We start from the raw sequence: 143,427 nt of genomic DNA, 5'->3' as shown, positions 1-143,427 counted from the left end.
CCAACCTTCTAATAAACATTTAGGTTATTGCCATGTTTATGCTATATCCACACAATTGAAATAAACTATGGTGCACTTTTTAAAAATATCAAATATTCATTTAACACAATACATATAGACTTAATTATTATTAATTAATTAATTAATTAATTTAATTGTAAATGTAGTGAATTATTTTAAATTCAAAAACCTGAACATTTGGACTCACACAGTGTATACCTGTAATTAATGTCTTCAAGTTCTGGTTTTCTCGAATTACTTCCAGTAAGTTCGAAAGATTTTTTCAAAACCAACAATAGGTGTGGCTCTTCTCTCATCTGCTCGTGGAAGTCTGCACCAGCTACTGGGAGGTGGTGGCAGAGAGCAGGTCCTTGGGGCCTAGAAAAGTCCTGCAAAAATGTCTCTGTAGCCATCTCTTGAAGACCTGAAAGTAAGCAAAGTAATTCGGGCTCAAGCTGCCTTTTCTGCAAATGCTGCCAAGCCAGCAATTTCATCTGAAGCTTCTGCTCCCATCTCCAAGAGGGAAATCTCTTTACCGAACGCATCTGGAGCTCTCTTGGTACGTGGGCCTGAGTTTTAATGAAGAAGAAATCCCTGCAAATAGAGCCTTGGTCCCTGGAGCATCAGATCAGGGGCAGCTGGTAGCAAGACCTTCCAGCAGGAATGTGGTGGCTCCCATAACTGGCAACGATGTTGGACTTTGTGGAGCATAAGTTAAGCATGGGTTTGGGGAAGTCATTTTGTGTAAGGACCAAGATGGAGAAATTAGGCTCAGGCTTAAATCAGTAATAATATCAGTAGTAATGGTGTATTTGTTCAGCTGGTCCAGGCAAAATCTCCTGCCTGATTGGTTGGTCTGAAATTTGGAGACCACGTACTCCAGATCAGCTTGGAAAACTGTGCAGAGGCTGGAGCGCGATGAAGCACAAGGCCTTTGAGAGAAGATTACTGACTGTCCAGGATGTTCCAGGACAGGCCCTCCGAACAGATTCCAGGACAGGCCCTCTGAACGGACAATCACCTTGTGTGAAGGTAGTACTGGACATGTTGGCTTTATCTTTAAAAATGGAAAGATGGAGCATCTGGGTGGCTCAGTCTGTTAAGCATCTGACTTTGGTTCGGGTCACTATCTCAGGGTTCGTGAGTTCGAGCTCCATGTCGAGCTCTGTGCTGACAGCTCAGAGCTTGGAACCTGCTTCGGATTCTGTATCTCCTTCTCTCTCTGCCCCTCCCCTGCTTGTGCTCTGTCTCTCAAAAATAAATAAACATTAAAAAAATAATAATAATAAAAATAAAAATGGAAAGATAACACCCATAGTGAAAGATAGTTCGGCAGCCAGAATCGGTCTTCTCACAGAACACAGCATCTGTGAAGTTAGTGGGCACAATGTCATTGAGTTGAAGGACTCTCAAACTGCAAACATATGGTCAACATCTGAGACTATAGTTACTATTACAACCATGCCTACTTTTATCTTTGAATATATTATTCAAATACAATATCCATTTTATATTATTAAATGGATGGCACCAAGCATTATGAAAAGCCTGATGGATCACACCATTCCTGAGGTTTAAAAATCATGGCACAGTTGAGGAGGGGTGCCTGGGTAGCTCAGTTGGTTAGTGTCCAACTTTGGCTCAGGTCTCATGGATCATGGGTTTGAGCTCTGAGTCAGTCTCTGTGTGGACAGCTCAGAGCCTGGAGCCTACTTCAGATTCTCTGCCTGCCTCTCTGCCCCTCCCCCGCTCATGTGCATGCTCTCTCTCTCTCAAAATTAAATAAACTTAAAAAAAATCATGGCACAATGGAAGCAAACAAAATGGTAGTGACTCTTTATCCTAATTTTTTTTCTTTTTGGTTTATGCCTATTCCATTTTAATTAAATATGTATAAATAAAGTTTAAAAAAATAACTTAGCTTTTCCTGATCCACTATTCTACTTTGAGCTACTTTGAGCTACTTTCCCAGCATGTGCTTCCGTATTTCATACACACACACACACACACACACACACACACGTTCCTGGTATAAACTAGTCTAGGGTTCTATTGTTCTGTCATTCACATACTTTTGAAATTGCTAAAACTAACACAACCAAGAAAACTTCTTAGTATTAACTAATGGTTTTCTTGCAAAGAAGCTACTTTATGTGCATGTTTCTCCTACCATAAGAGTAGTCAACAGCAAAGTCCTCAAAGTATTGGAACACATTATTAGCCAGTCTAACGACCTAATTGCTGTTAGGCTGAAGATAAGAACATGGTGTCTAAGGAATTGTTGGAGTGTCAGACAAGGATTTCCAAAAATCTGAAATCCCAATCTTCTGTTCACTATACCTTCCCTAAACTGTTTTGTTTATATGATAGTTTAGATGTGAATTGTCATGGTGCACATAACCTTGGTAGAGCCTTACTGGGCAGCAAAAGTCTCCTCTTCTCGCCCATACTTTCCACTGGATGCCACCATCTTTAAAATTTGCTGCCATGGAATTACTTCAAACCTGAGAGGTAATTTTAAGTCCTGAAGTATCTGGTACAAGTCAGGCTTCTGGGAACAATTTCTACTTATTTATAACACTGTAAAGGGGAAGAATATCTATTTCTACCTCAGATATCCTGATATTTTCTCTATTACTTACTTGTCCTGTTAGGAATTCCAACACTTTAGGACTGAATCAGAACTCTGATATTGTCTAGTTGATGATTCCAAAATAAGCTAATCATTAATTACCAGTGAGTTTATTTTTTAAAAAACAAATTCCAGATCTGGGTTTCTGATTCAGCATGTTCTTTGAAACCCCCCCCCCAATAGATTCAAATAAGCACCCAGGTTTGAGAGTCACCAACACAGGACAATCCTGCCACTTAGAGTCAGGAAACTGAAACACCATGGTCATTCAGCTCTCAACCCTGCTGGGACAGACTGGGAGACACACGGCAAGGTCTGCTGCAATTTAGGACCAGCATCTCCCCCCATTGGCCAACAGACAGCCTGTGTTTACCCTGAAGGCTAGTGCCCAAGGCTGCAAAAAATTTCAAATACAGGAGAGCCTAGGTGGCTCCATTGGTTAAGCATCTGACTGTTGATTTTGGCTCAGGTCATGATCTCATGGTTTGGGAGATCAAGCCCTGCATCAGACTCTGAGCTGACAGCACAGAGACTGCTTGGGACTCTCTCTCCTTCTCTCTCTGCCCCTCCCCCACTGGCGTGCACATGCACGGTCTCTCTCTCTCTCTCTCTCTCTCCCTCAAAATAAAGAAATAAACCTAAACATTTTTCAAATATATTAACATTTTGCAGTGACAAAGTGGTAGAGTTGAATTAGCGCTCAGGTATCCCTGCCATGAATGCAGTGGTGAGTATTCACTATATGGAAGTGGACACTACTTTCCATGCAAAGTTCTGTTTGCTTGCTACCTGGTGACTAGAACAAATTTTGCTTGTGCTTATTGAATAGCTAATTAATGTGTTGGCAAAGCATTATCTCGCCTTTTTCATTCCCAATAATTAAATTTGGTAATCCTGATTGGTGTGTCTTGTAAACTGGAAAATTAGTGAGAAGAGAAAAAAATCTAACAGCTGAGTGTAGTTCGCTTGAGGAGAAATCACTTGGGCATTAGGAGGTATGACGTCTTATCACCAAAACAGAAAGCTGGCAGCTGAAGGTAAGATCATACAAGCTGGTTTGCCCAGAGAGTCCCCATTTATATCTGTTGTCTTAAGTGTAATTATTCATGTGGCCTCTTTCACTTTCTAAAGTCTCCTGGTTTAGACAACAAATTATTTGGTCACGCTATTCCTAAAGTATTTTGTAGATTTCAAAATATTCAGCACCATTGAGAGGTCTGTGGGTAAAAGACGTTCCAGCAGAAGCAAGGTGATCCAGGCCATGGCAGCTTCACCCCACTGGTGCAAGGATTCATTTGGTAACAGGACTGAACAAGGAGGGGCTTCTCTGGGTCTCTTGCTCCATGCAAATTCCTCTGGAGTCATGGGCTTGGGTTTTCTGAAGACCATTTTCTGAAGTTTGGAGGACTGCTTTTCAGTAGAAAGTAAATGTAGTTCACTAGAGCTACATTCCTCACCTGGAATCCCCAAATAGTTCTTAATTTGAATTCTTCCAAGATAGTAGCTTTATAATTGGAGCTAACATGTACTAGTGCCTGCCTTAGGCTACTTGGTGAGTGTTCCATGTGCCTGGCCTCATTCACCCTGACAGTGATGCTTATGAGTTAGGTGTTCCTATGATTCCCATCTCATAAGTGAGAATAGGAGGCTCAGAGAAGCAACTTGCCTTACATCACAGATCTGGTAAGTGATAAAGTCAGGATTTGGATGGGAAGGATTGGAGAAAGAGAAAGAAAGAGAGGTAGAGTGCGGGAAAAGAGATTGGAGGGAAATTTAATAGGTCACAGAAATTAGAGTTGAACAAGCAAGCTTCAGGAAGGCCAGCAATCAGGGCAGAGATGAGAACCTAAACATTCATTCAATAACCAGGTATTTGGTTTTCACTATATTCCATGAGCTCCGCTAAGTTCTCAGGCTCTGTCTGCTCAAGAAGGCACAGTGTCTGCAGTGGGGACAGTCAACCAGGGAGGCAATCACAGCCTCATTTGGGGTGTGTTGTGGTGAAGGTTGGTTCCAAGAAAGGTACACATGTAAACTGAGGTAAGAGTGAGGAGGCAGTCATGGACAGTTTCCTAAGGGAACCCCCAGCTGAGAAGAAGGAGATAAAATAAGTAAAAGTTATCCAGTAGAAGACAGAAGAAAGCGCAGTCAAGGAAGTAGACCACCAGAGTCTAGAGCTGTCAACAGGATGACCCCAGTAGGGAGCTGCAGGAGGGAAGATGTGCAGAATCAGGAGGTGGCCCAGGCAACGGTGGCTCAGACGGGGGACGTCCACTGCTCGCTCACGTCTGCGATGCCCACACCCAGGACGCCATTTGGCGTGGGACACAAGAAAAGTTTGAGAAATGAATGGCGGAATGAATAACTAAATGGATGGTTGAATACATGATCAGAACTGGTGTTCGCATGTTGAGACATACACCTCCAAAGGTGAAAAGCATATAAACAGGTTTTTAAAAAGTCATGGAAAGCCAATCTGAAGAATCTACATGGTCAGCAGCCTGGGTAGGGGTGGGGGGGAGGGATAAGGCTGCTTTTTTTTTTTTTATTGTCCCTCCATACCTCTGCCAGTTTTATTAAAACTTCTCTAAAATACCTGGTGATAGAGAACTCCAGAAGGAGAAGAGAGGATCATTTTCTTTTTTCCCCATTCTCTGGTCCTAGCACTGCCCAGGTCCTGTTGGTTCTCTATGTTTGCCTTTTCCAGGGCAGAGGTGGTTAACACAGGCTTTGCTGGCATGGCTGTTCCTCTCTTGTGTGGACCTAGGTAAGCGCCAGAGACCCTCTCGGCTCTCACTGGTGAAGGTTGTTTTTCAGACCGAATGAGGTGTGGGCTGAAAGCTGCTTAGCATAGGGCTTGCCACATAGTAGTACCTTTTAGTTGTAGCTAATGATGCACATCAGCTCTGCTTTCACACAGTTACCATTATTTCAGTGAATAAATTCAGAGAAAGACATTGGCCACATTCATTAATGCTTTCCAGGGCAAGTTGTTCTCTAACGGCACAGGTCTGGTGGCATTTGTTTGACAAATTGCTAGGCACTAGCCCTGAGCAATATTTTGTAACTATTGCCACTTCTGAAAAACAAACTTAAAAACAATTGCTGTGGGGAAAACACCTTGTTTTGCCTTTAGTTTCACAAGGTTGACTGTGGCCAGAAATCAGCAAGACTTACAGCCACCAGGGACACAGCCTGCCTGGGCCACCAAGACCAGGACACCTGGAGCATAGGTGGGTGAAGTGAGGTGCCTCAGAGAAGGCCATCCCAGCAGATCAAAGCCTGAGCACTCATAGTACAAAACAGTTTTACCACAGGCCAAGGAAGTGTGAAAACAGGTGCCTACCGCAGTAAGAAAGAAAAAGTCTGTGTGATGCTTCTTTGGAGAATAGGCAATTTTAGTATGAAATGAAATATCCTGTTTCAATGAGCCACAAAAATGTGCCTTTGTGAGCACACAGGCCCCTCCTGCCTCTGCCAGCAACATTTGTGATTGCAATGCATTGTGAGTAAGAAGCCCAGCCCTTATTTTGTTCTGAGCAGAAATATATCATTTAGCAAGTGTCAACTCTGACAGTTCCCTTTGGACAATGTCCGGGAACTTTCCATGCCATTTAGCACTATGACAGAAATAGGACACCACGAGATTAGGCAATGAGCAGAGAGGAAGCATTCTGAAGAAAGATGGTCCAAACCAAGGTGAACTGTTACGATCTAAGCCCCTGCAGGATGGATGAAGGATTTCGTAGGAAATTTCCAGTGACTGAGAAGCATCGACATCTGACAATTACTCTCAGCACAAGTATCACTGAACGTTTACTGTGAGTCATTTCACTTCATGCCCACAGTCACCTGTTGCTGCTTTCTGCTCTCTACTTCAAGGCTGTGTAACAGTGGTTAGAAGCATAGAGCATTCAGATTCTGCCCCTTTTATCTGCTCAAAACCTTGGAGTCTCAGTTTCTTCATCTGTAAGGTGGGGATAACAATACTCCCTACCTCAAAGAGCTGATACAAAGATGAAGTGAGTAAACAGAAGTACAGCACTTGGAAAATGCCCACAAGCTGTTGAAAGTTACTAGACACCTGAAGCTGAGACCATACAGGACATGTCCAAAGTAACACTGACAGGAAGGGGAAGAACTAAAATTTAAGCCCCAGGAGGTCCAACTCCAGAGAAGTCTCTCTCAACCACTCTACTGTCTTGTGAGAAAATGTCCAAAGATGAAATTAAATTACTTCAAGCCAATAACTGTTCACTGAGTGCGTGGAATTCTAACCCCTGTGAGGTCAGGGACCACGTCTTACTTACATTCATATCCTGAGCCTATTGTAGAGTCAGGTGTGGGAGAGATGAGAGACTGTGGATCTTACAGGACGTAGACAGGAAAACAAGACACAATTCTGGAAGGAGTTTCGACTCTGGGCCGACTCACACAGACTGTGCCCAAGTGTAACCAAGAGCCAGAAAATATCAAATGAGCACAGGTTGCTGTGACTTGCTGTGTGTAAAAGAGATTTCTTAACTGAAGGGAGACTGTGCCAGAGTCCCCAGAGATCGTCTCTTTCAGCAGAAAGTTAGAGCATTTACTTATCCTTCTCTTCTTTGCTCTTATATAAATAAGAGTCCTTCTAACTGAGTTTTGGTGAACATCATTAATGGCCTAGAACTTAGAGAATGAGAAGAGAGACCTCTGCTAAAGAGTTGCGTGAAGGATTGTACTTCTCAGGGAACAATAGACTGAGGGCAAACTCACCTGGATGGCAGACCAAGCTTTGTCTCTAAATAATTATAGGACTTTGGCAAATCCCTTGGCCTTCTGTTAAAGGAAAGAGTTGAAAGACTTTCCTCACAAGTCTTCCTACCTAAAATTTCTAGAATTATTTGACTGACGAGTATAAAGGATATCTATTAAAATGGCTAAGAGGACTTTGAGGGGCGCCTGGGTGGCTCAGTTGGTTAAGTGTCCAACTGTCCGTTTCAGTTCAGGTCATGATCTCACGGTTTCAGGAATTCAAGACCCCGTCGGGCTCTGCACTGACAGCATGGAGCCTGCTTAGGATTCTCTCTCTCTCTCCCTCTCTCTCTCTGCCCCTTCCCCACTTACACTGTCTCTGTCTCTCTCAAAATAAATAAGTAAACTTAAATTAAAAAAAAATGCTAAGAGGACTTCGAAAAGCATGCTTGACTCTGGACGTTGAAAGGTCAGAAATAGTGAGCTGGCAATTCTGAACTCCACAGCACTCTTCTGTGCTTTCCCGCAAACGTGTCTCTTCTAGGTGGTGTTGGGTGGAAACAGTTTTGTTCTTTTCATGGCTCTGATTCTACAAAACTCTTCTTCTAGATATGAGCTGGATACAATCAGAATTTGAGTATTATCTACATTACTCGTTAGAGTTCTATTTCTAGTTCATCAAGTTCCTGTGTCTTCTGTTTTGCTAAAAATAAGTCCAACAGCAGGGGTTGTCTTTCTTAAAGACAAATATCATTTTATATTCACTGCATAGCAAGGTTACTCAGTAACTACATCTAGTGGATTTCTTAAAACATTGCTATTCCATTTTTGTCCATAGTAGACAGACTGAAGTACAAAAGGAAAACATATAAAATAGTGCAGTTTATGAATTCAGTGCTTCAAACTCTTACTGCACGAGAAATCCTTGACAGCTTAATTTATTTTGTGTTTGGGTGAGAGGGTTGTTTCTCACATTTAAAACATTCTTTTGCAACAGAAATTATTGAAAACTCTTGATATGATGTTGCCAGTGATATTTAAATTTCAAATGTGCCTGCAGAAGACGGTCACAGTCTTGACTCAGTGGAATTGTTAAATCTAGCTTCTGTTCACTTACTCCGCTCTAACGACAGCCCCTACTTGTTGAAAAACTAATACACATTTCGGGATGTGCTCTGTGCTGATACCTTTGTTGCCTCACAGCAACCCCACACAGCAGGGGTACAAGTCATCCCCGTCCTGCACCAAGAACACTGGGGCCCTAATGATTTGGGCAAGCTTTCCTCCAGGCCAGGTAGCAGCTGCCAGGAGATGGTGTTAGGATGCTTTACCAGATTGTCTGAGCATTTTCACTTCCCCATGCTACATTCTAGGTCTAGGATTGCCTCTTGGGTCAGGAACACAAACAATATTTGACAAGTTGTTCTATGTAACACCTTACGTAGTTTTGGAGCTGATAGATAAACATACCTGGAATGTGAAGTAAACAGTGGGTGGAAATGTGTAATTGCTCCCCCTGTGCTGGGAGTGCCTGACTCTGGTAAACCTCTCTCCCGCCACAAGGACAAGAGAGCCACTAACCCTCTGAGGCTGCAGGTGTGCGCACAACCACAGCTCACTTCTCTGTGTGACTAGATTCTGTTGGGTGCTCAGGGGCCGAAGGCCCCTCTGCAGCTGTCCCTCTGCCCACAAAGCCTCCGGCTTCAGCCCTGGGATGCTTAACTTACACATGCCACAGGGGGCTACTTCTAATTGACATGTTCATAAGATAACACTCGTCATGCATCTCCGGACCAGCTATGAACCGGTCTGCGGTCAGCTTGGTGCTTCCTTTTGAACCCAGCGTGATATTGCCAGATCCTGACCCCCTCGTAGCCCTGAAGGGAGATCCGAGCCCTTGGTCTGGCTCCTCTGACGTTCCTGGTCCCAGCGCTGACTTGACAGTGTTCAGTGGTGGGTCTTTTGTGAGAAACACAGGGAAAGAGAAGGACATAGTGCAGTAGTCAGTCTCCATGAGGCTTTAGGGGGCTATGCACTCCTCGACATAAAATCAGCACAAGGGCCAGAATTCCCAGCTGTTATGCAAGCCGCTACATTAGCCACTGGTCTTACAGTGAAAACCTACAAGGATGGTTAATATGTTTGGGAACTGTCACGCCATGAGCCAAATTTGGAAGAATAGACTTTCTGATGTTGGTGGAAACTAAAATACTACTTGGGAAATTACTGATTTATTAGAGTCATTGCAATTTCCCAAAGAGATTTGCATAATGCATGCTGGAGAGAAGACAAGAAGCTAAAGGAAGTGGATTTGCAGAACAAGCCATAAAGGGCCCAAAAAGGTTTGAACTGGGGAAAATGAGGCCCCGTTACCTCTGCTCAGGCACTCTACATCAGCTTCAGCAACGTGCAACCATCCCGGAGTTAGAAAGGTGGAAACTGAGGGGAGCGGTGGACACCAGAGGAAAACAGGAATTACCCGAAGGGATTAGTCCTGCCTCCCAGCTGTTGAATGCTTCGTGGTTTTTTTCACACCAACAACCAACAAGCTCATTCATACAAAAGAATATACTGGAAATCTTGGAATCTTACCACACTTGTAATAGGGTCAAAGTAATTCAGGAGGTAATCTCTTACTGTGCCTGATTTATAAATAATAACTTTACCATAAATGTGTATGTGTAGGGAAAACAGAATATGCATAAGGTTTGCTACTAGCCATGGTTTCAGGAATCCACTGAGTGTATTAGAACCATTCTCCCTCAGATAAGGGGGATGACTGTATCATTCTAATTACCTAGAATCCAATAGCAGGAGTAATTTTGTTTCTATGGTTATTTAGGGGCTCTCTAAAGCCCTAAAGATACCTGTAACTTACCATACCCCGTATCATCTCCAGGATCTGGACAGTTGGAAAGATTAAATCATATACCCTAAAGAATTCTTTCATTAATGAATGTCAAGCCAATGACTTAATGGTGGCCCAGGGTGTTGCTATTGGGTCTATAAAAATACACTCGCTCCTTCTAGCAAGCTACTTTCCCTCTGAGTCAATGTTTGGAGATCTATGAATTCAGAATTTAAGTATACTCCTTACCTGATACAAGGGAAGACACTTGTGATCATATACTACAAGTCTGCTTGTTTCCATAACTCTCGAGGCCATCACTTGGCCAAATGCTGGGAAGTCTCCCCCCGGAGATGGCTGGGAGAGCCAGGTTACACACAGTGCCTCCAGTGACAGGCTGGATAAGATAAACCCTACTAGATGGTGCTGATAACTCACATGAACACCATAGTGAAGGAGACACACAACTTGGCACAAGTGGCTATAATTCCCTTTAAGTATCTCCAGGTTAAGTGTTCCAGACAGCAACCTCCAAGTCAGGTACTTATAATTAAGAATAATCCTTAAATGTTATAAATCTAAGCAGATATATAGAACCTATCTACTTATAAAAAATTAATTAAAATGAGAATAATATTTATGAGTTTTTAAAAATTAGAAAGCAATACTGTCAACAGTTTAATGATGAACTGTCCACTTGTGTGATGCATCTGAAAACAAAGCAGCAACATAAATATGAACTATTAAAATGTTTATGTTCTTTGGGTTACTAAATCCACCCCACAATATCAATCCAAATTAAATGATCAGATTTGCTTACACATATTTATATGAAGATATATAGCAAAAAGAAAGTGAAGAAGCAAAGTTATTAAAGGCTCCCCCCAAATAAAGAAGTGGCTTAAATAAATTATGTTCTTATTAAATGACATTTGATTTAGCCAATAAATATTGTTAATATTTTTGATGTATAGGAAGTGTTCATAACATAATGTGAAGCAAGAAAGCAAGAGACAAAATAGAATACAAAGTGTAGTCTGGAAGAAATCCTGCCAAATGCTGACGGTAATTACTTTTCAGATGGGGGTCCCTGTTCAAGGGGAATCCCTGCCCTGCCACATCTGGGAGGTCAGGAAGCAAAATGGAAAATTCCTCCTTCCTCTGCTTTCCCTTCTATCCAGGCCCCTAACACATTGGATTATACCCACTGGAGAGAGCTTTCTGCTTTACTTAGTTCACAGATTTGAGTGCCAATCTCATCCGGAAACACCCTCACAGACACACCCAGGAATAATGTTTAACTGGGTGCCTCTTGGCCTCATCAAGTTGGCACGTAAAGTTAACCATCAGGGGTTATTAATTAGAGAAGCAGACATTACATAAAAGCAGGTGCGGAAGGTAAATAATGAAAGTTCAACCTGTATCAGAAAAGTCATAAAACTAACCCAATACCTGCTAAAATGTTCAGTGTTTTATTCCATGGACTGGGATTATTTCGGTGTTTATTCCATGGACCAGGATTATTTTGGTTGGCCAAACTGAAGAATAAAGAGGCTATAACAATTAAATAGCCACACAAAATACAACTTACAATCTAGCTAATTACTTTCTATTGGTTCTTACACAGGAGTGAACTTTTCATGGAGGCCAATATCCAGAATGATCCCCAGAAGCAAGGCTATTGCTGCAATGGAGTCAAGGCCATGAGTCCCAGAGTAAGAACCAGACACAGAAAGACCACCTGCATGCAAACACAGAACTCCAAATCTAATGCTGGTCATGGTTGAAGAAGAAAAGTGCCACCCATCTTTTCCTTCTAGATCAATTTTTGGTTGACTTTTTTTTTTTTTTTGGAAACCTTTTCCTTTTGTGAATATGGAATGGTGACCTATTTGCTTTAATTCTCTTTAGCTGGTTTTCATGAACTAATACTAATGAGGAGCACACTAAATTCTGGGGACAGACATGTAAATGCCAACGCGTCCTTGCCCCACACAGTGCACATTACCTCGCACACATGGAAAGTCTGTCGATTAATTTGAGATGATCTTGGTCCTACCATTTAAGTGTAAAAAAGTGCAGGATCATGGCTCCGTCTTACCCAGGTGAATTCTCACTCAAGTGTATTTTGGACCAAAGCCCACAAGATATAAGTATGACAGTCTGAATGCCGGTGAGCCTGCGGCCATGTGTGCCAGCTCTAGCACCACGTCTCTGGCCTCCACATGCCAGCTCCAGCTCTTGCTGGTGACAGGGATTTGGCATGCCATTTAAATCAGCGTCTCCAGTTCCCTCCATTCAGCACATGGAAAGTTCTCGCAGCCTCTGCACATGGTTGGCGCTTTGCTAATATCACACCTTAGTCAAGTCAGCACCTCAAAGCCCTGGGTTCGAAAGATGAGAATTGACGTGGAGAATATGGAGTTCAAGGTCAGGTTTTAGTCCAGGTTAAACTATCTAAACTGGGTTTAAACTCCACCTCTTTCGCTCAATGCTAAATTACTTGGAATACTATAAGCCCACCTTCATCTGTAAAAGAAGAATAACAAGTAAACGGGTTACAGTGAGGACAAAATGAGATAATATCTGTAAGACACGAAGAACAGGTTAGCACATAGCGTGTGTTATCTTAGCTGTGAAATCCAAGCTAAGGGTTACTCCTGAGTTGCTATATTGTGTAACTATTAACTATAAAGAGTATAAGAAGAAATAATTGCTTCTTGGCTACTGAACTTCAAATTTTTAAGTAATAACATAGATATTACAGACTTAAATAGAAAACAAGAGTTTTTGTAAGCCCAGCCACAGCCTAAAAAAGCAGACACTTCAACAAATGGAACATCGTCATCAATCTTATTTCTGAATTTAATCTTCACAGGAATTCTAAATCAATAGCAGTGAGAGTAATCCTATACAGTGTACATTAGCTCTAAACCTCTCATGTCTGTTCTTTCCGAGAATAACTATATCCATCTCCAGAACTGTTCTCATCTCACAAAACGGAAACTCTGTCCCTGATAGGCAATAACTCACTATTCTTTCCCTCTGCCATCCCCTGGCAACCACTGTTCTACTTTCTATCTCTATGAATTTAATCGTTCTAGGTACCTCATAGTGCAAAATCATACATATTTGTCTTCTTGTGACTGGCTTATTTCACTGAGGGTAACATCCTCAAAGTACATCCATGTTGTAGCAGGCATCAAATTTTGTCCTTTCGATGACTGAAGAATATTCCATCATATGTATGTAGCATGTTTTGCTTATCCACGCATCTGCCAGTGGACACCTGGGCTGCTTCCCCATGTTAGCGATTTTAACGCTGCTGTGAACGTGGCCGCACAAACATCACTTTGAGACTCTGGTTTCAATTATTTTGGGTTTACACCCAGAAGTGGAATTGCTGGATCGAGTGCTAATTCCATTTTTATTGTTTTTGAGGGGCCACCAAACGCAGCTGAGTGATTTTACATTTCCACCAACAGTGTACGATTTCTCCAGTTCCAATTTCTGCACATCGTCATCACTTGTTTTGTTTTCTGTTGGTGTTGTTGGTTTTAACTATAGCCATCTTATGTGTGACGTGTTAGCTCACTGCAGCTTGGATTTGCATTTCCCTGATGATGAGTGATGTTGGCTACTGTTTAATGTGTCTGTTGACCATCTGCATATCTTCTATAAAGAAATATCTTTTCAAGTCATCTGACCATTTTTTAATCAAGTTTTCTTATGTTGATGAGTTTTAGGAGTTTTTAGAATATGTTCTAAATATCAATCCCTCATCAGATATATGATTCACAAATATATTCTTCCATTCTGAGGGTTGATTTTTTACTGTTGATGGTTTTATTGATGCACAATTTCTTTTTTCTTTTTTTTTCTTTGAGAGAGAGAGAGAGAGAGAGAGAGAGAGAAAGAAAGAGAGAGGCAGAGGGAAAGAGAGACAATCTTAAGCAGGCTCCACACTCAACACAGAGCCCAATGCAGGGCTCAATTCCAGGACCCTGAGATCATGACCTGAGCCGAAATAAAAGAGTTGCACAATCAAGGGACCAAGCCACCCAGGCGCTCTTTAATATACAATTTCTTTTAATTTTCATAAAGTTCAATTTGGCTATTTTTCTTTTGTTGCCTATGCCTTTGGTGTCTAAGAAATCACAGCCAAATCCAATGTCATGAAGCTTTCACTCTATTTTTGTCTCAAGATTTTATATTTTAGGTCTTAAATTTAGGTCTTTGATCCACTTGAGTTAATTTGTATAAATTGTGTTTCTTCACTAAATTTTAGAAATTATTTTTTTGTGAATTGGGATATGACTAGTGTATACTTTATTATATTTTTAACTCCAAATATTCAACAAATAAAGATTATCTTGGGGCTAAATTAAGATTATAGTTCCGAACTCCTTTATCTGACTTTTAAAAGGGTACTTCACCCATCACAAACAATTCTTCCAAAGGAAAAGATCTTTTCCAGTCAAAATATTACATGTCCACAGTAAACCATCAAGGAGAACCACAGGGTTTATTATGATATATAGGAGTCCTTTGAACCACCTTTACATGCACGTTCCAACCCCCATTCGAGAGGCAACCACTTTCCTCATTTTTACTATTATATTCTGGCTTTTTTTCCCCTACTTTTTAAATACTATGCTTGGAGTACTCCTTCTTGATTTATCATTATTAAATATTACCTATCATCTTTTTCTTCTGGCAGAGAGATGTTCATCTCTCCTGTTCTGTTTATGTCTTCTCAAGATTGTTAAGTTACCATTTTGTGGCACCAATAACATGTGTTTATATTACTATGACTATTCATTATACTCTGTTTTATTATACCACTCATTGACTGCTAAGCCAAATGTAATGTGATTACATTTACTTTCTCATAACACTGTTTTTCTTAAATACTTTCTTAATTTTCATTGCCTAACTTTTCTATTAAACTACAGTTTCTTTCACAAATGCTCCAACTGATCTATTTGCCCATCAAAATATTTCTCAATGTTCAAAACCAGTTCTTCAAGGTATATGTCTATTTCCTACCTTAAAAGCCTCCCAAGTATAGCTGGCAAGTTCCAGCAACGACTTTGACTTTTTGCTCCCCAGGTGATGGTACCGAGAGCCTCCTCCCCCGCCTTCTGGCACTGGACACTTGTGTGCTGAATCTCGTCTTGCTTTTTTTGTGGCTCACTCCAACTGTCACTGAAATAAAAAATTCAGTAGCGTTCTAAGAAAGCCCTACATATTTAAAACTGGTTTTATTCTTACTTCTCACTTGACTAGAAATTTAGTATGATGTGGGTAATTAACCTAGGTTGAAAATGACTTTCTCCTAAAACTCTGAACTAACTTCTGGATTCTAATGTTACTATTGAGATTTTTTTTTTTTTCATTTGGACTCTCCGATGTTTGTACATGACGTTTTGTTCCCTTTTTCTTTTCTTTCTCTCTTTGAACTTTTAGGGTGATCTTATTTTGCCAGATATTCTGATAGTTGGTGATAACACCCTGGTGTTGCCCTTTTCATTCATTACACAGGATACTAAGACACGCCAATTTTGAAATTGTTCATTCTGAGAGATTATATTTCTTTATTTCTTTGGTTATTTTATTACCTATTACCTCTATTCTAGTTGCCATTACTGGATATTCTTGGCAAATTATTTAATTCCCTTATCCTTATCCGATGTTCACATTGTCCATTTCTTTGTGTCTGGGTTCTAACTTTTTGAAAATTTTCTTATGTTTATTTTTAAAAGTTTCTATTTAAATTCCAGTTAGCATACAGTGGGAAATACACTTGTTATGATGAGTGCCAGGAGATGTACGGAGGAGTTGGGTCACTCTATTGTACATGAGAATCTAATATTATACTCTCATGGTTTTTTTTAGTCTCTATATTTAAAAAAAACAGATATTGTATCAAAATGTCCTTGTGCCGCTTTTCCCTTTGTTTCTTAAAAAAAAAAAAACAGAAAACATTCTATTATTAAGTGAGGGAATATACATTCCAATCTCTTAGAATGTTACAGAACTTTTTCCTTTCAATTTTTTCCTCCTAACTTTTGTGTTTTCTTTGTTGTTTCTTGTGTGTGTGTGTGTGTGTGCGCGCGCGTGCTTTATTTATTACCACCAAGATCTGGCCTGAGTGAGGCAGTGGACGCTCTGGGCTCAGGGTATGTGTAGGATGTGAAGAAGAGATGATGACTGGGAGACTGTTTTGAAGGAAAGGGGAGGCCTTTCTTTTTTTCTCTCTCTCTCTTTCTGGAGTCCAGGCCCAAGAGCTCCCCTCAGATTTACTTCCGGATAGGGGTAGACGTTGTAAAGGAGTCATGGCAAGCTATGGCCAAGCTGCCAATAAGATCAAGAAATTCTTGGAAATCTAGCCGCCCTCAGAACTGAGGTCCAGTTTCTTCATTACGTGGTCAAGGACACCAGGGTCCTTCTGGTTCTTTGTGAAGGCAACCAGTTCTGTATTCATGAAGATTAGGATTGTAAGAAGTAAGGGAGACGATTCATCTTCAGAAATAAGTAAGATCTGTGCTTTCTAATTAACAATAGGTTTACAACCAATTGGAAATATGTATGAACCCCCCACAACCGCCACAATATCCCAAACCCTTAGACACTTCACTTTCTGGTTCTTCTTCCCCTCTCCTTTTCACGGACATATTTGTACAGGCTTCACAATAAGCACGCGCCAAAGAACAGAGGGAGGAGGGACCGAAGGCTCTGCATCACCTCAGGGAATGTACACTTGTTCCAAGCAGACTACTTGTTGCCTTACATCGGCACAGGCGACGTCCAGGTAAGACTGTACCCTCTGCAGTATCAACAATGAGGGACCTGGGGAGGGACTTGCATCCTGGGAGATAAATCACCTTCTGTAAGTGCCCTGAGTGCGCCTGTCCCTCAGACACCTGCTCTTGCAAGAATGTTGATTCAAGCCTCTCTTCACTGTGCTGAATCTCTGCGTCCCTCCTTGGACTGGTTCCGTGGGCTAATTTCTGACAGGAGCGCTGTTGTTGCGTGTGTAGTTGTTGCCCTCCTTTCCAGCACACTTCCAGAAAACAGTAATCAGAGACTCCTCAGTCTCAGTAGGGCTGGACGTTTTTGCCATGTCTGTGTGGAGTGGGCGCAGAGGCAACGGCAGCACTGTGAGCTCTGGGTGGTGAACCTTTTCTGTTTCTTTTTTATTTGGCCTTTGTCTTTCACGTTGAAGGCTTTCCTTAAATGTGATACTTGGCCTCCATTCTTATTTAATTGCATGGCTCTACCAACCTGATTGGAAATCCTGGCCGGAAACAAGAAGTCTACTGATTAGTTTCATTCTAGCTGTTAAAAGGTAATCCGTAAAGGGTTCAGCAAGAAAGCACTGCTCGAGCTGAAACCTAAGAGATGAATAGATGTTTGTCAGGAGGCCAATGTAATCAGCAAAGAGAAAGACATTTATCTCCAGAATTTAGCACACTGCCTGGCCCATAAGAAGGTTTCCATGACCATTTAATAAATGAATAAATCTTAAGTGGCATGAGAGATCATGGTTTACTTTGGGAATTCTAAGAAATTTCTATTTTATTGTAATTTGGATTGGTTGACAATGAATTCTCTTAGTGTACTTTTATCAACATATATTTTATTCCTAATTCTTCATTCTTAAAGGATATTTTCATTGAATATAGAATTACAGATGGACTTTTCTTTCTTTTAGAACCTTAAACATGCTATTCCATTGTCTTCCAGCCTAGCTAGTTTCTGATGAACAGTCCATAGTTATTCTGAACCACTGTTAGGTGTACATAATGCGCTATTTTTCTCTGGTAGTTTTCTCTTTATCTTTGATTTTCAGCAGTTTCTTATGATACGCCTACTAATGTCTCTCTTTGTATTTATCTCAACTGTGGTTTGCTGAGATTCTTGAATCTGTGAATTTGTCTTTCACCAAATTTGAGAAGTTTCCAATTATTTGTTTCAATATTGTTGTTCATTCTCTTTTCTGTCATTCTGAAACTTCAAACATGAATTTTATGTTTGTTACTGTCCATCATCTAGTCACATTTTTATCATTTTTTCCCTTTATTTCTTCTTCATATTGGATCATTTCTATTTGTGTGTCTTCAAGTTATCTGACTCTAATCTATCATTTTCATTCTGCTACTTTAGTAGATACATCCAGTGAATTTTTTCTTTCATGTATTGTATATTTGATTGTAAAACTTCCACTTGGTTTTTGTTCATATTTTCTGTTTCTCTACTGAGATTTCATATTTTTCATTTGTCATGAGCTTAATTTCCTTTGCCTCACTGAGTATAGAGTAACGACTTCACAGTCCCTATCCTTCCAATTTCTTCATCACCTTGATATTGACCTTTTCTGAGTTATCTTTTTTCTTTGATAATGGGTTCATTTTCCATGCTCCTTCTATTTTGAGTAATTTTGGTGCGTATCCTGGGCATTGGAATATTATGCTGGGGAGATCAGATTCTGTTATAATCCAAACAGTGTTGGGTTTTTTTTTTCTTAATTTAGCAGGTTAACAAGTTGATTAGACTCAAATTACAAACTTGTTCCCAACTGCAGTGGACAGTGACTGAAGCATCAATTTAGTTTCTTAGACCTACCGGCACTGAACTTCCCACACATGCAAACCAGAGACTTGGGCTGAGTTTATCATCAAACCAGGGCCTGCCTCTCTAACTCTCTTTTCTCCTGGATTCACCTTCACTTCCCAGTGGCTGTTTCTAGCCTGAGACCTTCCTCAGGCCAGAAGGACAATGAGATTCCTAATGAAACTTTAGGTACTCTGCACCATACTATGTTCATGGCCTTTCCTTAGATCAAACCAGAAAAATGGGAAACTTACCTGGTGCCAATAACCTCTGATATATTTTGCTGCTCTAAAAATCTGTGGGCATTTTTAATTATTCTGAGCTTTCAAGTAGTTGACTTATGTATTATGTTCAGAATTTGAGGTTTCTACAGGATGTTTAGTCTGTTTGAAGTTTTCTCTGCCATACCAGAGGAAAAACTTGGAAATAACTTTTCTTTTTAAATGACATTTTGCATATTATTGCAAAAGGTCAAACAATTTCAATCAAATACAAAGAAAGAAAAGCTCACCTAAAATCTCACCATTCAAAAATACCCCTATTAGATTGGGGTAACACTCTTACGGATGTGTGTGTATGTGTGTGTAGATAAAGGATAGATGATAGATATAGATAGATAGATAGATAGATAATAGATAAATAGATTATAAATAGATTATAGATGATAGATAGTCAACAGATAAATGATAGATAGATAGATGATAGATGTCGCACTTTACCCTAATTCATTTATACTGCAGATATAGCTGAATATGCTTGAATATACTTTCTTTACTCAATAATATGTTAGAAAAAGTTTGTATATTAAAAAGCATATATAATAATTTTCAAGTACTGTTTTACATAGCTTCATTTTCTCTTATTCATACACAAAGGAAAATGAAAAGGCAAAAGCCGTAACAATGTTCTCTCCCCATACTTTGTCTCTCATCCTTTTTTTATTTCACAAATACTATTTCACACCTACTATTCCCCATTTACTGCTATGGTCACTAAGAATAGAGAAGGATTCCTAATGGGGAACTTCAGGGTGAAAACAACCAAACAAATAAAAATAATTTAGTATGGTCGTAGAGTGGCTACAAAATCGTCATGTGATACTGCATCTCAACGGAAGTGCAGACCTTGTCACGCTAACAGGTGCATCCAGGGCTCTGGGGGAAATTCACCACCTCACAGCGGCAGCCCGTGCACAGGCGTGCAGCACAGGGAGTAGCAGTGAAATCCAGGAAGGGGCCCAGCTCCCGAGGCTGCAGGATTAAGAGAGCAGTGGCCCCTTTCTTGTTGTGGTCAGGGCATGAGGACCCAGCCTTGTAGTGGTGGTTTATTTGATGTGACCTGACTCGCCAAACAATCCCCCTACCTGCTCTTGAGTACTTGGCTATCATAGTGAGGCTTTGCAGGAGGCCAGCTGGCAGGAAATCAGCCTTGGACAGAGTAGTTCTCATGGTTCAGCCTAAAGTAAGTATTAGGGAATGCTTCCCTCAGCATAAAATTTATGTTCAAGAGAATGCAGGAAATTTTTAAATTGAAGCAGATGATAAGTAGAGCATAAGAAATAATGTCCAAGTAGATGAGGATTTTGTGATCATTCTGTATGAAATAAAACAAAGCAATGGGGCAACGAGTGATGTGGGGAAATGGAGTGATGGTATTCTCATGTTATTTAATCTAGAGTCAGTCAGGAATTTTGTTTTAGGAAGCACACCTGAGGCAAAATATGAATGATGCAGGGGGCAGCCATGTAAAGGTCTGGGGAAAGTGCTTAGGCGGAGTGGGCGTTTTGAGGGAGAATAGACCTTACATACAAGGAAAGGCAAGGACCTGTTTGGAAACAGTTGCAATAGTCCAGATGACAAGGGGCGGTGGCTGTTGTGTGGACACAGTGAGATCATATTCAGGTTACGCTTCAGATGAAGAGACAAGGGACTTTCTTGTACACTGGATATGGAAGATGCAGAAAGGAGGGACGGTGACAATTTCCCAGTTTCCCCCCTGAGCAACTGGAAGTGTGTGCTGTGTGTTGAAGTCGGAATGACCAAACAAGTGTATGGGGCAGGCCTGGCTGGAGTGGGTGTTGGAGCATCAGTGATTCTGTTTCAGACTTTCTCAGAGTGGTGTGTGTTCTTCTTGTTTCTTTTAATGCGTATTTTTTTATTTTGAGAGACAGAGAGAGAACACACACACATGTGAACGTGAGCAGGGATAATACTACAAACAAGAACGACTGAGTCTATTATAGATCATCTATTTTCTTTTTTTTTTAATTTTTTTAAACATTTATTTATTTTTGAGACAGAGAGAAACAGAGCATGAATGGGAGAGGGTCAGAGAGAAGGAGACACAGAATCTGAAACAGAATCGGCACAGAGTCTGATGCGGGGCTCGAACTCACGGACTGCGAGATCATGACCTGAGCCGAAGTCAGCCGCTTAACTGACTGAGCCACCCAGGCGCCCCTAGATCATCTATTTTCAAGTCAGCACACACGTCTAATTAATTTAAACAGCCAAAGTGATTCTGAATATCAAATACCCACCAAATTAGTATATGTGTATAAAGTCTATTTTAATTTACAATGGGCATTTCCCCAGAATGAAATGTAATTATGTTGACATAAAGCTATAATTTGCTAATCATAGAGTCACTCTTTCAAAGAAGTGCCTAGCTGCACACCACCTTTTATTTATTTTTTTTTAATTTTTTTTTCAACGTTTATTTATTTTTGGGACAGAGAGAGACAGAGTTTGAACGGGGGAGGGGCAGAGAGAGAGGGAGACACAGCATCGGAAACAGGCTCCAGGCTCCGAGCCATCAGCCAGAGCCTGACGCAGGGCTCGAACTCCCGGACCGCAAGATCGTGACCTGGCTGAAGTCGGACGCTTAACCGACTGCGCCACCCAGGCGCCCCGCACACCACCTTTTAGACAGGACAAGAAGTGTCCATGGGTGGGCAGGAACCCTCCTTGAGATGTGAGTGTGCTCCGTGCTGGCTCCCTTAACCTTGATCCTTCAGTTTCGTGACCATCTCCCCAATTGTCCCGTGAGGGTGTGCCGTGAGCTCCAGTCCATGAGGCCGTGATGAGGTCTGTGAAGATAGAAGTACTGACATGTGTAATACCCTCAAAGCCGAAATATCACAAGCCACTGGTCCTTTTTCCTGCTCTCCCACACCCTGTTTGGGCTGGCTTGCTTCTCACATCTTGCAGGCATGGGTCTCACTTGCTGGTAGTTGTACAGCATATTTGTCATTTTCTTTCCTGTTCCACTGAGCTTGTAACTTGACACTAATGATCAAGGAATCCACGTTATTTTTTTTTAATTTTTTTAACATTTATTCATTTTTGAGAGACAGAAGCAGAGCGCAAGTGGGGGAGGAGCAGAGAGGGAGACACAGAATCTGAAACAGGCTCTGAGCTGTCGGCACAGAGCCCGACGCGGGGCTCAAACTCACAAACTGCGAGATCATGACTTGAGCCGAAGTCGGATGCTCAACCGACTGAGCCAACCAGTCGCCCCCATGAAATCCATGTTCTAAAAATCACAAAACTGCACAGAGAAAAAAACAGCTTATTTTAAACTAAAGCAATAATGGTACATAATTTACTGCCTTGCAACAGTGGGATTTTAATGAAAGGAAACCCCCCTGGCCACTAAATCTGATATGTTTCCTTTATAGTTTGGCTTTTCAAAATCTTTAACAAATAGGATTTCATGGAGGTGGGATAGGTGTTGTTCACAATGCTGTCCTGGGATATATTAGTTATAGCCTTTGACTAGTCAAAGAAGTATATCAAAGCTTACTTTTTGCAAGGACATTAAACTTTTTTTAATGCTGAGAAAGTTTGGAAGAGACTGTTTCCTCACATGCTGTAAGGAATCCTCCTTCCACTGGAATATTTAGACAGGATGGTGACATTTTCCTTTCCATTTTTTTTATCAGTTTCAAAACAATGATTCATTTCTAATATAATATTCCCCCAAAGTATGACTGGTGGTTTTTAACACTGCAGTCAAAATCTGGAAATGGCTACACATCAACAAGTTAAACTTTAAGCTCCGTGGTTTAAATCTGATTTCAACACATTTCCACACTGGAATGGAACTTAATACTGCAGTGGAATATTCGACTTATCAGGAGCATAAAAATGACACTTTTCTTGCAGAAGCATGTAGCCACCCAGAGATTTAAAGTGTGGTCATGTAGAAAGGTCACATGGTCATATTATGGAAGCACAGATGCCCGTCACAGGGCGTCCAGCTTCAATGCCACCACACAAGGAAAACTTCCCAATAGTTAGACTTAACAGAGGCCATGAACCGCCTTAACAGGCAGTGGCTGTCCCCGTGAAATTGCTTTAGGAAACCTTGTGCGGCAAAAGAGAAGCTTGTCATGGTACCCTTAAACAAGTTCTGGATTAAGTTCCAGTTACATTTCACTGATATTTGTTTAGTGGTGAAAAAAAAGTCTGTGTGACATTTGTGATAGTACCTAATATCCTGATGTCAGTGTCGCATCTCCCACTGTATGAAGACCCCCAAATGAAATGTCTTATAGTTCTACATAAATAAACAGAATAAAGGCCCACACACTTTAGAATGAAAATTAAAGTTTTATAGTTCAGAGTTCTACTATTGGAGACTTTTCCAAAATTCAACATTTTATGATTTACTTAAATATAAAAATAAAATTAAAAACTTCTGACTTGAGAATACTATTAAGAGAATGAAAAGACAAGCCATGGAATGGGAGAAAATATTTGCAAAACATATCTAAGAAAGGATCTGTATCTATATACAAAGAACCCTTAAAACAACAATAACTAGACAAACAACCCAATTTTAAGTGGGCAGAAACCTGAACAGAAATCTGCAAGATACGCAAAAGTGTGCAGATGAAAAATGAGTTTGTGAAAAGATAATCAACATCAGCTGTCACCAGGGAAATGCAAATTCAGACAGCAATGAGATAGCACTACACACTGTTAGAACGACCAAAGTCCAGAATGCTGACAACAGCAGGTGCAGGTGAGGGCGTGGCCCAGCAGGAACTCTCCCCACCGCGGGTGGGGACACAATGTGGCGCAGCCACCATGAAGACAGTTGGTGGCTTCTCACAAAGCTAGAATAGTTTTATCGTACAATTCAGTCATTGTGCTCGTATTTAACCAATTGAGTTAAAAAGTCATGTCCACACAAAACCTACAGACAAATGTTTAGAGGAGCTTTATTCATAATCTCTGAACAGAAGCAATGAAATTGTCATCAATAGTTGAATGGATAAACGAAGTGTGGTACACCCATACAACTGGACATCTCTCAGTTATAAAACACGTTACCAATTCACAAAAAGATGTGGAGTAACTGCAAATGTATATTCCTAAGTAAAACAAGACAATCTGAGAAGGCCACATACTATATAACTCCAACTGCATGAGATTCTTGAAAAGCCTAAACTATGGAAACAGTAAAATGATTGGTGGTTGCCAGGGGATTGTAGTCAAAATAAAAATTGTCTACAATTCCTATTCAGCAGCAAATATGTACATAGAGATGGTGAGGAAATATATTCCATGGCCTGCAGAAATAGAAGAGTTTAATTGACAACATTTGATGATTTCATTGATGCTAAATTTCAAAACACACAAAGTTTAAAGCTATTACAATTTTAAATGCCTAGTGTTACAGACTGAATTATTAGAGAAATTACTAATTCACAATCTGTGTGTGTGATTTGCACAGGAAAGAATAAAACATCTCCTTTACCATTCTCCACCCCATTTCCTAAAGGCCAGGATATATTTCTGTAGATTGGAGCGCTCTCTCTCTCTCTCTCTCTCTCTCTCTCTCTGTCACACACACACACACACACACACACACACACACACACACACACAAACGGATTTGGGGAGGGTTATGTGGGAAAAAGCAATTTGCTTGTATGACTCTCACCAAGGTCCTTCCTGGGAAGACCCGGAATAATCTAAAGCATTAAGCTGGACCGTCTACTGGGAAAGCCAAAGGAAGGTCTTGAGGTGGAGTTTGTCAGGAGAGAGGAGTTCGTATCAAGGCTCCCCGCAGTCTAAACCCTTGTCAAATGCCATTTCCCAGATGGGTTTGCGTGGCTGCGGGGCCAGCATCTGACTGCTGTGGAGTCTTGCAAGGAATATCCCTCCCACAAGACCAGGGGCAGCACCCAACCAGAGAGGCACCGCCGGGCAGGCATAGCACAAGAAAGGGGACAATGTCAGGAGGGCTGGCAGAAGTGGATCCTGCCGGCTTGAAGGTCACACACACGTCTAGTGCTCTCACAGAATCGAGGAACCGCTGTGAACCGGGATTTCCCACATCTTGATAGGTGGGACCTTCTGCTAGATACGATTTAATTTACAAAAATATATATAATCCTCTTGCAGTTAAACATTGTGGAATGGCTAATGATTACAACCTGATGTTCTTGATTCTGAGACCCTATTAACTGAAACTTCATCACCGATAAACTTAGGTTTTTCAGAACAATAAGAGACCACATCATAGTAAGTGCAGAGCATCAGTTGTAAGATGTGTCCTGACTTCAGAAATATGGAAACATGAAAAACTATGCCTCAGAATGGAGGACGTAGTGGTTAAACTATTTAGACAGAATTTAAATATAAAATTAATAGTTTATGAAGCTTCTTGAAGTTCCCTCAACACATGTTGAAAACCATTGACTCCAGTGATGAGAGAGGCATCCAGCCTCTCAAATATCCAAATATTACCTTTCTCTGGGAGCCAGTTTGTTGGAAGTGAGTGAGTCTGACGAAGAGGAGGGGTCCTACTGGGAACCTTGAGTACCTGCCTTTGCACTGGGATCCCGGCCACCAGGGGGCTCCTGGAGACTGCAGGGGAAGGACCCAGGCCCAGGCAGGAGTGCAGTGAAATCACAGTGCGCACCCGTCTGCCAGCCCCTGGGGGCGGTGGCCATCCAGAGCCCTCAGAGCCACTGGCACAACATACAGTACGCAGAGTTACCACATGGTATGAGAGAAAGAATATTAAATTATTAAATAGGAGATTAGGTTCTGGTTTCAATTTAGCCACTGAAAGATATTTCCAAAGCTCACTTTCCTCCTCTGTGTAAGGGCAGCAGTGAGAGTTACCCTCTCTCCTGTTTCCCCCTAACAGAACTCCATCACTTTCCTGCCCCAGCGAGACGTTAAATAGGAACAATATGGTAAGTATCTGGTCATTTTCTCTTATCCAAAAACTTCAAGAAAACCAAGAAAGATATAAGAATTCCCAAATAACTTTTTTCAAAGTACAATATCTTCATTTGTATAGAGAAAAAGAGTCCAATTTTTTTTCTCAAATAAAGATTCGGTGGCACTTTATGGCATTGAAAAGTAGTTAAGTGGCTCCTTCAAAGAAAACATCAAAATGTGATCTGCACTTTTTGAGTGTTAAATACCACACAAACCTGCATGATATGTTTAAAACAAAGCAGAGATTAAATAATTAATTATTCCCTTATCACTTTCAGGAAACTCAGTAAATTAGTGCCTTAAGATGTTCATATTGCCCCAGAAAGTTGAGTCACTGAATATTTTTAACCCTTTTCTTCAAGCTTTGCTGTTAGAAGAAAAAGCCTTCTGAGTTATGACAGACCAGTGCTCACATATGTCAGTCACCCTTCCCTCTCAAGAAACCATCAGTGTATAGAACAGAACAACCAAATAAAGGAAGCCACAGCCTGTAGATGTCAGAGGCCAGTGGAGACGAGGCACAGAAGCCCAGGCGGTGAGATTCCAGGACCCTAGCACAGAGGAGAACACAGACGGCGTTTAAAACACCAGCAAGCGAGCACCTGTTATCCAGCGAGGGGAGGAGCTTTTTCTTCCAGAAAAGGACGTAGTCTAGACCAAAGACCCCACTTTCCAGTGTTCAGGAAATCTCCAGCATAAAGATTGACTCCCTGTCAAATTACCCCAAAGAAACCCCGGAACAAGCCTTACTTTGTCACTACAAAGATTCCATTCACCTTTCTGATGGGACACTGTGTTGTTGTTTTTGGGTTTTTTTTTTTTTAGCGCTTATTTATTTTTGAGAGAGAGACAGAGCGTGAGTGGGGTTGGGGCAGAGAGAGAGGGAGACACAGAATCCGAAGCAGGCTCCAGGCTCCAAGCTGTCAGCATAGAGCCCGAAGCGGGGCTCAAACTCACAGACCGCGAGGTCATGACCTGAGCCGAAGTTGGACGCCCAACCGACTGAGCCACCCAGGTGCCCCTCTGATGGGACACTGTTAAGTGTGAACAGAAAATGAAGAATCACCAGACTTTTAAGGGAAACTACCTCCTGGCGAAAAAGACATGAACACAAACCAGCAGGTGTGATTATTCGCAAGTAATTAAGCCCCTAGCAAAATGCGACACAAATAGCATTCATGGGCTATTGTTCATCTACTGGCTCTGTTTAGAGTTTCAGCCAATGTATCACTTTGATATGTTTTTAAATTGTATGAAATTGCCACTCTCATAGGTAAAAATAGTCAAATGTGACCAATGTCACATGTTCAACATAATGACTTTTTTAAAAAATAGAAAAGGATGGAATTAATGCGATATCTCGTGCAGCAACCAAGGAAGAGTCAAGGAATGGAGGGTTTTATAACTAGATAATAGCAGGATTTGAGCTTTAATGTTTACAAAATGGGCTGATACAGGGTGTCTTGTTTGAACTTTAAACCACTCTGTAATTACAGTTATTAATATATGTAAAAATTTAACTGTTGAGAAATCCAAGAGCACATGAAGGAAGCTGCTTGTGGAACACAGCTTTAATTTGGCAAATAATCAATGGAGACGGCACCAGAGCTCCGGCTGACCGACCCCATGCCCTTGATTTCCGTCGCCCAAAAGAAATGAGCCAAATGGAATCTCGGGGCACCGCGATACAGAGGTGGTGGGAAGGCAGTAGGGAGAACGACGTGCAAACAGAGGTAAGAGAAAAAGCCTGAAGCACAGGAGCTTAAGTTCACTGAGCCGGAACTCGCCTGAAACCACGTGACTGGAGAGCATCATGCTGGCCCCAGACACTTGAACGGACCCTGGGGAAGAGCCCTCACGACACTGAATCCAAGAAGGACGAACTTGAGATATTCCAGATGTGAAGCAATTAAACCCTCCCTGGAAGGAGTGACCCAGATAACTGCAAAATGTCCGTGTTAAGAAATTAAAACGTACATACCCACATAAAAATATAGGAAAGAAAAGACAAACTCTTGTCAGATTTCTGGAGACCAAATCACCAAATGCGGCACACTTACACGCACACATCACACGCATACACACGCAGAGACATGTGCATATGCACACACCCACACATGTGGACACGTGTGCAAGCACAGACACATGTGTGCACACTTGTGCAAGGCACACACAAATATGCACGCTCGTGTGTGCACACATACTCACACGAACACACAGGTACACACCTGTGTGTGCACACGTTTGACTACGTGCATGTACACATGTGCACGCACACACAGTGAGCCATGCAAAAAAGGGTCAAACAAGGCGCTTGAGCGGCTGGGGGTGTGCCCTTGGCAAGACGATGATCGCGTCCCGCCCCCCTGTTCTTCGGTCTAGAGCTGAATCCCGTTACTAGGGCCGTGAGCTTGCTGAGTCCCGTCCCTTGCCAGGGAACCAAGGGAAACCTGTGACCCCTCAGACCTGACTTCATTTCCATTTCTGCATGCAGCCTCTAGGATAGAGAGAGAAAGAAAATGTACACAGTAGATGGATGGACACGGTGCCTGGAGAGTAACTTTCAGAAGCCCCAAGTACCAACTGCTGCAAATATTGAGGCAACAGTTAAAGAAATGGCTACAACTGGAAAGCAGGCCCAGCGGAAGGCCTGCCGTTCACCCCTGTTGGTGCAGCCCCACCGAGGTTTACACCACTCTGTGCTCCCTCCCCAGCTGAAGCCTCTGCTCAGAAGACAGACACTCCACTGGAGACCGGGCAGTGCCTTCTGCACGGCCGTGGAACCAGCGCCTGCCTTGTCTCCACCCCAGCAGGTGGCTGGGGCTCCACTCTTCCCGCGCCTGGCCAGGCGCTGCAGAAGGTCAGCGGGGGGCTCAGCGCGCAGGCCCGTCCGGGCCCTCTGGGGTCACGGGGCAGTTTCTCCTCCGTGCGGCCCAGTGAGGCTACCAGGGATGGTCACAAAAGCTGTGCTCTGACACCCAGCTTTGCCTAAGTGCGTCAGGTTTTTCATTCCCAATGAATACAAACTTCCTTGGTCTTTCGAATGGCTGTTTGGAAATGTCTAGAAACAAAACAAGCTGAAATTCTGAGAGTCCCAAGAAAGAACATTCAACGTCAGCAGACAGCCCCGGCGACCTAGGGCCTGTTGGGTTGTTAATGCCAGTGATTTCAGATGCAGCGCTCTGGCGCACTCAGCACTCCCCAACTTGTGTAACGAACAGCATGACAGGCTCTCTGCTCTTCCTCTTCTGACCCTCGTGAGCAGCGGCCCGTTGCCTGCCTCAGGCTGCTTGTTTCTTCTTTTGGAAAAAGGGGGTGCCGTTTGCCAGACTCGAGACCCCGGGAGGGTGGATTCAAGCAAAGGGCAGAGAAAACACTAACTAAAATATGCAGTGTCGGTTATCTGGGGATATCATGACCTTGGCTTTATTGACGCCTTCTGTTAAACAGACCTCACTTGCCCAACGCCACAGGACATGGCGCTTTGAAAGTTCCTGTGAGCGGCGACTGTTGTGTAAGCAAAACAATGAGACGACGAAAGAGAGTATCACGCATCCCAGCACAGGGTAACCGCCCTGGCAGCCTCAGCGTGTAAACTTATGTGGCACCATGCTTTCTTTCAGAAACGTGTTTGGATTTTAAAGATTTTTGGTAGATTTTGTTATGTGAGCTTTACGTACTGCAATGTCTTAATTAAAGATTTTAAAATGTTGAGTAAAATGCTCGCCAGTCTAGTCTGTAATATATATAATAAACCTGTCACATAATTTATTTTTTTTAAACAAGCTTCTTATACAAATTGCCCTTGGAACTTTTATTTAGAATTTAAGGTCATTTGGGGGTTAGTGTCATGTAAACGAAATTCTCCAAAATGCTAGGGTCCTTTTTTGGGGTGTTGCGTTCCTCTAAACCGTGATCAAGCCAGGTTGTGTCAGCTGTGGGAAAACAAATCTTTCTTGGTCTGGGAGCTCAAACGCCTCGGGCTATGCCAGATGAAGTTTTCATTACTGAGTCATAAATTCCTAAATGCAGTGTATTCCAGAAAAACAGACACACCTTTAACATCAACATTTTGATCTGACAAAGGCCTCAGATATTTCTCTTGCAATAAAAATTACAAAAAGATGATCTTGATTCAAAGAAGAAACTTGCCGACGGTCTGCGCTCTCTCAGTGCCCTTGGCTTATTGAGAGCTCAAAACAGAGCAGGTCCATCAGGAAACAACTGGACTTGAATGGGAAGAATCACAGCCCCCTTCCGCCCACACTCAGTTCCAGAGCTTGGACATACTTTCCCAAAGTTCAGTCTCTTCTAGGTAACAGAAAATAACACTATTACCTGTTAGGGCCAATGCGTGGATTAAATGTGTTGCCTGGTGAGATGCCTAGAACAATGATTGACCCAAAAAGAAGAATCAATACATTGATTCATTCAAAACTGGGTGCTGGGCTAGTAAGGGCTAAGGCAGAAAATACTAGAACTTGAGAGCCACACATAGTTCCCTACAGCAGCGTGCCAAGAGTGCGTGAGGAGAGGCATGGTGGCAGGAGCAAGCAGGAGTCAGGTCCAGAGGGGCCCAGCATGCCGGACCCATGCCTGTGACCTCTGTATTCCGTCTCCGTGTGGTTCTCTGTGCACACCTGCAACCCTGCAGGGCGGTCATGGGTAAACATTCCTCCTTTCCTTCACTCGCCTAAGAGCAATTCAGGTACTGGAACAGCCCACCGGGTCTTACTCAAGAATTCCCTAACAGGAATTTCCTTGACAGGAAAACAAACAAGATGTTACATCTTTCAAAGAAAATGTGCAAATTACTTCACTATTTCTTATTTATCACTGCCTCACTGTTCTTGTTTCCGGAAGAGACACTGGTATGCATGTGCTTTGTGCTCTGGAGGCTCCAGGAAGCTGAATGCAAACTATTCTAAAGAAGAACTAATACTCCAGTCAAATAACTAACCAGTAGAAACATGTTTCTATCGTAGATACTTGAAAGTATTACTGGGTTTTGTTTTGTTGCTTTTTGTAACGTAAGCACACGTGGTCAAGCTGACCTGGGTGTGTGGTAGCCTTCAGCTCTCAAGGGCAATCATTAAGCTTTATTAGAAGCTTACTGGAGATCGGTGGTCAGAACTGACTGAATGTTTCCTGTGGCAGGCAGCCGCTGAGATGGCCCCCTGGTGATCCCGGGTCCTGGTATTCGTGCCTTTGTGCAAACTCTCATTAGAGTGGGCTGAACCCAGTGCCGTGCTTCTAATAAGCAGAATGCACACGAGTGAGGGCAGGCTCCTTCCAAGCTGAGGCTGCAGCTGGGTTCTGGGTTCCACGTTTCTTGGCTCTCCCGTTCTCTTGCTTGCTCTGATGAAGGCCAGACATCATGCTGTGAGCCAACCTCTGGAGATGCCAGTAGGTCAAGATGCCAAGAGGGGCCACTGGCAATAACCAAAAGCCAAAGGCACCGAGGCCCTCAATCCAGCAGCCCCAGTGGAAGCAGACCTGGCCAGCAACCTCAGAGTGAGCATGAAAGCAGACCACAGCCAAGCCTTCAGATGAGACCACATCCCTGCCTGATGAGACTACTGCGGATTTGCACAAGCATTGGGGGCAGAAGCAGCCAGCTACATCACCCCTGGATTCCTAAAGCACAGAAATGTTTGTTGTTTTAGTCCACAAAGCTTTGGAGTAATCCATTATATAGCATTAGGTAACAAATATAGTCCTCCACTCTGAGTTCTCACTTTTAAAAAATTTCCACGAAAATATGTAGGTATGAAGTGACCCAACATCTTCAACTTACTCTCAAAAGTTCAGAAACAATAATAAACACATATATGAAAATATATAAAGTTACTGAAATAATAAGCAAAAGGAGAAAATGTAAGCAACTGATGTAAAAGGGTGAGAGGTAGGTGAGAGCTCCTTACACTGTTCTCAGAGTTATTTCAATTCCATCGCAATAAAAAATCACCAATGAGGTCAATAAGAAAAGACCAGTTTAAGTGGTGCCTGGGTGGCTCAGTCAGTTAAGCGTCCGACTTCCGCTCAGGTCATGATCTCATGGTTAGTGGCTTTGAGCCTCATGACGGGCTCCGTGCTGACAGCTCAGAGCCCGGAGCCTGCTTGGGATTCTGTGTCTCCTTCTCTCTCTGCCCCTCCCCTGCTCGTGCTCTGTCTCTCTCTCAAAAATAAATAATAAAAACATTAAAAAGTGTTTTAAAAAAGAGACCAGTTTAAGAGGAGAATGGTTAGAAATTATAAAAATGAAGATTAACAAAGTTATGTGAATAAACTAAATACAAAAACAATACAAGTCACAAGAAAACAAAAATTTTGGGGATTATGTGAGGTAATAAATAACCAGATGTACTGTGAAGATCATTTGCAATGTTTACAAATATCAAATCATTAAATTGTCCACTGGAACTAATATAATGTTATGTCAACTATACCTCAATAATCGTTTTTAATTTAAAAAAAAAATTTCAAGAGGGGTATCTGGGTGGTTCAGTCAGTTAAATGTCCGACTCTTGATCTAGGCTGAGGTTTTGATCTCAGGGCCATGGGTTCAAGCCCCACGCTGGGCTCTACACTGGGCATAAAACCTACTTAAAAAATTTTAAAGAAATTACATTAAAAAAACAAGTAAGCTTTTATTTTTGATTAGATAAGAATATGTTACAGCATATGGAATTCTGTAACCAACATACCAAAGATAACAAGATTTTGAAAACATTGCCCTGTTTTCTAGTCTACAGTAATAATAGCTACTAAGAAAAAATCTCAGTTGCATGAATAAGAAAAATTGTACAAGACAAAAGCATTAGTGTTATTTTATGAATAAATTAGTAGCTTTCTGTTGCAAAATCTAAAAAGTCTCTGAGAAACACATGGATATTGGCTATTCCAACTACTTTGTTTATCGGAGTCATTTTTATGAACAAAAACATACCCACCTTTATATCCACCCCTACCTAATTCTATTAGCAGCATTCCTCTGTCATTTTTTTGAAAACCTATCTTACTGGAAATACATATGTGTCTGCTGGTGTTGAACACATTTGTATGACTTTGTTAAATGGTTGGTTAATACTTATCAGAAGTTTTAAAATATAACCTCTGACTTAGTATTTCGGCATTTTCTCTGGCCGAGTGGGGTGCTACAAGAAAATCATAAACCCACAGTTGTACGTGACCTTGATGCACCGAACAGCAAAGCCTGGACATAATCTATATGTGTAACTATGAGAAATGATTTCAAAGTGGGAAAAAAGGGGGAACTACTAAAAATCTAAAAAAGCAACGTATAAAATACTAATGCACAATGTAATCTCAATCCTATTTTCCTAATTTCCTATAAAGCCTTGGAAGAAACGCTATGTTTTTGTCAATACTATTGCATACTTCCAAGTCGATCTATGCAAGTAATAGAGTCGTGTGCTTATGCTACACACTGCACAACACGTATGTGCTATAGAATGAATACACGATGATAACACCGAGGTATCTTGGAGGCCAAATGAGAATGGCTCGTCTGGTATTTGCTTTAATAATTAAGGCAAGTAAGAAGACATGGCATTTGTGTTAAAAAGTTTTTTGGTAAACAATAGACTTAATTTGTTGAAGTGGGCACCAGGGAAAATTTTAAAAAGCGTTTGTGTTTTCAGTTTTGGAGAATATTTGTGTGTGCCAAAATTCAAGAGCAATTACATACAGAGTTTATTTTTTCTAAGAATATTTATAGGTAGTCTAGAGAGAGATTTTATTTTTATAATCTTAGAATACAGTACACATGTCAAATGTAATGGAAATAATACTAAACCGGCTGTTTCACGAACAAATTGTATCTCCCCGTTGGCTCCAAACCATTTGCTGATAAGATTTTTTGGGTAAAAACAAAGCTTAAATTCCTCCACAGTATCAGAATTTTCCTTCCGAGCCATTTGTACCCAAAGTGTAGCCAACGGACAACCTTCAAAAGCATCCCTGGTGCTGCCTTGCTTCTGACTTTCTCGCACGAGGCCTCCCTTCCGAGTGGGGGTCGCCGGCCTAAGAAAGTCTCTATCGTGCTAGGCAACGTCCAGAGGAGCGATCGCAGTGACACCGCCCCTATCACAGGGCCACTGGCTCCTCGTGTGACTGGGTCAGTGACTCCCAGCCAGGGTGCGCCGCCCTCACTCCTGAGCCAGTGCCAGGGTCCGCAGACACGCTTTTCACGACGCGGCCTCCAGCGGGCAGAGGACAGACGTGCTGCAGTGCACAGCTTGCACGACAGAGAATTAGTTCAAAATGCCAGCAGTGCTGAGGCTGAGAAACACCGAATTAAATGAAACCGCAAGATGAGGTTCCTCTCTCTCTTTTTACACGCGTGTGTACTCGTGAATACCAGATGACAGACCATAGGCATATGCATCTAAGGTAAATGGGTTTTAATGGTCTTCAAAAATACTTTGCTTCAGCAGCAACAGCAACAAGACAAATAACCTGGTTAAATATGAGCACAGGACTCCAATAGACATTTCTCCAAAGAAGATACACAGTGGCCAATAACTACAGGAAAGTGTGCTCAACATCACGAATCATTAGAGAAACGCAACTAAAACCCACATCGAGAGGTCATTTCCTACTCTTTAGGGTAATGACGATCAGAAGACTAGAAAAGAACAAATGGTGACAAAGATGTGGAGAAATCAGAACCATTTACACTGCTGGTGGGATTGTAAATTATCCGGCCACTGTGGAAAACAGTATGCAGGTTCCTCAGGTCATTAAAACTAGAAACACCACACGACCCAGCATCCCACTTCCAGGTTTATACCCAAAAGAACGCAAAGCAGGAGCCCCAAGACACTGCACTCCCATGCGTTCACTGCGGCCGAAGTCACAATAGCCAAGAGGCGGAAGCAAGTTCAAGGTCCACTGACAAAGGAATAGATAAAGAAGACGCAGTCTGAACGTACAACGGACTATTGTTCAGCTTAAAAACTAAGAAGGAAGTTCTGACACATGGTACAACATTGATAAACTTCAAGGATGGTCTGCGAAGTAAAATAAGCCTGTCACAAAAGGACAAATGCTGGTGATCCCATTCAGATGAGGAGTGTCAGGGAGTCAAACGTCACACAAACCCAGAGCAGAAAGGTGATTGCCCAGGGCTGGTGAGGAGAGGGAAGCTTAGTGTTTGGTGGACGCTGGGTTTCAGTTTTGTAAGACGAAACTCTAGGATGTGTTGCAGAACAGCAGAAGTGTACTTAGTACCCTCAACAGCGCACTTATAAAAGTTTGAGGTGGTAAATTTCACATCGTGTGGTTCAATCACAATTAAAAATAAAATGTAAAGCTTTTAAAGAGTGCATGTGCTTACTTCACTATGGGGCATAATCTCCCAGACCAGCAGAACCTTCGCAATGGCAGGTCCAAGGCCAGCGGTGGGACCAAGGGTCCTCTGACATCCTCCCCGCAACCTGGAGATTTGCTGTCACTGCCTGTATGGCCAGGTGGCCACCAGTTTCTCTCCTCTATTCGCACCTGCTTCTATCTCCCTCCCCTCAAAACCCCATCCCTAACCGTCTGTAACTACCAGAACCAAGCTCCTTGAGCCGGTACAGAGAGCACCCAGCCCTGTGAGCCTCTCTGGAAGCAGGGCCACAGGCTGGAAGGACCATCTCCCTTATCCAGAGAATTAAGTTGGAGAGAATGTAACTGTTGCAGTCATTGGTAGGGAATAAACAAAGGAAACGTGGCACTGCTTTCTCAGCAAGAGAACTAAGAAGGAAAGCAGAGGTGTTTATTGAGTATCAATTTTATACCTACGTTTTTTGGGTACTTTATACAAAAGTACACAGGTACTTCACACACCTGTGAAGAAACCTGGTGTTCAAAACCATCAAGAGTCTTTCCCGAGGCCCTCTTGCTGCCTCGCTGCTTCTTGGCCAGCCTCTCTGAATCCTGTATCTGGGCTTTTCCCACACCAAGGGCCTCAGGCTATTTGAACACTGTTAGCAATGTTTCCATTCTAACCAAATTGTTACAGATCTGGTATTCAGACCAGGGAGGGTGTCCTGGTGGTAACATTCTCCCACACACCATCATTACCATCAGATGTATGTATGACAGTGTGTCCATCCAGGACCCCCCCCCCAGGGTTGTTTCCAAATTGAGCCCAATGTGAACAAAGCTGAGATAAGCATTTCTGTGCTCGCAGGCATACCCTACCTAGTATCAGATGACAGTCTTCCATCTTCCAGGGAGATATCTAAGGGTCAACTGTTGGTCATTAGGTTGGTACGTTTCACTTTGAGAAATGGGGGTACAACTTCCTGAACTGGCTGCACTGTGCTCGCCAGCCCAGCCGTGCAGGAGAGTGGACAGCTCTGGTGTTCGCTGTGGACACTTGGTGGTCTTTCTGGAGAGAGACCCCCCCCCGGGGGGGGGGGGGGAGGGGGTTGGCGGGGTGCATGTCCTCAACTTCTAGGACCCCGGGGTCTTCATACTGTAGTCTGGCTCTCATGTAGCGACCTTCACTTCCTTGACCATATCACAAGCAGATCTCTCTGCCCTTCACCCCCCAGACTGTGTTCCACGGCAACATATCGACACACCAGCGTATTCTGCCTCTGCAAAACCTTTAAAGCCTTCACCATACCTCCCAAGGCCTGGAGGCTCACACCTTCCTGGCTGCCTCCAGAAGCCCCTTTCAGGACACCGACCTCCACCCAGAGCTCAGAGTGACTATAAATAGGCCACAGAGGCTCAGCTCTGCTACTCGGAATTATAAACAGTGCTCCCAGGGACATTATTTCCCTTCAGAAAACATCTGACTCCTAAAATTTTCTAGCTTTGGGGGAGGCAAAGAAAGAGAGGACTATTTTAGAAAGTATTTTTAACCTTCCAATTTTACACAGTCTTGGCCCTTCTGTGGCCCATATAGACATTTTCCCATAACTAATAACATACCATGAGCCCGAGGAGAAGGTTGGTTTGAAAAAATCCCCAACACTTAAAATGTATTTTCACTTACTAGCTCATAACCTATGTTTAACGAATAACAGAATCAGTAGAAATTAGTTCTTCGCTGGGACCCTGTGGGTATTTTGATTGGCTCTGGGTGCACAGCAGGAACAAAAGACAGGGCAGCATAGACGGTGACTCTCTCTCTGTCGGTTCAGAGACTGAAGATGGACAGAAGAGCAGCTCCTCGAGGGTCAGGAGCCTGGCCCTCGTGTCTCAATGGATTCACGACGATCGGTTTTCAAAGGGAGAAGCCCGTGCAGTGTAGACACAGACACACACATGCCTGTGTAGATATTCACGGGACAGCACGGCTGTGACACCCTGCTGATTACGTGCACCTTTAACCAACTAGAGACAACATCTAATGCCGAAACGACAATGTAAAAAAGAACCAAACTCAAAATTCCTCTTTTGGCCGACCTTCTCTCTGCCCCAAACATTTGGTTGTATCTCCATGCCCCATCCGGTCCTTGTTCATATGTATAGATCATGTTTGCCTCACCTTAATCGTTAATTAGAGAAAATACTCTGACAGGGCAAGCCTTCACTCGATACTCCGTATAGGTGGTATGATGTGTTCCCACAATGTTAGCGCTTTGTTGGGATGATTGCTCAACGTTGCAAAGAGTGACTGCGCAATTCTCTTACACTCACTGCCATCACTGGACGTAGGTCGTAGTATGAGAATTCATACTGAAATGAGTACCTTTTATTACATTTCGCTCTCCCTCTAGATTATTTCTCGGGGTTCACATCCCTATATTTAGCCAGGGGATATCGAGATGGTTATTAGCTTTTAGAAACTAATGCCCATTTGCGGCTTGAGGACTTGAACCACCCTCGTGCTGGGTGAGAGAAACGTGGGGCTTCTCTGTCTCTCTCAGCAGCTCTTCTCTAACCCCTTCCCTCCTCTGCCCTGCGCTTGGGAGGCTGGCTTGTCTCCAGCCCCACAGCAGGCCTGGCACCTCACCCACACTTGCTCTTTGCACACCTCTAAGGTTCTCTGAGCAGAAGCTGGCCCCTGCAGGGGGGCTGCAGGGGGGGCTTAGCAAATAGCCACTCACCAAACTTCACCTCCTAACTGGCTCAGGTCACGTGACTACGCTGCACACCTCAGAGCTCCACATTTATCACCTAGACGTTTCCTGTTGGCTCAGGACTGGCGCTCCCGGCTGCGGGGACCCCAGCCTCACTGCCCTGCCAGGCCCCTCACCCTGGGGGCCTCCCCCACCGCCCACTGGGGACTCAGTCTCAGACTGCCACTGGCAGCTGCGTCCACTTCCCTAAAACTGCCGTCCAGTCTCCACAGCGACCAACCGCTGCCCTTCTTTCTCAGCCCCCACATCTCACCAGACATGGTGCTGATTCTTTTTTGAGAGAACAGAAGTCAGGTAGCGAGGACAGCCCCCGCCTCGCGCGCTCCACACCTGCGCATCTTGCCTCCCAGGGCAGCAGCCGGACTGTCCAGACGAACCGCCCCCCAGGGCCCCCATCCATCGATTATGCCCCCCGCCTGGCAGTCTCGACCCCTGCAGAAAGGCCTCCCGCTTCCGTGCCCACTGCTTTTGACTTCCCTTCGTCACCTTCAGAGCTGGCTCTTCCCTGCTTCCCCCTGTGGGATCCCTCATCCTGCCCTCAACTCACCCTTGGGACAGCAGTTGGCAAGACTCTCAACGACTTCCACGCCAGTGACCTCCCCTCCGTCTTCGCTTTATTTGACACCCCGGTGGCAGCTGGTCACACCGCTGGTGCTCTCATTTTGACTATTTTTCTCTCCTAGATTTCGTTTCACCAAATCTTCCTGGCTTTTCCCTCCTCAGCTGACCACTCACACAGCGGTCCTGTGCTCAGTCTAGCACAGGGCCCTCCCCAGGACCTGCCTCTCTCTCTTCTTCTGGACTTTACTTCGGGTCAGTGCAAGTGTCTTCCTGGCCTTTGATTTGCAGACCCAGCTCTCCCCTCGAGATCCCCTTGCCAATGGGCACCCGGCACTTCCCAGAGAGGGCTGCTCTCCAAGTCCCATATTTAAGCAAATGCGCCCCTTCTTCCTGCTGCTTGGGTCCTTCCCCCTCCCTCACCCTTGCCTTCAGGGATCCATCCACTGGGAGTTGGGGTTTCCACTGCAGCCTCTGCCCCGTCACCCTTCCACGACCGCCACTCCCCAACCATTCTGCCAAGAATCGTGTAAAGTCCTGAAGCTCTGGACCTTGGCCTAAGTGACACTAAACCCAGGCCATATTTACAGCCCTTTGTCCCAAAGAGGACATGTGTTTGCTGTGCTTGGTCCCAGGCTTGCCCTTTAGAACTAGGGCTTGGGGGCCACAGAGGCGAGTGAACTAAAACCACAGGGTGAAGCATCGTGGGATTTCTTCTCTTTCAGCCTGCCTCCCTCCACCAGAGACAGGTGTGCACTTCAGCAAGGCTGGTCTCCTTTCCAAGTGCTACAGTCGTCACCTTTCGAGGGCCTGAATTTACAAAAACTATTTCCACCTCCTGCCTCTATAATGAAATCCATACTTCTGGGCACCAAGATTTAGCACTCCCATTTAGCCAGTTGAGACTTACCTGTTCTTGCAGATCAGACTTCCAAGGCTCACTGTATTTCCATATGCTAAGCCATAAAAAAAAAAAAAATAATGTTTATTTGTTTTTGAGAGAGAGAGAGGAACAGAGAGAGAGGGAGACACAGAATCGGAAGCAGGCTCTAGGCTCCGAGCTGTCAGCACAGAGCCCGATGCGGGGCTCAAACTCACGAACCACGAGATCATGACCTGAGCCAAAGTCGGACGCTCAGCCGACTGAGCCCCCAGGCGCCCTGATCATCCACACATTTTCAAATGATTTGTTGGCTTTGTTTGTTTCCAGTGTCTTTGTGAGTTCTGTGCGGGAGGGTCCCTGGTCCACATACCTGCCACAGTGAGCCTCCATCATGCATTCCTCATTGTGGTTAAGGAATTTGTGTGATTGTCAACCAATTTAATCAAACAGAATGTCACAAATGTACAAAACAAAAATAAAACAAATCCCAACGCAGGTAAGGACGGGCTTTGAGAAGCTTACTTCACAAAGAGGAGACTTTACAGCAAGAGGGAAGGTTCTCTGGACCGGAGACTTTGAACATCTCAGGTCAGGCACAGGAGGGCTCCTCCGCCCTGAGAAGGAAGGAACAGGCTGGGAAGAGCTGGGCGGGCCACGGACGATCCGGGGCTGGGGGGGGGGGGGGGGGGAAGGGAGGGGCAGGAGGTCAGAGGGTATTGTGTCTCGAGGTCACCATTCCCCAGGGAAGTGGTCACTGCGTTGTTCCTCTTCCCACACTCAAAGGAGGGCGGAAGGTCAGGGCCTGGGGGAAGGGAGAATCTCAGGCAAAGTCTGGCTCAATAAGCACTGGCTCTGCAGGTCAGCAGAGAGAAAGCAGTTCAGCCTAATGTTCACGGGACAAAGAACCAGGACCTGGGGGATGTGCGTTTGTCCTTGTCGTGGGTGAACAAGGGCTGAGTCTCCCGTGAGAATGTGGGGAAGGAGTCCGACCAGGCAGCTCTTCCTTGGGATACGAGGCAGGTGCCTTATCTTTGCTCTTTTCCGGGAGCTTGGGCTGCAGCAAAGGCAACATGGTCAGCAGCAGAGAAATAACTTGTCCAGGGTAGATTTCTTTCTGGGCCCAAAGTCTGACTTTTGTGGACTTCACTGTGCTACGGTTTTGTTGGTTCTTATTTCAAATCCTTTGTCACCAACCACAGTAGAATTGGCCCAAGACCCGTCTGTAACCTACCTGGCAGGTGTGTGACCTCTGCCTAGTCAGCTGTGCTCGCTGAGGAGGTGGGTGGAGAGGGCATCTTCTTCAGTGGCTGCTTCTCAGGGTCTAAACTGAAAATGTATTTCATTTAGCAGAACACAGGCACCTTAGTGAAACCATCATAATCTCCTAGGAAGCAGAAGTTAGGGATTTTAATCACTTTGTTTCTAGAATTATGTGGTTTGTGCCTGCAGGCATATATCATGAACTCAATCTTTTCCAACTAAACTTGTAAAAGTCCTGTATTTAAGAAACCCTTCAAATATTGTTGAAAACGAAGAACCTGGTCCATTGGTCACCACCTAAGTGCTGCAGCCACAGGTCTGGCCTGGGCAGTGGGCATTGCTAGTTTCGGAAGAGGGTCCAGGCAAGAGTTCCTTTTTCAGTCCATCATACAAAACCAGGGAGAGGTAAACAACTCCCGTGACATTTGCTGTTACTTCTACGGGCTGAAAGACAACTGCTTTTAAAGACTTAAAATAAAAGGTTATCTGTTAACACGTGCTCCAGGAAAGTTATTCTCTAGGTGTGTGGACTGATGGGCGGACTTCTAAGTTAACTTTGTTGTAGGACTTACGTAACACTAACCCGTCCACACTGTAATGCACTGACCTTGTTTCTAAGGGGTCACCAGTAAAATTTCATGAGAAGGTCTCTTTTTCAGGATTTACAGTATAATTATAATCTCCTTGGAGGTGCTAGGAGAGAAATTGCAGCTAGTTTGGCAAAGGTAAGCCAGAACAAAGCAAGAAGAAGCGATACCATGGTTAAGTTTATATTTACTCTTTGGGAAAAAATTAATTTGTACTTGAATTCTTATACTAGTTCTTAGCGTTACTAAGAAAATAAGACATGATATAAAATGTTAGACAAAAAAAGTCTCGTTGCACAACCTCAGCACCCTAACATACGAAATATTTCCACCTCCACGTTCCTTCCAGTTTCTTAAGATGCACACAGCTTACTCAGCTTTGGCCGCAGTGCACATGGGGTGTGGGTCCTCGACTTCACCTGAACAGTGTATCACAGGCACCCTTCCGTGCTGTTATTTTGCTGCTATAATCAAAATTCTAATGGCTGAGGAATATCTCAGTTTCTCAATACTGAAAAGTAAAATGTTAGTATGGCTGTGAACAAAATAACACTATCAGAATGGAAGAAATACAACCCTGAACTTTAGGTTTTGCAAAAGTTAAATGTTATTACATGTACAGCCAACATAGCTGTATTTTTCTAAGTTCACATACTTTAAAATTCATTAACGGGGCTCCTGGTGGCTCAGTCGATTGAGTGTCCGACTTCAGCTCAGGTCATGATCTCGCGGTCTGTGAGTTCGAGCCCCGTGTCGGGCTCTGTGCTGACAGCTCAGAGCCTGGAGCCTGTTTCGGATTCTGTGTCTCCCTCTCTCTCTGCCCCTCCCCCACTTGTGCTCTGTCTCTCTGTCTCTCAAAAATAACCAAACATTAGGAAAAAATTTAAAAAATAAATAAAAAATAAAATTCATTAACTATATTAGAATAAAATCAGTTTATCTCATTGCTTTGCTGCATCCTTAATTTCATGTCTGCAGCATAAACTCCCGGTTGCCTGGGTCCTACCAGGTTAGTACGTTAAAACGGAGATGTGAAACTCACTCCCCCCACCATTCTCAGGGTCCCCTGCATTCCTACCGCTTAAAGTTTATTTTAAACTTTATCCTTTCCCACATTCTTTGCTTTTTTTTTAGATTACATGCGTGTAATTAGGAAAATAAGTTCAGATGGAGGCTGTGTTTGCATGGACGGGTACATTGCAGAGCAGCTGAGGTCTGTAGAGGAAGGGATTCTTTCTGTGCATGTGCTTATTCTGGGAATAAAGCAATATCATTTTAGAATAGTTAGGGAAATAAAAATCCAAAACACTAAGTAAAATTGAGCCTTGCCAGCCTGTTGGTTGTCTTTGAGGGGCTCAAAGATGCTCCATATGTTAATGTCTTTTTCAGCCTTAATTAAGTTGGTTGTTGACTTTTTTGCAAGGATGTGAGCAAGCTACCCAGTTGGTTCAGTTCAGTTGAGCAGGTTGCTGACCTGACTTGTGCACTGAGGAGAGAGTGGAGAATGGGCATAGCCTTGACACCAGGAGCCCAGTCCTGGGAGAGAGACAGACATAAGGAAGGCCGCCATCTGGCAGGTTTGCGCTTTGGCTGTGGGAAACGCCTGGCCTCCAGGTGTCCAGGGCAGCAAGGAGAGGGTCTTTCATGGAAGCTAAGACCTAAGTGATTAAAAAAAGATGAGTTTCACTTTTATTTCATGGTATGGCATCACCAAGAGGTAGTTCCACCGAATATTGCCCCTAACGCATTCTTGTCTATTTTTCTAGGCCTTGGTAAATTACAGGAAAGCAAGCAACTTCTGTTTTGCACCAGAGATACAGCTTCCAGTCATTTCCTCAGTAACCCTCACACCAACACACACTGGCAGGAATGCTCGTCTCTTCTATTCTCTGCCTCGAATGCTGTCTGGAATACAGTAGATGTTCAATAAGCACATGTCGACTGAACGATGGATGATCGAATCTGCATTTCACGTAACAGATTCCTGTATTAAATTCTCGGAGGAAGGGATCTTAATACATAATGTAGGTATAAAATCTTCATATGGAACTACAAAACTTACCCAACACCCAGTTACTAACTGGCATTCACTCCTGCTCATCAGCTGGTACGTTGAGCTTAGAGAACAGCGCAACACAGCTTCCGTCCCTGCAGGGAGCAACTGCTGTCTGGTGGGAGACGCGAGGCGGAAGCCGGCACGGAAAATGCAGTGCGCATTAGAGGTTAGCTAAGTTAGAGTGAGGCCCTCCAAGGACTGAGCTCATGGCCTGTCCTCATTAAACGTGTGACGGGAGCTGCAGTTAGAATGCTGGGTGCACGGTTTCCTGAAGTAACAACTCTGTGTGACGTTCCAGGGAGTCCCCCTGCCATGTTCCGGGACGCTGGAAGGCAGAAAAGCTGAATAAAACACTCCGTGTCCACTGGTGACTGGAGTCGAACAACCTGCTGTGTTGAAGCATGTGGGGCAAAGGTGATCACCAGCGCAAGCTGGACATTTTCTGTGACAAGGGCAATAGTAATAATACTTCAGCAATGCTTTGGAGCATTTCCTGTGTGCCCAGCACTCAGTGGGATTTTTTTACGTTCATTATCTCGTCTTGTACCTACTTTGCGGATGAGAAACCGGATTCAAAGATGGCCAGTCGTCTAGATGAATCTTGGAGCTGGTAGGTGGCGGGGCCGGCATGCAACCCAGCACTCACGCTCCAGATGTGGGATTTGTCTGATGACAGTATGTCATGTTGACTTACAATGTACGTGCATAGACTCCAGTCACTTGGAACGCAGGCCCCGGAAGGGATCTGGTAACCCGGCCCCTGGCGGGATATGGCTGATAATCCCTGCTGAGAAGAGCAGGTCCCGGGTGTCCCCGCTGACCCTTCTCTGCGGCCCCGCGTGGCTCTGGACAGCACAGCGACCTGTCCTGCAGCTCTGGCTGTGCCCTGGCTGGTGGCGTGAGGTCAGGCGGTGTGTGAACACGGCTTTCTCACCAGCAGGAGTTGCACAACAGCACTGCACTGGTTCAGCTGTAAGCGCTAAGGAAGGGAACGGTTTTAAAAGTGCCTGGTAAGCCACGAAGCCCAAAACACGCGTCATACTTTTGATTTATGTGAAAGTGTAGACATTTTTACATGTTAAGGTAAAACATTGCATTTTTAGCTAATATAATCACAGGAGTTTTAAACTTTCGTTCGTTGTTTCACTTGGGTTATTTAATCCACTTTCTTCATGACACAAGTCCATTGACTTACTCTGTGACCAACAGGAAGTTTTGAGGCCTCCGACGAAGAGATCAGCCTATCAGCACGTACGCTGGCCCCACAGAACTTACATGAGTGTGGGCCTTGACCAGCGAGGAGTGCCAGCTTCTCATATGTGACTTCTCGTGTGTGACTCCAGATGAAGTCTCGAGATTCGGACCGGCAGGATCCCCTGAGCAAGGAACAGTGTGTTCCCAGCATGGCTTGGACCAGGTCAAGAAAAGAAAGAAATCCCTCAAGACCGACTTCCTTTTCCTTCAAACTTATGTCAAAGTCTAGGTAGATTTCCCAGAAATACTGTCTAATATTTGATGAGCCAACAGCCTAAGGGCTGCATGTAACCTTCAGGTGGCCCTTGCGAAACCCAGAGAGAAGGGCCCCTTGCCTCCAGCAAAGTCTGCTGTCTCCACCTTCCATCCTTGGCTTGACGTGGCCACAGAATGTATATCTGAAGAGAGGCAGCTTTGTTTTCACTGTTATGATAATAAAAACACAATTATGAAATAATGTAAATGTGCATATAAAACATACAGAAAAGCCAAACACAACAGCAACCCAGCCAAGTACAGCATTTAGCCATGACCCCTAAGAATGACAGAGACTCAGGCCTGAAAGGCATATTCAAGCAGCTCTTAAACATGCAAACCTTTAAAAAAAAACTGTAGGAAGAAAATTCTAATGCAATTTTGTGTTTTTTTACTTTGAAATAGTTTTAGGCTTCTAGGAAATTTACGAAAATAATACAGAGATATCCCGTATATCCACATTCCTCTCATGTTAGTATGTTATGTGACCATAGTACACTTATCTAAACTAGTAACTGAATTACAGACTTTATATGGATTTCATATTTTTCTGTGGTTGTCATCACTGTTCCAAGATCCAGGTGCGGGTCCCACATGGCCTCTGGTTGCCGCACCGCCCTGGTCTCTCCCTGTTAACCGTCCCTCAGTGTCTCCACGTCTTTCATGAGAAGAGGGTGCCTATGGACACTGTCCCTCAATATCTTATCGCTGAGGGTGTTAGCCCTGACCGCTTGCTAATGTAGCATGTGCTGGGTTTCTCTACACTAAGGTTATATTTTCCCCCTTGTCATCAGGTATGTGGACTGACTAACCCATGGTACACACATTCCTGCATTTAACTATCCCTATGCATATTTAAAAGCCATGAATTCATATCGATGCCTCTGATTTTAATCCAAGACTTGGGTTTACTCTTGTCGTGCCCTGGCCTGTACTTGTAACTTCTTTTTCTAAGGATGAGAATCATGACTCTCATATTCGCAGTGTATTTTCCTGCTTGTTCAACCTCCGTATGCACGTAAAGTCGTTTCTTAATAGCTATCCAACACCATTAAACAGGAAATTTACCAGCTAGAATGTAGTACTTGTGTTATATTCTATTTTTAAAACTTCTTTGTTACCTTTGCACTCTCCGGCCAACTCCTTCTCCTCCCAACCCTTCCGCTCACATACACCATTGGCTCGTAAGACAGTGAATGCACTGTGTGGCTTTCTGCTCCTTTTACGTCACGTTCACGTTCTTTGGTACTGTTTAAAGTGAGGTTTTATTTGCATGGTGGCTTTCCAAAGACCTCTGGGGAATGTGGTGCAAACCGCTCTGGAGAAGTGAGTGTTGGCACCTCTGCTGTCCCTCTGGGGTCTCGTGTGATGCGGAGGCAGTTCTGAAAATACTCTGAGCAGAGACTAGACTCAGGCACAGAGTCTAACTCCAGACTGTCCCAAGTTGGACACATCCCCCCTTTCCCTGGTTGCACCCCAGAAATACCTAAGTCACCACAGACATTTTAATCCATGTGGTCTGTCTCTTTGGTCATGTAAACACCCTCGTTCCCAGCTCCTGCAGAGACAGAAGGGACGGGCTTGCACAAGAGGAGAGAAGTGCATTTTGTGGGGGTGGATACACACAGACTTTGGGCTCTGCAGGAATGCGTGGGGCTTGTCAAGTCCCGTGTCAGTCCAAAGATCTCCCTTTGGCGGGTGGGACTTGTCTGTTGTTCCCACCATTGTCCTAGCCTCAGGCAGCTGGGGTGCAACCTTCTCAGACTGTTTTCAGTGTGGCTCTGGACTCCAGGTTTTTTCTGTGGGCTCCAGTGGTGCAGGTCGGGGGAGGGGCGGCAGGGGGGGAGGCTCGGGCTGGGGGGGAGGGGTGGCAGGGCATCACTACATGCAAACACAGAAATCCTCTGCTTTTGCCAAGGTTCAGTGGCTTTCCTTGAATAAATCCTCCTCAGCTTGTCTTATGCTTTTGGTTAATTTTCAGAGTTCAGAAATGGTCGCTTGTGATCATCCTGTCAAGCGTCTTCATTGCTTTTTGGAGAGAAAATTATGCTGAGCGTCTTACTCTGCCCTTTTGCTAATCCCCACCCAACACAAAACCGTTTTCTTTCCTTTGCCTAAAATAGATATTTCACTGACGACTGACTGTGACCTGAGGGTTTGGAAATTCCTAAACCACCATGTTTGCTTTGTTAAACTATCCCTTTGCTGCTGCAATTTATTCAATCTGGGGAGTGGGCTGTGGGGAGGGGAGAAAATTCTGGCTTATTTTTCCCCTGGTTGAATTAAATCATAATAGGTTTGGCCTTGTCCTCTAGTTTGGAAAGACATTCGAAGACTGAAATGTCACTTTAAATATTTGTGATCCCTACCAAATTTGCTTAATCTAAGAATATGATAATCAAGACATTTATAGTGAAACCCAACATGCTAATGAAAATCTTGAGTAGACATAGGCCTAGGAAGGCCAATTGTTATTCTAATTTTCCGTAGTATTTATATTACAGGGTAGCATTGCACTTCTCCGATTGTGTTTATTTTATAAGCCTCCCAAATTTAACTTAAGTGAAATTAAATCAACAATGTCTTACTGACTGTATGTAGCATTGTTCTGTGGCCTAGAGAAGATCTGTCAAACACTGAACCTGACTTCCAGATTGATCTATGCAATCTATACAATCCATTTTTTGTGGAATCTCTGTAACACTCTGTGGCACTAACAGCATCTTTCTCCTGTAATGCTAGCTTTAAGAATCACATGAATCACAAATATTTGCCGTATTTTCTTAAAAGTGGGTGTCTAGATCTCCTAAGTACTATTTCTCAAACATCAATCATTTCAGAAGAGAATTTAATTTTTTTGGTTTTGATGTTAAGCCATTCTCCAAATACCAACTCATGTGTTTGAAAAATCACAATTATTTTACCTCTTCTCGTTATTAAATTCTCATTAGTTTATAATCAAAATCAAGAAAGTATTAAAAAAATACTTCTATCTCTAAAAGCCTTCTAGAGCAATGGATTGTTCTCTTGCTGTATTCATCTATTTCACACAGTCCAGAAAGAGAGCAGGAAAGACCTATTTTTCACTCACTACTGCCACCTGGTTTGAGAAAATATTTACGAAGTCCAAATTTGAAATATTTTATGTGACTTTCTATAAAGCTGATAATGTAGTCCTCTGCTCTTACCATAATTGGTAAACTCTTACGTTTACTCTCATTTTAAATATCCAGCCTACTTCCAGTGGCAAGGACATCTCTGTGTATCCAAAAGTTAGTGGATTTTTATAATTGTGAAACAGTATCTGTGATGAAAACTACTCATATCCAGAATTTGTCCTTCACATCATGATACAGATCTCAGGGTGTGCTTGGAAATGAAACTTAAATAATACAGTTTTTTATTTGGTTTTATTCCTACTACCCAAAATTTAGTTACTGAAGTTTTGAAATATTTATATTTGTAAGCGCTCACGTCTATATTTTGTAGAGTCTGCACAACATAGATTTTTACAAAAAGACTACCTTTTGCCTTATCCTAACTAATACAATTTATGAAACAATGCGTTTGACACAACATTTGTATATTTGTTCTATTTCAAATGAAAATACTGCCACCTTAACATTTGAACATGTCAGTCCAGACTTCCATATTGAAGGTAACTGAATAAGTGAGGATTCCCCCTCTCCCCGGGAGATCACTGAAAAGCCACAAGGGCGATGCCTTTTTAAAACCTGATGAAAACTCCATTTTCAACAAACAAGGGGGCAGGTGTAATCTTCAGTCTCCATATGAATTCTAGGGAATGTCAGACAGAACTGAGGTCAGACACAGCACTGTGGGGAGAAGCCACAGTGAAGAGAGAGGACTTGGTGGCAGGTGTGGAGGAACCACCAGACCCACTTTTTGATGGTGAGGAGTGAAAGTTAGACAGGGGCCACTGGGGAGGCTTGCTGAGCACCGAACCCTTTACCAGCTCATTTCACATGGCAGAAATGATGGGTGTGCACAAGGGGTCAGAGACCAACCACATATGCAGAAAGCAGTGTCTTTCTGTGACAGAAGAAAAGAGTGAGTCTCTGCAGAGTACAAACCACGTAAGGAACAGCTCCTTTCACCTCACAGGAAACTCTCGAGAATACTGGCCTATGACATCCCACCCATTCAGTGATTAGGAACATAGAAGAAAATGGAAAACCATAACAAAGAAGGAAGGAAGGGAGGGATGAAGGAAGGAAGGAAGGAAGGAAGGAAGGAAGGAAGGAAGGAGAGAAGGAAGGAAGAAAGGAAGGAAGGAAAGAAGGAAGGAAGGAGAAAGGAAGGAAGGAAGGAAGGAAGGAAGGAAGGAAGGAAGAAGAGAGGAAGGAGGAAGGAAAAGAGGAAGGAAGGAGAAAGGAAGGAAGGAAGGAAGGAAGGAAGGAAGGAAGGAGGAAGGAAGGAAGGAAGGAAGGAAGGAAGGAAGGAAGGAAGGAGAAAGGAAGGAAGGAAGGAAGGAAGGAAGGAAGGAAGGAAGGAAGGAAAAAGGAAGGAAGGAAGAAAGAAGGAAGGAAGGAGAGAAGGAAGGAGAGAAGGAAGGAAGAAAGGAAGGAAGGAAAGAAGGAAGGAAGGAGAAAGGAAGGAAGGAAGGAAGGAAGGAAGGAAGGAAGGAAGAAGAGAGGAAGGAGGAAGGAAAAGAGGAAGGAAGGAAGGAAAGAAGGAAGGAGGGAGGAAGGAAGGAGGAAGGAAAGAAGGAAGGAAGGAGGAAGGAAGAGAGGAAGGAGGAAGGAAGAGAGGAAGGAGGAAGGAAGAGAGGAAGGAAGGAAGGAGGAAGGAAGGAAGGAAGGAAGGGGGGACAGAGGGAGGAAACTGCAAAACTAAGTAATATCCAAAATTGTTTCTGATAGGTTGGTATTGCAACTAAACATTTTATCAATCACAAAAATCAAGGAAATAATTGCTATAGTAAAAGATGGTCATGAAGCAGAAAAGTGAAATCTTAAGTAAGAGATGGTGAGATACCAGAGAAGATGAAGCACGAATGGGTACAGAAATCAGAAGATAAGTAGAGGAAAAATAAGTTCACCTCCAAAATGGTAACAAACCCAGAGGCAGCATCACGGTGAGGCACCTCAGGAAACTTAAAGATGAAAACAAATGAAAAACATTTTAAAAGACTCCATTTCCAACAGGAAGTCAAGCTCCAAACTCTTGGTGACCTCGTCAACCAGAAAACAGAGGAGAAGCAGGAGTGCTGTGGAGGCAATGGTGACGGGGCACGAAGGAGGAGTACAGGGTGAGGGATCCTCCTGGGTGGGCCACGCGGGCCACCCGGGCCCGAGTCAGACTCCAGTGTGAGCGGTGAACAGCGAGCAAAACACGGGAGACACAGCCAGGCCTGTGGAGCAGGAGGCTTGCAGGAGACCCTGAATTACTCGGAACTCCGTGAAGTTCTGCATTCCCTGTAAGGATAAATGGGAAATTAGGTCTGTACACAGAAGGGAAAGGGCACTTTGGTCACACGGACAGGCGTGGGGTGTAGGCTTGTGGTACCTGTGTGGTCCAAAGTCCTCAATGGGGCCGATTAGTGGGAAGTACTTCTGGGCCATGAAAGCCCCCAGGCCATTAGCAGAAACAAATTCTCTCTGGAGGTCTGCCACTTGAAGCCAAGGCATAAATACAATTGCCAGGAATGTGATCCATTTCCTATTGAAAAAAAAAAAAAACACAAAAGCAGCACAGACACAAGGCATTACAAATAAGAAACAGCAAGGAATTGAACAAAGCAAAGACCCAGACTTGCAAGGACTTCGGGCATAGGAGTCATCAGACATTAAGATATACAATAATCATGGTCACACAAATAAAGCAGAAGCAAGGATGAGATAAGAAAGAAAGGAAGCACATTTGGAAATCAAACCAGTAAAACTTCAATAAATAAAAAGTGTGAGAGTTAAAATTTAAAACTTGATGGTGCATTAAGCAGCAGATTGGCCACAACTGAAGATGAATCGGAAACAGAAGGATATGACTGAATAAATTATTCAAACTACAGTCTGATGAGACCAAGGATGGAAAAATGAAGGAGTGTAAGAAGTATGGTCAAGCAAGGAGGTGGCATTTACTGCGAGCTCAAGGGGAAGAGACAGGGAGACAGGGAATGCACACAGGGAGTTTGCGCAGATCTTCAGAGCTGTTGGAAAGGCAGCCCTTGGGTCTAGGGAGCCCAGTGAGTTCCTGCTGTAACACAAGGAAAAGAATCAACACAGAAAACAAACAAGCCAACAAAAAAGCCACAAGAATTTTGCTCCTTCCATTCTCGCTGTGCACAAAAATGTTCGCAAATGGATCATCGACCTAAATGTAAAATCCAAAACTATAAAATGCTGCAAGAAAGCATCAGAGAAACTCTCTGAGGCTGGGGTTAGGCAAAGACTTCTCAGATTCACAAAGGAAAAATTGATGAAGTGGACATATCATAAAAATTAAAACATCTGCTCTCTGAAATACAGTGTGAAGAGAACGAAAGCGTAAGCCACAGACTGAGAGGAAATAATTGAAAATGTTATACCTGATTTTATCCAAAACATAGAAAGATGTCGCAGAACTCAATAACAATAGGCAAGCCAAAATAAAAATGGGGGAAATTGAGTTGGAAAATTCACTGAAGCAGATAAATGACGGCAGACAAGCACAAGCAAGATGGCCGACTTGATGGGTCACTAGGGAAACAACGGGAGCGGAAGCAATGAAGTTAAAAGTACGTGGCACCAAACTGCAAGCCTCTGGGTGGTGGAAACTGTGACCCGCGTGGTGCGGGGGCCTCACCAGCTGCCCTGTGGCCACCTCTGTCCCTGCCCGCCGACTCAAGAGAAATAATGGACGTGCCCATGCAAAGCACCTGTACGCAAATGTCTATGGCACCGTTTGTTTGGTTCTGTTACAGCCAAAAACTGGGAGAGCATGTTTATGGCAAAAGGGTAAGAGTTTCGGGGCAACCACACAGCAGGGTACACGCAGCGCTCGCCGTGAAACAGCAGGAGCTACTGGTGGGTGAATCTGGAAAGAAATCATGCTGACTCTAGAGGCCAGACCCAACAGAGCTCATACTAATGAGTCTGTTTATTAAAATTATAGAAAATGTGAAGGTTTTCCGTGGTGACAGAGAGCAGATGAGCGGTTGCCGGGGAAGAGGGTCAGAAAGGGCAGAGGAGAGACGACAAAACCCAGGAGAAAACTTGGGAGAAACTTGCGTGTGGGGCGTGGCCTCTGAGGCTTGACTGAGCTGCGCGTCCTGTGGCGTAGACCCACAGGCCGCCAGGGCAGAAGGACGGTGCTTGAACCTCCTTTCTCACGGACGCGAGATCGGAACCTCCTTCCTCACCGACGCGAGTTCGGAACCTTCTTTCTCACGGACCCGTGTTCGGAACCCGCCCCTGCCCACCCTGCAGCAGCTCTTCCCAACCGCAAATTTGGAGCCTTTTCCAAGACGCTGGGCCCTTGGTCCTGAGACAGGACCGAGGAGAGCCCCCCACCCTCCACCCCCCACCCTGCACCGCCTGCACAGCTGGCCTCCTGCTCCTGCCAGGGACGGGCGATGGGTGCTCCCAGAGCCTGGGAAGCAGCTCTGCTGGGACGGGGCTCAGCGGTAGGTGCAGGACAGGTGCCGCCCCGCACAGGTAGGGGTGCGGGGAGAGGGGCTGCTGGCTCTGGAGGGGACAAGTGCCGCCCTCAGGGACAGCCAGGCCCGGCCCTCCCTCCGTCCTCCACGCCAGTCAGGGCCTGGCCGAAGGGGAGGGAGCATGAGCACAGGAGAGAAGGGCAGAGGGAGAGAGACAGAAAAAGAGAGAAAATCTTAAGCAGGCTCTGCACTGAGTGGGGAGCCCAACACGGGCTTGATCCCACAACCGACTGAGCCACCCAGGTGCCCCTAAAGCTTACAGTCGTAACTACCAGTCCCTCTCTTGTTCTAGAAGAATCTCCACAGGACAGGCACCCACTGTATCATTTAGGAAGAAGACTGGACCACCCATCTTCACAGAAATGACCAAAATCGCCACTCTGTTTGCTGAGTGCATTTCTCCCCAACCCCAGTGTAGTGATCAGTTGGCTAATAGATGGTTTCACCGGTAACCTCCAGTTGAAAATTCTTTATGTGTGTGACTAAAAACCAGACACTCATCACCATTTTCATCTTCTCTGTGCTTGTGGGAAATAGTCTTTCAAAGTGTTTCAAACACTTTTTCCCTACCTCGGACCCAACATTACATTGGTTGTAAAGCTGTACAGGTTGGACCTTCGAAGTGGTGACCCAGGGAGGCGCCACGTGCACGGGTTTGGATGGACAGAGGCCCAGGAGGAAGGAGCAGCTCTTCCAATTCTTTCCTGCTCCCGCTCTTGTGGGAGGTGTCCAGACTGTTCATGCTTGTCAGCTCTTTTAGCCCTCCCCAAGCCTGGCCAGGTGGCTATGATAACAATTTGCTGAGACTCAGAAGTTCCGTGATCCAACCCCACATGGAACTGGACATTCTTCCAAAATATATGCTTTTGTTTGTGTGCCCTTTAGGAGCTCTTGCTCATGAAAAAGATGAGAAAGATCCTGGCTCTCTCCCAGAAGCGATTATAGGCACCTATGGGAGGCACCGGAGAACGTAACTTGTGCTTTTCCTGAACAGTTTAAATTACATGACACAAATATGGTGATGCTTGATCTGGAACACATGGGCTAATACTGCCCTATAAAAATGGAAATGGTGTTTTTCTTCAACTATTAAAATTTCATTTATAAGTAGTTTAAATTTTTTTTTCAACATTTATTTATTTTTTTGGGACAGAGAGAGACAGAGCATGAACGGGGGAGGGGCAGAGAGAGAGGGAGACAGAATCGGAAACAGGCTCCAGGCTCTGAGCCATCAGCCCAGAGCCTGACGCGGGGCTCGAACTCACGGACCGCGAGATCGTGACCTGGCTGAAGTCGGACGCTTAACCGACTGCGCCGCCCAGGCGCCCCTAAGTAGTTTAAATAATAAGATCAAATGGCTGGATTTCATTTTATTTTTTTAACTAACACTTTATTTTTAAGCAGTTTTAGAATTACAGAAAAATTTAAGCTAATCGTTTCCAAATCCCCCTTCATCTCTCCCACCAGCTTTTCTTACTTTTTTAAAAAAATTTTTAATGTTTATTTTTGAGAGAGAGAGAGACACAGAGCATGAGAAGAGGAGGGGCAGAGAGAGAGGGAGACACAGAGTTGTCAGCACAGAGCCTGACGCAGGGTTCGATCCCACGAACTGTGAGATCATGATCTGAGCTGAAGTCAGATGCTTAACTGACTGAGCCACGCAGGTGCCCCCCAACTTTCCCTGCTTTGAAAACCTTGCATCAGTGTGGTACATTTGTTACTATCTCATTTTATTTTAAGGAATGGGCTGGATTTTCTTTGTAGCCTGTAAAATTTGTTTATTTTTATTTTTGGGGGGGGGCAGGAAATGAGTTGTTATATCCAAGTAGGAGATACTGCAGATTGCATCACATTTTTATCATTACATTAGGGCAAATCTGATTGCAGGGGAGGTTCTGGAAAGTACGAGTTGCTTTTATTAAGGCACTACCTTCTGTTGGTAAGTGCAAGGTTTTTTTTTTTGTTTTTTTTTTAAGTTTATTTATTTATTTTGAGAGAGAGCAAGCAGGGTAGGGTCAGAGTGAGAGGGGAAGAGAGAATCCCAAGCAGCCTCTGCACTGTCAGGACAGAGCCTGATGCGGGGCTCAAACTCACGAACTAGGAGAGCATCAAGAGTCAGATGCTGAACCAATTGAGGCACCCAAGGGCTGCAAGTGCAAGACTTTTCATTATACAACGTGAGGATTATTTAACTTTAAAAAATCTGTGTATTGCCTTTGCATGGAAAACAGTGTGCACCCATAATAGCTGAGTGAAATGTCCAATGTTCCAGGGAAGAATAGGAAATTAATACTCATTGAATACACACAAAGTGCCAGTCACTTGACCTCTTTGCTCATGAGCAACGCCATTCAATCCTGCAAAACAGGTATTTTCAGGAGAGGCAGAATGAATTTCCAAACTGTCATAGTGAGTAATTTGCCAAACCGTATATGTGGTGGGCTAACTCCCCAGAGTCCACTATCTGCCCACAGAACCATGTCAAAGGAAGTGAGGGACCTGAACTAAGGCCAATATTCACACTTCAAACTCTTGGGAAGGGTAGCCATCTAATAAATTCCATAACAGTCAGATATAAAACATGCCCGGTTTTAGGCAGAGTGATCTGACCTTTGGGTGGAAAACACATCACTGACTGGAGCTCTCGTGCAGAGCAGAGGGTAGAACATCTGGTTCCTCATCTGAACCTGCCTGCTGTCTCTCTCCCACCCGATGGCTTGAGTCCTTCACTTTGTTGGAGATGTTTTCAGGAAATCCTATGGCCTCATTTTAACTTTCCTAGAAGCAGTAAGGCAAACCACATTTAAACAAAATTAAGTCGGTTCTACAAAAAGAATTGGCCTGTTGATACTGGAAACATTTAGGAGGTAGTTGCCAAGATGTATTACAATCTTTGTAAATGTCTGCAGTTCTGACGGACAGCATGCAGTGCTGACTCTCAAATGTCCTAACCAGCTGAATGGGAACTTAGATTGTTTTAGTGATCAAATAAGTAGGAAATTGGGAATGCTGAAATGTAAGAGTGAGCATGTGGGAAATGTATGTTTTGTACCACAGATGGCAAAGGAAAATTCGCAAGGTGCTTAGTGTCTCTGGGTTGTTGTGGGTTGTCTTCGAAGTTTTTTTTAGTAGGTTCCACACCCTGTGTGGGGCTCAAACTCACAACCCTGAGATCAAGACCTGAGCTGAGATCAAGAGTCGGTTGCTTAACCGACTGAGCTACCCAGGCACCCCAAGTATTTTTAATACTAATGGAAGCCCTTGGTAAAGTTTCCAAATTGTGGGTAAAATCTAAAAAATGCTCATGAGAATTTTGGATGAGAAAAATGTGTATCTTTTTACAAAAGTTGACTTTTAGTGAAGTCTGAAATGTAAAACATGTTCAGAGTTGGAGGATTTTGATTTAATTCTATTGAATGTAGACTATAGAATCAGAAGAATGTGTTTTAGATTCTAGGTCTTTGTAAGACCATGGATACCTTGGCACACTCCCATTCTCTCTGCTTTCTCTCTGTTTTCTACTCAGTGAGAAACAGAAGCTCATTCAACAACAGAGTGCTGTGCTGGGCACTGGAAGCAGACAGCCAGACAAGACTCGGTCTCCCCGTCAGGGCTCTTTGCAGGAGCAGTGCAGGTGCTGTAACTAAGGTAGGTAGGTGACAAATTTAAATATCCACAGTAATGATCGAGGCCAGGATGTAAAATTAATAAGAGATTTGCAAGTTACATATGCGAGCACTTTGAAACATCCCTAAAATAACCACATTAGCCTGGAACGAATGGAGAGGCATCCTTTACCCTCACTTCGGGCAACTGAGCATCATAAGGGTACCAATTTTCCGGTGTCGATGTAAGAATTTAACACAATGCCACTAAAACAATATGTCAAGTCTTTTTTTTCTGAAGACAGTCAGATTGACTGTAAAGCTTGCATGTGGAAATAAACAATGAACAACAAAAACCAGCTGTGAAACCCTGCAAAGAAAGCGGTGAGAAGTATCGCCAGTCCCGTCACATTTAAACCCTCAATTCTTGTCATCCAGTTGGTGTGCTGCAGGACATGAGCACACAGACAGGTCTCTCCTGTGCTTTTGACGAATATTTGTTTCTGACCTTCAGAAGAGTGATTCTCTTTTTGCTGTGTCAAAATGACTATTAATTCTACTATTGTCTTCTTGGTTTATTTTTCAATTCCAAGTTTTCCATTTAGTTTTCTCCTATAGTGTCAAAGTGCTGAAATTCTGCACCTTATCTTGTTTTGTTGTTGTTGTAGTTTCAAGTTTTTATTTAAACTCTAGTTAGTTAACATATAGTGTAATATTGGGGCACCTAGGTGGCTCAGTCGGTTAAGACATATGAGGGCTGCAAATTGTAAGGAACTTTCATTTTACTTACATTTCTTTTCCCTTTGTTCTCATCAAAGAATACAGTAATCAAACTGAGAAATTCAATAGAGGAATTTCATAGCAGACTAGATAAAGCAGAAGTAAGAATCAGCAAATTCGAGAGCAGGGCGACAGAATTTCCAATCAGAAGAAGAAAAAGAAAAAGAATGAAAGAGTGAAGACAGATTAAGGATCTATGGGACACCATCAACTAGGCCCATGGATGAATTAGAGGGTTCCAGGAAGAAGAGAGAAGAAAAGGGACAGAATGCTTATTCAAACAATGGCGGCTGAAAACTTTCCTCACCTGAAGAAAGAAACACCTACACAGAGTTCCAAGGGCGACGCATCTAGAGTCCCACACTGAGACACTTTCTGATTAAATTGCCAGAAATTAAATGCAAGGACAGAATCTTAAAAGTAGCAAGAGAAAAGCAAACTGTTAGGTAGAAGGAAAACCCCTGATTATCAGTGAATTTTCTACCGGAAATGTTGTAGGCCAGAAGGGCATTTTCAGAGTGATATATTCAAGGTGCTGACAGGAAAAAAAAATCTGCTAACCTAGAATATAGTATCTGGCAAAGTTGTCCTTCAGAACTGAAGGAGAGAGAAAGACCTTTCCAGAAAGACAAAAGCTGAAGGAATTAATCACCATTTAAACAGCCTAATAGGAAATATTAAAGGGAGTTCTTCATGGGGCGCCTGGGTGGCTCAATCGGTTGAGCGGCCAACTTCGGCTGGGGTCATGATCTCGCGGTCCGTGAGTTCGAGCCCCACGTTGGGCTCTGTGCTGACAGCTCAGAGCCTGGAGCCTGTTTCAGATTCTGTGTCTCCCTCTCTCTGACCCTCCCCTGTTCATGCTCTGTCTCTCCCTGTCTCAAAGATAAATAAAAGGTTAAAAAAAAATTTTTTAAGGGAGTTCTTCAACGTGAAATGAAAGGGCACTAATTAATAACAGGAAAACATATGAAAGAATACAACTCACTGGTAAAGGTAAATATATAAATTCAGAATATTCTAATATTGTAATAGTGGTGGGGAAAGTCACAGAACTCTAGTGTAAGCATTAAAGGACAAAAGTATTGATAACTATAAATACAATAATTTTTCATGGATATGCGATGTAAAAAGATGTAAATTGTGACATCAAAAACAAAAGGGGGGGTTGTAAAAAAGCTTCTATATGCATTCAGAGTTAATTTGGTATCAGCTCGCAATGGGTGGTTGTGACGCTAAGAAGTTGTGTGTAAGCCTTGAGGTAAACCACGAGCAGAACCTATAGTAAATGCACAAAGACAGAGAAAGGACCCAAACATACTACCCATGAAGAAAACCATCATCTTTTTTTTTATAAGTTTATTTATTTATTTTGAGAGACAGAGACAGCGCCAGTGGGGTAGGTGCAGAGAGAGGGAGAGAGAGAATCCCAAGAAGGCTCCACACTATCAGTGGTAGAGCCCAATATGGGGCTTGAACTCAAGAAACGTAAGATCGTGACCTGAGCCAAAACCAAGAGTCAGACACTCAACCGACTGAGCCACCCAGGAGCCCCAAAGAAAACCATCGTCTTAAAGCGGAGGGCAAAAGAAGAGAAAGAAACAAAAGAACTACAAAACAGCCCCAAAATGATGAACAAAATGGTAATAGTACATCCATAACATTAAAACATTATTTCAGGGGCGCCTGGGTGGCGCAGTCGGTTAAGCGTCCGACTTCAGCCAGGTCACGATCTCGCGGTCCGTGAGTTCGAGCCCCGCGTCGGGCTCTGGGCTGATGGCTCAGAGCCTGGAGCCTGTTTCCGATTCTGTGTCTCCCTCTCTCTCTGCCCCTTCCCCGTTCATGCTCTGTCTCTCTCTGTCCCAAAAATAAATAAACGTTGAAAAAAAAATTTTTTTTTAAATAAAAAAAAATAAAACATTATTTCAAATGTGAATAGACTAAATTCATCAATCAAAAGACATAAGTGACTGAACAGACTTTAAAAAACACACACGAGTGGGGTGCCTGGGTGGCTCAGTCGGTTGAGCATCCGACTTCAGCTCAAGTGACCTCACTGTCTGTGAATTCGAGCCCCATGTTGGACTCTGTGCTGACAACTCGGAGCCTGGAGCTTGCTTCAGATTCTGTGTCTCCCTCTCTCTCTGCCCCTCCCCTGTTCACACTCTATCTCTCTCTGTCTCTCAAAAATGAATAAATGTAGGGGCGCCTGGGTGGCTCAGTCGGTTAAGTGGCCAACTCCAGCTCAGGTCATGATCTCGCAGTCTGTGGGTTCAAGCCCTGAGTGCGGCTCTGTGCTGATAGCTCAGAGCCTGGAACCTGCTTCAGATTCTGTGTCTCCCTCTCTCTCTCTGCCCCTCCCCTGCTCAAGCTTTGCCTCTCTCACCCTCTCAAAAATAAACAAACAAAAATTTTTTTAAAAGGGTTTTATATAAAGCAGACATTGACAGACTTAAAGGGAGAAATAGACAGCAATACAGTCCGGATGGGTGGTGGTGGTGGAGACTTCAATCCCCCACTTCCAACAGTGGGTGGATTATCTAGACAGAAAATCGGTGAGGAAACCCTGGACCCAGGCTACACGTTGACCGGGTGGACCCACAGACACATGCAGAACATTCCATCCTACGGCAGCAGGATACACATTGTGCTCACATGTGAATGCAACATTCTGCAGGACAGATCACACATCAGGCCACGAAGCAAATCTTAATAAATTTCAAAAGACTGAAATTATATCAAGCAATCTTTTCTGAATACAGTCACAAGAAATCACAAGAAAAAAAACTTGGAAAATTCAAAACTATGTGGAGATTAGACAACATGCACACATGTAACCAGCAACAGCTATCATCATACTCAACAGTGAAAATCCGAATGCTTTTCCTCTGGGATGAGGAACAAATAAGGATCCTCACTCTTGCCACTTCTGTTCAACATAGTATAGGAAGTCCTAGAAGTGTAATTAGGAAAGAAAAAGAAATAAAGGGACATGAAGGGGAGTGAGAAATACAGGCTTCCAGTTAGGGAATGAATAAAAAGGCAGCCACATTAGAAAGGGCAAACACAATTGTCACTGTTTACAGATGACATGTTATTATATATAGCAAACCTTAAGTGTCTATTAATGGCTGAATGTATAAAGAAAATGTGAGACACACATATAGAACAAAATCCTGGAATTTGCGAAAATATGGATGGACCTTGAGGGCACTATACTAAGTGAAATAAATCAGTCAGAAAAAGACAAATACCGCATGATCTCACTTGTATGGAAATCTAAAAAAGCCAAACTCATAGAAACAGAGAGTAGAGAGGTGGCTACCAGGGGCTGGGAGATGGGGAAAATTAGGAGATATTGGTAAAGCATACAAACTCCCAGCTATGGGAGGAATAAGTTCCAGGGATCTAACGTACAGCATATCGACCATGCTTGACAATACAGTATTATATTCATAAATAATCGGGATTTATTAAGAGTACAACTTCAGTGTTCTCACCAAACCAAACAAAGAAGGAACAAAACAACAACAAAAAAACTTGTGAAATGACGGGTGTGCCAATTAACTCATTGGTAACCCTTCCCTAGTGTGTATGTATGTATACGTATCATCACATTGTAGCCTTTAAATATTTTATAATTGTGTTTGTTAAGTATATATTAGTAAAGCCAAAAAGAAAACAAGTTAGGCAGCCAATCACACTGGTGGGTTTTATTTAACCTTCAGGCAAACGTCAGGGCCTCTAACTTTACACAGAGAAAGTAAAGAAACCAAAATCAAGCCATTAACTTATCATTTAAAAAACATTTATTTAGGAACAACTGGGCCATGTCAACATAAGTTGATTCTTCTTCCAGAAATGCACAAACATAACCTCACACAGAAGAAAAGTTAATGTCATCTTTGTGGAATGCAGAATGGCTGAACTTCTTTGCAATAGGAGGTTTCTGCTTTCAATACACATATATGCAATTTTTGAAGAGATAAAGATCATTTTTCAGGATTCATATATCTAGTTCATATCTATAACTAGAAGGATTACTTAATACCCTCGTTAAGCTAATTTCTTCTTCTCTGGTCACTTTGCAAATAGAAATAACATGAACTGGTATTCATGCTCCGACCTTTAAGATTCTCAAATTATAATGGCAATTACCGTATACATAGCCGCTCATATGTTTATTGATGTTTGATAATTAACACAAAAGGGCTGTGACCTTGATGAATGGATGATATTAACTATTAAATAGTGTATTATAAAATTAGTACAAAGTATTTAAAGATATGTAAGTTAACCACTTATTGATAGAAAAAATCTTTTATATACTGGATAAAAGTTTATGGAATAAAGAGAAGTATTTTTAAAGTATATATTAAACATTGCTTAACTGGATAGTAAATCCTATCAGTGCGGAAATAAATGTTTTGTAATTCTCAAAGAATAAAACAATATAAACTTTAATTCATGGTAACATAGTTGGCTGGAAAAATGCCAGTCTGACCTCGAAGCTTCCCTTCCCACCAATCAAAATGAGAATCTGTTTTTGATATAACCGTGATTCTGTCTCCAGCTTGAAAATTCAAATCCCCTGGCTGTTGTCCTTCAAAAGAATATAGTGCTGTCACTTCTATGGGTTGATTCAAATTGCCTAAAACAAACAAACAAAATTATTTAAATTATTCACATTTTTAATGGGAAACCCTGAGAAGAGTGTGTATCTAAGTTAACTTTTTTTTAGGACTTGATGTTCTGGCAGAATTCACAGCATGTGGTCTGTATGATTTCCTTCTTTGAAAAGAGCAAATGTTTGGTAATAACATTTCCTAAATCCACACAAGTCAAACTGTATGTTATTATATAGTTAACTATGTATTTAGCAAATATCTGTGGTTATAATTGTTTGCATTTTGAACAACCTGTAAGGTAACACTACAAGCCGACTGTGGAATAACACGGGTTTGAACTGCACAGGTGCACAGACATGTGGATTTTTTGATAAACAGCATAGCCCTGTAAATGTATTTTCCTTGCTTTCTTAATAACATTTTCTTTTATCTAGCTTAGTTTATTATAAGAATACAACATATGATACTTATAACATACAAAATATGTGTTAATCTACTACTTATGCTTTTGGTAAGGCTTCTGGCCGATGATAGGCTATTAATAGTTAAGTTTTGGGGAAGTCAAAAGTTTTATGTGGATTTTCAACTATATGGGCTTTGGTGCACCTAACCCCCGACACTCCATTTTTCAAAGGTCAACTGTATTTACATTTTTCCCCTTTTATGTATTTATTTTTTTTATTTGGGTGGGGGGGACTGCTGCAGATAGGGACAGAGGGTGAGGGAGAGGAAGAAAGAGAGAGAATCTCAAGCAGGGTTCAATCCCACAACCCTGGGATCATGACCTGAGGCAAAATCAAGAGTCAGATACTCAAGCAAAAGAGCCACCCAGATGCCCCACATTTCCCCCCTTTTAACAGAGCAACCATTATGGCTTCCTTGAACTGTAGCTGTTAGACATCTATGCTCATGATTTGACTGGAAAACCATACTCCAGGACAGAGCTAGAGAGTATAACTAAGCGAAATAAGTCAGAGAAAGACAAATACCATATGATCTCACTCATGTGGAATTTAAGAAACAAAACAAATGTGCAAAGAAAGAAAAAAGAGAGAGAGAGAGGGAGGGAGAACCAAGAAATAGACTCTTAACTATACAGAACAAACTGACAGTCACCAGAGCAGATGTGGGTAGAGGGATGGGGGAAAAAAGGGGTCGAGATTAGACTTATCATGATGAAAATAAAATAAAATAAAATGTTAAAAAGAAAAATCATGTTGTGTAGCCTTGGTTTTGAGGGTTCCAGCTGACATGCAAATTTTGCTGATTCAGCACATTTCCCCATAGGCTTCACGGCTGTTTTCATTTCTGTGCTTACTATATCCTTTTTCTCAAAACAGAGATAAACTCAAACTAGCACAGCAAGAAGTGTGTCTGCACACACACAAGAGCTTCGACACAATGTGTAGAATCTTTTGTATTAGGAAAAAATACCTTGAGAATTGAGGAGTTAATATGAGGAAAAGACATTAAATATTAGAAACTATAGAGCATCATAAGAAATAAAAAGAAACATACTTTCTGTGTAGTCATCTTCTTGGAATTTTTATATTTCTATTTCACGTATTTTGTGCACTTATTAGGCAATTAGATGCTTGTTAAGTGCCTCTTAGTGCGGATACACTGAAAACATAAATAACCGAATTCTACAAGCCAGTTCCTTATTTCAACCTATACTGTTACAATAAAAAATAAACCCAATTTGGCCTGTCAGTAAGAAATAAAAGTAATCAGCACTTTAATTAAGCCACATTGACTGAAACACTGAATTTGTAGCTCACGCAAGCTTTCTTCCTGTAAAGCACGTGGCATGTGGTTCTTCGAGTTCTCCCAGAGAAATAACCCTAATAACAACTAATATAATGACATTACAGATATTACTGGCATTAGTTCTCTCTATAATACAGACATGTTCTGCATATTGTAGGTTCTTACTGTATTAACTTTTCGTCTGTCCACTTTAAGGAAGAAGTTAAAAGTATGTCACAGAAGAGTAAAATGGTGATATTTTACCTGCATATTCCTAAAGCCAGTGCATGCGGCAGCCAACACACATTGGTCATTACCGCCTACGTGACAAGTGACAAGTGACTGAGAGGCTGCATGGACGTGGGACACACAGCAAGTCCTCGTGTCAGGCCTCCTCGTCATTAGATCAGTGGAATGTAGGTTAACGTTGGAGAAAAAAATCATTCCGAAAATCAGTTTCTTATCAATAATTGTGTTTATCACCTCCATACATAAAGCTCAACCTCTATTAAGCAAACAATGAACGAAAACCCTCAAGTAATTCCTCCTTTCTCCTTGTCAGACACATCTGATAATACAAAGAAGCAAGCAAAAAGAGTGCTAGTAAACACCAGGAATGTTCTGGAAGTCATAGCCATCTTAGCAGCCATACAGGTGTGTGTTTGTAGCACTAGGTACAAAAAGTAGAAATGCATTAAAAGAGGATCACAGTGGTAACAGGCAACAGCCCTGAGTATATAATACGAGCGGCCTCCTGTTCACAGAGTCGGGCACTGTAACAGCACAAGACATGTGCCCCTCTAGGCCTCATCTCCAGCGAGGCAGCCACTTTGCAGAACATTAAACTGAGGTGGAAGGTGTTAGGCAATTTGTCCAGGGAGCTGAGATCTGAATCCCAGAAGTCTGTCCCCAGCTACTCATAAGCACCATTGACATCATACCCCAAGGTACTCAGCAGCCACTAAAGTATTAAATTGTTTTCAACAGACTGAACTTGGATTTATCAGGGCATTTTACTTTTGTTAGGCAAATTTTCAGGGAGAATTGGCATATTTTTCTGCATCACTGAGTTATCAGGACTCTCCAAATGATAAGAATGTTGGATGATGGCCCTGGGTAATCACTGATAACAGAACTGATTTTTACCAGTCTTAGGAAAATATTTCACGATGAATACTTAGAGGAAGAAAGATATTAAGAACTAAATGAAAGAGAGGACGGCGGACTTAGTTCAGTCCCTGCCCTCTCACTCAGGTGTTGTCCACTTTCCTCTGGACTGCAGTTTCCAAATGAACTAAAGACAAAGTGGTGGTGGAACAGGTGTAGAAGGGCAAGGCAGGTGGTTCTGAGATGCAGCGGAGAACAAGGTGGTGCTGTGGGGTTTGAGGAGGTTGGTACATTGAGATTGCTGGCACATCTAGAGAAGAATGTGCCCCGGATAGGCAACACGGTGTGCCCTAGGAGAGTCGGCAGTTCAAGCGGTTGCTGGGAAATTCCTCCACATGCAAACAGAGGCTGGGCCAAGATGGCGGGCGGGGGGGGGGAGGCAGGTGCTCCCTGGAGGTGACTGTCCACGGGCCATTCCATGCTGTAACCTGTTAGTTTTTTCTTCAATCAACATGACTTAAAGTTCTTCTTTACTGATATATTAGGGATAATTTCCATGAGGAAAATTTTAATGCCCACAAAATAATTTATTTTAAAAATAGGCGGGCCTTTTCTCTGAAAGGAGGTATGTCCTTCCAGGAAGGGAGAGCCCTCTGGGGACCTTGGAAACAGACCCCACCAATTGCTAAAATGTCTGGAATTCACGGATGCATTTTCTTCTGAGTTACATGACTTCAAGTTTTATATTCCCGTGTTTAAAAAATATGGAGGCTCTTTGAAACAATTAGTCATCTTCATCATAATTCAAGTTTAATTCAAATACAGCTTATTTTTCTCTCCCAAATCAGGACTACGCTTAACAGGAAACAGATTACAATCAGCTCAAGTGATTGGCAGCTGCCCTGAGGCTCCTAATTAGCAAGACTGGGTCTACAGGACTTCACTAGTTACTCCCAGTGGCTTTCTGATGGGAGTCTGCATAATGTAACCCATATGCAGCCAATAAATACATCTGGCCCCAGACATAATTCAGGAGAGGAATCTCAGCCTTTGGAAGGTCCATTTCAAGGCAGGCAGAAGTAGGAGAACACATCTTTGGTTTTGTGACACATTTAATGTAGTGAGGAATTGCATGGCTGATTTAACTCTCACACCCACATCGCCTCAGGCCAGGTGTGGGGTCTGTCACTTTGGGGACCATGGTCTCTGGAGAAGAGTCAGAGTCAGTAGTGAGTGAGGCAGATAAGGCCACTAGGTGGGGTCACCAGACATGCAGTTCTCAAAAGGTAATGTCTGGGCATTTGTGGTTGTCACGACTCGGGGGGGTGCTACTGGCATCCAGAGACTTAGTTCCAGGGCGCTCCTGGCCATCCACGCAGCACAGGGTGGCCCCTGCAATGGGTGTGCCCAGATTGTCACTGCAAACTACTGGGTGGATAGGAGGCAGGCAATGGATACTGACGTCGAAGGACACAGCCTGTTGCAGAGACTGTGGACCTTCCCGGTTGTCTCTGTGACAGGCCCAAGCAGCACGTAGCCGGAGCCTCCAAAGGGTGCAAAACAGAAGTACGTGCAGCTTGGAAACTACTGCCATGCCCAGCAGCCTATGCAGAGCTACAGCTTGTCGGTGGGCATGGGACAGGCTAAGATGGGGCCTGGGTGTCCTGGTGAATGGGCTTGAACCTCAGCTCAGGCCTGTGCATTGTGACTTTTCTCTCCAGGAATGCTCTGCCAGGATGTGAGAAGGTCCTTGGCAAGAGTTTAACTGGTTTCACAGCTGCTTTTTAAACACACAATAATGTGAAGTAAGTTTTATTTTAAAAATAGACTTTAAGCCTTCCCTTTCATTTTTTTTCTTCAAAATCTTTTATTTGGAGAAAGGACAAAATAAATTAATACTAACCTAGTGCCCACTATTTGTACACTTTAATTCATCCTACCCTCAAATATAAAAACAAAATCCCACCAACCAACCAACCACGGGCCGGTAACGTTATCCTTGGATCACACAGCTAGTGATGAAAGTATTGAATTCAAGTCTGAGTCTCCTTCCAGAGCCCACTCAGGGTTTTGTTTCTTATAACTTGACACTTCCCTCCGTGCCTTTTGGGGGGGTATTTCTAACATTCTCTAGGCACCTGGGCTATGGGCATGAGCTCTAGAGATCCCTAGGAAAGGGCTGCAGTCCCCACTGTCACCTTACTAAGCACCCCTTGCTAAGTCTACAGCGTCTGTCATCCCTTGTCTTTCAGCGTCCCTGCTGGGCCCCCTCCCCAAGCAACTCAGCTTGTCTGTTGACCTCAAATGTAAGAACCTCTTTAATTGCAGGATACCTAAGTATGGGTCTAATTCTAACAGTCTTTAAAAATAAAAGACCACAATATAAAGTCTTAGATGTTTATGCTACTTGGGCATAAACATTTATATGTTGACCCCTTTTGCTTCCAAAGGATGTGTCCAAAGGTCACATTTAACACTCTCGGTAATCTCTACCACGGCTGTAAATCACATTTTCAAGAACAAAATACATTTTTTAAAACCTGTCAGGGTTTTTTCACTATGCCTGAGACCACAGCACAGCACTCTCCCAAAGTCAAGCCCAGGCCATCCGACTGGCTCTGAACACAGGCCTCTGCATCCACTCCCTGAAGGGAATTACCTGGGAGAGGATGGCCAGAACTGGGCTCCAAACAACTGAAACCAGGCTGGAAGAAAGAGGAAAGTCAGAAAATCTAATCTAGCAGGAAAAGGTTGACTTCTGTTCAAGGAACTCTGCTTAAGAGACATTTTTGAAATATCTTTATAATTTTTTGTTAAATGGGTACTTCGTTACCTTGCCAATCTGTTTCCACCACACAGATAATGCCCAGGTAGTTTGCTTACCCAGGAGTATATGGTTCTGTGATTCCAGTGATACAAGATGATGTGAAAAATAGGCTATTTTACAGCTGGTTAACCTCTGCCTTCACTGTGTGTCCCGTTCACATTTCTAAATAATTGCTTACTTCTTTCAAAGAACATTTTCTAAAGATTAAAGTAAGACAGGTTGAGGGACTATTTTTTATCACAGCAAATCCTAATGAGTTTTATGAAGTAGCTCCCAATAATGGCAAAATATCTGAACACGAAAAATTTTAAAAATCCTTAAAAATATAAAAATATTCATGGGGCTAAAACCCAGAGCAAATGTGATGATGACGAAGCTGTAATTCACAATGAGCAAACTTTGTCTTTCTTTCCTGACAAGGTTTTACAAGATCCTGTAGTTCAGCCTCCGACAAGTCCGTGGGCCCTGGAGCCAGCTCCCTCCTGAGCCAGGCGCGTCATACCAGGTGACTGTCCCTCCTGGGTTCCCCACCACGCTGCTAATCTCAGATTACAAGCAAGTAAGCGAGCAAAGCCACAGCATTTTTTAAATGAGGTACTTTTCAGAATAACGTGCATATTCTATAAGTCAAAGAAATGATGTACGCCTTCCTAGAGATTTTTACAACCTGCCAGATTAATTAGAAATTTTGTGATTATAAGATCAATATGAGTAATTTTTAACATGTAGATATTTTATTTACCAACTCTCTCCTGATAGCTGGAAAGTTCAGGGTACAGCTTATATTTGTTTCCATTACCTGCAAAAAAAAAAATTAGAAAACTTATTCACATATATTAAAAAAGATAAATAACATAAAATATTAGCATATATAAAATAGCCAAGAATGCCTAATCTTGCCCTTGCAAAGCAAATACTTTAGTATATGTGCTGCTGAAGCGAGCACAACAGAGCAAATACTTTAAATTGCTCAGTGATAGAACTCTCATTATTTTATCACCCTTTAAATCGAGGAGCCTGAATAAACCCAGGAAATACACTGAGCATAGGCAGAGAGTAAATACGTGATATGCACATGATCAGAAGCACTACAACTCACGACCTTGGACATACATGTTCATGGAAAATGCACACACATCTGTTTTCCAGAGCAATCATAAAATACCTGAATTCAAAAAAGTTTGTAATCCCCAAACCAGTGATTTTAAACATTCTTGTTTGCTTGACTCCTCAAATAATTTTTAAGCAGCATGTATTCACTTGCATATTTTTAAATTAACACCTAAAATTGCTCAATATAAGCCTAAAAGTTCTAAAGGGCATGCTTTGTAGCATATTTCAATATCAATTATTTTAATTAAATAATTACATCTCTCCTTTTTGGGATAAAAGAATATAAATATCACAGTAAAAATACACATCATTAATACTGTATCTGCACTCACCATCGTGAATTTAAAAAACAAAGTTTTTTAAAAATTTGATTTGAGACAGAGAGAGAGCAAGCATGAGTGGGGGAGGGGCAGAGAGAGAGGGAGAGAGAGAGTCCTAAGCAGGCTCTGTACTGTCAGCACAGAGCCCAACGTGGGGCTCGATCTCACAAAGCATGAGATCATGACCTGAGCCAAAATTAAGAATTCGGTGAAAAAAGCACCAAGCTTTTGCAGATATCAGAAATTATGTAATGCTCATTTTAACCTTTTAGTCATATTTCCATTCCCTTTGTCCCACAGATTTTAACTTTTTTTTTTAACATTTATTTACTATTGAGAGGCAAGAGAGAGACAGAGCATGAGCATGGGAGGGGCAGAGAGAGAGGGAGACACAGAATCGGAAGCAGGCTCCACGCTGTCAGCACAGAGCCTGACGCAGGGCTCGAACTCAAACTGCGAGACCATGACCTGAGCTGAAGTCGGATGCTTAACCGACTGAGACACCCAGGCACCCCGTCTCAAAGATTTTATACTAATATATTAATATTATATTTTATGGAACAGTTTCTACAACAAAAATTTGTACAGAAATTTATTTTTTAATTTTATTTGAAGTAAGCACAAGACTGTTAAATAATTTCTTACAGATCGAGTTATTATTGTAATCATTACTGGTACACAATTGACCAAAATCTTAAATATATTATAAATTTGTTAACTTACTAAACAGGAAAGTAAATTTTTATTTGAAACACAGCTCGATAGATGGATGAGACTTTAGCTCATTAAACAGGATGACTATTTCTTATTTCTAGAATGACAGAGGTTCAACGTCAAGTTGTATTTTAATATTCCTTTTTAAATGTATAGGTGCTATGAAGGCTGGTTCTTATAAAAACTAGAGAGGGCTAGAAGGATACATTTTACAGCAATGTAACAGAATTATTTGATGTTCCTTCTGAGAGAGAGGTCAAAAAATCACATGGTTATCTGTAATTAAAACATAATAATAAAATATTTATAAGATAATAAGATACTTTTATAATTTTCTGTTTTGGTGATAGATAGCTACGTGATTCTTAAAATAAGCAATATATAGTGATAATACTAATTACTGTTGTTACATAAGCTAACACGACAATCCCATCGTCCCTCTTCAGTTTTGTGGAAAGCAGAGAAACAAAGAACCACTGTCCAAACGACTTGCTACTCCTCAGTCACTCACTCACTACGTCAGTATCTATATTTCAGATTACATCACCATTCTTACATTTTGGAGACAATGTAGCACGGTGTGATTTGGATGACTTGGGGGTTACTTTTCTTACTCAGGTGTGGAACAAAAACCCTCAGGAAGGCCAGGGGAGGATGGCCTGTACGTCCCGTTGTGAACGGAAATGGCTTTCAGAAGGGACATGTCTCGAGCCGGACAGTGTATCTCTCACACTGTTGCTCTCATACCCTAGGCAGTGTCGGGTACCCTGAGGATACAAGTACAATATGCAGGCTGCGGCCTAAGAAGCTTATGACATAAGAATATAGAAATAAACATTGGCAGCACGGGGAAGAGGGTATAAATATTCCAAAAGAATCTAATTTTAAAAACTGACTAGAAATAAGAGATTTTGGGTAGTGATCAGATATAGGACAAAATACATGCAAATTAGGACTTTCTCAACATAAAAATAAGCACTCCAAAATAGAAATGGGAAAGTACATTCCATTCACCCAGCAAACCAAAATTATAAAGTACTTAGGAATAAATTTAACAAGAAAGCCACAGACACTATGAAATCTTAGGAATGACAGAAAAATGCCTCAGCAAATGGAAAGCATAAAATGGAAAGATTATCATAAACATGCCAAATTAGTTAATTTATATGTTATTGTGATTAATATCCCAAGTCATAGAATTACTCTAAGTTCATAGCATTATTTTTTGGAATTGCACATTGCATACTGCAGACCCCCTTATCCACAGTTTTCCTGTTTCACAATTGCCTGCGGTTAACCACAGCCCAGAAGTGGCTCATCCTCCTTCTGATTTACTGTCAGAAGGTCAGAAGAAGCCTAATGCCACCTCACAACTGTGTCAATCACTTCACTGCGTCTCATGTGGGCATCTCATCACCTCCCATCATCACAAGAAGGGGGAGAAAAGTACAAGATATTTTAAGAGACAGAGAAACCACATTCATAGGACTTTTATTATAGTACGTCATTGTAATTTTTCTATTTTATTATTGCTAATCTCTTACTGTGCCTAATTTATAAGGTAAACTTGATCACAGGTATATATGTATAGGAAAAAAAACATAGTTTATATGAGGTTCAGTACTATCCATGGTTGCAGGCATCCACGGGGATCATGGAACTTAGCCCTCACGGATAAGGGGGGACTAACTCTGCATGAAAAACAAGACCAACAGACAAATGATTCATGTAGAAAAAAAACTGTAGCCCGAATGACAAAGTCTTCAATATACAAAGTGCTTCTACAAATGGGAAAGGCAACAAATACTCCAATAGAAAAAAATCGACCAATGAAATGAAGAAAGTTTTCAGAAAAGATTAAAGACAAAACTCCAGCAATTATATCAAGAAACCTTTAAGTCACTAACTGACAGGGGCAACACAATCCAAATAAAAAGGAGATATAACCAACCCTAACACATGCAAATACTCTAACACTAACAGTGGTGAGGAACATATATGATGCAGAGAGCTACAAGTGGGAGAGTGCTTATGGTGGGCAGTATATGTATATGTAGTGGGCACTGTATATAGTGGGGAGAGTGCATGCTGGGAAGTGTATACAGTGGGGAGTGTGCATGCTGGGAAGTGTATACAGTGGGCAATGGCTGATGAGACTCTGTAGTAGTAAAAACTTAAAAAACAATCTACCTAATCTGTCGAAATTTAAAAAATATGTCCTTTGACTTACTATATCCATTCCTGGTAATTATCTCCAAAAATAAATAAAGAAATAAATGAAAGTACCAATATGTAGACACACAAATTTACAAAGATGTAAATTGGGGAGATGGTTGGCATGGGAAAAAAACTGAAATAATGTTAATACCTATCAGTAGGAGAGCAGCTGAATAAATAAGTTTTTTGCCCCATGGAATATTAAAAGGCCATTAAAAAGAATTAATTAGAGCTGCACCAGTTGATTCAGATGTTTCCATGAGGTGTTTTTCAGCAAAATAAATAAAACCCACAAGCAAGATAGAGTAAAACATGTATAATATGGCAGCATTTTTACAAGACAAAATATTCCTTCCATGTGTGTATATGTTCTTATACATGTGCCTGTGAGTAGGACTATCAAAGAAAGATACATGTGGAGAGAAATACAGATGTCTACACCGCATGTTGTCAACATAGATTTCCTGAAATGAGTATGGGAGAGGGCACCATGTGAGTTAGGAGGTGAAATGAAGGAAAGGCAGCAACTCATAAAAGAAAAAGAAAATAATGCATCAAAAACCATCTATTATGCATTTATATAAAATTATATATGTGAAGATATGTAATTAAGAATTAAGATTCTGTTTTTTAATAAAAAACTTATGGGGCGCCTGGGTGGCGCAGTCGGTTAAGCGTCCGACTTCAGCCAGGTCACGATCTCGCGGTCTGTGAGTTCGAGCCCTGCGTCAGGCTCTGGGCTGATGGCTCGGAGCCTGGAGCCTGTTTCCGATTCTGTGTCTCCCTCTCTCTCTGCCCCTCCCCCATTCATGCTCTGTCTCTCTCTGTCCCAAAAATAAATAAAAAACGTTGAAAAAAATTTTTTTTTAAAAACTTATTTTTATAGGTCAGATTTAATTTTATTAAAAAAAAATATTTATTTGTTTTTGAGTGAGAGACAGCATGAGCGGGGGAGGGGCAGAGAGAAGGAGAGAGAATCCCAAGCAGGCTCCACGCTGTCAGTGCAGAGCCTGATGCAGGGCTTGAAGTCACCAATTGTGAGATCATGACCTGAGCCACAACCAAGAGTCAGATGTTTAACTGACTGAGCCACCCAGGTAGGTTCCCTGAGATTTAATTTTTTTAATGTTTAGTTATTTATTTTTGAGAGAGAGAGAGAGAGCAAGAGAGAACAGGGGAGGGGCAGAGACAGAGGAGACAGACAGAATCCCAAGCAGGCTCCATGCTGTCAGTGCAGAGCCTGATGCAGGGCTTGCACCCAAGAACTGCAAGATCGTGACCTGGGCAGAAATCAAGTCAGAGGCTTAACTGACGGAGCCACCTAGGTGCCCTCATAAGATTTTTACACATGCATCTTACAGACATGTATTTTCCTAGTGAGGAGACTTCAGAAACATCATGTATTTTAAGACATAACTACAGAGGTCAAATTTTATGTAATCACGCAGCTTTAAAATAAAAATAGACTCCAGTGCCCACATCTTGTTACTCACTGGAAATATGAGTGTACGCAAATTAATCACCTGAACATGAATCAGAAACAGACCATCCCTATTGAAAGAAGAATACGGCATCCCAGGAGACAAAGGAACAGCCGGGTCACACAGTAAGAGTGGATAATAAAGGACAGGTTTGGTTCCTGAGTGTCTTCCAGGGAGGGGACATGTAGGCAAGCTAACGGCACAGCCAGGAGCCAGCGTGAGGGCGGAGACTGCGTGTGGGTCCGCAGGTGAAGGGGCGGTGGATACAGAGCCTGAAGGAGGGGCCATCCTCCTGCCCTCTAGAGCCTTTTGACACTTCTACTCCTCCTCCCAGACCTTATCACATGCTTCCTTCTGGTGATGGCAGTTACTTCTCCCCATGGGACACCTCCTGTACTAGACTGAAAGTTCTTCAAGGACAGGATGTAAGGTGGATTCATCTTTGTACTCGCAAAAGCCACTGCACAATGCTCTTGAATAATAGTGGATCACTATATGAAGCATCACCTCCTTTACCATATTGCTAGGTACTGTTACCCTCTGTGCCCATAGAGCAGAATTCCAAGAGTGACTGTCATACAAACGATGAATGGAAAGAGGGATGGAGGCCAGAGCCTGGTGCTTTAAACATTTAGTCTAGTTTAAAACCAGCCTTATGAAATCCTGAGCTCCTAAGAATATATGGCTTAGATCAATATTCAGAATATAAATCTATGAGTATACAAGAAAAATGGCTTCTTTTGTTCCTATTTCAAATCAGCAGGATAGCAGTCTTTGGAAGAAATGACAAAATAAATGAGAAAATTTTTAAAGATAAATCTTTGTAAATTAGAGAAAGCCTCTTCTGAATGAGAAGAAGCTTTCACAAGTTACAGTCATGAGAATACCTTTGTATTTAGAGGAGTCTGAGCATTTGTCTTTCTCTTCAACACATTTTAGTTCCATTTGATACTAAAGTTTAACAATTGTTAATTATATTTGAATTACGACAAAAATATTTACTTTGGGAGCCAGAGTTCAGCGGGACTTGTGCAGATGACTGCTGTGGTCTTGACAATGGTTTCGGAGGTAATTCTTTAGCCTGGGAGGGACAAAAAAAATGCACGTGATTTTAAAATACTTTATTACCATGGAGCATGTGAGGCTTTTTTCTTCTGGAGAATGTATGTGGCCTATTTTACCCCATGCACTTATTAACGAAGCACCCTACGTGAGCACAGGTAGTGTGCTTCGGGCCACACTCAGTTGAAACGGACGCCACATGCAGGGGTTGACAGTGGGTGCCCTTCTGTACCTCGCCTCATCCAGGCACCGCTGACAACCTACGCGGGCACAGCCACCTGGTGACTGGCTCGGCAGCCCCTGGGAGGCCGTGACAACGTAGGCTTGCTGTGGCGGCTTTCGTGCCCTGTGATGGGGATCAAGCGACTCCGAAGGGTGTCGTGGAACTTGGTGCGCACGATCGATGCTCGGAGGCCTGAGACCTGTGTGTCAGCAGCTACCGTTAGCACGGCTACTGGTGCAAAGTCCTCTCCTCAGAGATGCAAGTATGGAAAACAACCTATGTTTCTCCTCGAGGTTTGTACAGATGACACATCAGAGGTGTATGACATTTTCACAAGGACTTTACGCAAATGAGAGTATAAGGGAAGTGGAGTCGGTTATCAGGAACCTGATATCAAGGGCAGAATATGCTATTTCCTGCGACTGCTAAGAGACACAAAAAAAAACCACGCATTACAGCAGGCTTCCTCTGTTGCTTTGCTGCTTTTCTTGCGTTGATTCGCTGTCCTTCATTTTCATACTTTTCAGTAAAGGAATCGAGAATCTCATAGAGATCTTCCGCTTGAGCAGGCCGCGGCATGTCTCCAAATAAAATGTCATAAGCTCGGATGTCTTGACAATAAAACCTAATAAGGAATATCAAATTAAGAACATTTATAGACATAGAGCTTTCCTAGAGCTAAAAGTAGGACACATACCTGTGTGTAGGGATATACTCACATCTAATACTTCATATATACTATTTTTCCAACACTAACTACAAGCTATAACCCGTTAAGCCCCTAAGTTCACTCCCCCAAGATCATCTGTAGAGCCAATCACCATAAATAGTCTGATACACATACTCTTTCTCCAATAATATAAAAATCAAATCACATATACAAACACATCTATATAAACACATGTATGCAAATACATCTACGCTTATGCAAATATACCTACAAGCATATACATTTTTACAGGCTTTTATTTTTTAAGTTTCTTACAAAAATGGGGCCAACAAATACGGCTTTGTAATTTCTTTAAAACTGTTTATTTGCATCAAAACTATATAAAGATTTGCCTTACATGTTTGGAAGCCCTGCAATTAATTAAGAAGTATGTTTGTTTAGTTTATCCAGATTCACGTGAACTTTAGTGAGAAAGTCTTCTGAAGGCCTGAAATCAGAAGTTCCTAAAAGAATGCTTCAAAAACGAGAAGTAGAAACATCTCTCTTGACTTTATAAGACACAGAGCTCTGCAAATCTTTATTTTTCCCCACTCCTCCTATTTTCCAGTTTCTGTGGCTTACACTGAATATTGTCACATGTGCTTATTAACTCTTTAAAAATTTTTTTTAATGTTTATTTCTTGAGAGACAGAGAGAGACAGAGTGCAAGTGGGGAAGGGACAGAGAGAGAGAGGGAGACACAGAATCCAAAGCAGACTCCAGGCTCTGAGCTGTCAGCACAGAGCCCAGCGTGGAGCTCAAACCCACGGACCACGAGATCATGACCTGAGCCAAAGTTGGCTGTTCAACTGAGCCAGCCAGGTGCCCCAATGTGCTAGCAAACTCTTGAGTGGGCAGTAAATTTTCTGCAGATTTTCCCTGGAAAGCAGGCAGATGAGGTTGGGGGGCAGGGGTTCCTCTGCTGTAACCAGACAGCACTGTCGGCTCCTGCCAAGCTCCCAGCTAGTGGGATCTCTGCCTGCCACGTTCTGAAGGAAGTTTCTCTTGTCAGTCAACCTTTTATCTTCCTCTGAGAAGCCAGACATGTTTTAGTGGCGATGTAGAGAAGCAGTTTGGGGAAAACTTAGCCAGATGCCAGTTTAAAGTACAAGTTCTTCTCCAGCTGTCAAAATACTTCTAAATCCGTTTTTTAAAAATCAAAATTGATCTCCATTTTATGGAAACACAACAAAGGCAGAGAGTCATAATAGACAGCTTCTCATAATGAGGAATATTTTGACTGACCTACAAGTTGTAACTTAGGTACTTTTACAGATGTTTGAAAAATATACTGAATATGATACAGCCAACTAATACAATATTATGTAGCCATTAACTTACACTTATGATTCTTGCAATGCTGGATGGAAAAAAGGATTTGCAATTCTATCTATTATGATCACAATCATATGTGGCAAAACAAGGGAAGTTATGCTTAGGAAAACATTGTCGGGCAATAAAGCAAACTGAGCAGTGTTAATCTCAAAGGGGTAGAATGGGATTTTTTTCCTTCCTTATAATTTTTTGTGTGTGTTTTCTAGATTTTGTCCAAGTACATATTGCTTTATATTGAATCTTTAAATAAAGAAATAGTTAGAGTCAAATGTTGCATATTCTTAAAATATGTTCTTAAAAAAAGAATATACGAAATTACTCTGTAAACTCCAAAGAACTATGTGAATCTATGACGTACTATTTTTCTCATCACACTTTCCTCAAATTAAAATTATTTGGCTTGCACTTACTTTCGATTAGTTTCTTTCCTTTCAATCAAACAACTGCCTTCTAGAGATACGCCAGCAAAGAGTCCTCTAGATTTGCAGTACGTGAAGACAGCAGCGGAGCTCCGTAGGGCAACATTTCCTTCCAAATTCCTGTGAAATGCAAGGTTTTGCAGGAGAGAACCAGACTGGCAAGAGGACAGATCCTAAAGACGACTATCTGAACGGCACTGCACTTCTCCCTCCAAAGAGTGACATCGTTCTAATCTCAGGCCACTTGTTTTCATTCATTACTTCCTATTGGCCTGAGCTAGATGTGTTTAGAGTGGTCTAGAGCAAGGACAGGGCAGGGGAAGGACTTGTTATTTAAAACCATTAAAAAGTGATGTGATAACACAGAGGACCACCTTGTACCCAATTCATGGAAAGCTGATAATTACCAACCTTGTCTTCCTTTCTTAAAACAGCAACGTACATTTCAAGAGTCCTAAAGACTGTGGGTTCTTTTTACACTGACTATTTTCATGGAATTTAGAAACCTTTTCAGAGGATTGTACTGTGTTAGCTTTTGTAAACAGTCTGAGCTTTCAGAATTTCTAAATTGCTCAGTTGACCCCAGAATAGTTGTTTGTTAACCGAGAGGGAAAATGCAGCATATATACTGTAAACATCATGCCAGTGAGACACTTTCATTTTAAGTTTTCACTAGTTTGAAGACAAGTTTCGTTTTCTTTCTTGATCAATACTGTCTTTTATCAGTTAATTCAATTTGACCTGGCTCCTTCAAAGCTGAAAGGTACATTTTATGTTCAATTCCAGTAGATACGATGGCCTTCATTTCTGAAATATTTAGTTTCCTTTTGTGTGTTCTAGTTTTAAATTTTCTCATTTTATCACACTGCCTATGTTTTCTATTTCTTCTAAAGAGCCTCAAACCCTCTGGGACATATGTAAATCATGAATCAGTTTCATTTCAATTCAAAGTTCCTCCTAATGCAAAACTGTATAGTTTTTAAGCCATTACTCTCCAACAGCTGTTCAGAAACTATGTCGTAGTACTCACCTTCCCAGGGGCCCAACTGCCACGGTAAAATTCCCTCCAAGTGTCAGGTTACCACCTTTTGCAAAAGCTTCTACTGCTCTGTCATAATTCAAAATTATTACCAAATCTGAGACCTGAAAATAAAAAAAGCCCATTCATTTAAGAATAATTGTCTAAATATCATTTAAAATACATGTTGATTAGAACTCAAATATACACCATATAATGCAGCGAGAATTTCAATGTAGACAATGAAAGAATATGAAGGAAGGGTCATTGTTGTTTTGAGCTGAGGATTCACACAAGGGACATTTGCACAGGTCAGTGTGGCAGACACCCCCGACCATGTGCTGTGGGGCTCCATACAAACCTCCCCGGTCCACCCGACAAGCTGGTAATGCGGGTGACGACAAAGGTCTAGTAAGGTTAAGAGGACTGTCACAGTGATAGCCAGAACACATCAAACATAGGTAGATCAGAAAGATCGAAAGTACTCTTTTAAACTAACCACATCAAGAAAGCCAAGCAAAGACCACACAGCTAACAGTGAGGGCAGAAGGTCAAGGGTTCTCAATGACGTTTGCACCCTGAAATCCCTGGCAAGGCCACATGCCTACCACCAGTAAACTGCACGTCCACTTTCTTTTTGGCCTCAGAATTCGAAATGCCAGAAGGAAACTAGTTAACCATTTGTTAGTGCCTCCTACTAAGTTCTCTAAGGGCAAAAATTAGAACGTGAGACGGCTCAAGACATCCCACCAAGGACGGCATTTGGTTTTCAAGTTTGCCGGAGCTGTATGCAAGCCCCATGAGAGCCCAGAAATACAGAGAGCCCTCAGGGGACACAGCCCTTGGGGGACACAGCCTTCCAGGGACAAAGCCCTCTGGGAGAACAGCCCCCTGGGGGACACAGCCCTCTGGGGACACAGCCCTGGGGGACACAGCCCTCCAGGAACATAGCTCTGGGGGGGGGGGACACAGCCCTCAGGGGGCACAGCTCTCTGAGGACACAGCCCTCAGGGGACAAAGCCCTCTGGGACACAGCCCTCAGCCTCAACATTCAAACCGAGTGTTGACATTCTACATGCCAAGACACCTTCCACCCCTTACACCACGGGGCCCTTCTCTGCACGTTGACTTTAGTGGGCTCAGAAGTTGAGCCTAGCCTCTAACAGTAATTTTTCCTTAGCTTACACCTGGACAGCCTCCTCATTATTAAAGTAAAAGAGCTCATCCAAACTCTCTCTGGAAAAGCTAAATCATTTCTCTCAAATCACACTATTGGGTGAAAGCAAGACTGATCAGAGTTGGCCCATGGTGAACTCTGGCCTTTGCTATAACAAACAGTTGAGTGATCCATATATGGATGTTTTCAGAGCTTTGGGCTTTGTTACGACTGTCCTGAAAAGAAAATGCTAATAGTCTTTAAACCAAGTCTTTGCATTATCTTTCCTTAGACCATTGACTTTCAGATCATTTTTGTTTTTAATGAATTGTGTGTGAATTATAAAACATTGGAAATTCTCTGTAGTTTACATAATTGAATCAGTACTATAATCTTAGTGTTAACTAATGTCTGAGCTAAGGAAGGCCACCAGATCCTGTCAGAAGATGACCTAGTCCCTAACTTCATATACCTTCAGAACCTTAACCTGGTCTGGATTCCAAAACAGAGCATAAATCTAAAGTTCCTGCAGATCACATTCATATTTCACATGTCCTAAAGATGTTATCGCCTACAGGAGGCAGCATGGTAGGCTGAGAGATCACAGAGTGTCCTGGATGCAAGAGATCTGCTTTGGCTCCCCCTGCTGTGGTTGGTGCTGTTGGCTCCCTCAGCCCTGTACCAGAGGCACACCACCTGCTGCCCACGGACGGAGAGAGTGGTGGTGCCCAGACGCCACCCCGCTTGCCTCGAGGCTTAACAAGGCTGTTATGTGATTTGCCTTCTCCTGTTGTCAGACCAGGTTGAGTTTACCTGGGACCATCCCTTGCTCCAACTCTACTCTTTCTCTGTCCTGCTTCCTTAGTCTCTTACGGTTTCAGCCCTGAGAACATTTGCTCAAGAAATCACATGTACCCTAAGCCCTGTCTCAGGCTCTATATCTAGTGAACCCAACCAAGGACAACCATACCCTAGCTGTGTGATCTTAGGCAAGATGCTTAATGTCTCCGTATATTGAATATACTCACGTGTGCCCTGCCTACCTGGCCTAAAATCCATGGGAAATTATGTAGACGGAAGTCACAGTCAGGAACAGACAGGGTACTACAAGTGACGAGACCCAGGGCTGACTTCTCACCTGATTATCCATGGAACCAAGAACACATAGTCCTTCTACCTATGGACAGAGGCTTGAACACCAGGACCGCTAAGGAACGCGGCACCCAATGCCACAAACAGCCTGCTGAGTGGTTTCAGGGCCAGAACCCTCCGTTTGAATGGCCCGTCTGTCACTGTCTGGCTACCTCCTACTGGGGAACTCACATCACCCAGTTCTTTCATGTGCGAAATGAGAGCAGTGATAACCGTTCTCCATGGCTATGGGATGGAACTGATTCTATAAGAATATATGCAAAAGTTTTACAAAAATGTTAACTGCTATTGTTCGTCCATTCTAAAACGGAATGGCAGATAATTACATTATTCAACAAATATTTACTAGCATAAATTGATTATGTGAGTGCTCTCTGTGTCCTTGAAAGCTTAAGATAAAGACATTGAGACTCACTCTGGGTTTCTACTTTGTGCTCGATACTTGGCCAGTCGAAGACTAGGCACGAAGAGAGAACATCTATGCCCTCAAGGTACTCAAAATCTACATTAAGGTCCAGATAAGAAAACCAACAGGCTAACACCTGTGTGGAACATTCTGTCAAGTTGGGAACCTGCTGCTGGAAAGAAGAATGCCAGTAGTTGGGGCGCCTGGGTGGCACAGTCGGTTAAGCGTCCGACTTCAGCCAGATCACGATCTCGCGGTCCGTGAGTTCGAGCCCCGCGTCAGGCTCTGGGCTGATGGCTCAGAGCCTGGAGCCTGTTTCCGACTCTGTGTCTCCCTCTCTCTCTGCCCCTCCCCCGTTCATGCTCTGTCTCTCTCTGTCCCAAAAATAAATAAATGTTGAAAAAAAAAAAAAAAAGAAGAAGAATGCCAGTAGAGGAACCTGAATCAGCCCTAGGTGGTTGGGGACTAATTTCTCTCCGTAACTGAGGGTGTCTATCTGGCTCGCCATTGGCCACAGGTCTGCTGCCTTTTTACTGGAAGCCAGGGCCGCTGCTGACAAGAACGGTCCTGCTTCACAAGAGCTGCTGTATCAAGGGAACCTCTGCTTCCTCGCTCACTCGAAGTGGGCTGGAGAGCTCTGTGAGAGCAGCAGCAGAAAACTCGTGCTCATGATAAAGTCTGAGAATGCTCTGTGGAGAAGCACAAGACTTCTTGCCAACGTTGAAAAGGAACTGACTGCTTGCGCATTATGATTACCCTCTGGGACATATCTGTGGGCCTCAGGGAGGCAAAGTCAGGTTGTGTTTAAGAAGTATAAAGGCAGTCTTTCTAACCCCTAGGCAATTCCTCTAATCTCTACTTGAAATAGGCATTTTAAAAAGCTAATGATTTTCCTCCATGTATGTTAGTTAAATGAAAGTCCAGGGTTAATTTCTTCTATATGCCATGAGGGTAAGATCAAAAGTTTCTATAAATCACAAGCACAAGTAAGCATTGCAAAGGTAAAGAGGACATTCACAATAAAAATTATAATAGTTTATGCCACTCTAAATGCACTCAACTCACTTAATAAGCCAAGAGGGAAGGCTACTGTTGCCTCTATCTTACAAGTGAAAAATCGCAGATCCCGGGAGAAGGGGGCCGCTCAGTGCACAGGGCTGCAGGTGCTCCCGGGTCTGGTACAGTCTCTGCTCTTACAGCCCAACCACTACCCCACACTGCCTTTGGAAGATAATCGAGTATATCTCTATAAAATGTTGACTTTGAATCTTTCTATTTCACGTGCTAATGATAGGATTACACGTTACTACACTTGTTTTCAAGGCTGTTAACATGCCCAAACCCGGATATTCCAAGGAGCCATCACGGGGAGTCCCATTTTCACATTTTTAGTTTTTCATATGCTAAACTTCCTGCAGTCACCCTTACTTCATCTCTCATCAGCTTGGAAACAAATGCTGTTTGAGGCCCAGAGCACCACCCAGCTTCCAGTGGAGGGAGAGGGGTGACGAGGTGGGGGGGGGGAGGGGGGCACTCACACCACCAGCTGAGCATCATCCATGCAGAGAGCACCGCCTGTCGGCAAGGAGGTGCAGGCAGGGATGAAAATGTACTGCCCACACAGGGCGATGCTTTGTATGGCTTTGGTCTGGTTGAATATCCAACAAAAAGGCAGTTACGATAGGGAAAGCTAAAATATATATCTCTTTTTATAATACAGATTAAGGGAACAGGGAGTAAAGAAGGTCACATAAAGGTGAAATAAGAGTGGTGGAAAGGCCCGTGTCTAATGAGGCCAAGGGAATTTAAAACTGTGGCCACAGAGAAAATGCATAAAAAGATGGCTTAGGACAAAACTGACCAGAACTTGAGAAGAAAGTGATTTGAGACTATTAGGAGATTCGATTTGCCCATGACTTAGCAATACTGCCATGGATGAAAGATTAGTATCATGCAGAAGGTAATCTCTAAGTAACAGACCTCTGCAAACAGGTATGCTCAGGGCCTGCCTGAGAGGCCATGGTCATCAGGAACCAGGTCACAACACGAAACCATGCAAAGGCAGTCTTTACTCCAAGCATCTGAAGCAACCTGAAGATATAACACAACTGGATTTTGCCACCCGTGAAGATACACTGTATTAAGCCAGGTAAGCCCAGGATCTAAGCTCTGGCTTGTTCGACAACCCGCTGCAGAGGTTAGCAGCTTTGCAATGAGCAAGTCACAAGTGGCCAAGTACAGTTTATCCGCTTTGAGACATTCCTGCTCCCCAGACATGCTAAAGATGGACCCAGCAAAATGCCACTCTCGATGAAAGATACCGGTAAACATTAGAATGATATCAGTGGGGATTCATCCAGAAAGGGAAACACATGGAATAAAATATATTCCATCGATGGTGAAATGAGAACAGTAGATACTCTCTCAAGCTTCACGTAGTAAGTCGCAGTTGTGTTTTCACACACTTACCTCAATTCCTATTTCAAACCCTCCACCAAGCCCAGCTATGCCGATGGCTGACGGTGCAGACCACTCTAACAAACACAAAGAAGCAAACGTTACTCTAACATTAAAACTGCTTGGCACACACATATGGGAAAGAAAATGCTAAAATGTGAACAAATAGCATTTCTTTGAAAATAATGACTTTGGTATTTCCCCCTGTGTTTTAAAATGTTCTTTAATAAGCCTATATGATTTTAAGTTAAAAATATTTGAAAGGTATGAGATATTGAGTCCCACAGACTCACAAATTCATGCCCCCTGATCTTTCTCTACAAACGTGCATAACACCAAACTACTGAATCCTCACCTACTAAACATATCTAATTTTAACTATCAACATTTATATAACGTTTTACAAAATAATTGAGCTGTAATTCTAGTTTTTAGTTAGAGTTCTATCATAGATATAACAGAGCGAAAGGATTCAAAAAAGTTTATTATAATCACTTCTAAGGGTGACACAATAATAAACCGTTTCTATTGTAAATCTCTGAGGGCAAAAACTGGTCTTTTTTTGCGTAGTAGCACAAGAAATAGGCTATCTGTTCAAGATTATTAAGATTTTAACAAGATACATTTCCTTACATTTTAAAACTTAGTACAATAATTCCATTTGAATTAGGGAGAAAATTAATCTGATGGGGGGAGGGTGGGAGAGTCTAGATAAAGTCCTTTCTGCAGATGCTTATTAGTTTCCTAACCTAATTTGTGTTCTAGGTAACAGGATATTGCTTGAATATATTTAGAACTAATCTACCCAGGCTTAGGGGAGTTTGTATTACAGAAATTAGCGTCATATAACCCCAAAGTTGTTTTCCATTTCCTATGTTAGGAGCTGTCGCTGTTTGAAGACTGCCCATCTGGCCAGGATCTGGGGAATTTGCTGCTTCTCTTTTGTTTTTGTTTTGTTTTTTAATGTTATTTATTTTTGAGAGAGAGGGAGAGAGAGCATGAGAAGGGGAGGGGCATAGAGAGGGAGACACAGAATCGGAAGCAGGCTCCAGGCTCCGAGCTGACAGCACAGAGCCTGACATGGGGCTCGAACTCAAGAGCTGTGAGATCACGACCTGAGCTGAAGTCAGACACTCAGCTGACTGAGCCACCCAGGTGCCCCAGGGAATCTGCTATTTCATTTGGGCAGCTTTTAAGTTATGCTCTGTGAGGAGCGCCTGGGTGGCTCAGTCGGTTAAGCGTCCGACTTCGGCTCAGGGCATGATCTCGTGGTTAGTGAGTTCAAGCCCCGCGTCAGGCTCTGTGCTGACAGCTCAGAGCCTGGAGCCTGTTTCCAATTCTGTGTCTCCCTCTCTCTCTCTCTCTCTGACCCTCCCCCGTTCATTCTCTGTCTCAAAAATAAATGTTAAAAAAAAAATTTAAATTACCCTCTGTGGACTGAGCATCTGGGCTCAAAAGTGAGAAATACAGGGGAAATAAGAACAGCAGAAAAGCCCAGTAGAAAAGTCCTCCTGAGATTCTGAGACCCCAGAGGTTGACAGATCTCCACCTTCACAGAGAGCTACCTGTCACCACTGTGGGAACATCTCACAGACTTTGAGCCCACAGAAGGGAAGTGCCTTTGAATGTGCTTCTACTTGGGCTGGTTGTACTGCTGGGAAGTCTGCCCGTGAAAACGTGGGTAGTGCTTGAGAAGAGAACTTGGTTGTTTCTGATTCTTAGCCAAGGGCTGAACAAAGAAGGATGAAGAAACCTACCACGCTCCTGTGAGTTGTGTTCAAAGCGAAAACAATCAACTTACTTCCATCGGGAAGACGCGCCAGCACGACCCCACTGCCTCCTCTAGCAGTTACTAGAAATCCAGCCTTTATCACAGACAATATCGCAAGGCCCTTGGCTTTAGCAATTACATGGGCTGCAAAATTAAAGATAACGAGCAGGTGAGCATTTTTAATGGACTTTCCTGGATAGATGTTCAGGGGTTGAGCAGATTCAGTACACACAGCAGTCTCCTTGGCAGGACCCAGGGCTCTCAGTATGAGCCTTAGTGGGACATATGAGCTGAAAAAAACTCGGTTACGCAGCACGTGCACCTGGGCCTCCCTGCCCCACCTCCTTCCTTGTATGTTTCCAATGCTACACCTAACGTCACAAGTGCTCAAACATCCTGCAACCGCTGTGATAAATGAGATATACAGATGAGATTTTTCTGTGACATCTACCAGCAGGACAAATAATTTGGAGATTTCAATTAATTGAGAACATAACTCATAATATAAAGATCCATACTGTACTAAGTACTAAGGAGAAACTTGCTGCAAGCTGTGGAACTTTGATCTGAAATCCATAGTTAGTTCACCTTTTACTAATACGAAAATCTGGATTCAAACACAGAAAAACCAAGTGATTTTGCCACTTTAAAAGACTTTTAACTTTGTAAAACGATCTGAGTATTCGAGTAACACATAACTACTAGTGTACTGAGAATATAACTCAATTTAGAAACCACTGGTTTATTCACATTTCAGGGAAGTTCATCACATAAAACGAGTTATTAATATATGTGCCTAGTAAACACTGTGCCTCCCTTTTCTGTGGATTTATTCACAAAACAGCATATCCTTCAAATAACAAGGGAAGCCTCAACATTTGAAATTACCCTTGGACCCCAATGTCCCTGTTTGTTTGTTTTTTAACAGAGCAATATTGGTTTCAGGAGGAGAATTTAGTTATTCATCAGTTACATACAACACCCAGTGCTCATCCCAGGCATCCAGTGCCTCCTTTTTGTATTTCAAAACGTTATAAGTATATTGTAATGCGGTTGAAAGCTGTATTGTATATCACATAGGTTTATTTTTACAACCCCACTTTGGTAGAACATCTTCGTCCACACCTCGACTCCACTCTCAATGTGTGTATGGTCAGGATTGCCTCTATTTAGATACAGCAAAAGTAGATGAACATATTTTAAGTATCAGGTTTGTTTTTATAGATTTTCTACCCAAATTCAGGAACACTAAAATACCAGTAATGCCTAACTGATTTGCCAAGTAGCTTTTCATGGATGGCAGAGATGTACTGAGTACAGATTCACCCTCTAAATGTCCTTGTACGGATCTCAGGCCCCTCACACCCGAGTGTGACCTCGTACCGCTAAGGTCTACAGTCTAGATGTTTTGTTTTAAATTGTTTTTTGTAGATTTTATCCTCCACTATATAATAGATCACCCTAGTGTTAATTTAAACATAATGCCCCCCCCCCATCCTAGGGAAGGCTCTAGGAAAGGAGAGGCTTGGCTCTCTGGCAGCCCCTGGGGCCCTCTCCTCCCCACCACACACAGCCTGCACACCTGGGAGTCAGCTCTTACCCAGGCTGCCACGTAAACTGGTCTTCACTTTCCCAGCTACACTCACTGAAAGGGAGTCAGGTGGTCTTTGCAGGCAGAAGAAAGTCATGATGGAATTTTACTGCACAAAATCCATGAGAGGTAATCCATACTCAGATGTTTCTGTGTTAGGAAATCCAGTTTTGCCATAAATCGGGCTAGCGGGCCACATACGCAGATGCTGATATATATCAAGAAATGTCTTCTATCTCCTGCTTCAGAATACTGCTACTGAAAATTCAGTTTTTCTGATTGAATTTTCTTCAAGTCCTAAAGTAGTCCTTCTCAAACCTGTGTGTACATATAGATCACTGGAGATCTTGTAAAAAATGCAGATTCTGACTCACTAGGTCTAAGTGGGGCCTTGAGGTCCTGCGGTTCTAACGCGCCCCCAGGTGATGCCCAGCAGCACTTTGAGTAGCCAGGTTCCAAGAAGCACTGTTTTCCTATGATGGAAGTGGTGGCTGGGCCAAAATAACAATAATAATAATAATAATAATAATAATAATAATAATAATAATAACTATTATTATTATAACAAATTTAAAAGTTTTTAATATTTAAAGTTCTGCTAAATAACTTTAAACATCTGACTTAAGAAGTTAAAGTAGTTAAAAAAATCAAGTAGTCTTTGTCATGCTGGATCAGAGTTGTGGTGGTCAAGAGGGAAATTAGTCTGCAGCACTGCCCAAGGTAGTCGGCATGTGAACCTTCTTTGCCTCGTGGCAAAGACAAGTAGTCCATGAAACACCCTGTAGAGATAAGTGCTAGTGGCAATGGGCAGGTAGTGGCTCCCAAAAGGTCATCTCTAGACTCAGGTCTTATGTGGTCAGCCTCGCACTAGAATCACATGGGAAGCATTGTTAAAAATGCGCATTCCTGCCACACTGCTCCCAGGGTCTGATTCAGCAGGTTTGCAGGAACTTTAAGCACTGTATTTTAATGAGCCAAGGAATATGATATGTAGCTGTGTTGGGAATTATTGATTAATGTCTTGTTAAACCACTATAAAATGTAAATATCTTATCTAGAAAGAGAAAACCCAAAATTAAAATTTATTTATGAGATTAGCTAGTGAGTTTGCAAGATAAACTTACAAGGCCTCAGAAACTGAGGACAAGAACAGGTGAGTTGGGAGAAAACCAAAGTGGACACCATGAAGGGGAGGCAGGAGAGGCCGCTTCCACAAAGGCAGAAGGCAAAGGGAGGTGTGGGGGTCCCCCAGAGAAGGAGGGAAACGCTACTCTGTGGGCTTGCTGCTCTTAGGGGGGTCCACTGCCTGGCGTCAGGAAGTGCACCAAGTAACTTAAACAACAAAACAACTTTAGAAATGAATGGTATATATTTTATTTACCAGGAATGATCTTATCAGGTCCATTTCTGGAAGTTATTTCTGTGAATTCTCTTAGAATTTTAGCCGCCTTTTTTGCTTCCGATTTCAGATTGGAAGGTATGGGATTATTCACTGAAAGATTAAAAAAAGAGATTTTAATGAAAAAATCTAGTACATACAAGTTAGAAAATTACTATAATTTCATTTTTTCTCATGCACAATTGAGCATTAATAAATTGTATCCTTCCAGACAAATAAAATGAATTGGAAATCCTGAAATTACTGTTTCATCTCTATTTTCCTGATAAATTAAATTCATTCTGAGATTGGGAAACCCTAAACTCTCAAACTCCCAGAAATTATAAAATCATGGGATTCTAAAGGATCTTAAACAAAATATGGTCCAATCTCTCAATTATACACCTTCTCTGTGTAATTCTTAATTTACCCCAATGGTAATTTAAAAATATTAAAATTTAAAGAATCAACAAAAGATGTAATTTATAACTGCGCATAATAAAAAATATATAATTTATTGCAACTGTCCAAAATAAAAAATATGAACTTTACTGTATCTGGATACTTTTGTCAAAAATGTTGAACTGTCTGTATAGATTATCCTTGTTAGTAAAATCCTAAGAGACTCAGGAACTGAGTGGTTACTCCAATGTGTTTGTACAGCATTCTACCTGTCAGGCTTTCCTGGGTGTTCATAAACTCATGCAAGCAAGCATGTACTTGTTCCAACAAGTGTGCAGATAATCCTCCCAGACCTGAAGTATGTGGGGATAGACCATCTCTTTATCACAGGGAAAGGAATCAGAAGAGCCAAAGAAGCCAAGAGGCTTCAATGTAAAGTCTGCTATTCAGGCCATCGGATGAAATTTTCATTTCAGAGATTGTTTTCAGCTCTGAAAGTTCCATTTGGTTGTTTTTATTCTTTCCATTTCTGTTCTCATTATGTTTATGTTGTTCTTTAAATACTTGAGCATATTTTAAAAGGTGCTTTTTTTATCCTTATCTGATAATTGCATCATCTCTGGCCTTTCCAGATCTGTTTTTGACAGATTTTTCTCTTGCTATGGGTTAGATTTTCCTGTTTTCTATTTCTGGTAAAATTTGATGGTTGCTAGATATTGTGAATATCACCACATTGAATGTCTGGATTTTGTTGTCTTCCTTAAACAGAGTTGATGCCCTTAGCAGCAGGCTATGCAGGGACTGACCTGCATATCAATCTTTCCAAGGCCTGCTTCTGTGTTTTGCTTCGGTGCGTGTACAGTCGTTTTGATGTGAGCCCTCCAAGTGTGGTGTGATTCTTTGGGCTCGCTCCCCAGTGTGCTCAGAGCTTAATGAGCAGACGGTGGCAACTGTTATCCCACAACCCTCACTGAACTGAAAACAGTTCACCTCACAGCTTCCTGGTAGCTGTTCTTGGCGCCATCTTGAAAGTTTTACGCGTAAACGTAGGGTTTGGGACTCGCCAAGGGTTCATGGGTCCTCCAGCATATCTCTCGGGCCCACTCCCCTCCATGAGGCCACCTTGCCAGTTCAGATGCATGGCTTCCCCAAACTCCGTTGTCTCCTCCATTCAGCAAGAGAAATGAAAGTGCAGGAAAAGGGGCAATCACGGGGTTCCCCTCCTCTCTGAGATCTCGGGCACACTCACCCATCACCCAATATGTGAAAGCAGACATTCGGTGTGTTTGCCTAATTTCTAGGGTTTACAGCCAGTGGCAGTGCCAGCACCACTTCTCTGGCATGAAGCTCTCAGTGTACTTTAATTTGTTCTTTTGTGATGAGTGATGTTACACATCTTTCCATTTCCATCAAGTCTTCTCCATAGTGTCCTGTTGGGAGGTATTTCTCTGTTTCTTATTCATTTATAAAGTAAAGGAATTAACCTTTTTTCTGGAACATGAGTTACAAATATTGATTCGCTGTTTGGCACTTGTCTTTGGAATTTTCTTATGTTTTTCTACTTTTTGTCTTAATGAAATCAAATTCATCTTCTAAGTTTTACAAGTATCTTTAATTAAATGAAATGCTCGATTTCATATGGAAAAAATAAGCAAGAAAGTATAGGGAAAATATTTAAAAGAAGAATAATGAGAGGACGAGCTCTGCCAAAGCCACAACATATCATAAAGCATTGGGGCGCCTGGCTGGCTCAGTCGGTTGGGCGTCCGACTTTGGCTCAGGTCATGATTTCACAGTTCGTGAGTTCAATCCCCACATCAGGCTCTGTGCGGACAGCTCAGAGCCTGGAACCTGCTTCGGATTCTGTGTCTCCCTCTCTCTCTCTGTCCCTCCCCCACTCGTACTCTGCCTCTCTCTCTCAAAAATAAACAAACGTTAAAAATAAATTAAAAATAAAATAAAGTGTCAATAATTTACTTGATAGTAGATGCAAATATAGGCAGAAAAACCAATTTTACAAAATAGAAAATTCAGAAATTGACCCAAATATATAAAATACCTTGATGTATAATAAAGATAACATCTTAAATCAATGTAGAAAAGCTGTGTTACACAATAAATAGTGATCTTTTGCCGGGGGTGGGGGGGAGCAATGAAAATTCATCCACAGCTTCATGCTACATGGGGATAAACTCCAAATTCATCAACAGTTTGACATGCCAGAAATCAAACCATAACAGAACCAGAAATTATGGGAGAATTACTTTTCAAATTCATAGTACAAAAGGCCCAACCAAGTATGACAAAAAACTTCTATATTTTTATATGATCAGAAATTATGGCATAAACACATTGTAAACATAATGGAAAAAGTATACATATGCAAATGTTGGGGTAAAAGCCACCCCTGCTGTTAATATCCCCCAATACTACTGTCTGCATTTCAGTGTATGCTTCAATTGATTCCTATTGCCAAATATGTAGATTATTTCCATTTTTAGCTTTTAGAGATACCACTGTTGGATGACAGTTATCTTAGGGTAGAGTCTTAGGGGTTGGGAATCGATGAATAAAAACAACCCATAATTTGTTAGCTTATATTACTTTATAAATTGCCTCTGAAAAATACCACCCAGGTTTAGATCACTGGGTATTACCATAAAAAACGTCCACTGTCATGGGGGACACTGGTAAAGGCAAAGGCCATACATCAGAAAAACAGGGTGACAAATTTCATTTGAGTTTATCTGAATGCCAGTGAATTTTTCTTTAGTTTGTTTACATGTCCTGTTTTGCACATTTTCTGTTCCTATTCTTTGCCTGTTTTTCTGGCATCATATTCTTTAGTCTAAAATTGTGCTCACGCCGCAAATCTGTATCTCTGCTTGCTTTTTAAAACAATTATTATTTTTCAGCATTTGTTTTTATTTATATGGGAACATGTCTCTGGGCTTTCTACTGTTATCATCTTTTTAACTATTATTGTGACTAAAGACTTTAATTTAAAAAAAAGAACTATACAGGCACAGCTTATATTTTATACTAAATATTTGACCCATCTCAAAGTTATATTGGTATAAAATATGAAGAACCTAATATTTTTTAATTATTCATTTATTGATTTTATTTTTTAAATGTTTAATTTATTTTGAGACAGAGGGGGTGCAGAGAGAAAGGGAGAGAGAATCCCAAGCAGGCTTCATGCTGTCAGTGCAAAGACCAATGCAGGGCTCAATCTCACAAACCACAAGAGCATGACCTAAGCCACAGTCAGATGCTTAACCAACTGAGCCACCCAGGCACCCCAACATTTGGCCCTTTAAAGTACATGTTATGGAGGTGGTTCTATAAGCCATGACTTCAGGCAACACAATAATGACATACGATTGTTTTTTGATATTTATTCCACAGTGATCAAGAAAATACATATATGGTAAAGGGCATTTCCAACTTTCCAAATTTCCAGTACAGTATTGATGCAATTGATAGCTTTTAAAAGCCATGATTGGTGAGCATATACTGAGATAGGAGTGACTTCATTTCCATTTTGGTTGCTAAGAAGAAGGTATGTGAGTCAGCAAACAGGAGTAGAACTACGAAATTGACTAATACAACTTCCTCTGTTCATAAGGTACATGCATTGACTGTAATTTGCATTATAACTAGACGAAGTATTTGAGCTCCTAATTTCTGCTGGTTTCTAAGATGAGGCCTGACAACCTTACTCTTCATGGGTTGAATGAATTGCATACAGAGGGTTTGGCTTTATTGGTTTTGTGTCTGGACAGCTAGTTGCCCACACACGTGTGCTTCCTGTGTTACAGGGAGCACTGTCCCTGAGAGGCAGGTGCCCAGAGAAGGTGACGTGTGTCACTTCTATGCCACGACAGCTGAGACGTATTGCTTTCTCCACCCTCTCTTTCTCATCACTGGCTGGCTGAAGAGGACTTTGATGGCACAGCCACAGGGGGGAAGGATGGGTCCCCTGGGTCCCCTGGGTCACCAGTTGGGTCACCGCCTGGGGAAAGCTGTTCACCACCTGGAACATCCACACTAGACTATTACGTGCTGGAGAAGTGGCTCTTACTGTGTTAGGTGATTGAGATATGGAGGCTTTTTATTGCAGCTAATATTACCCAATTATTACATTTTAAAAATTAATTCTAAATTTTGAAGAAGAAAGATGGGGGAGAAGTATTTGTAATTTTCATTTTCTAACTTAGGACTAGATTTGACTTGTTTTATATACGTATATTCTAATCACTTAGGTAGTTCGGAGAGGTGGAAACATGGGTAAAAATGCTATCAAATACGATACTATATGTTAACGTTCTTACTTCTTTGATTAAATAGTATTTATAATACACTATTTGCAAGCCCTTCTAAAAAAAGCAAAGCAGTGTTTTGCTTTTTCATGAAATGTTAAAACCTTTAAAAAGATGCCTCTTCTCGGGGCACCTGAGTGGCTCAGTCACTTAGGGCGTCCAACTCTTGACCAGCTCAGGTCATGCTCTCATGGTCCTGAGATCAACCCCCCACGCTGGGCTTAGGATCTCTCTCTCACCCCCTGTCCCCCACTCGAGAGCATGCACGTTCTTTCTCAAACAAAAAAGATCTATTTTCTCTATGCCGACAACACCCATCAGTGTACATCTTGGAACAATTCAAGGTGCTAGGGTCCTATCCTGCGCTTCCGTCACTTGCCTAGCTCTGCTGTCTTTCACAGCTATAACACCCCCATCCTGCTCACCTAGAGCAGGTGCAGAGCCTGGGTCCAAGCAGGAGGTGGAATGCACAGAGCTGGTTGAGAGGGAGGTCGGCTGTGAGAATTATCCATTCTGGATGGCACCCTAGGCTGAGACAGCCCTCACTAAGGACCAGTTTGGAAGAGATGCGCACCTCTTTGGAGAGGATGTGGTGCCTGCAGGTGGCAGAGGGGCCATGTTCCCCCAGGCTGGGCCTGTTCGGGGGCTGCTGGGCCACCCTCTGGGGTACAAGCAGTCAGCAGCTGGTGGCACGGGCCAGCCGTGGGAGTCTGGCTGCCAGAAAGAGCTGAGGAGGTCTGGTTTCTGAGTGGAGGGGCCAAGGGGGGAGTATGTGGCCAGGCCCAGGCTTCCTGGTCCTACAGGGGTCCTCTCCTGGGCCTGTGGGAGGGCGGGTAGGATCCACCCGGGTCCTCTTGGCACATGGCTGACGCCTGCCTGTCCCTCCTGTCACATTCCTCCTGCACCCTGTACTGAGGAAGCTCATCACTGTGCCGCTTTAAAGGAGTAATACTTTAAGGAGCTCTGTTAAGGATCCCAGAGCCCACACTGAAGGACACCCTGGGAGGTAAGGGGCAGTAAATTGATGAGGGACCCCGCAGGGGTTGGCAAGCCATGGCCCTGGGCCAAGTCCAGCCACCACCTGTTCACCTATGGCCTAGGAGTTAAGAACAGTGTTTACATTTTTAATATTGTGTGTGTGTGTGTGTGTGTGTGTGAGACAGAGAGAGAGAGAGAGAGAGAGAGAGAGAGAGAGAGAGAGCGAGCACTCACACATGTGTGAGCACAAGTTGGGTAAGGACAGAGAGAGCGGGAGAGAGAATCTTGAGCAGGTTCAAGGCCCAGTAAGGGGCCAGACACAGGGCTCCACCTCTCAACTGTGAGGTCATGACCTGAGCTGAAATCAGGAGTCGGACATTTAACCGACCGAGCCACCCAGGCACTGCCAGTGTTTACATTTTTAAAGGCTGAAAAAATTAAAACACAATAATAATATTATGTGTGAAAACACATTTTCAAAGATGTTACAGGTAAAATTACATCATAGTCAGCATAACAGTTGAACATTTGTGATTTATTTTCATGATAAGTAACACTAACTTCGAATCTCAAGTAGCAAAATGTTCTCCCATAATCACATTTGTCTCATCACAAGATTTGTATTACAAAAAACAAAACAAAACAAAACAACTTCTCAGTTATTCTATTTCAGTTTTAATCAATTAAAAAATTGTGGTAGTTTATTTTCTCTCTTATATGAGTGTCTACATATGTCCTCAATTTTGTTTCTTGGCCCACAAAGCCTAATAACATGTGCTATCTGGCCCCTTAAGGAAAAACAGTGCCAACCTCTGACCTCTTGAAATACAACTCATTCTTCAAGACCAAGTTTAAAACGCTGATTCTAAGTGAAACCATTCTGCATACCCCTTCGAATGACTAACCCGTCACCAGGCTGATCTTGTGGGCATGCCATTTGAGCAGGGTTACAGTGCTTGCTCTGGATCAGCAGGGTAGCCTCCTATCTCCTGCTGTCCTGGAGGGACTGTCCCTTCCTGAGGCGGCAGGCAGAGCCTCTCCACTGTGGCTCACACAAACCAGTCCATGAGCTGAAGAGCACAGGAACACACCTGCCCCCACATCTGGTTGGTGGCCTCACAAGGACCCAGCAGCCACCAAGGCTGTTAGGGCTGCCTTGATCCCCTGACGCCAAGACCCTCTTGTCCCCCTGGCCCCATCCTTTTCCATTTACACTCAGATCTCAGGTCCTGTAACTGTAAGCACCACTTATCTCTGACAATCTCCAGCTTTTATCTACTCTTTAACCTTCCCCTAAATTCCAGACTCACGATATCATCAATTACTTTCTCCATTTTGGCATGAAGTGTCAAGTAAGCAGTTCAAATTATACAAAGCTGCCTGTGATGCCCTCCCTTCTCCTCACCTTCTCCCTGAGCCTTCTCTCCAGGCAGGCTTTATCCCTCCAGGAGCTCACACTCAAAACCTGGCCTAACTGTGACTTCTCTGTCACTCTCACAGCCACACCAATCCGTTGGCATACCCTATCAGAATATAAACCTTCAACATATGCTCAAGATCTGATTATATCTCACTCCTCCCTACCAGCAGGCTGGCCCAAAGAATATAAATTCTTGTGTCTATTCAAAGTCTCCTGGCTGCTTTCTCTGTTCCTAGTCTTGAGCCCCTACGGTAATTTCTGCAAAAAAAATGTTCCGTCTAAGTAATAGCTAAGATAGCAGTCCCCCACTGCTTACACCCCTCAAAGTTTTCCCATCATATTTAGTCTGCACCATGGCCTATATCACTGCTTTGTCTGTTAACCATATATATCTGTCTGCATCCATATCTATTCTATTTATCTGTAAATAAATTATATCTATCTGTCTATATCTATCATCTGTTTGTCTGTCTGTCTGCCTACCTACCTACACACCCACCTATCCATCTGATCTTTCTTGTACATATCCTTCACTACAATGTGAGCCCCATGGGGTAAGCACATTGACTATTTTATTTTATTAACTGTAATATCTCCAGCACATGCCACAATGACATATAGCTAAGTGCCCAATAAATATGTGTTAAATGATAAAGTATTTGTGTGGCTTTTGGGAACTGAAGGTCAAATCCCTGTGAGGACTAGACACAGTTCACTTGCATACAAAATACAATGGGTTTAGAGGAAAATGTGCTAAGTAATAACAAAATTTCCCTGCCTCTCAACCTCTGTAGCATTTCCCAGACCTTATGAGAGAGGGGGCCAGAGGGAAGCAAGGGACAGGTTGATGGTGTAGCACCCTAAAGCAGTCCTCTCCAGGTCCGTCCTCTCCAGGTCCTCTAAAGAACGGGGGGATGAGAAAAGAGGAAACCCAAGGAGGGCTGACGCCACGAGACCAGTGGGCAGAGTGCCTCAGCTCCATGCATGCGCAGGGCCGATGTGGCTCCCGCACCAAGGTCCTGCTGACCCAGAAGGCGTGGGCGGGCAGTTCTGCTCCCAGGAGGAAACTGGGCAATTCTCCAGCAGACTGGACTGTCAGAGCCTTTCGAATGCAGCAAGGGCCAGCGTAGCAGCATCTTCAGGATTAGTAGTAACTGAACACCAAAAGCTAAATGAGTGGGCAGTGGTAGCCCAGACCTGGGGCCACTTTAAAACGTGACTGCCACCAGAGAGAACGAAGACAGCCACGCCTGGTAGAAAATGAAGGCTCGTGATACATGTTCCCATTTCGGCACTCGAGTTTGTGATTTGAGGCTTACACCCACCCAACTGGTTTTCTTCCCACTTCATGTTCTCACCTTTTCATTTTTCCACCACTAAACTACAATCCTTCCAGGGCAGAAGCAGCATATGTCACTGACCTCTGCACCCTACAGTGCCTTGCTCATATGTCTCGATTCTCCGTACAACTTACTGAAATCGATCGGTAACCTGTGGCAGAAATGGGTTCCTTCTGCTGCTGAACATCTATGTCTCTTATTTCAGAACCGTCACGGTTTGTCTGTTTCACTGATCCTGCACTGAGCAGGTGACCCAAGTCTGAAAGTCAGAACAAATCTCCTGCCACATCAGAGCTTCAAACCAAAGCTGATCTGCTATCTGCATCTCACCAAGTGCTCGTGCGGAGCTGCAGAACTCCCCTCTCCCAGGCGCTTCCGTGTGGACCTGCTACAACATTTTATCACAAGGGGTGAGCCTGAGGGCAAAGCCACACAGAAGGGCACTTGACCAGAGTTGCAGATAGAATCTGGGCTCTGCTGGCCCTGCTGGAGCCTAGGACTGGGCAACAGCTAAAGCCACAGCAGCTCTGGACTGTTCAGTCACATGGACCAGTATGTTTTCCTTTTCTGCTAACGCCAATTTGGATCAGATTTTCTGACACATGCAACTAAAACATAGTAAATAGTACATAAATCTTACCCCCAGAAGACTTTCTGCTGTGAACCCTATCAAGCAAGCAGAATTAAACCAGTCAAATAAGCAAATTCCACAGTTGAGAGCTGCTATTGCAAACATCCTGCTGTGGGCAAAGGTCACAGCCTTTTTTGTAAACACGGGAAGGGGGCTATCAGACTTGGGAATTCAGATGCAGTGTGGTCTGTGAGCCCTCGTAGCCGTGAACCAGGGGTTGACAGGCCTGGTCTTGGTCAGGATGCCTTCGTGTTCGGCTGAACTATGGAAGACAATGGCTAATTTGCTTTAATAGCACAGATCCTATTAAATTGCTGATAAAATCATATTGCTTAGTCATAGTTAAATACAGTGAATTTCTCTGTCAGAGCCAACAAATAATAATAACAACTTAGATATAAATCTTAGTTCCTGTCCTCAGCATCAACTCATGGCTCACCCACTTTTCCTCTGCTGTGCCATAAGGTATAGAGAGAGCATGGTCTGGTCAGAATTTGGCCTTATTATACCACTAAACGATACAGGTCATTTGTTGCTAAAGAAGCCTTTTGACTGGACATGCACAAAAGTCTTGTCTCCTGAATCCCAAGCCAAAGCAAACTCTCCATGAATATTTGAGTTTCCTCCTAAGAGTGACTGGCTGCCACACCTCAAGCTAAGAAATTTAGATTAAAATGTTCTTGAAAAAGTGATTAAGGGGCACCTGGGTGGCTTGTTGGTTAAACGTCTGACTCTTGATTTCAGCTCAGGTGACGACCTCACAGTTCATGGGTTCAAGCCCCGAGTCGGGCTCCACACTGACAGCACAGTATCTGCTTGGGATCTTCTCTCTCCCTCTCTCTGTCTCTGTCTCTGTTTCTCTCTCTGCCCCTCCTGTGCACATGCTCTTTCTAAATAAATAAGCTTTAGGGGCGCCTGGGTGGCGCAGTCGGTTAAGCGTCCGACTTCAGCCAGGTCACGATCTCGCGGTCCGTGAGTTCGAGCCCCGTGTCGGGCTCTGGGCTGATGGCTCGGAGCCTGGAGCCTGTTTCCGATTCTGTGTCTCCCTCTCTCTCTGCCCCTCCCCCGTTCATGCTCTGTCTCTCTCTGTCCCAAAAATAAATAAAAACGTTGAAAAAAAATTTTTTTAAAAAAATAAGCTTTAAAAAAAGTGATTAAAATATTTGAAAATGTCTATACTAAGATAATTTTTTTTTAATTAAGAATTTCTAAGATACTGGGGAGAAAATGTTTACTTTGGAAACTTCAAAAGCTTGAAACAAGCTTAAGCTGTGGAAATAATTTCCATATTGATCATGGGCCATAAACTAGGGGCTGGATCCCTGCAAAACAGAATCCTGAGACCCCTGCTTAGAGTAACTTAGAAACTGACCACTTTCAAGCATTTCCACCCCTGCCCTGGACTCAGGACCAGGGTTTCCCAACTTTCCTTCATATCAGCCAGCGTCCACTAAAATATTTTCCCCAATGGACTCTGGACTATGAGAGAGGTACCTATAGGAAAAGTTTACAAGTTTAGAAATGGTTTTCCAAATGTCCATTAATTAGATATTAACCAAATTATTAAGCCTTATAACTAACATGAAATAAAGGTTAATTCACTGAATTGATAAAACCCCAACCAAAATCAAAGTAAGTAGAAAGCTGCAAAGGAAATATATAGAATAAATTGATTACATCTTTGCCAAAATAAAAACAAACAAACAAAAAAACCTTCACGCAACCAAGTAATTTTTTAAAGGCTTTGACATAATGACCTGAGCTTGGAAGCTTTGTTAGAACACTGTGGTCTTGAAAGCCACCGCCAGACAACTAAGGCCGGTCATTGTTTCTTCAACTGATTCTTATCTTTCTGTGGCCTTGGTTTAACTTCTTCTTTTGACTCAAGGGACAAAACTTGTCAGTTCTAGAAATCAAAACCGGTCTCTCTGCTCACATCAGCAGCCTTGCAGTCCAAACTTTAAAACAAATTGAGCATTTGAACCCCGAACATTAGTGTACCCTAAGCTTCCTTTCTCCTCCCCCAACCACAGGCTGCAGATGGGAGACAAAGGGTAGGGAGCAGTGAGCACTTAACCTTCAGCTTTAGGAAACCTTTGATGTACACTCACTTTTATCTTTTCTCAAACTAAAAAGTGATCCTCATCCAGAGCAGGACTACACATGCCACTCTGGTCTGATCATTTGGTGAAAAAAAATGGACTCTTCCCAAAATAGAAAATTCAGCGTGCTTAGGTTTTAAGTTGCATACGACGATGTCAAACAAGGCAATATGCAGAAGGACTTCTGTGACCAGCAGTCATTCCAGCAACACAGCCAGCCCTATTTCCCTTGGACCCATACCAGCTTCCCTTTTGAAGCCCCGCATCATATTTCCAAAGAGTGAGAGCTCTCCTGAGAGTAAATGCTTCCTAAGTGGAATAAAAGCATCACATCACTCTTGATGAGGAAAGATTATTATTTTTTAATCTTACAAAAGATGAGGTTAGTATTTTCTCATTTTACAGAAACTTTTGTTTAATTAGAATGTCGGTAGGGGCGCCTGGGTGGCTAGGTCGGCTAAGCCTCCAGCTCTTGGTTTCTGCTCAAGTCATGATCTCATGCTTCATGAGTTTGAGCCCAGCATCAGGCGGTTCGGGTCCTGCTTGGGATTCTCTCTCTCCTTCTCTCTCTCTGTCCCTCCTCCACTGGTGCACATACACACACGCTCTATCTCTCAAAATAAATAAACTTAAAAAAATAAATAGGACGTTAGTAAACCAAACAACCAATTCTCCTTAATTTAAACAAGATCAACAGGATGGAAGCTATAACTTATTTGATTATTCTAACCTTCAACATAGTAATTTGCGGACACCTCAGAAGTAAGGTACTCCACAGGTGTTCCAAGAGCAGGCCCACACAAGGAAGGAAAGGGCACCCGGAGCCTGTGATTTCTCCATTGTGCATGTAATACATATCTTCTAACTTATTATTAACTAGGCATCTCCCACATCTCAATAAAAACATTCCTGAGAACAAGAATGCAGGACGCGCATGTTCTGTAAGCAGAACAAAACCTGAAAACCTTCTCTCCTACCAGTCGAACTGTCTGGGCCCATCAGATGACTCCCTGGGGGCAAGGGGCCCAGGTCTGTGTCATTCTTTCCAACTCAGCCCTTCTGGCAGCAGTGACAACACTGAAACATTTGTTGAAGTGAAACAGGTATGTTTCAGGCCAGCAGGTACATGTCATTTCCCTGTGGTCACCTACCCGTTCAGGGCACTGTGGCACTTGTTTACATAGGAAAGCCCACCGCGGCAGGGAGCCCCGCAGACTTCCGGTGCCCCCAGAGCTAGGGAGCTATCCACCACCTCTCTGCTCAGAGATCCCCCTTACCACAGGAGGTGCCCCAAACGGCTTGGCTTGGCTGATCGCAGGGAGGGCCAAGTGGTCGCATGCAGGGCCCGGAACCTCACAGGGGACCCAGGGCGCCCTGCTGACTTCCTGCCCCCGCCAGTCAAGCTCACCTCACACCCACAGCACCGCAGGGCTCTAGAGAGTCACTTATTGAAACAAATTGGGACGAAAAAGAGTAGTAAGTGCTTTTCAAACATTAATTACAAATAACATAAAATGAATTACAGTAGCCAAAATTAAAACTTAGCAAGAGCTTTTCTGTGTACGGAAACACCTGTGGACGAGTCTACAGAATTGGTTAATTTTTGACAGCTTGCGGAATGACCTGTTGATAATACGCAACAGCAAAATCCCCGGATGCCCTCCTTTCTCCCGCCCTCTTCCCCAACCTTTGACCCTCTGCAGCCAAACTTTCTAAAGGGGAGAGGTGGGGGGTCCCGACTCTAGGTGCGGCTCGGCGGCGTCACCCACACCTGTACTCACTTGTGACCCCAGAGCCTGGTCCTCCGGCGCCCCTCGAGCGGCCGACACCTCCCCAGGAAGAGGAAGAGCGCCCTTGGCTCGGCCCCGCCTCCCGGGGCGGGGACCGCCTGGCCAGGTGCACACCTGACACAGGTAAGGGGCAGGTGAACACTCCACTTTTGCCAGGACGAAGCACCCGCCACATACACCCCCGACGAAAGCACGGCGCGGTCACGGGATTTCTGACTTCACCGCGTCCCTCCCAGGGCGGCTTCTAAGGCGTCCAGTCTTTTACAGTTGGGTCCCCCAGCCCAGGGCCCTGTCGCCAGGCAGAGGGTTATGTGTGACCTGAGCACTGGGGGTCAGGGCGAGGCAGGTGTCTCGGGGGCCCGGGGAGTGCTCCCTGGTCCCGAGCGGACTCCGCTCAACCCCTGATCGCGGGCCTTGCGTTTGGGCCGCGCGGCCCAGGTCTGGGAGGGGGGGGGGGCCCAAGTCTGGGGGTGGGCAGGTCTGGGGGCAGGCCCAGGTCTGGGGGGCCCAGGTCTGAGGGGAGGCCCAGGCCTTGGGGGAAGCCCAGGTCTGGGGGGGCCAGGTCTTGGGGGGCCAGGTCTGGAGCGGTGGAACCAGGTCTGGGGAGGGAGCCCAGGTCTGGGGGGGTCGTTCACCTGAAGCCAAGGAGGGAGAGGTCTGACCCGCCCCGCGGGGACCCTTACACTCCGCAGACCCTCGGGCACCCGCTCAGGACCCCTCTAGCATCGGTCAGTCGTCCGCCCACCCTCACCATGCGCCCCGGGCGTCCTCCCCCACCCCGAGATGATCCGTGCGCAGAGCCCGGGACCTCAATCAGCCCCCATTGGGACCCTCCCCCTTCCAGGTGACTCACGGCCCCGCCCCCCCACTCCGCCCCTCCGCTCGAAGCCCGTCCTCCTCCCTGAGGTCCCTCCTCCGCCTCCTGACCTCCCCCCCGGGCCCCGGGCCCCGCCCCCACACCGCCCCCTCACCGCGGAACCTCTTCCGTCCTCCAGTGACGCTCCGCCCTCCGCCTCAGTACTGCGCAGGCGCACGGCCCGGACCCTTGCCCAGGGAGGCAGGACTGCGCAGGCGCGTAGGGCGGGACGCTCGAGGTGCGCCTGCGTTGCGCGGGAGAAGTCCCTACGCGCTCAGTGGGCGCCTGGGTGTGAGCGCGGGAAGATGGCCGAGCCGGTGTCCAAGTCTGTGCTGTTCGTGTGTCTGGGTGAGCCGACGTGATCTAGCCCCATTCTGGCTTTCCCGAAGGGTCGGGGTGGGTCTCGTGCCGTTTGGGGTTCGTCGCTGGGCCAGGGACGGCGATCGGGAGGAGGGCGGGGAGGATGGGATGGAGCGCCCCGGGGCTGTTTCTCCGCGCCGCGCACCTGCTGGGCCCGCTCTCCTAGCCGGGTCCCCTCCCGTGCCCAGCCCACTCTCCAAGCGAGGTCCTTTCTCTGCCATGACCCCTCTCACCTGCCCGGCCCACTCTGCAAGCCTGGGTCAGGGATGGCCTCATCTATAAGGTGACATTTGGGCAAAGACTTGGAAGAGGTGAGAACACAAGCCTTGGATCTTTGGAAAAGTGTCCTGGGCCCAGGAGAAAGTGGGTGGACAGTTTTGCGGTGAGAGTGCTGGTCCCGTTCATATCGGCAGGGAAACACTGGCCTGGAGACCCAGGAGGCTTTTCAGTCAGACCTTCCTCTGTACCTGAAGGCTCTTGAAGGTAATTTGAATGCCACCATGAATACATAACTAGAACCATTCTGGATGCATAGGAAAGCGAATTTCTTACATAAAATGAGTGCTCGGGGGCAGGAGTCTGTGAACCCCTTATGTGAAGAGCCAGAAAGTAAATATTTGGTACTTTTCACCAGCAGACCTAGACAATACATAAGCAGTAACATTTGGCTGTGTTCCAGTATAACTTTATGGACACTGCAATTTGAATTCCATATAATTTTCTCGTGTCACAAGGTATTATTCTACTTTTGAGTTTTTTTTAACTGTTTAAAAAGGTAAAAATTATTCTTGGCTCCGGGAGCCATACATAATAAAGGTGATGAGCAATGAATCCTAGTTTTTAGATGCTGTTTTAGGGCCTACACAGGACAGATCTGGTGAGGCCTGTGAGGACGTGGGCTTACTCTGAAGGACACAGGCCACTGGAGGATTAAGCCATTGAGCAGAGGGACACTTAGAAAGAAGTGTTCAGCTGCTGTGTTGAGATTACACTGGAGAGGGGTGAGACCAGGGGTGCTGGACCAGAGAGGGCCTCACTGGTGGGGGCGGGGGAGAGGTCAAGTTCTGGGCAGACTTGAGGGCCTGATGAAGGCCTTTTCCCATGATGGCCTGTACTTAGAGCAATAAGAATGGTATGTTTTTGAAATGTAAAAAATGTATTCCTTCAAAGCATTTAATTGTAAGGCTCTTTTCACACTGAAGTGTAGAGAGAACTGTCAGATGTTTTCATTGGTAAGGCTAATGGCAAGAAAGAACTGCAGTGCTTAGTTTGGAAAGATGATTGAACGTTCCATGTTTTGTGCGGTAGAGATGGTGCCTTACTGTCGAAGGCACTGGTGTTTGTGCCACCGCCAGTGTGGTTGGAAATGATAACGTTAGTGGTGCCAGATTACCTCTTTCAAACAATTAATTGACATTTACTGATACTTCATTTGTGCTGTACACTGTGGGGGGGGTGTGGCTCAAGGTAAGAGACACAGCCCCTACCCTTGGAGAATTTCATTTTTTTCTTTTGTGAGTCTCAGTCCTTGAAATAAAGGTGTGCAGTGTGAGTATGAATTATCTGCCTAATTTGGGGGAAAAAAAAAAACAACAAAACTTGAGACTTCACAGATCTTTTTTCCAAAGAAATCTGAAGATGCCATTTTAAGTTTTTAGAACTTTTCCATAGATGAAACCTGCATTACTGTGTTTTACTCATGAGCTCTGTTTTTAAATAATTGGTGATATCAACTTTTGAAATAAAGAGAGCAAGTTACAAGGAAGCAGGATTCTGCTGATTTTATAAGTAGTATGACTTCTAATTTTTGTAGTAGTAATTTTTTCCCATCTATACTTATTCATACCTTGCTGTAACTAGAACTCTCTGGGGAAAAAAAGTAATTTTGGGTGAATATGCCTTAACGTTAAGGCAGTAAATAACCATAGGTTTTGTCTTGTGGGGAAACTAAGCTGCTTAATAATTGTTTGTAAAGGGGTGAGACTAGTCTTAATTATGTCTTTAGATGTGAGATTGTAAGCATCTATTCTAGAATTTCAAAATAACAAGGGTTGTCTTAAATTGAGTCGAGTGGTTGCTCTTTAGAAGTATTCCCAGGGTACATGGGGACAAGTAAAACAATTACACATCTATCAGAGCCTTACAATAATTAACATAGTGGGGATGATACTTGTTTTAAAAACTCTACAAAATTCAGAATGTGTAAAGGAAAAACTTCACAGTACAAACTAGCTTACAGAGGACATTGGGGATCAATTCCTGTCTTCCCCTTCATGGTTGAGTGGTTGACAGATTTTTTTCACTGCTGTGGAAACCACAATCTTTATGGGGAAAAATATTATAAGTACATTATTGATTGAAGACTAACGTGGAAACTGAAGAAGATTGTAGTAAAGTCAGTGTCGGTTTCATGTAATGGGGAATTAGTTGTGCTTCACAACACTCTACAAGATCCAATTCTACATGCTTAACACAAACCCCAAGATTCTAATATGCGTCAAGTGGTGTATGTTTTGCTAACTCAGTTCCTGTCTAGTCCTAGTGTTTTCGTGCTGGCCTCTGTGGGCTGAGTGTCTTGCAGTTGTCTGCCTGACTGTGAGAAGAGCCTTTGTCCTCAGGCCCTGCACAGCGCTGGGCTTCTGTGTGGGACATGTGCAGAGTATGTTTGTTGGACATTCCTTCCCACTGGACCTGCTGGGCCCACCTCCCGGGCACAGTTAAGGTCCTTGTAACCAGGCCTTCCAGCACACATTCGCTGCTCTCTTATTCATACATACAACCCTTAACTTAAATGCCCAGAAAGGTCCTTCTCCTCCCTTCCAATCTTCCTTTTTTTTTTTCCTGGTAAGAAATTTCTTACTATCTTGTTTATGCTTTTAGAATCTTTAATTTCCTGTGCTTCTGTGGTATACTGCTTGTCTGTCCACATTTGTTTTCTTGTTTTGCTATAGCTAACTCTGAGTTTTCTGTAACACATTGCTTGGCACATGTAGAAGTATTTTGAGAGTAGATTTTATGTATTTTATCTTTTCCCCCAGTGTAGTAAGGAATTAGGCCCTCCCTGGCCTTTGTCCCGGGTCCTGGGTGGTAACGTACAACCTCTTGGAATTCCCTACAGTAATAGTGTTTTGTTACTCCAGGAGGTCCCTGTGCAGTTTAAACTGAGAGGGGGAGTCTGGTTGGGGGTGTGAGCACTTGTGGGGGGCGGCCAGAGAATGAGTTCAGCTTCAGGCCCATAGTTTCATCAGTCACGACTACTTAATGACACTCAGTGAGCCCTTGGCACTGGAGCTCTGGTGAGCTAAGCCCCAGTGCCCTGGGTATTGTCCCACACGGATGACGAGAAAGTGACACGTGCCCGAGGACCAGAAAGCTTCATATGTGAAACTCCTCCAGAATCTGCCCTCTGCTTTCTAACTCTGGCTGGTTCTGCCTTGAATCTTTTTGTTATAAACCTATAATCCCAAGTCTAGCATTTTCCTGAGTTTTTCGTGTTCTTCTAGAGAATTATTGCACTTGTGGGGACCCTGAGTCTGTAGCTGGCTGCTCTGAAGCGAGGGTGGCCCTGGGGGTCCCTGAGCTTGCAGCCGATGTCGGAAGTTCCGAGCAGACTTGCTGGCCCGGAGGGCAGCGGCCTTGCTTCAGCCGGCCGGCTCCGTGGCACTGGGGCAGGCCCTGCAACAGACCGCGCAGTGAAATCTTGTGCTGAACTACCGTTATGGCTGAATCCATTTGTTTGTGTATCTTATGAAACAGGATCCCTCCTTATGTGCGATATACTTGGATATCCGTATCTTTAATGCTACTGTATTTCATTTTAAAGTAGGCTCCTTGCAACCCACTTCATTGGTTTCACGACTCACTTCTGGGCTACTGATAGCAACCTGGAAAACGATGATTTGGGCGGTAATTGTTTTTCTGACATCTTGGCTCTTTGTACTTTGAACACCTGGACAGATGGAGAGTGACCGGCTGTTCCCCAGAGGTCCTGCCATTCAGCGGTCTCTCCTGGGGGAGGTGCCGTTGCTGGGTGTCGGGGTGAAGTGCTTGCAGGGATCCAGCATGTGCCCTTGCATCAGACCTGATGCCCACTTTCTGCGCTCCCTCTTTTCAAGGTAACATCTGCCGATCACCCATTGCAGAAGCAGTTTTCAGAAAGCTTGTAACTGAGCAAAATCTTTCAGATAACGTAAGTACCATTCTCTGTCTTAAAGAGGCCAACCTGAATGCCTTTGGGGCAGAAAATTGTGAAAAAAATTCTTTTTTTCTCCTGCAGTGGAGGATAGACAGTGCAGCGACATCCACATATGAAATAGGGAACCCTCCTGACTATCGAGGGCAGAACTGCATGAGGAAGCATGGTATTTCCATGACTCACGTTGCCCGGCAGGTACCGTATCGGAACTTGAAAGTGCACATGTGTGTTCTGTGTTGCAGTGGGTCATTGACAGCGGCGCGGTTTCTGACTGGAACGTGGGCCGGTCACCAGATCCAAGAGCTGTGAGCTGCCTCAGAAATCATGGCATTAGCACAGCCCATAAAGCACGACAGGTAGCAGAGCTCTCATTTAATTTCTATTACTGGTGTCCCGTGACTTGTGAAGTTGTGAGAGGCTTAACCACACTGGCGTGTGCATGAGCAGTTATTTGAGGCCCGATTAAGTAGCCACAGTGTGTCCTTCTTGTTTCGCTGCTGACTCCACAGTTCTGAAAGATGTGCGTGATCTTGGAATTTACTTAGTGAAATACACATATCATCACGCAGTTGATACTGGAGAGAGCCCTCCCTAAGGGCTGGAGTTAGAATCTCCTTTTTATTTTCTGAGATCTTCTGGTGACTAGTCTGGTTACATTCCAAGTTTGTTGCTAGAATAAAGTACTAGAACATATACAACAATGTATTTTCTACTGTGAAGTGTCTTAGAAATGTGGGGTGTTACTGATCCCAGCGGTTGGACTCCTGGGTTCAGAGTCTGGAGTGCTGGGCAGTAAACCCTCCTGTGTCCGCTCAGACGGTGTGGAAGCCAGTAAAGGCTGTGGTACATTTGAAATACGGCCAGTGTGACAGAGGAAGTGGAGTTTACGTGTTAACTTATTTGAGTAGCCCCCTGGAACTGGTAAGCGGCTAGCTGAGCCGCACAGTTCTGGACTCTTGCATAACCACAGGGGAGACTGTGAGGGTTCCATGCCACAGCATCAGTGAGCCGTCAGGGCTCAGGGCAGGCTCGTGGTGCTCCCTCGCTAGCAGGCTGCTGCAGGTGTGTGCTCTGGAACCTTCCACAACCACAAGGACTAGTTGCTAAAGAGATCTGCTTCATTTCTGGTACAAAATGCTTCATACATTGTTACGTGGAGAAGCTACTTTATCACTATGATTATTTTATGGAGAATTCATTGGATTTTTAAAACATCTGGCTAAATCTTCTAACTTCTTTTTGTATCCAACCTAACAAAATGTACAGGCTGTGTACACAGCCTTTAAAATGAGAAGCCACTGAATGTTTTGAAAATCACTTGTCAAACGTACGTATTTAGAAGTATGGCTGGCAGTGTGAGAGCCATGATTTAGTCTTCGCGTTTGGAGGAGAACCTTGTATAAGACAGGACAAAGACTCTTTAATCATTATTATACTAAATCATGTCTTTACTTAAAGCTTTTCAAATTGCTTTGCCATACAGCGTTGTATTTTTAATTTTGATCATCTCAATTTTTGTCCTCTCCGTTACCTTGTTAGGGAAAGGAGTCTTTGGTAAACCCATTTTGCAGATAAAGAAACTGAGTTCTGGAGAGAAAATACTTATCAAAGGTCACCCAGCTTCAAAGTGGTAGAACAGGAATTTGATCATTGGCTTATTTGTTTGTTTTAATAAAAACATACAGAGGTGTGAGCCAGAAAGTTCGCAGAAGTGCCGTAGAAACACTTCTGGTGCATTAGTGATGTCTCAGAAGCCAGGGGTATGCACGTTATATTGGCTTAGATAAGTTTACTCTGGAATCTGTGAACTGCTCATTTCTGGCTTTTAGCTGATTGTGTGTTTAACAGTTTACTATTTAAGTTATTAACTTCCTTAAGGGCCTGACGTTTTCTTAAATGGAATTTTCATTGGACAGGAAACATTTTTTTTAATGTTTTTCATTTATTTTTGAGACAGAGAGAGAGCATGAGCAGGGGAGGGGCAGAGAGAGAGAGGGAGACACAGAATCTGAAGCAGGCTCCCAGCCATCAGCACAGAGCCCTACCTGGGGCTCGAACTCATCAACTGCGAGATCGTGACCTGAGCCGAAGTCGGATGCTCAACCGACTGAACCACCCAGGCGCCCCAGGAAAACATTTTTTGTATCACATGTCCTTCTAATCTCCAGGGTTGACAGAACCTGCTGATTTCGAAGTCCTTCATAATTATGGGCCGTCACACTTTCATGTTTTCTGTTTTTAAGACTGGATTATTTTTTGTATACGAGTGTATAATTTGGGGTACAAATGAATTTAAATACACGTCTTAAAAACAAAGCTAGAAACTTTAAATTTTGAAAGGAGAATTGTAATTGCTGGTTTTAAGAATAATATTCACACATCATCTGTTGTTTGTTTGTTTGTTTTGCTTTTTTATTTTTCCCTGGTGCTTTTAAGAAAATTTTCTCAAGGATGATTTTTTTTTTTTTGTCTGGTTGGTAACACCGGTGAGATTTGCTTTGCAAATTAGCATCCCCTCAGGTCTTTGTTACCTTTTAGCATCTTGTGATTGTTCACAGGCTTTCTTTTAGCGGTTGTCACTATCTGTGTGAGAACTATTCTGTCATATTGCTTAAAATTTTAGTTTTCCCCATATTTTCCACCTGGGTTTAATAAATGTATTTAGGGTGCTTCGTTTGTTTTTGAGTGTGTGAACGCACATCTGGTTAGTCTGTGGGGACGTTTGGTTTGTTAGACATTTTTCTCAGCAGAGCCCTGACCGTGCGTGGCCGTCCGTGGTCCTCGGGGCCTGGGCCGCTGCCCCCACTGCAGAGGTCACCGCTAAGATTCTTGCCACCTTTTATGTCTGTGGCCGTGGGACCTATAGCGTGTGCTCTTTCTGTGGGCCTTCCTCTCTGGGAGGTTCTCCGGTCGTCCCCTGCTCTCGCTTCGGGGCCGTTCACAGTCGCGCCGCAGTCGTGTCCGTCCCACCGCGGATGGGCGCTCGCGGCGTTTCTAGGTCGGCGATGCCACGGTGAGCACCCACAGGGTTCTGCTGGGGAAGGCCTGGGTGGGGGGCACACCCAGCAGCACACATGTCCCGGTTGTGTAGCCTCCTGAGACGGGCCGGGAGATGTTCCTTCCTTCTCTGCTCTCCTAAGTTGGTCAAATATTGATAGTATTTCTGCTTTAATGGTTTGGCTGGATTCATCGAATCAGTTGTCTCTGTTTTTTGAAATTGCTCTATTTTCCTCTGCTGTCTTTAGGTTTTTCCTTATGGATTCTTTGTTTCCAGCACTTTTGCTATGGTAAGCCAAAGTATGCTTCCCGAATTTGCCTCGTGGTGGTTTCTGTTAGTTTTGGAAACTTCTCGTTACTTTCTTTTTACATTTTCTTCTCGGCTTTCTCTTCAGAGATTCAGCTTACGTGTATTTTGAACATAAGTTTCTTACGTCATCTTCTCCATTTTCTACCCTTCTCACAGGCTGGTCGTGGCTCTGTGAGGTTTGTGCTGTGATGGACCGGTCCCCCTGTGAGGCCTGGACTATGAGGCCTGGACTGTGGTAGACTGGTCCCCCCTGTGAGGCCTGGGCTGTGATGGACTGTCGGTCCCCCTGGGAGGCTGGGCTTTGAGGGACTGGTCCCTCCTCTGTGGAACCTTCCAGGAGTGTACCGAGGGCCCCTCTTTGGCAGCTGCCACCTCCCTGAGTAGCTGCAGCCTCCCCCTGGGGCTTCTTAGCTTTTTGCCGTGAGTCGTTTAAGAATGTGGCAAATGGTTTGAGAAGAAAGCTTCTGAGCATCAGGTTCGCTGCTCTCTGGGGTCTTTGTCTCGTCAGCCCTTCTGTCCAGTTTTTCTCTGCTCCCTGATCCTTGGAGCTTCTCTTTTCCAGCAGTGGCCCTTTGCCCAGGCTTCTCCGCATCTAGAGTATGCTCTCCCCCTTGGCGGTACTGACAGCTGTGGTCTGGGATGTTCAGCAGCGTCTTTGGTCTCTGCCCACTAGATACTGGAGCACCCCTTTCCTCTCCATCATAACAATCAGACATTGCCATCTGCCCCCCTCTTTGAGAATCCCTGCCCTCAAAGTCTCAAAGTGTCCATGAGGTCAAAATGGTACATGCATGGGGCGCCTGGGTGGCTCAGGTGCTTAAGTGTCTGTCTCTCGATTCTGTTCCGGTCACCATCTCACGGTTTGTGAGTTCGAGCCCCATATCGGGCTCCACATTGACAGTGTGGAGCCTGCTTCAGATTCTCTGTCCCCCTCTCTCTCCCCCTCCCCTACTCGTGCTGTCTCTGTCTCTCTCAAAATAAATAAGTAAACTTAAAAAAAATGGACATGCTAAGGAGTCCATTGAAGGTGTCAGACTGACCAGTAGACTTGAACAAAGTAATAAAAATTTACTGATATGTTTCCATGTTCTATATTGCAAGTAACCTTTAAGAAACTACCACTACTGAGTTTTAGTATCACAGAGCATCCACAGTTATCTATAGTGGCCGTGAAAATACTCCCTTTATGTTGTGTGAGGCTGGGTTCACTGTGCACTCGCACTCAGCATGTTGCACATCAGGTAACAGATGCGCAGAGGAGAACCTGTCTGTCCTCCAGGAAGTAGACATTACAGAGATTTGCAGAAATACAGAATAGGCCACTCTTCACCATTTTCATTTTTTAATAGTGGTATTAAATATTTAATATTCAGTGGTAAATATTGCCACGCATAACCCATGGCGGGGACTCCTTTTGGGGTTCTGGCCTCTCAAAACCTCGTCACAGGAGCACACAAATGGCTTTTTTTTTTTATTTTTTATTTTAACGTTTATTTATTTTTGAGACAGAGAGAGACAGAGCATGAACAGGGGAGGGCAGAGAGAGAGGGAGACAGAGAATCTGAAACAGGCTCCAGGCTCTGAGCTGTCAGCACAAAGCCTGACATGGGGCTCGAACTCACAGACCGTGAGATCATGACCTGAGCCGAAGTCGGATGCTTAACTGATCAAGCCACCCAGGCACCCCCAAATGGCTTTTTATAAGATATTAATTATAGGTATTCTTATTCTTTCTCAAGTATTTTAATATCTAAACATGTATGCATTTTATGGTAGATGTCTGTTCTAAGACTGTCTTATCTACACTTGCAATAATTCTAAAATTAAAAGTAATGTTAATATTTGATCCTAAATTAAATTTCTCATAAAACCGTTTTGTGAAAATAGCGTGTAGTATTTGTTCTAATAGAACTTGAAATAACATAGCACCTTGGGAATGTTAACAACTTGTAGTCCTCAGCACGTGAGTAACACACTGTATCAGAAACTAATCAAGTGCATACTAACAGCCAAAACTTACATTTTTAACAGAATAAGGAGCATATTTATTATTTGTTCACTACACTGGCTGTTAAATAGCATCATTGCTCTGTTTAACCAGGGTTTTGATACCTTATTTTTGAGTTTCCTGGTACTCCTGTATTTTAGAGGATTTTTTTAGAGAGGAAGATTATTATTGAGAAATTACATTCTTAGAAATTATTTTCACCTTCATTTTGTGACCTGTTTATGTTCCTTTCTTTCTTATTGCATCATTATTTATGATAGTTAAAAATCTTAAAATAATTTTCCCATTTACATCGTAGTGGGCTTCCGTTGATAGTGTGTGATGTTGGAAAACTTGTAAGTTTTCAGGTTAGAATCAGTAAAAGTACCGAGTGGCATCCTTTCTTGTGTCTTGCTCAGATCATGGGTTCTCACGGGAGAGCCAAGTCCTACATACAGTTACTCACAGATTTCCTTCTTAGGGACTCTTCTCTGAACACGTTACTTAACGTATATCTTCCTCCCTCCCCCAGAACTCTCTGCCTGGCCTGGCCTGGCCTGGTTTATATCTCCTCTGGCGTGTTACCTGCCCTGCACAGGGCCCCACAGGGACAGCCATCCGTCTCTATAGTTTGGTGTTTGTCACTGGGGCCTAGGATATTGCGTTCCTGCACAAGGAAAAATAGAGTAAAACACTGAGGGGGGTTGGACGTAGGACATTTTAATATGTGAAGTGAATTATACTTTGTCACTAAGAAATCGCAGATGAAGTATAAACTTTGTTTACATATTATACTATGTTACTATTATTCCAAGGAACTTAATAGTATTAACTCTAACTTTAAAGTACCCTAAATTATTTAACTTAATTGGGTACCAAATTCAAACACAGCAAAATTTTTTTGTACTGCTTTGGGTCCTCTAGACTTGATTGTTATAAACACTGTTTTTTGACTTCTTATTTAATTTTAGGTTACCAAGGAAGACTTTGCCACGTTTGATTATATACTTTGTATGGATGAAAGCAATCTAAGGTAATCTCATGTTTTAAGGGTATTTTTATTCAACTGTCGATTTAATAATAGGTCAGATAATTTGTCTAAAGTGACTTTTTTAGTAAAGTTTTCATAGAAATGATGGTCACAATATATACAATTACCTGTTTACAATAGTAAGAGACCAGAAGGTAACTGAGAATTGTCTCCCCGGAGTGTTTACCAAGAGACACGCCCTCAGATAAGGGACAGCCTGGTCCTCGTCAGGCATTGCTGGTTTTGCCAGAGGGTGGGGTAAAGTTGTCACCTCTGTAGTGATTCCTGGGCCACGGGTGTTTCACTGTGTTTCTCCTCTTAACCTCCCCATACCTGCTGTCCCCCATCCTGCAGCAAGGAAGACTGAGGAAACTCAGCAACAAGGAAACTTTTCACTCTGTTTAAATTGTTGATTGCCTTAACTGATTGAAAAGCAGAAGCAGACAGGCTGGGGTATTAGGTAACAGTGGCCAACTGATGTGGTGCGTTGTGGGCCCTGCACATCGTCGTTCCGCGTCGAATCGGAGAGGCACCGAGAGGGTGGGTCCCGGGTTCACAGCTGACGCAGGCCGAGGTGGGGGGGTTTGAGCTCAGCTTCCCTCAGCAGAGCCTGTTGTGGGTCTCACGTGAGCCGCAGTCCCCACGGTGCCCCATCTCCTTACGTGTCTGTTGAACCCCAGGGGACATGCATGCATTTGGGCAGCAAGGAATTCGGTGTTTCTTGAGATGTGTGCGCCTGGCACAGTGCCAGGTGCCGGGGAACACTGAGGAGAAAACTTTCATGCCGCCTGCCCCCCGGGGCCGCAGGGTCTAGTGTGGGCTGCGTGTGCTAACACAGAATTACACCTAACAAACAACATGATACAATGTGGTCATCCCCAAAATAAGTGAATACAATGCACATTAGAAATTTGAAGCCACTGCAGGTTAGATGAGCCAAGAGAGTATGAAGAACTCCCAGTTGTAAGCCCAGGGCACTGCGACCCTCGTCACACAGCCAGCTTTACTGACTTCGTGTTAATACGCTGAGAACCAAGACCGCAGCCGCCTGCTGCCGTCAGCACTCACCAGCACACGGAAGGGCTGGGACGTGGCCTCAGTGTGGCCTCGGGGACCTACTGCCTTAAGTCCGTGCGAATTCACAGGCATTCCACATGTGGCGGACAGATAGGATTCACAGCCTTACTGTTGTCTCCGTGAATCAGGAACATCACTGAGATACATGGTTTCTATTTTTGTTTTTCGGTGATTTGTTCTCATTTTTCTCACTTGACACAGTACTGACCGTATCAGCGGTGTCCGGCCGAAACTTCCTGCGGTCCGTCTCCTGGCACAGTCCCAGGGGTCGGTGGGCACCCAGCGCAGGGGCGGAGCTGGCGGAGCCCACGCTTCAGGCCAGCTCGCTCGCTTGCTGTAGGGGTCTGCCTCCCCCTCGCTAGCACGGGGTCTGACTCATCCTAGGTGCTCAGTGGGGGTTGCTAACTAAACGGAGGAACGATCAAGATGCAGCCTGGAAAGTCGCCGCTGTTCTTGCCGCGGTGGGAGCGGAGGAGGCGGTGGCAGGAGAGCTGTGTCTGCAGCTTGGGCAGAGGCTGGAGGGGTAAACGCAGGAGCAGGGGCTAGACAGGGAAACCCGGTGCGTGTGTCGGGACACCTGAGGTGGGATCTGCGGCCCTTGGGCACTTGGTTCACGTGGCTCTTTGAGGTCCGTTCTGCCACCCTTGTTTAGTCTCTGAAGTAGGAGCTTTTTGATTTAATCGTTCCAACATGTGTTTCACAGGGCATATGTAGTTGTTGCCCGGCTCGCAGCGCATATCGTGCGTCAGAGTGTTCGTGAGAATGTGCTGCTGTTGCAAACCCTCTCGCCTGAGTCAGAAACCCTGGCATATGGAGGGTCACTCGGGTCGACCGAAGGTTTGGTTTCCTTCCTAAATCAGGTCACTCTTGCTGGGGTTTGATACGGATGTTTCATAAAACCCTAGCAGATGTCCCTGTTTAACTTGAAACCATAGATCAGAAAACTAAGTTCATGTTTCAATTTTACAGAGACTTGAATAGAAAGAGTAATCAAATTAAAAACTGCAAAGCTAAAATTGAACTCCTTGGGAGCTATGATCCACAGAAACAGCTTATTATTGAAGACCCCTATTATGTAAGTACACCTCTCCTTCCGTTGTGACGCTGCTGTGTGGCGGTGGCACAGAGATGGGCCCCTGTGCACGTCCTGCCCTGCCGTGCCCTGCCCTGCCGTGTGCCGCACCAGATGAGGCTCTCCTAAGGGCGTTTTGTCATGCGGCTTTCACTTCTTCTTCCCCCTGTGCTTCCAGGGGAACGAGTCCGACTTTGAGACCGTCTACCAGCAGTGTGTGAGGTGCTGCAGAGCTTTCCTGGAGAAGGCCTGCTGATGTCGCACCCGTGCCCCCGGCCCCCGGCGAGCCCCACAGGAGCCACAGTGAGGCCGCAGCTGCTTCTTCGGTTGACCCTGTTTCTTAAATGCTTGTAGATGGAAATCAGTTACTGTATTTGGCAAATAAATAGAAATGTTTCATCCAGTTTGTGGGGTACACAAAGCGTTCCTGACGAGTTGAACTCCCACTTTGCCCCGGTTACAAAAATCGTGGGACACGACCCCCAGAGCACAGAAACCTCCAGCATCCCCTTCAGGCCGTGTGGGCACACGAGCTCCGCCTCTTCCTCCCTGAGTTTGCGGACCACCGACGGGGACGATGCCCTCGGCTGTCTCATGACCCCTTCTCGCCAGGGCCCCCATCCAGCCCAGCGGGCCATCCGTGGGAGCTCACCCCAGCTCACAGTGCACACCGTTGACGTAGAAAGTGGGAAAGAGAGTTAGGTGTCCATCTTTAGAATATTTAATGCTTGCCAGTTTTTGTCTGTCTATCTGTCCGGTTTATTTCACAGGGAAGTCAGCTTCTTTCCATTTGAACCATTTTGCCTCTGGAAATTTAATTCCATCCAGAAGGAAAGTCACTGTATGCTGGTTTTGCTTTTAAATGCTATGTGACCCAAATGTCAAATGTAGATGAGCTCAGGTGGGGAAAAAATTATTAAAAAGTTGGGAAAAGTTCTTTTATGTTGGAATGCTTAAATATTGATGCGTTAAGTATTCTTTCTTTGTTGTTTGATTTATAGACAAATACAGGTAACTTCTGTGCACTTTGAGGTAACTAATCTAAAATTCATATGGATTTGTGGCAGAAAAGATTGTTTTCAAAATAAACTGGGGAGATTATAAAAATACAACTAAGATAGAAGTCTGCCTGCTTTTTTATTGATAAGTGAAGAATTAGAAAACAGTGCTTTTATTGTCCCTTTCAGATGGTCTGTGATGCTATCTATGCATGTTTATCTTCAGTGTTAGGAAGTAAAATGACAAAAATAAGTGTATTGCTTCCACTTATGATAAAGTGTTTGTGAAAGAAATAGGAGGCCCCTGCAGCCATAAATGTCCTTGCCTGACCCCACCACCTGCGGAGTGAGACCGTCTGCTCCTTGGAGCCCTCCTGGGTGGCATGGCTAGATGGGTGACAGCTTGCTCTACAGCCGGCCTCTACCCTGATTCGTAGCTGGTGGTCCGGAGTCCTGGGAGAAACACCACTCACCGATCGGTCTTCACCCAGAGTCTGAGTGGATCAGTGTAGAGGAACAGCTGCCCCATCAGGGTGCCCTGAGGGGCCGGGGGCGGGGCAGGGGCATTTAGTTCTGGAGTCTCCTCCCACCTGGAGGATGTGCAGGCTGCCTCTCCCACCACCCTGGCAGGACGTGTGTCCGCCTCCCTGTGGAGTCACCCGAAGAGAGTCCTACCTGAAAACTTTTCCTCAGACAAGTAGGAACCTCTCAAGGTTAAATGTATTGAGAAATTGGTGATGATACCCTAAAAAAGTAAAGAATTGAGATGGAAAGATCAAGTAATTCACCACCATTAGAAAATAGGAATAAGAAAGAGCACTTCAGAGTTACACTCTGCCCTCGTCAGTCAGTAGTTGCTGAATAATCTCAAAGTAATGTCATACTCTGTGCCTTTGTGATCATGAATGAATCCCTATAAGTTTGTTTCTTTACCGTTTGAATACGTATCTTAAATATGAACCTCAGACACCTCCCGCAACTCATGTCTACTTTGTCCTTACGGCCGTATCCAGGCGAGAAGTCATGTGAACAGAGAAACTCCTGCTGATTTCAGTTGTGTTAAATTGGATGTGACCATTTGTTCAAAATAGATCACCTGTAAAAATCTAGAGCCACTTGGAAGTCTTACTTCTTAGTGTTTTCATGATTACCATGTCACGCGGGAAATGCATTCTTATTTAAATATTTATTAAATACTCATCACCATATCAGGCTCTATCTTAAGACGTGCCACGGTTCCATAGTAGCATCTCCTTAAAAAAAAAGTCAATTTAATTGTCCCTTCCAAGAATCCATAGCCTTCCCACTTCATGTATTCATGGCTTTTGTATTCCATGACATTCTTGCCAGTGTTGCAATCTCTTCATAGGTCTGTAAATCATGAATTCCCACCAGTGAACTCATCAGAGGTAAAGAGTCACTTTTAAGACTTCATTATAATAAACACTGTTTATTACTTGTTTCAGCATTTACAGTATTTACATATTGCACAATATCTGGATACTATCTTACATTTATTGTACAAAGGACAAATGAAATGAGCCTGGGTATGTTCACTGATTTACACTCCACTGTCTCCAAAACGTGACACGTTTTTTTGTGGGTTTTCATGCAATTCCAAATAATACTCTGGGAATTTAATTGTAAAAGTAATAAAAATATTAAATCATACCATATGCTGTATGAAAATATAGTTTCGGATTCTGTTTATGTTTCTAAAGAAATATTCTTTGAGATTTCACCTAATTAGGAAAAGGAAATCGCTTTCTCTGTCACTTTGTAGCCCTGCTCATCAAACGTGGATCCTTCTTTTTCTCCAAAATCACAAGTGGCCAGTATTAACGTCAGGTACGCTGATTTGCTGAATACATATCTGCCAACAGTGTCGACATACATAACTCAAGTTAAAGGAATTATGGAAGAGTCTGTCTGCAAAAATAAATCTCTTGTTCACAAGGGGATGTGTTCGTGAAGGTAGTAGGTTCTGTCCCCTGTTGGTCCCCAAGGCACTTCTCATGGTTCACAGGCTGCCGTCCCTCTGCCCTCTGCTCACGGCTGAAAAACATGGTTTCAGATATAACCATCCACATTTAGCGCTTCTAGAAGACCTTGATGTTGAATTATGTAACATAATGTGTTTATAAACACAAGGGATCAAGGGCTGCATATATGTATATTTCGCTGTTCCAAAAAGCATAGTCCATTTATTGTGGAAGATAACCGGGTCCTACAGTTGTTACATGCTCACTGTGCTAAGGGGTGAAAACCTCCCTAAATACGACCAAATGCTTGTTAAAGTCTGAAGACAGTCCTTACTCCTGATGTGTGTGTTGTCAAGTCCTCGGTAACTGGGGCCACCACACCGATTGACAGTTGGTGGCAGTCCTGAGACACGGTCGATTGGCCTTCACACTTCCATCTTCATGAGCATTTGCAAAACCGATAACCAAGAATAAACTCTTTATTCTAGCACTCCATGCAGTGTACCCGAACCACTGGTGTATCATTCGTTAATTTAAAAAATAATGGTAAGCTTCAGGGTTACTGAAAGTAGGCTGCATTTTGTAGACTGAACTAGGTCCTTGTTGCTCAGAACTACATTTCTTTGGAAACACTCCAGAGCTCAGGGTTCTAGCTTCCCTGAGCTGCAGCACCAGGTGATGAAGTGTGTGTGGGAGGGTCTCGAGTGGGTCTCTGACTATGAGGGAGAGTGGCTGGGAGCCTGTGGTTTCCCTTTGGCTGGAGGGGATCAGTTAGTTAATGAGCTTCAGAAAGAAGGAGGCAAGGGGGTTTGTGCTCAGCTCACAAACGTGAAGAGTCCCTGTGCTCGGACCCCATACACACTGGCTGCTTCCAGGCTCAGCCTCGGAGAAGACAAGGCTTCGGTCTGGAGCCGGACGAGGAACCCTGTTCTGCAGCCGTGTCCATCCCTTGCAGCTGCCAGGGCAGCAGAAGACAGGTGTTTGAGCCCCGCTTCCTCCACACCAGAGCAGCTGTGTTGACCAGGAGTGTGTGTCCTGCGAGTGCCCTCCTGTGTCTCACTGATGTCCTCACCCAACCCGCAGGGCCCTGCCTGTCTACGTTGTTGTGACCAACGTTGTTCTTGCAGTTTAAAACTTCTGGAATTAGCAGAAATTAATCTTTAAAAAATATTAGGAAATTATTATAGTTAGCAGAAATGTCTGTGTTTTTCCAACTTTACCCATTTCTTGACCAAAATGAACACAGTTACAGCCGTGACAAGTGTGACAGTGGGCGCAGTGGCCTTTGGGCATCACACCTGTGGGCACACACCATCCTCGTCTCCCTTGTCCCACCATCCAGCCGGACCCTGACTCGGTGGGTCAGGGTGGGGAAGTGCACCAACTATCAGCACCTTTCCCGAGACCACATCTCCTCCCGCCAGGACTCCCTCCCTTTTCGGTGTTGCCATGAGTATCCAAAGCCCTGACGTGCCCATCCCGGGACTGATGCAGGGGTCGAACCACGCTCGGTTCTAGTTCCACACCCACGTCATTCCCTAGGTCGCGACAGTCATTCTTGCTCTAGTAAGGACACCCTGCTGCCCCTCTAGGAGCAACCAACTGTGGGGTGGGGGGGCACAGTTAATGGGTGTAGAGACCGGGAGCATGTTCCTGATTAGATGGCCACAGGGCATTTGGTCTCCCTGCCCCTAAGTGAATGGAAGTTGTTTTCCAAGGACGTGCCTGGCTCATCTCTGCAAACACTGGTGGTCTCACTATGAAGCAAGGCCTAATACGAACAACATCCTCTTTCCGAGCATATCGCCTGCAGAGACAGGAGAGTCCATCCACTGCTTTAAAAAAGAAGCCTTTTCTGTGTGCCTTGTGGGCAGTGGAAGAAACCAGATAGGACTCAGATGGAAGTGAAGGTGAGGTCAAGTTAGGGCACGACATTTCTCAGCTCTGGCATTCAAAACCATGCTTTTCCTTCTCCCCAAGTGCAGAGTGCCACACAAGTGTCAGTGAACCGGCACAAAACGTGGCCTCGTAATCCCCCGCTCAACCCCATGCTCCACCCAACCCCCATGTTGCTCCTCTCGTTACCGTGGGCGTTTGGCGGGGACAACGTGGTGCTGGGGACGGGGCTGACTGTGCCTGCCTGGCCAGTCCCGGCTCCCAGGTTTGGCTCAGCCACTCCGCACTGTCTGGACGTTAACTTATCACCACCGGCTTTTCCACAGCGAGCGTCAGGACTTCTCTCCCCTCACACGAGACAAATGAGGGTAACCCTGGACAAACACAGCATCCTACCCCCTTTTTATTAATGCTTCTGGACAGCAGATAAATTGTCTGGGAATAGCCATGTGAGGACCAGAAGCATGTCTGGTGCGGGTAGACTTGGCTTCTGAAATGCCCAGCACCCACAAGACACACGGTGAATGTAAGATTCTGCGACTGAAACCCACGGTATTTGCAACGGGAAAATAAGCCCTTTCAGCCATCTGTGTGGCTGACCGCTGGTGTTACAGGTCGCACATCAGCCCTCAAGAGGCCAAGGTAAAAAATTTAGTTCATAAGCTCCTGATGTGCATTTATATTTTTACCGTTGGAGCCTATGAAAGAAACATATGAAGAGAATAGTTATTCTTGGCTATTCCTTATAAGCTAACTAGCATGATGATAGACTCCAACTCAAACATTTGCCAGATAATGTCTATAAAAGTTGCATGGATATGGTTAGTCATACACTCATTTATGAGTGTAAGTGAATGAGTGAAAGCTGAAAAGTGAACAGGCGTGATTTTAGACGTGCCTCCTGTTTTATGCACTAATGTGCTGAAACTAGTCCACTAATGGGTTTTGTTTCCAGTTAGCACTCTGCCAACGGAGCCCTCACGGGAAAAATTCACAACAGCTGCCTGGGGTACTGTGTGCAGGTGGCCGGGTACCTTACACTGATGGCCGTTATTTGGAGATATTCTGAGTGTCACTGGACTCAAAGTAAGGCTACTTAGGCCAAAGGGGGGGAGGGTGTTTCTAAACACCCATGAATTTCTCACATCGCAAACCGGACTCCGGTCCTTGGTGTGTGTGCCAGTGACTCTGTGGTCGGCTTACCTTATCCCTCCAAGCACATAGGACTGACAGCCAGCCGGGTAAGAAGCCTGGCACATCTTTTATAGTCTGTAGTGAAAATAAATCACAGACCCTTGTCAGTTACGTCAACAACCCTTACAGCATTTTTTTTTTAACAAGAATATCAGCTGCTAAAGCCATTTCTTTAAATATTTTTAATTCCCTGGAAGTGATACGGAGACTGTCATGTGAAATCATGGGCTCTAAGTCATTGATTTCATCTTTTATGGTATTTCAGGGGCTTTAGCATCACAGGGCAGGAGATGAATGGAACGGGAAGCCGTGTGGGAGGCCAGATGCAGAGTCCTCTGCCCATTTTCTTCCCGCGGTGGCTCCCAAGCTCCTCAAAATGGCTTTGGTTTTGTGCAGCTTCCTTCCAGGGCATGTGCAGGCTGGGTCCCCACCTGGGTTCATCATACACAAAGCCCTCTTACTTAAAGACAATGGGTCAAAACTCAAGTAACAGAGCAGAAAGACCTGGGCTGGATAACAGAAGGAAGCAGTGAGCTAATTTCTGAGTCCAGGCTGATTTTCCATAATATCTCACTTAATTTCCTATTAAATTATTCCATAGGTGCTACCTCAGAAGGACCAAGCGAGGTTTAGTGACCATGGCCGTAAAGGGCTTTCCTCAGCTTGAAGTTCTGTGGAAAAGCTACAGCAGTTTATAAATTACTTCTCAAGAGTCTCAAAATCCTACTTAGAAATGGAGGAATTCATACTCTTAACTGAAATTCTGATAAACAAGTAAATTGACAACAATGAATTTACACAACGTGTTGGACAAGCGGTTAACCTACCCCTACAAATACGCTCTTAAATATTTAGAGGACATGAGAGTTTGTGCTCAAAGGGGGAAAAAAAGAAAGGTCTAACAGCTGGAGGCTGGGGCATCTGGGTTCCTGGCATTTTTTTCCTCTTCCCTCGCACACCAAGTCATCTCCGGTGCAGTATTCCCAAATACAGCACACGTGCACGCAGTGTTGTGTGCGCTCAAGGTAAGGGCTCCCGTTTGCAGCACATCTAGAGGCCATGAGGTTGACCACCACCCCTGCCTCCCACCAACCCACATGTTCTCCAACCCTAAAATAATCTGGGGGTCCTATGAGGGTGCAGTCTGGAGAAACTTCATGTTCTGCTCTTCCAAAGAGCCCCCGCCCCCTTGGGACCACACTTTGAGTAAGAAGGCTCTGGTTCCTTTCAGTCCTGACCTCCCAGGATTCGTTTCTCCAGCTCTGTGTGGGCAGAGAGAGGTGCAAGCCACATCGGCACAAGCAGCTGCTCGCCCAGTGCACGCGTCTGTGGGCTTCGTGCCTCCCGCCCCCGCCTCCCAGAGGAGCCGTGATGAACCCTGACGGCCACCTCGCAGAATGGATGAGTTGCTCTGAGCCAAAGGAGGCAGTGGGTGTGGACACACACTGTGTCCTCCGGTCAAGCGGTGGCATCTCTGTGTCAGGGCGCAAGCAACTGAAGCAGGTCGTCTGCTTGTGCGTCCATAAATGAAAGAAAGATCAGGAGTGACCGCCCCAGAGGCCATCTGCAAATTTAGAACCTGTGACCCTGTGATTTTAAGATGGGATTTAATATAAAAATATACACACATTTAAACAATAAAAACGAGAAGGTTTTCTGGTCCCTGGAATACTTAACTACTCTCAAACGGAAGGTGATGCCGTTTCAGAGGAAGGAACTGGGAAAAGAACACGTGCCAGCTGCAAATGGCCTGGACGATGGGCGGGCTGAGACAGAGCTGGAAAGTAAGTCAGAGCTGCGTGCCCACGTGCTGCTTGCCTCGGCTGAGCCCGTGAGGCCCCGGGCGCCACCCGCCGCCTCAACAGGGAGCCTCCCGTATCAGGTGATGCTCCTGGTCTTACTGGCCGCGTCACGCGTGCCTAGACGGGGACCTCCATGCTGGCAGCTCTGTTGTTGGGGCAAACTTGGCTGCCTAAGCAGGAAAAAACTTCCACTGCCTGTAAAGTGGCTTATGTGTTTACATTTTGTCTTTTGAAGGCAGGGCGGGAAAGTCTGGTCGGACAGTCTCCAAAAGCAGCCAGTAGGACACCTGGTGTCTGCACACTTCCCTCCCGGGAGCCTTACGTGAAATCAAGGTGCAGTCCCTGCAAACGAAGACGTCACTAGCTCCTAAGTCACTTGTCATCACTCTATGTTTTGTGAGGAGCACTAGCAGCCACTTTGGGAGAAATAGAATACATTTTGTTACAGACGAATGATCAGAAAGCTATGGCTGAGCACTAGATTGAGGCGCGAACTCTGCATTTGTGGGTTAGCGACAGGCCAGCCAGAAGAGCAGAAGTTTGAAACAGCGATGAAGTCCTTCCTTAGATAATGAGGTTATAATCCCTAACGGAAACAAGGAAGTCTCTGGTCAGGGTAGGGGGCCCCACACACATTCTTTATGCCCCAGGGCACAGAACTACACCCTAGTCATCTGAGCAACTCGTTCTTAGCGCTCGTTTGTCATACTGAGTAGACACAAACACAGACATCGTGCCAGAATTCATATACAAAACAAGAATGTGAATGGAAGAGCTCAGCCGGTTCCAAGAGGTGATTAATTCCAGCGAATGTAAATAATTTTCCATTTGGCACTAGCTGCTACAGAACGCAGTTACCTTCTTCTATGGTCTGCTCGCCCTAACTCCACAGTTAATAGGGGGAAATATATTCGCACACAGGAGATTTAGAAGGAGGGGACTGTATAGACAGAAGGACATGAGAATCGTATCTACGTGTGCTGGTTTTCCCAAAGCCGTCCGGATGCTGTCACTTACATGCAGGGACGGTGCAGTCTCTGGTGTTGTGGTACAGTCTGTGAAAGTGTTTGCTGCACTTTGGACTGAAATAAAGAGGACCTGGAACATGGAAGGAGAAGCATGTCATGAGGCTCGCAGGGCGCCAGGGATGGGGCACAGGGGAGAGGTGAGGACACTTACCTGTGAGATGTTTTAGGAACTTGTCCTTCATTCTCAGATCTCGAGGGACGATTTCTGTTTGAAGGGAAAGGAGGTAATTATTGCATCGCTTGAGAGAAGCATTTTTGTCACGTGATCTAAGCGAAAGTTGAGGCAAGTTGCTGGAAAGTGCAGGTTACCCTGCACTAGATAAAGCCGATCGGAGCCCCCCTGATGGCTGTGTGAAGACTTGTAATCAGGGACGTGTTTTTCTCCAGATAAACTATTAACTGTTCACAAAGCTTCAATATTATTTGTCTGGTCTCTGCCCTGATGGAAAAGACAGTGACGGCAAAGTTACAGGGTGAAGAAATGTGTGTGGGTGGCGGTTAGTTTCCCGCAGCAAATCGCTTTAGACATTCTCATTTTGGAGAGCTTGGGAATCAAATCCCACGAGCTCTCAAAGTTCTAAAACGAAAACCCAGTCCTTCAAACAGCAACCAAAAACAATGTCATGAAACTTCTCTTTTTCTAGGTATCTATTTAGGAAAAGGACTAAATGCTTTCAAAACCACCTGTTGCCAAGGCTGATGTACATGCATGGAAATAGCCATTTACTCGTTTATAAGAGAAAAGGTAAAGTTCCGGGGGAAAGACAGCTGTCAGTTTTCACTGGGGGAACAGGCAGTGCCCCATTGACACTCTTTCTGATTCCAGGCTTGGTTTCTGCTTTTTCACTCGTCCGCTCTGGGTGGTAACTTTTGCTAGGAGGGCGTGTGGTTGCACTTTGTCTTCTCACAGATACTCCTGGTCGGGGGGGAACGTTCCCTGCGGACCCTGCCCACTTGGTCTGAACGTCAGCCTCTATCAAACTGACCTTATCACACTTGACCTAATTGTGTCATGAAAGCATTAAAAGCTCGCAAGCTTTCTTTGGAAATTTCCCACGGGGCAGGCACTCTGGGAAGGCTGTGCCTCTGGCGGGGGTGCGGGGGGGCCGCTCTGCAGCACTTCTGCCTCAGTTGAAAGAGCTCTGCTGAAAGTATTTCCATTTCCGAAGTGACACATGACAGTTCTGTGCCAAGCTCCGACCTGGGCAACAGGTCCCGCGCCTGGAGCGGAGCGGAGCAGGGCTGTCGGTCACCCAAGTCCCGTTTGCTTCTCTTTATGAAAACACATTGTCTAGTTGTTTCCCCCCCAAACAACAGAAATGGGTTTATCCTGTTAAAATACACGTTTTCTCCAGGACCGTATTTCCCAGCAAACACGACTCAGTGTCTCCGGAGACGCGGCGGACCCGCACACGTGCGGAAGGTCCCCACCCCCACCCGGGGCTCCCGGAACCCCCCCAGACCCCGCCCCGGATCCCCCCGGGCCCCGCCCCGGACCCCCGGGCCCTCCGGGCCCCGCGCACACCCCGGGAGCGCACTCACCCACTCGCTGCTCCTCGGGGTCCAGCGCGGAGTCCGAGGCCTCCCTGCGGCCCGCGAGCTGCAGCCTCTTGGCCTCGCCCGCCTGGCCCTTCCGGAGCTCCTGCAGGATCTCCGCGATGAGCCGCAGCAGGGTCTGTCCGTCGGCCGCCTCCCGGGGCGCAGCGACCCCGGGCCCCGCCGCCCCCAGCACCAGCAGCAGCCCCAGGAGCAGGGGGCGTCCCGGCCCGCGCATCGTGCGCTCGCTCGGCCGCTGGGAGATCGGCGCGCTGCAGGGGCAGGGCGTGGGGGGGCGGGGGCGGGAAAGAAAGTCGGCAGGGGTTTGGGGGGGGGGGCAGGCAGAGCCCGAGGCCGCGGCCCCCCCGGGACCCCGAGCGGATGGGAGCCCGCGGCGGCGGCTGGGACGCGGTGTCCCCGGGACCCGCGGAGGCCCCGGCGCGGAGATGCTGGGAGCTGAGACTCAGGGCGCCGCCCCCGCCCCCCGCCCCGGGTCCTGCCCCCGCCCTCCCAACTTTCGGGAGAAATGGCACCTCCGCTTGCACTTGGCTGCGGGAGACATCGGCGCAACTTTCTTAACCTCTGAGACCGTGGGGAGACCGGGGGGGGGGGAGACCCCGGAGGGCTCGGCCCGCAGGGATCGAGGGGGACCCCGGGAGGGCTCGGCCCACGAGGAGACGAAGGGACCCCGGGAAGGCCCGGACCGCGGGGAGCGAGGGGGACCTCGGGAGGGTTCGGCCCACGGGAGACAGGGGGACCCCAGGAGGGCCTGGCCCGAGGGGATCGAGGGGGACCCCGGGAGGGTTCGGCCCACGGGAGACTGGGGGACCCCGGGAAGGCCCGGCCCGCGGGGAGCGAGGGGGCCCCGGGAGGGCCCGGCCCACGGGAGACGGGAGGACCCCGGGAGGACCCCGGCCCGCGGGGAGTGAGGGGTGATCCTGGGAGGACTCGGCCCGTGGACTGGGGTCCTCCCGCCCGGGCAGCGCCGCGCCCTCCGGCGAGTGGGGGCCGCGCCCGAGTTCCCAGCCGCGCCTTTGTGTGGCGTCGCCCCCTCCTCCCTGCCGGACGTCCCCGAACCCCGACGAGGAGTCCCCGACAGGGACCCCTGCTCCAGCCGCCCGCAGGGTCGGGTTCGGGAAACCCCCGGCCCACACCTGCCGGCGCCGCCCGGGAGTCCACCTGCGCGTCGGAGCACGGCCGGATTACCTGTCCCCGCGTCTGTCCCCGCGACTGTCCCGGCGTCTGTCCCCGCGTCTGTCCCCGCGTGTGTCCCCGCGCCCCGCTACTCCATGCCCCGCGCAGACCTGGCGGGCGGAGCGCACAGACGCGCGGGGCGCAGACGCGGTGGCTCGGCCGCCCCGGGCGCTGGACCCGCCGCCTCTTATCCCCGCGCCGACGTCAGGCGGGTCCCCGAGGGCTCCGCGCGGGTCTTTAATTAGAAGCCGCTCGAGTGTTCGAACCCCCGTGCGGATCTTCGTCAGATACCCCCCTCCCTCCCGCCCCCCCTCCTCCCTGCCGCCCCCTCCTGTCTCCCCCCGCCGTCCGGCCCCCCCCCCTCCCCAGGCCCCTCTCCTCCCCTCTCCCTCCACCCTGCACTCCCTCCCCGCCTCTCCCCTCTCCCCCGCCCCTCCCTCGCCCCTCCCCCGCCCCTCGGCCCCCCTCCCTCCCCAGTCTGTTCCCCTCCGTTCCTGTCACTTGTCACAGGATGAGAAGAAACGCCTTTACCAGGAACTCGGCTCTGTTTTTGTCTAAATGTGGATCTTGGGCTTAAAACACGAGCTGCCTGATCGCCTCACATTTAATAAGTCGATTAGCGTCTACCCTCTTTGGGGGCTCCACTCTCGGGACCCAGCAGGCCTGCGCCGTCCCAGGCGGGGCAGCCCCGGGGCAAGGAACCTCGGGGTGCACCTGGCGGGACGCGCGGGGCCCTCTCCCCGCCTCGCACCTGCCGGGACCCTCCCTCGGGGGACCGCGCCGCGCACCCCCTCCCTCGCGCACGCCCGCAGGAGCCCCCGGGGCACCGCCCCCCCCCCAGGCCAGGTCGTTCCGAAAGTTCGGGTTCTTTGGGGACAGGCAGGCGCTTTGGGGAGGCTTCAACAATGTAATATTTTTCTTGTAAAATGTATTATCAATCAATTGCGCGCTTTCCCATTTTATTGGCGCTTTCTGGGCAAGAGCTGGACGCCCTCCAAGTCGGCGATGCGACCGGGAAGGTGTTCTCTGCACGAACCCGAAGGCAGGGCGCGCAGGGATTAAGGGCCCCCACCACCCGCGGGGCCGCGCCCTGGGACGCTGCGCACAGATGCCGCGGGGTGGGGGAGGCGGGGGGGTGAGGCGGGGGGGGGCGGAGGGGCACCGGGGGCAGACCCCTGGCCGGCCTGGGGGGTCGCGGGGGCGGGCCCCCCAGAACTCTGCCTGCGTCCGGGTCTCCGGGCACGTCTCTCTGTCTCTCTGTGTCCATGTCTCTCTGTGTCTCTGCTCTCTCTGGCTCTCTGTCTGTCTCTGTCTCTCTGTCTCTGTGTCACTATCTCCCTGTCTCTGTCTGTCTCCGTGTGTCTCTGTCTCTATCTCTCCGTCTGTCTCTGTCTCTGTCTCCCTTCACTAGTTCTGTTTCCTCCGGAACACAAGCGAGCCCCGGGTAAATAGAATAGACGCAGAAGATACTAAAATGTGATCATCTAAACCCCACCCCCCCACCCGCATCTCTTGGGGGGATGTGTTTATATTCTCTCTTTAAAAGGAAATAGGGTGTTGTTTTTTTGGCCAGCACTATGACTAAAATGTGAACGTTTCTTTTAAGATATACGAGAGAGAGAGAGAGAGAAAGAGGAGAGAGAGAGAGAGAGAGAGAGAGAGAGAGAGAGAGAGAACTCATACCAAACAGTTCTTAGGCAGATAAAATGGGATTTTGTTTCCTTGTTGCCTTTCCCTTGGAGTGGGGGTGACTCTCTTGCAGGAGCGCCGCCTAGTGACAAAAATTCCCTCTGTGGGCACTCAGCACTGGCCCGGGGTGCAGGAGCCCAGACCCGCCTAACAGCAGGAGCGCGTGAAGCCTCTGTTGTAAAATATTTTGGTGTAAAACTGCTTTTGGGAAAAAAAAATGCTATGGTAAAAAAAAACAAGAAATTAGCTCAGTCACATATTATTTTAAATTTATACAGCGTCTTTCCTTTTAAATACTATTTTACAAAATCAGGTGAAATCGATGAAGAGAGTTAAAAGGTACAAGTTCCTGTTATAAAATAAATAAGTCCTGGGGATGAAAGGGTACAGCACAGGAAATGCCGCCAATCATATTGTAAAAATTTTATATTGTGATGGTGGCTACACTTATCAAGGTGAACATTTTCTAATGTATGTCATTGTTAAATCACTGTGTTGTGCACCTGAAACTAATATTATATGTCAACTACACTTCTAGAAATAAAAAATAATTTTAAAATTAATTTTTAAAATTAAGATTTTTCTAAATAATTCCTGTTAGGATTATTTCCCCCTCCCCAACCGACCATCCAACCAAGGAGGCCTTGCTAGCAATTAATATTATCCTTTTTTCTTTGTGGTTTGCAATGGGACAAATGGATTTCCTGAATGACTCAATTCTACTGCCCAACTGTATGCACCAACACTTCAGCCCATCTCAGTAGATACTTACGTGCATAAACCACAGCAGGAGAACTGGTGCCTGGTTGGTGTTTAGTTTCGTGAGATCTGGCAATTAAGAATCAGACAATCATGTTTTAATTCATTCATTTTTGCAAAGCTCTGTGCTGAAATGACTCCAGGAACCACTGATTTTGTATAAATCGCTTCTACAGACTTTCTCAACTTAATAAAAAAGTGCACTGATTTATAAGGTCTACTGAGCTGTTCAATTTACGGTGTTGTCAGTAAGAACTCCTTGGAGTTCACTCACCAGAATTATGGGTATTATAGCCATTGTTAACACATTCTGATTGGCTAAATTAATTGTGCTGTTTAAGGCAAAATACATGTAAACTGATTTACACGAAAATGCTAAGCTGTGAGGTTCCTGGGTGGCTCAGTTGGTTGAGCTCAGGTTATGATCTCCTGGTTCCTGAGTTTGAGCCCCACTTCGGGCTCTCTGAGGTCAGCACAGAACCTGCTTCAGATCCTCTGTACCCCACCTCTGCCCCTCCCTCACTTGTGCACATCCACTTTCTCTCTCAACAATAAAATAAAAACATCAAAATTACAAAAAAAAAAAAAGAAGAAGAAAATATGAAGTTGTATTTGAAAAATGGCTTAGTCTCTCTACTTCTTTCCTGTAAAATGAAGTGGTTGGACTGGATGGTCTCTGAAGTCTGAAGCTGTAAAATTCTATGATTGTTACCAAAAATAGTCTGAAAACAAAAAAATCAGTGTTCCTACAAAGAGTTAAAGACAATTCACTGAAATATTCACTATGAGTTTTATCATTTGCTTCTGTGCAAGAATAGGTGATATATTCATATTCAATAATTTAATTCCCTACTTCAGCAGGTGAACAACTTTCCATCATGAAGGAGCCAAAAGGCAAGACAGCAACGCTGTATTCTAAGCATCATTGGCAAAGTAACTCTTGCTACATTTGATTTAGTTTTGTTTCCTTTTTGACAAAAGTATGTTGGATCGTAGAAAGAAAACTAACAAGAGAGGGAAGAGTTGTGTTTAACCTACTTTTATTGTAGATCTATGTTGTGAGAGGGGCAAGTTACATTTTCAGTTTATAAACAGTAAAAAGCTCCAATGTTTCAACACAATGACTTTTCTCTCTTCCTGAAAAGGTATAAAATTTATTTGAGATGACCCTTAACTGCCTTCAAAACTGATACAATAGATATATATTAACCACATGTTTTTAAATGAACTATTACATGAATTGAACTATTATGTTGATCATTTAACAATCTAACTAAGATCTTATTAGATAGAAAAACAATTATCTTTAATAAAGGCTAACTTTATGTGCTATAAAGAAATGTAACTTAATGCTTAACTGTCATGTGTTCTATTATTGCTGCTATAGAATACATTATTAGTGTGCTAGGAATGTGCTAGAAAGCATATGAAGCATTTCGGAAGACAAGATCTCTAACAGGACCTATCCTTCTGGTGCAAGTGTAACCAGTGTCATCTCTAGTCAGTTATGGTGTGTGCGTGCTCTCTAGCAATTTATTCTGGATGAATGGAATTCAGCCCTTTACTAAATTCTTTCCCTTGTACCTAGAGGAAGCACACCCCCCCCTTTTCATTTTCCGATGCACGTTTTTGCGTCTGCAAAGCCACACTGCAGTGCAAGTCCACAAGAGATGAGCCAAAGGTCTTGTATGAAGGCTTGGGGTGCTCTATAACTTGACTGGCTTACTCTTGCGCAGTTTTCTTGTCCCATGGCCAAGAGGAAGAGACTATTAGCGGGGAGGCTTTAAGGGAGCACGGCCTTGACTGTTCCTGGAGCTGGTTTAGTCACGAAACCCAGCTAGAGAAGAGGTGTTAAAGCTTAGTGACACTTACGTGCCATTTGAGGCTCCAGTATCACACCTTCTGGTGGCAACAACAGGAGTACATTTAAATGTCCACACCCTACACCAGCATGGGAAAACAGAGCATCCTATTTGGTAACAGCCCATCTCAAATTCATGACCAAATGGCCGCTGGGAATATATGACCAAAATGGAGTCATATATGCCGAGGAACACACCAATGTACCCACTTCCATATATTTTTTCTCTGTGCATCTAATATCCTGATCAAAAGTGACCTATGTAATGACTGGTGTCATGTGTAGGCACTCGCAAAGTGCCATAAAAGTGCTGTTTTCCAAAGATATTCTCAAAGCAAGTCATAGTTGTTTGGGGGTGAGAAAACTACTCTATCAACCAATTCATACATCTTACTGGCTTCATGAAATAAAACTTAATTTCCCTTAAGTTAGTGGTGGGGAGGGGTCTATTTGTGCTGTCGCTCAGGCTCTGCCCTTTCTAAGAGCCTGGAGGTCCCCATGGGTCCTCTGCAGCTGGCCTGGGGGGGGGGGGAAGGTTATTTAAATTAAATTAAATTAAATTAAAATTATTTAAGGCCTGGAGGCCAAGGCTGGGGATGGCCCGTGTCACCCAGACCTGTGCACCCCTGGTCAGCATCCAGCCAAGTGCCCCTCAGCAAGCACGTTCTATCACAACAGGTAGGTTGGGATCGGTGTGAGTAAGAAAAATATGCTTTTCCACAGACCTGGCGAGCAGAGTAGTGAGATCTCAGAGCACTGGTAAGGGTTCACACCAGTGAGTGTGGATTCTCACCAGTGTGAGGGCTCCCACCAGTGAAGGGGGTTACACCAGTGTGAGGGCTCAGAGCAGCATGTGGGGGCTCACACCAGTGAGTGGGGGGGGGTTACTGCTGGAATGTGAGGCAGAACACAACCTGCTTCTGGGTGAAGTGATATATGTATGGCTGGTTAGGGATGTGAACTCGTAAGAACCTCTGACGATCATGGAAACATTTGACTCTTTTTGCCACTGTCGCCGTGCGATCCAGAAGGCAAAGTGGATTCAGGACACTCAGCAGCCCTCAGACACAGGTGAAGCTCTGTTTCTGACAGAACTTCGAGTTTCAATGGACGTCAAACAGAAGCAGCTCTATTCTCTGCCAAGCAGGGTGCTGAGAACCCTCGATTCGCTCACACATTCAGCTGCCGCTGGTTTGCATTCCTAGATGTGCAGGCTGTAGAGGGAGAATCCGTGTCTTCTAAGACTCCCTGTCATCGGGGTGACAAACGTGTGGGTGCTGCTGCCTCTCGGTGAGCCCAGGGCGGAGGGCAGTGCGGATGGGAAGGGGACCGGCAGGCACACGTGGCACATTTCCAACACCCCGGTGTCAGAGAGGAGTGAAGACAGAGAGGTCTTCCTAAGTCCTTGGAACTTCTGCCATCACGTGGATCCAAAATCTTGGTAACTGGTGTGCTGTGGCCTCACTCAGCTCGCGTTCGGGTGTTCAGAAAAGGCCCTGTTCTCCTCTGTATGAACAAACGACCTCAGTCAGATGGTAGTTACAGTGCCTGTGATGGATCCTTTTCGAAGGCTTTAAGCTCCAAAGGGTCAAAAGGCCAACAGGTTTCCCCCCCATCCTTAGTGGACGCCTGGTTCATGAGTTGGGTGTGATGCGCTTTCACTGGCGTCCTGACTTTCTTGCCAAGTTTTACTGAGAAGCCGAATGCTGTGATAATGACTCTTGCTGCTATGTATGCAACACAATGTGTTATACTGTTGTCATTTCGCACGTAACTGTTAGTACCTGTTTATAAAAGCGCCCATTAAACAGAGTAGGGTAAGAAGGGCCTATTCTAATAGTGTTCTAGCAAAAATTTAAACACTATCTTGTACTACAGTGTTTTGGCAGATGGCAATGGGTGATTATTTTCTCCCCACAGAGTGGGAACATTTGAGTTTGACAAGAGATCCCATCTTTAAAAAGGGCACTTTATTTTCGGGTCTTTAAATTGCTTTGACTTTACTAAGATCAAAACCTTGCACATTTTAATAATTGATATTGTATCTCATTTATATTATAAAATAAAAGCTGAATGTATATATAGCAGAAAGCAAATGTAATTGTCATTATTTAGAATCTTTGATATCTGACTTTCTTCAGATGGGGCCCTCACTAAATGTTATCAAATGTTATCAATAACCATAATGTTCCTGAAGATATTACCGATCCAATGAAGGTCTAGGTTGACACAGCCACTCCTGGGCTCGATTGCTGTCATTTTAAAGGCACTTCTAGTTGGAGTGTTAGCAGTACACAGTTTCAAGGGATCTGTTTTGCTAAAACTAGCATATAGATGCTGAAGTAGTGGGCAGGTCTTAGACCTCATGACTGCTGTTACCGCTGTTTCATTGTCAGCACACTGAAATCAGACTGATGGAATACAGTGGGTACAAAATAAGCCACTCCCAAGGCCTTGCCTGGGTCCCACTGTTTTCTAGTATAATCTGCATGTACAAGAAGTAAAAGAGCTCTTTACAGTTTTGACTTTTATTTGAACCTTTACGTTAGCAGCTTTGTCAAAGAACAGTCCCACATGTAGGTTTTGGCGATTATAATTCCCTCCATCTTTTAAAATGCATTTAATTTTGAGAAACTGATATATGCTATGGTAATATCTGCTCTGCAAAAGGCAAAAACATTTAGATGAAAAGTGAAAAATGGAGTCAATCACTCAGATGCTTCCAAATGTTTGGCATCTGCAGAAATTCCATCTGAATGTCTGGTTCAATTTTTTATAAAGTGTTTTTGTGGGGCTGACCCTGAGAATATGCTTGTAATTGCTAATGTATATTCCTGAGAATATGGGTGAAATTTAAGTTGACTTGAATCTTAACTATGCTGAGGATGTTTGTCATTTAAAGAATCTGTGGCTAATTTTTAAAGCAAATAAACACTTCATAAGGAAAATCACTGTTCATTTTTTTTTTGGTAAATTTAAATTTATGTCACTGTAGAAATGGATTTTTAAAACACTTGTGGACGCTTTAGAATTATTTTGATAATGTCTTGACATTTCAATAGTAGTTATTTAAAAGCTAGTATTTAAGCTATAATAAGCTGTATAAGAACATTGTGATATTTGCAGATGAACAAGGATGTTGTGTTCACTGCTGTGGAATTCTGCATTTTCGAGCCTCCTCATCACAAGCAGACTCTAGCTAGACTTGACTAGGACAGTGAGGGTAAGGGGTTTGGGAAAAATATGTAAAAGTCTACTGTACCTCCTTTCTGTTGCTCGAGAAAGATGCACCCATACCATCATCATCATCACCATCATTTTCTGTAACATCCTCTCTGGAGGAGGGACCCCGTCCACATCATGCACACATTGTCTATGTATACGCTGCCCTTTGCAGAAACTGTTGACTTGTATCAGTCAGATCAAATCAATGAGTCTCAAAGAGACCTAAGCCAACACACACATACCCTGATTCAGTTTACGTTCCGCATGTGACTTAGAGGCTGTTCAGTTCTTGAGACCCCTCTCCTGCGGCTGCTGCTGACGCCAGTCGGGACCTTGCTTCCTGGCAGTCCTGGACCAGCTTGGCATCCTCTGGGAAACCTCCCAACCCCACCCACCTAGAGAGTCTGAGTCTGTGTTTTAGTAACATCTCATTCACATGAAAGGTTAGAAGCACCAATTTACCTTGTTTTCAGGACATTAGACCATGTTAAATATTGTCTGTTGATTTCTAGGTGTGCAAAAGATCCTCACCAACTCGCCTCCCTTCTGTTCAAGGCAAACATAGTGTTTCTTTGTCTTTTCTCCTCCGTTGGTGCCACTGGAAATTCCACAACACGTGCGCCTTGATCTTACATTCGGTACAGATCACACCCGACCTTCCACCCTGTCCCTCTCCTCCCCACTTCGGCGTCCAGGCCTCCACTTTTTACTTTCAAAGTTGGCAACTCATACGTTCTGATCAAACCACCAATGAGTCTATCGTGTCTGGCTCGAGCTGACCCAAAAGTTGACAGTGAACGATTTAGCAATGATTTTTGTAGTAAGTTATAGAAAACTCAAAAGCAGCGTGAAAGGACATATGTGAAACACATATACACACATGCATACACTTCCACACCTATGTTTACATACGATTACAGACACACCCACTTCGACACCCACAGATGTTAGGTTAGCAGCTTCTGGCCTTAGTCAGTGGCTCAAGGGTGTCATTTCCTTGGGCATTTCATCATGGCCACAAGCTGGCTGCCTCAGACTGACGGTGTTTTCTTGTTTTCTCCCCGTTCTCAGGTAGAGAATCGTCTCAAGCGAGATCTGATATGGGGTACTGGTGAGTGTCTGTAGCATGTGGCCAGCCCCCTCTGTAGACTGGGAGCTCACTGTGTGCTTTCGCACTTCCTGCCCCTGCCCCCAGTGCGTATTGGATACGTTTCCACGGCAGTTTTGCCCTTTAAGCTAAAAGGTTAGTGGCTTGGTGGAGCCCCACGGTCTTCAGGAGGACTTTGAACTGAAAGCAACATGCAGGTGAGAATTTGGTAAAGGTTTTGGAGAACAATGCTCATGAGGGCCAGTTGGTCAGTCAATAGGGGGCACTATGCTAGAGATGGCTATTTACTTACTCTCTTATTTACCATTAGAATAGGAGGGGGGGGTACCTGAGTGGCTCAGACTTTGGCTCAGGTCATGATCTCAGGGTTCATGGGTTCGAGCCCTGCATCAGCTCTGTGCTGACAGCTCGGATCTTGGAGCCTGCTTCGGATTCTGTGTCTCCCTCTCTCTCTGCCCCTCCTCCCACACGTGCACATGCTCTTTCTTTCTCTCAAAAACAAACAGATAAACATTTTTTTTAAAGTATTAAAAAAAAGAATAAGGAGGGGAGAGTTTGATGACATGATTATTTACCAAGTTATGGACAGGCTATAGGGAAATCACAGGGTGATTGCAGTACCCAGGGCCTTCTCCCACCCCTGCACCCCAAAGGCTGAGGGTGACAACAATGAGAAGGGTATGAACTTAGGTGAGAGGCAAATCAGCCCGAGGGGACTTCAAGGGGAGGGAACAGGGGGACAGTAACCTACCCGAATTTTCCTCCTCCGTCTGATGTCCTACTGGGCTTCCCGATGGCTGGATGGCACCAGAGGCTGGAAGGAAGGGACCATAAGGTGGATTATGTTCAATCCACTGGAGCAGACATGGGGAAAGTATGCAGAGCCTATCAGAAGGCCAAAGAGAAGCTGTTTTCTACCCGCAGGACACATCTCCTGTGCATCTTCAGTAAATGACACTGAGATGTGAGGGAGGTGGTGCCTTGTGGATCAGCTACGCACACGGTTTCTTATGCTCCAAGCAAAGCCATGTTGACGCCATTAAGGCAAAAGTGAAACCTGGAATGTGTGAAGCAGAAAAGTAGCAGGACCTTGGTGGTGGTGTGGGCTTGCCGTCTGAGTGGTGGCACAGCCGTGGCCAGCCTGTGTACGCAAAAATACTTCTCCACCTCTCCACTGGCCTTCCTGGTCCCTTCATTCAAACTTGGCCTTACCAGAGATTACTTTAATGCATCAGTGAACCAAACTGCCAGCCAATCAATTGGGGTGATTGGGGGCTGCTACTGTGGATGTGAATCTAGGTTATTCCACACACAGATCACAGCTTACTCTCGTCTTTTTACGTCTTTCATCAAGAACTGAGGCACCTCCGTTTTACAGAAACCGGAGTTTTTGTGCTTGACGTGTCTTTGTGTGAAAACCTCCATTTATCACTCGTGGTTTTGAGTTAACTGATCATCATAGGGCACTGCATGCAGCTGGTGCCCATGTATCGAGTGCCCCAAGGAACCACATGATTTCCAGGGAAGTCTGCATCTTCTGGTATTAGGGCCCCAATCCCCCTCGCTTAAGTTAGAACAACTCTGCTTTCATTTTCAAATTGGGCTTCTGCTTGATTTTACATTTAGCAAAAAAATGTAGAAGTTTCACTGCTTAGTAAAAGTTGAAAATTACTGATCTCTTCTCATGCCGTCCCCTTTGTAGGGTTTCTTTAGACAGGTTAAGTCTCTTAAGATCACACAGCTTATCAAGTAGCAGAATCAAGCCAAGGTTCAGGCTTTTGATGTGTAGTCCAGAGCCTCTTCCCCTAGGCTCCATAGTTTCTTATGCTAATTTTTAAAGGTAACCACATAAATAGACTTATTTTATAAAAAAAACAAAAACAAAAACAAAAAAAAAAAGAAACAAAAACAAGAGTTGGGTATCTGAGTGGTTAACAGCATTCCTGGGGAACCAACTGGGTAAAGACAGAGGAGGGGCTGTGCCATCCACAGGACCACTAAGGCAAAGGTAAAAGCTGAAGCCACCCGGGTTGAGCCACTGCTGGGGCCTGAGCAGGGCCGTCCGAGACCCAGCGTCTGGGAAGTGAAGGAGGCTGGTCAGGAGCAAGGTCACCCAAGGCCCCAGGGCCTACTGGTGTCGCTGACGTTCAGTGAAGTGAATGAATCTTTGGGCTGAGGTTGCCTGGGAAATCTCAGTGCCCATTGGTGGCCAACAAAATTAATCTGTCTTACATGTATTGACCATTTTATTTTAGTTTATTTCTTAATGTAATTGGCAAAAAATGCATTGGTCCTGTGTGGCCCAGTCTTACCCAGACAGAGTGATACGTGATCAGGTGAGAGTCTGTCCAGTGAACTGTCAAGATAAATTCACTCGCCAAGTGTACCAACCACAACGTTACCTGTTTTTAAAAATGCGGGTACACTGATCCTTAGATTCCCTCCGTTGCTATGGTAACCACTCTGTTAATTTATCCTCCCTTTAAATGGAGCTTTAATTAGCATTCAGTTTCAGTCTTTCTGCTGGCCAGGAGGCTTCAGTCTGGGCTTTTATCACCAGGCATTCCTCTGTTTAGCATTTTTCCTCCTGATTCTTTTTTTTTTTCAAGATAAACATTTATTTTACAGTATGAATGGCTAACATCCACTAATATCCATCTAAAAGTACAGTATGATATAGTATCTGTTTTTGCTCTTCACTGTGAAAAAAACACAGTTTGTGTTTATATAGAATAAATCAGGAGCCCCTCCCTGTTCCACTTGGCCTCCAAAATAGTTTGGAGAGGCCCTGATTGTTTTGACACACTTCATATAAACTGAGAGGCAGACACAGCTCTCTTGCTCTCTGTCCCTGGCTCTCTCTGCTGCTGTCTCTAGTATAGATTCTTGAATCTTTATACATTTTTAAATAAAACACAGCTCCTTTATTTTGCCTAAGGGTTTCTCCTGAAAATTTCTTGCTCATCCAGAGATCAGTACATTTCCTTGGCAGGCGGTCACTCAGAGTCTGATTGAAATCCATGTTGAATGAGATTGGCCATTTAATTGAAGAATATGTCTTCGATGTACAAGATTTTCCTCTACTAGAGGCTAAAACATCTCTTTAAATAATTCCATAACAGTTTCAAAATAATAAAATGAAACGTGTATTAAATTAATTACTTTATACTAATAGTTGATTTGATATAATTCCATGGGTTTGACAAAGTGAATTGATTCCTTTGAAAAACACGATGATGTTCAAGGGTCTAGTAGGCTTTGCTTCACATCTCAATTTATTTCAGACAGTCAATAGTTACAGAAAGCAGTTTGGTCTCAACAGAAACGTCAGCCTTCTTCCCCCAAATGATGAGAGAAGAGAATGTTTTCCTTAAAGTGGATTATAACCTGCCAGTGTTAGTCTTAAGACTTGACCTGCTAGGTACACATCAGCAGTATCCATATCAGTTCAACTATGGAAACCTTGAGCCTGTGATGTAACATCTCTATCTAGAGAACGGGTTGCATTACTGTATCTAAGTACCACGTATTTAAACTAGATCTCTGCCTTCCTGAGTCCACAGCACTGTGTGGCCACACTGACTGGGGTAGTCTCTGTGCTATGGCTTGGGTACTTTTTATGTGTGTGTGTATTCCTTTTAAAATTTATTTAAATTCTAGTTAGTTAACATATAGTGTAGTATTGGTTTCGGGAGTAGAATGTAGTGATCCATCACTTACATATAACACCCAATGCTCATCCCAACAAGTGCCCTCCTAATGCCCATCACCCATCCAGCCCATCCCCCAGCCTCCTCCCCTCCAGCAGCCCTCAGTTTGTTTTCTGTATTTAAGAGTCTCTTATGGGGGCGCCTGAGTGGCTTAATCGGTCAAGCATCCAACTTCAGCTCAGGTCACGATCTTGCGGTTTGTGAGTTTGAGCCCTGCAACAGGCTCTGTGCTGACAGCTCAGGACCTGGAGCCTGCCTCGGATTCTGTGTCTCCCTCTCTTTCTCTGTCTCTGCTCTTCCCCTGCTTGTGCTCTCTCTCTCTCTCTCAGAAAAGAATAAACATTAAACAAATAAATTTAAAAAAGGGCCTCTTATGGACTACCTCTCTGTTTTTATCATATATTATTTTTCTTGAGAGAGAGAGAAATCAGGGAAGGGGCAGAGAGAGAGGGAGAGAGAGAATCCCAAGCAGGCTCCACACTCAGCACAGGGCCTGACGAGGGGCTCGATCTCATGACCATGAGATCATGACCCGAGTTGAAATCAACAGTCAGAGGCATAACCAACCAGAGGCCACCAGTCACCCCATGATACTTTTAATCCAATGCTCATAGTTATTAAAGACCTAATATTATTGCAAACATGAAAGTAAATATGCCTCTAAAAAGATATTTTAATTTTTTTTAAGTAGGCTTCACGCCCAGCACCAAGCCCAACCCAGAGCTTGAACTCACGACCCTGATATCAAGCCCTGAGCTGAGATCAAGAGTCAGATGCTTACCAACTGAGCCACCCAGACATCCCCTCTAAAAACATATTTTTAAAAATTCTTTACATTTTTATTAAAGTTCTAACCACCCCAAAGTGTTCAGCTTTAAATTCTTTTTAATGTTTACCTATTTTTGACAGAGAGAGAGCACACGAGCACGAGCAGGGGAGGGGCAGAGAGAGAGGGAGACACAGATTTCGAAGCAGGCTCCAGGCTCTGAGCTGTCACCACAGAGCCCCACAGGGGCTCGAACCCACAGACCGTGAGATCACGACCTGAGCCCAAGTTGGGTGCTTAACTGACTGAGCCACCCAGGCGCCCCAAAGTGTTCAGCTTTATTTCCTTCAGTCCCACTGAGGGGGTCTTGCTGGGACGCAGACACCTCTTGCCGTACCGTAGCAGCAAATAGTTACTATAATTTACTGGGATGATTTTTTTCCTTAGATTTCCCAGTACACATGTAATATTACGGCCAGTGGCCGGCTGTTTGATGATACATTCTGGCTGTGATATGGATGGAATCTACCGGAGAACCAGGTGCCTTGCAAGAAGGCAGCGATTGCGATCGCCATTTTGAACACGTGTCAATAGCGTGAGGTGCCTCCTGATCTCTGCAAAGTGAGGAAAACGTCACTGGGGTAATTTTAGACCCTGTGGCAGACATTCACTGCTTGCGGTTGTGAGGCGTCTTACGATGCCTCCCTCTGTCTCCTGTGTGTCAGTGAGACCCCACACGACCCCCCGGGGGTGGCACCCAGGCCCAGCCTCCCGGATGCCAAGTGGCTGCAGGCAGTGCAACCTTTTCAAGAGCCTCGAGACGTCTTGATGCGCAGCTTAGCGTCTGACCCTGGCTGTCTGGGAGATATTTCTACAATCTTCCACCTTTTGAAGAGCTACTTTTCTGCTTCAACTAATTACATTCTATTCTCTTGTTTGTAAATAGGAACAAAGAATGGTATTTTTAAATGTGAAACAGTTAACCTGTATTTATTATCTTCTGCGCAAAACATTGGAGCTCATTTTGCAAAATGTGCCCTGTGAAACGTTAGTGTCAGATGAATCGGCAGAGGCTTAAAATGCAGATGGTCAGGCCTTCCCAGAACCCCTGAGTCAGGGTCTGGGTGCAGCCCAGAACTCTGTATTTTTCAACGTGCCAGTTGCTTCCCATGTAAACTGAAAATGATACGAAAGGGGATGAGATAGCTTTCTTATCAACAGTGAATTCAATTATATGCACTCTTCCCTGCTGGACAGACAGAAGGATCTACATATCTACATCTCTGTCTCTATCTCGAGAGAATGGGAGAATATGAGAAGAGAGAATTATTTTTTTTTAATTTTCTTTAATGTTTATTATTTTTGAGAGAGAGAGAGAGACAGAGAGACAGAGAGCAAGCAGGGGAGGAGCAGAGAGAGGAAGAGACACAGAATCTGAAGCAGGCTCCAGGCTCCGAGCTGTCAGCACAGAGCCCGACGCGGGGCTCAGACTCACTGACTTCGAGATCATGATCTGAGCTGAAGTCGGCCGCCCAACCGACTGAGCCACCCAGGCGCCCCGAGATAATTATTTTTATACCGATAATACAGTTTAGAGAAATGAACGGTGTGGCTTTGGTTTAAGACAGCCAGATGAACATGGGTATTTATCTTCTTTTCTTTTTGGTTTCCCCTGAAGTGATAGTTGAAGAATACACTTAGGATAAACCTCCAACCGCAGAGAGCAGGCTGTTTGGTCAGACGCCCGGGAGACACAGGGGTGGGGCAGCAGCAAGGGGTGTGCCTGGGGAGGGCTGGCCACATGGGTGCCCCGGGGCCCTAGCAAGACACCAGCTGGTCCCAAGCAGAGCAGTCCTGGGGGCGGAGGACACAGAAGCAGGAAGCTGGGCAGGGACAGACTGGAGGTCTGAGCGGACAGACCTCCCTCCAGCCTGTCCTTCTTCGTGTGAGGAAAGGCCCGGCCAATCTTGCTGCATGTTGGGGAGCAGGAACGGCACATGTGGGCGTCAGCTCCTGCCTGAAGGCCCCTCATCTCGGCACTAAAGTCCCTGCTTCCTCCGAGGGCCCTGGACAGAGAGCTTCAGGCGAGCCGCTTCGTCCAGTGACCTGGGCCCCGTTAAGCCAGCCTGGCGCTGTGACTGATGCAGGAGGGTTACCTGGATCCGGAGAACGATTACAAGTGTAGCATTCCAGCCAGACAACGATGATGTACGTCAGGGGGTAACGAGCAAGGTGAATGGTGCAGTCGAAGTCTGAAGGCACCTGGAGGGACTGAGCCCCACTGCGGGGCCTGCTGGGGGCTGAGCCCCGCTGCTGGGCCTGCCGGGGGCTGAGCCCCGCTGCGGGGCCTGCCGGGGGCTGAGCCCCGCTGCTGGGCCTGCCGGGGGCTGAGCCCCAATGCGGGGCCTGCCAGGGACTGAGCCCCGCTGCGGGGCCTGCCGGGGACTGAGCCCCAACGCTGGGCCTGCCGGGGGCTGAGCCCCGCTGCGGGGCCTGCCAGGGACTGAGCCCCACTGCGGGGCCTGCCGGGGACTGAGCCCCAACGCTGGGCCTGCCAGGGGCTGAGCCCCGCTGCTGGGCCTGCCAGGGGCTAAGCCCCAGTGCGGGGCCTGCCAGGGACTGAGCCCCGCTGCGGGGCCTGCCGGGAACTGAGCCCCAATGTTGGGCCTGCCGGGGGCTGAGCCCTGCTGCTGGGCCTGCCGGGGACTGAGCCCCAATGCTGGGCCTGCCAGGGGCTGAGCCCCAATGCTGGGCCTGCCAGGGGCTGAGCCCCACTGCTGGGCCTGCCAGGGGCTGAGCCCCAATGCGGGGCCTGCCGGGGGCCAAGCCCCAATGCTGGGCCTGCCGGGGGCTGAGCCCCGCTGCTGGGCCTGCCGGGGGCTGAGCCCCAATGCGGGGCCTGCCGGGGGCTGAGCCCTGCTGGTGGGCCTGCCGGGGGCTGAGCCCCGCTGCCAGTTCCCCAGCCATGAACACTCACAGGTGTGTGCTACACACAAATGGCTGTGCTGAGCTAGAGACAGATGCTCCTTCATTCAGCAAACACTTATGTGGTGCCCTATTCTGGGGACTGGCGTGCTAATGAGAAGGAACGATGATAAACAGGTAAATACAAAATGTGTCAGACGGTGAAATGCCGTGAGCACAGAAACGGAGGGTTGTGTGCAATTTGACATGGGGTCACAGGGTCTCCGTCACAGCTCGAGTCACGTGTGTGATGATTTTCTGTGCTTGCAGACATGAAGATCCGGTCCTGGAGCCTTAATGACATCTTCTTGCTGCCTTAAGGAGCCAGTAGCAGGACTGAAACTTCCTTCTGTGAGTCTTAACAAGAGATGTATCACTTGGGAGCGACACGGTGAGTTAGTCCAGGAAGATGTCACAGGGACTGGAGGGTGACACAGTCCACGCTCCGGCTCTGTCGCCCCCGGGGTCAGAAAGTGAGCTGGCGAGCGCTCGTAGGGGGTCAGCGCACGGGTGCCACAGGTCTCCCGCGTCCTCACTGCCAGCTCTGCCCCTTTTCTGACCCGGGGACAACACAGATCTTTTGTGCTTGTAGAACATCTGGAATTTAATTCACATGGAGAAGACACACATTTAGGCCACATTCAGTTTAGGGGCTTGTTGGACAGTCAGCTGCTGAGCCTCAGCTCCTCGTGGAGAATTTGACTGAAAGTAGCGTTTAGTGCAGTTCAAAACTGCCTGATGCCCCTCCACTTAAATGAGTCCAGAGAAAACAGAAAAAGCACAAAGTACAGCTGAGGCCCAGGGTCAGGAGGAGAAAGGCAATGGTTTTTGTTCCTCTGGGCAGGGCTGTGGGTGAGCCCCTCCCTCCTCTGTGACCAGGTCCCAGTGACGCCTCCCTTGTCTGTGACCAGGTCCCGGTGACCCCTCTCTCCTCTGT

The 143,427-nt window shown here is 44.6% G+C and overlaps 3 protein-coding genes and 1 pseudogene across 10 annotated transcripts; 2 read left to right on the top strand and 2 right to left on the bottom strand.

Moving 5' to 3' along the window:
* The first annotated feature begins 397 nt into the window (after positions 1–397).
* On the top strand, positions 398–1,578 carry LOC101092758 (annotated as a pseudogene).
* A 59,286-nt stretch (positions 1,579–60,864) lies between these two features.
* Positions 60,865–101,666, bottom strand: SH3YL1 (SH3 and SYLF domain containing 1). Of its 4 annotated transcripts, XM_045055054.1 has the most exons (11): positions 101,530–101,666; positions 100,886–101,183; positions 87,910–88,020; positions 84,968–85,081; positions 83,179–83,243; positions 78,008–78,120; positions 76,969–77,097; positions 74,971–75,139; positions 74,232–74,310; positions 68,127–68,183; positions 60,865–61,724 (listed from the first exon to the last, which is right to left on the bottom strand). In XM_045055054.1, exons 2-11 carry the CDS (start codon positions 101,067–101,069, stop codon positions 61,534–61,536), a joined length of 1,212 nt encoding a protein of 403 aa, XP_044910989.1. In that variant the 5' UTR covers positions 101,070–101,183; positions 101,530–101,666; the 3' UTR covers positions 60,865–61,533. The 4 variants fall into 4 exon arrangements, with proteins under 4 accessions (XP_044910989.1, XP_044910988.1, XP_019683558.2 ...); XM_045055053.1 differs by having other exon boundaries at positions 100,886–101,593; XM_019827999.3 differs by lacking the exons at positions 100,886–101,183; positions 101,530–101,666 and adding an exon at positions 100,382–100,658.
* ACP1 (acid phosphatase 1) lies at positions 100,879–115,894 on the top strand. Of its 3 annotated transcripts, XM_006930511.5 has the most exons (7): positions 100,879–101,017; positions 101,890–102,098; positions 106,226–106,299; positions 106,387–106,500; positions 112,571–112,632; positions 114,676–114,781; positions 114,957–115,894. In XM_006930511.5, exons 2-7 carry the CDS (start codon positions 102,056–102,058, stop codon positions 115,032–115,034), a joined length of 477 nt encoding a protein of 158 aa, XP_006930573.1. In that variant the 5' UTR covers positions 100,879–101,017; positions 101,890–102,055; the 3' UTR covers positions 115,035–115,894. The 3 variants fall into 3 exon arrangements, 2 of the variants coding, with proteins under 2 accessions (XP_006930573.1, XP_003984571.1); XR_006596136.1 differs by lacking the exons at positions 100,879–101,017; positions 114,957–115,894 and adding an exon at positions 101,605–101,738 and having other exon boundaries at positions 106,387–106,661; positions 114,676–114,752; XM_003984522.6 differs by lacking the exons at positions 100,879–101,017; positions 106,387–106,500 and adding an exon at positions 106,548–106,661 and having other exon boundaries at positions 101,908–102,098.
* Positions 115,895–117,210: 1,316 nt separating this feature from the next.
* Positions 117,211–126,688, bottom strand: ALKAL2 (ALK and LTK ligand 2). 3 transcript variants are annotated; one of them, XM_023252169.2, is made up of 6 exons: positions 126,421–126,625; positions 125,221–125,486; positions 123,830–123,883; positions 123,668–123,748; positions 120,858–120,923; positions 117,211–117,831 (listed from the first exon to the last, which is right to left on the bottom strand). In XM_023252169.2, the coding sequence occupies exons 2-5, from the start codon at positions 125,450–125,452 to the stop codon at positions 120,859–120,861; spliced, it is 432 nt and encodes a 143-aa protein (XP_023107937.1). In that variant the 5' UTR covers positions 125,453–125,486; positions 126,421–126,625; the 3' UTR covers positions 117,211–117,831; position 120,858. The 3 variants fall into 3 exon arrangements, with proteins under 3 accessions (XP_023107937.1, XP_023107938.1, XP_023107936.1); XM_023252170.2 differs by lacking the exon at positions 123,668–123,748 and having other exon boundaries at positions 126,421–126,688; XM_023252168.2 differs by lacking the exons at positions 117,211–117,831; positions 120,858–120,923 and adding an exon at positions 121,016–121,279 and having other exon boundaries at positions 126,421–126,682.
* Positions 126,689–143,427: the final 16,739 nt, after the last annotated feature.

The sequence above is a fragment of the Felis catus genome, chromosome A3 (genome assembly GCF_018350175.1).
Source record: "Felis catus isolate Fca126 chromosome A3, F.catus_Fca126_mat1.0, whole genome shotgun sequence".
NCBI lineage: Eukaryota > Metazoa > Chordata > Mammalia > Carnivora > Felidae > Felis > Felis catus.
The sequence above is the reverse complement of the archived record's forward strand: the minus strand, read 5'-3'. Positions and strand labels throughout refer to the sequence as shown.

What these genes read in the sequence shown, in the direction of transcription:
- ALKAL2 (XM_023252168.2), bottom strand. Translation starts at nt 125,452, where the DNA reads ATGCGCGGGCCGGGACGCCCCCTGCTCCTGGGGCTGCTGCTGGTGCTG. An exon ending in GTTCCTAAAACATCTCACAG is followed by an intron (nt 123,749 to 123,829) that starts GTAAGTGTCCTC and finishes TCCATGTTCCAG; the next exon opens with GTCCTCTTTATTTCAGTCCA. An exon ending in AGACTGCACCGTCCCTGCAT is followed by an intron (nt 121,280 to 123,667) that starts GTAAGTGACAGC and finishes TGATGAACCCAG; the next exon opens with GTGGGGACCCAGCCTGCACA.
- ACP1 (XM_006930511.5), top strand. Translation starts at nt 102,056, where the DNA reads ATGGCCGAGCCGGTGTCCAAGTCTGTGCTGTTCGTGTGTCTGG. An exon ending in TGTGCTGTTCGTGTGTCTGG is followed by an intron (nt 102,099 to 106,225) that starts GTGAGCCGACGT and finishes CCTCTTTTCAAG; the next exon opens with GTAACATCTGCCGATCACCC. An exon ending in AGCAAAATCTTTCAGATAAC is followed by an intron (nt 106,300 to 106,386) that starts GTAAGTACCATT and finishes TTTCTCCTGCAG; the next exon opens with TGGAGGATAGACAGTGCAGC.
- SH3YL1 (XM_045055054.1), bottom strand. Translation starts at nt 101,069, where the DNA reads ATGTGGCGGGTGCTTCGTCCTGGCAAAAGTGGAGTGTTCACCTGCCCC. An exon ending in GCAGTTGGGCCCCTGGGAAG is followed by an intron (nt 77,098 to 78,007) that starts GTGAGTACTACG and finishes TGCATTTCACAG; the next exon opens with GAATTTGGAAGGAAATGTTG. An exon ending in CAGCTATCAGGAGAGAGTTG is followed by an intron (nt 61,725 to 68,126) that starts GTAAATAAAATA and finishes TGTTTGTTTTAG; the next exon opens with GCAATTTGAATCAACCCATA.